At 45.5% G+C, this 132,116-nt stretch overlaps 4 protein-coding genes and 2 long non-coding RNA genes across 13 annotated transcripts; 3 read left to right on the top strand and 3 right to left on the bottom strand.

Annotated features, from left to right (window-relative positions):
• Positions 11,228 to 45,868, top strand: ABAT (4-aminobutyrate aminotransferase). Of its 3 annotated transcripts, none has more exons than XM_021411448.1 (16): positions 11,228 to 11,878; positions 19,008 to 19,123; positions 24,468 to 24,565; positions 25,534 to 25,563; positions 26,008 to 26,125; positions 31,158 to 31,207; positions 34,738 to 34,818; positions 35,294 to 35,386; positions 36,027 to 36,089; positions 37,653 to 37,716; positions 38,367 to 38,515; positions 40,009 to 40,146; positions 40,852 to 41,019; positions 41,716 to 41,862; positions 42,561 to 42,672; positions 43,857 to 45,868. In XM_021411448.1, the coding sequence occupies exons 2-16, from the start codon at positions 19,054 to 19,056 to the stop codon at positions 43,976 to 43,978; spliced, it is 1,503 nt and encodes a 500-aa protein (XP_021267123.1). In that variant the 5' UTR covers positions 11,228 to 11,878; positions 19,008 to 19,053; the 3' UTR covers positions 43,979 to 45,868. The 3 variants fall into 3 exon arrangements, with proteins under 3 accessions (XP_021267123.1, XP_021267124.1, XP_021267125.1); XM_021411449.1 differs by lacking the exon at positions 11,228 to 11,878 and adding an exon at positions 13,034 to 13,127; XM_021411450.1 differs by lacking the exon at positions 11,228 to 11,878 and adding an exon at positions 17,076 to 18,117.
• Positions 27,163 to 38,368, bottom strand: LOC110405788. The gene is made up of 2 exons (XR_002443106.1): positions 34,775 to 38,368; positions 27,163 to 30,498 (listed from the first exon to the last, which is right to left on the bottom strand). It is a non-coding gene; the product is annotated as an uncharacterized LOC110405788 (long non-coding RNA).
• Positions 47,406 to 49,630, bottom strand: TMEM186 (transmembrane protein 186). The gene has a single exon (XM_021411451.1). The coding sequence runs from the start codon at positions 49,262 to 49,264 to the stop codon at positions 48,320 to 48,322; it is 945 nt and encodes a 314-aa protein (XP_021267126.1). The 5' UTR covers positions 49,265 to 49,630; the 3' UTR covers positions 47,406 to 48,319.
• PMM2 (phosphomannomutase 2) lies at positions 49,663 to 59,983 on the top strand. The gene is made up of 8 exons (XM_021411452.1): positions 49,663 to 49,834; positions 50,057 to 50,168; positions 50,583 to 50,659; positions 53,747 to 53,838; positions 54,546 to 54,645; positions 55,161 to 55,236; positions 56,522 to 56,637; positions 58,529 to 59,983. Exons 1-8 carry the CDS (start codon positions 49,670 to 49,672, stop codon positions 58,628 to 58,630), a joined length of 840 nt encoding a protein of 279 aa, XP_021267127.1. The 5' UTR covers positions 49,663 to 49,669; the 3' UTR covers positions 58,631 to 59,983.
• On the bottom strand, positions 60,855 to 91,681 carry CARHSP1 (calcium regulated heat stable protein 1). Of its 6 annotated transcripts, none has more exons than XM_021411459.1 (4): positions 91,511 to 91,681; positions 74,146 to 74,338; positions 73,625 to 73,747; positions 60,855 to 62,639 (listed from the first exon to the last, which is right to left on the bottom strand). In XM_021411459.1, exons 2-4 carry the CDS (start codon positions 74,316 to 74,318, stop codon positions 62,477 to 62,479), a joined length of 459 nt encoding a protein of 152 aa, XP_021267134.1. In that variant the 5' UTR covers positions 74,319 to 74,338; positions 91,511 to 91,681; the 3' UTR covers positions 60,855 to 62,476. The 6 variants fall into 6 exon arrangements, with proteins under 6 accessions (XP_021267134.1, XP_021267131.1, XP_021267130.1 ...); XM_021411456.1 differs by lacking the exon at positions 91,511 to 91,681 and adding an exon at positions 89,110 to 89,261; XM_021411455.1 differs by lacking the exon at positions 91,511 to 91,681 and adding an exon at positions 88,926 to 88,946.
• Positions 91,776 to 99,129, top strand: LOC110405789. Its single transcript, XR_002443107.1, has 3 exons — positions 91,776 to 92,932; positions 97,220 to 97,280; positions 98,493 to 99,129. It is a non-coding gene; the product is annotated as an uncharacterized LOC110405789 (long non-coding RNA).

Genomic DNA, 132,116 nt, shown 5'->3' with positions numbered 1-132,116 from the left:
GTGTCCGCTCTGCAGCACGTGCCCTGGAGATGGGCTCGGAGCGGCGCCGCTGCTCGGCCGGGGCTGTGCCGCTGCGCGACGGCCTTTGCGGCGGTGACCGTCTTCTGCGTAGCGCTGCGAAGGGAGCGATGTGCAAAGACATCGGGCGGGGGTTGGGGGGTCCGGATAATTCTGTAATAAGTAACGAGCGTTCGGGCTCACCGCAGCTGACCTGTGCCCCGCTGTCCAAGGGCACGGCCGAGGGCTCCCTGCTGGGTTCCGGGCGGTGCGGGGTGGAGGTGGGGGAGAGGGTGACCGCCTGGGAGCCCTGCGGTAAGGAAATTGCCTCCTGAACCTGTTAGCGTCAGGTTATCATCTTGTAAACTGCATCGAGGGCACTTTTTGCAGCTTCAGCTGCATCTCGTGTCGCTGCAGGTCAGCTGCTGCCCGTGTCAGACGCTCGGTGCGGAGCATTGCTGCACAGCGTGCTGGACGGGCTGGCTCCCACCAACTTTGCCTGCAGTGCTCCAGCAGCTCCAGACTGTGCTCTGATCAGGTCCTGGAGCTCAGGTCCTATCACAGCGTGCACCTCAGCTGCTCTGTGCCGGGCAGCCTGAAGGGGAGGCTGGGGAGGGCGGGCAGGGCAGGTGGGTGGGTTCTGGGCCTCACAGCTGTGCTGCGTCTCCTGGCACAGGTGGTATGGTTCTGCAACACCTGTGATTCTGTGCCAGTTTCAAGTACAAACTGAGACTGTTTTCCTTTCTTAACCAAATGGAAGCAGCTTGTGGAAATGTCAGAAAAAAAAAGACTGTTGGATATATGAATACCATACTGTCCGTATAGTACATACATTGCTTATTTAAAGAAAAAAAAATCAAAGCTATTGCATCTTAAAATTTGACTCTATTTGCTGTATGCCACAAAACTTCCCTGAAATGATGACTCTGAGCTTGTGCAGGTCTCTTCGCATCAGATGTGTTTGCTCAGCGTTGGTTTCCAGTACCATTTGATTTGTTCTTGCACATTGCGTGTTGTCGATCTGTGCACCTTTTTGCTCCAACAAGCTTTTACAGCCGTGCCTGCACTTCATGAAAGTTCTTTGCGAGTGCTTCAGAGTTTTTCAGGCAGAGTGTGAATGTGTATGGAGAACGGAAGCATCTTACCACTTTTGAAAGAGTAAATAATAGAAAAGGGCAGGATTATACCTTCTGTCAGAGGGAGGACAGCTAGAACTGCATGCAGGAAGGTGTGAAATTACAGGTAAGCAGTGCCAAAATGCCACATCGGGTGCTCTGCAGCTTCAGGGCCCCTGGCACACAGCATGGGTAATTGCCGCTGTGGCCTCTCACCTGTGGAATGGTGAATAAGCTTGAACACTGATGGAACAGATTCATATTCCAGGAGGGTGAAAGCGCCTGACCTGCTCAGTCAAATTTCTCCTCTTTAAGAACAGGAGAGATTGCTGGAGGTTGAAGCTGCAACCAGCGAAAGTACGTAGCTGTGCCAGCACCTGCTCTCTGGCGTGGAAACTCTATGTCTCTGTCCTCTCTTTGTTTCTGTGTTTCATGATCTGTTGTAGCAAACCACAGTCCTGTTTCCTGAAATGACAGCTGTGGGCCAGGAAAACAAGGAAGATGATATTTTCTTAACCAGATGGTATTTGTGCAAAAATAACAGTATTCTGGGGGATTTTCCAAAGCATTTAAAGTGTGTAAAGCAGAGAATATTGTCTTGAGCAGTTTCTGTGTCCTTGATTTACCATGTTTATCTTTCCTTTTGCAAAACACTCCACTGTTCCTTTCCCATCTTTCCAGGAGCCAGATGCTGGAAATTCAGCAGAAGGGTCAGGTGGGAACCTACCAAGGATGTATTGCCCTCCTTGCACACCTTGGCAGGTTGCGGAGGAGGTTGCCTCTTGCTGTCCAGTGGATGTGTGTATCTGCAACAGAGGGAACGTCTTCAGAGTGAGGTTTCTGAGTTCCAAGGGCATGGCACTGGCCGGTTTGCAGTTGCAGACTGTTACTTGGCAAGACTGAGGGCAGATCTGAAGCAGTGGGACAGCCATAGGATTCAGATGCCTAAGCTTTTTTATAGATTTTTTTTTTAATGATACAAGACTGCAGTGATCGTAAGTGTAGGTTTGTTTTGTGTGATGAAGCAATGAGTAGGACTGTTCAGTTTGCTTCCTGTATTCTGTACTTGTAGCTCTTTTGAAGAGAATTCACACTTAGAGCATGAAGTTTATTCTCTTTTGTCCCGCTTTGTGGATTTGGTATATTTTTCTAGTTTGTGCTGGACAGCTTTTCATTTGCAGCTCCTGCTGAAGGACAGAATGCCTGTTCCAGCTCAGGCTGAGCAGCCATTCAGTTGTCTCACTCAGGCAGGAGCTGATCTCACCTGGGTGCCTTTGTGAAGTTATGGGAGTTGGTTCTGATGGCTTCACACCTGCAATGTGAGCCACACAGACCTGCCCTGGTGCTGAGCTTGCTTTTTGGAAAACAGTACAGCTGCACTGTGATAGATGTTGTGAGAAAGCACTAAGGATGCTCAGCTGAAGTGCAGCCTTCAGTAAGCAAATGCTGCTGCCGAAAGAAAAGGGCCAGGAACACGAACTTGGTTATTCAAACTGAAGTGGTTTATGTAGAATCATAGAATGACTACAGAATCATAGAATGGTGTGGGTTGGAAGGGACCTTTAAGGTCATCTAGTTCCACCCCCCTGCTATAGGCAGGGACACCTCCCTGTAGAGCAGGTTGCACACAGCCCCATCCAGCCTGGCCTTGAGCACCTCTGGGGGGTGGCATCCTCGTCCTCTCTGGGCAGCCTGTTCAGTGTCTCACCATCCTCACAGTAAAGAATTTATCCTTCTCATCAAGTGCAATTCCCTGAGTGGCTCTGTGGGTCTTAATGCAATAAAAAAACATTTGCGTAGATGGAGCTTGTATTTTACTGCCTCAAAATCCAGTTCTGGCCTCTGGCTAAAAGACAGGGCATCATCTGGCTCTTTCTGTGGCAAGGTATGTGGCACCTGGCAGGCAGTGTAGCTTCAGGCTTGGTGAGTTTCTCATCCAGGTTTTGTAACTCTAACTCTGAAATGTGGCTTGGCACTGGGAGGGAACAGAGCGCTTTGAGGTGTGTTCATCTCCTTACCACTCATGGGAAACTTGGCAGCTTAAAAATTAAATTCTAATTCTGCTGTTGTTTGGGGGTGTGTTGAAGCAATGCACCTTGCTGGAGGTTCCTTGTAAGGAGCCAGCACATCCCTCTGGGTGGCAGAAGAAGTGCCAGGCTGCTGTCATAACTGTCCAGCTGTAATTCTGGGAGCGAGGCAATTCTAAACAATGTCCTCAACGTGCCTCAACTCCAAACGTCTGGCACGTTTTTGGGGAGAGTACATCCCTAATGAGAGCTGGGGTGGGAAATTGACTGGATAATAACAAAGACTGAGTAGGCATTCCTGAAGCAGTTCTTACCTGGCACCTGCTCACATACATCAGCAGAATGGGACGTGGTTGGGAGAGCATCGCTGGGACATGGCCCTGCGAGCAGGGGATTCCTTAGCTGCCAGTAGTTGCTGTTGTGGAAAAAGCTTGCTTGGGCTTTCCTGGTTCATAGAGCATTCCTGCTCTTCACTGACTCCCTAGTGAGGCTTTTGTCTGAGTCAGCTTAGAGGTTTGGATTCAGGTTCCTGGCTCTAAACCCATTCTCCGTTCTCTGCCGCCAGTGTAGATTTAAAGCTGCATCTGCTGCGTGAGCGTGGGTGCTGAAGTCACGGTGAGCATCTCCCTCACATTTCATTTCATTTCATCCCTGCAGCTGTTGTGCAGAAGACTTGCTCTTGTGGAAAGGGGATGGAAGGGGCCGTGGAGTGAAGCGCTGTGCTGCTGGCTGGTGTCTCAGCCCAGAGTGTGCAGGTGATGCACTCGTGGGGATCGTGGTGTTGCCAGCATGGATTCTCACCACAAGGTTTTCTTTTATGGTTGCTTTGTTTGTTTGGAGAGTTTATCTTTTTTTTTTTTCTTCCCCTTGTGACCTTGGTTTCATCGCTAGTGTCTCACAGAACAAAACAACGTGTGTCAGGAGGATAAATAAATTAGTAATGATGTTTTCATAACTTTCCGTTTCTTATGCTTGGCTCGGTTCTCAATATCCAGCTTCCATCTGCGAGCCTCCTAGCAGGCAAAGCACGAGGCAGCAATGTCCTCGAGGAAGTCTGTACCCCGTTGCTGGAGGCTCTTGTGCTGACTTTTTGTGCCTGTAATTTTGGTATTAATTCATCTCTTTTTCCCTCCCCTTCGTACCCAGCCACTGAACGGCCCTGCAGGTGTTCTCAGCAATCCTTCCAGCTCTGCTCTTTCTGAAGGAGGCGATGCAAACATTGAGGCCTGCAGAAGCCCTGAGGGGAGCAGAGGGAGCGAGAAAAAATAAGTTTGTGGGGAAAGGAAACAATAATACTCCTCATTTGTATAGCATCAAGCTCAGTCTTGATTAATCACTTGGAACATCACAGTAGCGTGCCAATTTTGAATCCTGTTTTAGCAAAGGAGAGTGGATGTGGAGATTGTTGGCAGCACCCCCGATGGCAAATACAACTGCAATCAGCTCCTATGTTTTAAATTGGTCTGAAAATAATACAAGAATGTGAATAAGTGATGCAAATAACAGTAGTTAACTATTTTAAATGAGTTTGGTGTAGTTCATTAGCAGTAATATTTTTTGTTTTCATTATGCATCCTCCGAATCCGGTGTGCCAGCCTCTATCTGTGCTGGATGCCAGTAACGGGAAGCAGCCATCCCGTTCTGTGTCATCTCTCTCTCTGCCACTTGTGTGGATGGCACGTTTTCCCCAGGTGCTCAGCTGACTCCAGTCTTGTGATGTACGCCAAAAATATAAAATTGGAGGGAGTACGTTTGTACTGAAGCATTTTGAACAGCTCACTGTGTAAATCTAATGATAGGAGCGGTGCCTCGCTGGGAATTGGAGAATACTGCAGGTTAAAAAGCTAGTTAGAAATCCAGCTGCTCTTGCATGACCTGTCAGTGCTGCGGACAGACTGGAGGCCGCGACTTCTGGGTTGTTGCTGATTTCCTGGTTGCAGGCAGGGCGTGCTGCTGGCTCCCTGGTGGCAGCACTCCCAGGCAGCAGGCACAAGGGGTGCATTTACCTCTGCGCTTGGCGTTGTGTTCCACCTCCGTGTGCGTTCATCCCTGCACCGGTGTAAAGCAAACCTTGTTGGTTCTGCTCCGTGGCTGTTGCTGCAATGCAGCTTCTTGGAAAGGGAAATAGGATTACACAACCAGGGTGTGCTGTTGGAGGTAGGAAAGCAGAGGATAAGTGTGGCCATGGTGAATCCCACAGTCCTTGTTTGCAGCCCAGCTTCACCAGGTGATAGAGCTGGGCGGTGAGAATGTTTGGTTTGTTGCCTGGTTTGGGCAGCAGCTATTGGAGGGGGCTGGTGTAGCTGCTGGAACGTGGTGCTTCTGCTGTGGCAGCTGAAGAAAAACATGAGAAGAGCCAGAGGAGGGAGTGGTGGCAGATGGAGCCCACGACAAACGATGCTGGGGGTTGGTTTGGGATGTTGCAGGACCTGATGTGACCTGTGAGATTCCCAGTGTTCATTTGCACACCGAAGCTTGACCATTATGTGATTGTGAATGAGCTTAGGGTTTGTTTTTTGCTTGTCTGTGGTCTTTGGCATGGTGCAACTCCGTTAAAAATGACAGGACAAGGAAGGTGTGAGGACAGTGAAATGAATGCCTTCCAGGTCCTGTATACTTTAATCATCATCAAAAAAAAAAAAAAAAAGCCTTTCTTTAACTGTTCTTCTTACATTTGGGTGGTCCATTTGGTATTTCTGGAATTCGTGAGCTAATTCTGTAACAAGTATAACAACCCAGTGAACTTCTGTTGGTTAAGGGCCTTCCTTAGAGGTTTCTCTTTTAGATTTCTTGTCTTAACATTTCTCCTTACAGTATACTGAGAAATTAATCCAGTTTGTATATAAGGTAAGAGGATTTCTTTAAGCAAACCTAAGGTTTGGCTGATTTCTCTGTGTGACACTTAGATAAAGTATATTCTCATTGTGGTAATTATGCTTTTGCCCTAACTTTAACCTTTGATCTTGTAGCACAGAGTAACATGCAGAATGTAGGCAGGGGAAATGGTGTTCCAGAATGGTCTGATAAACGATGGGAAGCAACTCACAGATCCAATTTTATTTCTTTGGATGGGAAAAGGAGGAGGAAGGGACAGCTCATTACACCTGGTGACAATCTGTATGCAGCCTCGCATAATGTATCCTCTCTGTTCTGGCTGGTAGGCAAGCTGTGCAGGCTCGCAGCTGCATTCCTCTTGTCTGTTGCAAAACTTCAACCCCTGCTTATCGTTCAGCTACTGTCAGGAGTTAACAGCCAAAAGGGAAAAGGGGCAGCTGGAGGTAGGGCTGACGCAGCGCTTCTGAAGGCTAGCTAAGTGCGAGGTTTGGTAACTTGTGCAAAGAGCTATGTGATTACTGATAACTCCTGCAGTTGCATCCATTTGGAGAAGCCTTGATTTTGTAAAGAAGATAATTTTGGTGTTTTGTCTTGTTTTGCATTCGCTGTGACAGAGCTCTCCTGGGGCCTCTGATTAGTGAGGTTGGGTGCCATGCAGGATGGAGGGCAGCGCTATCTCTCTCAACAGATTTTTGCTGAAGGAGCTGTTTAACGTAATAGCTTATTGTGTCTTACTCCATGCTGGTTGTGTTCATCCTGGTGTCACCTAGGGGAACTGCTTAAAATCACTCCGATGTGGTCTTCCTCTGTCCTTGCCGCAACATTCTCATGGTATTTGGCAGGAAGCTCCTGTCCCACCACCCTCAGGTTAGTGGTGTTGCCAGCTGATTTCTTGCTTAATATTTGTAGTTACGGCCTGTATTTGCAGGGTATCTCCTGGCAGCAAGTAGATATTTCAGAAAAGGTTATCTCCTAAATCCTTAGAAGTTAGTTGCCTTCTATTCCCGATTTTAGCCTGTCTGCAATTCCAGTCTTCTCCACTTAGTCAGGTGAGATGCACTACATTGCAAGAATCCAAACAGATCTGCAAAGTTCTTTGTTGTTTGTAAAATGAAAAATGTAATATACATTGTGTAAAGAAAGATGCCATGAGGATCAGTGCTGCAGGATTAACTGTCTGGCTCATTTGACCTGAGACTGTTGTTTCTGCTGCAGTGTCTGACAAATTTACTGTAATTGTTCAGTCTTAAAACTTGTCAATATCTTTTATGGAACAAACTCTATTTGCTTATGGATCAAGGTGAGCTCAAGGTGAGGGTGGCCCAGATGAGCTCCAGAGGTACCTGCCAGCATGAAGCCTTCGTGCCCCTGGGCTCTCTTGGGATTGCAGAACATCCATTGTGTCAATCTGTGTCTACTGGATGACAGACCTACTCCTCCATAGAATGGAAATGGTGGGTGTTTTCTGCAATTCCAGCAAATGCTGCAAGTGCAGTCTAATTAACATCCTCAAATTTGTGTCCAGGCATTTGGTACTTGTGTCAAGTGCTGTGATGCAGCAGCTTCATTATTTTGGTCAAATAGGCAATGGGTAAGGATGAAGTAAACACAATCAAAGCAGTAGCCTGGTGGTTTTTTCCCTGTGGATAACCTTCAGATTTTAATAAACATCAATAGGACTTCAGATGCCAGTTTTTCCTACCGTGCTTCTAGTTTGTCAGGGCTCTTTGGCTCACTCACAGCTTCAGGTCTGTGAATGGGCCTGGTGAAGTCGAAGGATTTCACTTGAGAGATATACATCTTGCTGAATCACGTTGGCAGCACTTTTTTTTTTTCCCCATCTGGAGCCCAAAAGTAATTGTCAAAACATCCCAGGGAATTGAGCCATGGAGTCTATGGAACACACTGTGTGTGTCTCTCTTCCCTAAAGTGCTTTGGAAACTGCCCAAGCGGTGTAGCTGAACCCTGAACATCAGGCAGCTATAGGACTCCTGAATAATACAAGTTCATCGTAACTGTACTTAATTCCTCGATCCCTTTCCCTTCTTCTTGTCCTGAATGTAAGTTCTCTATTCAATGTGAAAGTTGCTGACATCTGAAGAAGGGAGGGCATCTCCCATGCCCCAATGTCACTCTCAGTTGCAGCAGTTGCTGACTCGCTAGGGGTGCAGGTGCTGCAGTCCAGGTGTGCACACATCCAACCTCAAGTTTTTGTTTTTTGAGATGGACACCTGCCCACCAGAAGACATGCCCGCGCTTCAGTGGTTGTGGCGAATTGTGCTCTGTTCACAAGCTTTTTTGTTTGTTTCAAAGGGGGAAAGCTCCATTAAGCTTAGTGTGATTGTATTGAGTGTATCAGAGTAAGAAAGAATCTTCTGATCAGCCACGGGCTGGAAAGGCTTCTGGCTCTGCGTTTCCCACAAAGCTCAGCAGTCCCAGCCTTCCCGTTTATTACCAGTTCTGCATTTCAAGGTAACGCCCTTCATCCAAATGAGATTTTTATCCTTTTCTCTGTAAATCTCCTGCTCAGATCTTTATCGCTAACTCGTGGTTAACATCTCCATGGTCTCAATTTGTGCTTTCTTCTAAACACATTGAAAGATATAAAAATGTATTTATTTCAAATGGAAGCTAGTGGTTACAGGAGTTGTAGTGACCAAGGTGTACAAGACCTCTGTGCTCGGTGTGTCGTTGGTTCAGGGCAGGTTGCTGCCACAGGGCCTAAGGGCAGTCCTGACACCGCAGCCGGTGCTTCAGCTCTTCTCCAGGAGCACCAGGCCCTGGAGATGGGTGTTGCTTTCCCTCCTCACAAACATTTGGCAACCTCAGACTTTGAGATCCTTCCTGAGTCTCGTGGCAGCCTGTTGTTGTGCAGGAGGACTCGGACCTGGTGCTGGCTGGCCTGTTGTGCTGTGCCCTCTGTGTCATGAGGCTGATGACTGCTGTTTCTGGAGACTGAATTTTTCTCAGGTATTGGAGCTGTGTGTGCTGCTTTAAATGCTTTGTTTTTCCTTAACAGTTGCAGCAGATCTCTCTCAAGTGTGAGTCAGTGACAAAGAAAGGTTGTGGAGTTGCTCTGGGGGGAATTTGCCGTCATCTGCAGAGAAATTCAGCAGGGCATCCTGCCTGCTAACTTTGTGCTTTTACTTTGTCTGGTGGACCAGTCTGGCCTGAGTCTGATTCCCATTTTGCCTTGCATCATTATCATACTTTTCAGAAAATGTGCATAGTATTCATGCATAAAAATCTATATCACAGTGGAAAAGCATGGTTTTGAGCAAGAATTCTGCTAAAGCAGAAGATTATTTTCTAACAATAGAAGACTGTAATGAGTCTTCTTTGGAAAAGTGCATATCAGTGCAGATTGTACAGTTACGGTGGGTGGTTGGCAGTGTCCTTTCCAATGACGAACAATTTGAATAGATCTTGTAACCACCGTTCTCTTTGTTAAATCAAATGGAACTCAGATGCTTTCTTGTTGCAATCCACAATTCTGTGCACTGCGCGTGTTTTAGACATCTCAAGAAAGTGGTTAGTGCTTGCAGTTTAAATCACTGACCTAGGAATGCTTGGGACTCCAGTCTTCGCCATGCAGCAGGACTGGCACGAGTCAGTGCCACCCTCTCTGTGCACCTGGCCTCTCAGGGTGGGTAGGGAGGGGCTGTGCTGTGAACGAGGGGCTGAAAGCAGCTGTACCTGAAAGCATTTAATCCAAAGGTTAAAACAAAAAATGCTTTAAAAATAAAAGTCCACTGCTGATTTATTCTGTGTGTGGAGGGTGGGTTTCCAAGAAGTTAGACGCGACACATCCCGTCACGGTGGGGCATGGTGGGGCTGGGTTCCCTGGGGGATGTTGCCAGGGAAATCCTCAGCACCACAGAGCACTTTGCTGTGAGCTCTGTCTGCTGAGCGTAGTCCCGCGTGGTGCAGGGCAGCTCTCAGCAAAGGCACAGGATGTGCCTGCCTTCCCAGAGTGCACCCTCAGGAGCTGTGATGCTGATCACTCACCATATAGGTGCTAACGAACTCTGGATGTGATGCATTTCCTTTGAATCCTACTTATTATATGTAGGCTGTAGTACTTACTGCTTTCCTCAGCCCCTTCCCCTCGGCTTTGCGGCGTGTCCCTCTGCTCCCATCTGTCTGAGTGGGCTTGCTGTGCTGTCTGATGAGCTGGTTAGCGGGTTCGCTTCAGAAGCAATTTGTTTTGCCGTTTGGCACCCAGCAAAGGCCGGCTTCAATATGTCAGTTTTAGGCGTGGTTGCAGAGCATGGGGTAAGTGGTAAGTTTACAAAAGCAGTCTGTGTAGGTAAATGGTAACAGGTTTTAAGTTATGAAGTAGGGGAGGGATCAGCTTCAGTCCTTAATTTTAGTTCACATCCACAGCTTGTTACTTGCGGTATCTGTCTTACAAATGACTCCTTGCAGCTAAGGAGAGGGGAACAGCAGCAGGGCCAGCCCCGTCTGTCCCCACATGTCACAGCATCCCCGTCAGCAGCAGCGTGCCTGCAGTGTGCGTTGGCCCTGCAGAGCCCTGGGGAGCAGCAGGGTGACTGCATGCCACGTAGCCCGCGGTGGGGGCAGGCATCGCGTCTGTTAGTGTGCGAGTTGTCTGTGTCTGGGTAATGTGGCAATGGGGAGAGACCGCACGGCGTGTCTGCTCCCCGTGAACGACTGTGTCCCTCACACTCAAATTATCACGGCATCATCCCAGCCGAGTGCTGCTGCTGTTTGCTGGGGAGGTAGTGGAGCCAGGCATGCTGCTGTGATTGCAGTGCAAACCCATGTCACCTGTAGGCTCTGTGAATTGCTGGGATCTCGGCTGCTCCCCACGCAGATCCCAGCGTCATCCTCAAGTGCCTAGGCCCCATCCCTGCAGTGTGCAGTGTGTGTGCTGAGCTGGGGCCCGGCTGTGGCCTTGTCTCACTCCGTGCAGCTCTGGCCTAGCAGAGCCCGGCATCGCCTGACAGTGGTGGGGAGGGAGCCCCGGGATCGGCAGTGCAGCATGGCGTGGGCCGAGGACATGGCTGAGCTGTTTTAATGCCGTGATTACCGAAGTGGGTAAGTCACCATCTCGCTTGTAACAATTACAGATTTCTGCTGTGATTTTCACCCATCGGTTGCCACAGCAACAGTGCAGCAGCTCAGCTGTCACACAGATTTAAAACTGAAGCGGCTCAGCCTCTCTCTGATCTCTGGCACATCTCCTCTGTGCCCCCCAGTGCCATGGCAACCCAGTGGGGTGCCCCATATCTCCCCCCATGCCGGCACAGCAGCCTCCCAGCAGGGCCCCAGCCTGCAGGGTTGCTGCGGCACTGGGGCTGCTTTTGTTCCCCGTTAATGTCAGCATCACTTGTACTTTCCATCTTGAGGAGGTGGTGTGACAGTGCCCGCTGGCTTTTGTGCTCCCTGCATCTGAGGGAAACAAGCGGAGGTTATTTTGTGGCAGTTATGTTGCCCGGTGTTATCCTGGGGATGTTTGCAAACTGGAGCGAAACGAAGGGTTTTAAAGAGAAAATCTGTTCTTCAGCTTCCACGGTTCTGGAAGACTAAGGGGCCGTTTCAAGCTGTGATGCAGTCTGGCTCACGTCTCGGTAAGCTGTTTTCAGAATCCCGTGGAGAAGCATTCAGACGAAGTCAGGCTGGCGGGCGCAGCTGCGCGGCAGAGGCGTGGGGGTGCAGCGGCAGCCAGGTGGGCCGGCGCGCTCTCCGGAACTCGCGGCATCCCCTGGTGCGCTCAGGGCCCCTCGGGTGATGCCTGTTCCCGCTGCCATCAGCCGCGGGCGGGTGCTGCAGGGAGCTGACGGCAGCAGCGTGGCTCCTGGCTGCAGCCGGCTTTAAAGTGAAAGGAAGAGCGGGTTCCTGAGCCGGCAAGCTGGCTGCTGCGAGTTGGCACGCGAGCGTGTAAGTGCCTTTGGCGTGTGCTGCGTGGCGGGGCTTAACGCGGGCTGCGGGCGGCCACCTGGCCGTTGGTGTCCCGCACACGGTGCTGCTTTGTCTGTGTGCGTGCCGGTGTGTGCCACGTTCAAGTGTGCCGCACAAATGTGCATGTTGTGCTGCTGTGTGGCTGTTTTGCTGGGTCCCTTGTGAAAGAACCCCCCCGCGTGTGCCTGCTGTGCTGTGTTCATCCGAAATGGCGGTCACCTTGAGGAGCTGGAGCGCTCGCTCCCGGTCCAGGCGTCCCACTCGCCTTGGTGCAGGCTTCCCCACAGTCAGTGATTGTGCGGCCTCGGGAAGCAGAATAAATGGTGCTTTGCAAGTACCGCTCGTTGGAGGCTGTCTCCGTGACCTTGAGGAGGCTGAGGTGGGATGCTGAAGAGTAAAACCTCAGAAGGAATATCACTGGATTTCCTTGGAGGAAGCTGCACCTCAGGGTAATCTGGAACTCTTGGATTTTTCCACAACCACAGAATGCTTGTGGAACAACTAATCTGCAAAGCTCAGCTGTATGATAATGTCTCTTGGTTAACCCTTTGAGGACCGGACTGTGTTTTGGTGGTGGAGGTGTCAGGAGGTTAACAGACGGGTTTATTTATCCCGTTGCCACCTTCATTTAAAATGATGCATTCTGAGTACGCGAGCCTGAAGAGAGGTTCCGACGGGTAACTCACAGGTAGAGGTACCCTGAAATAAAGGGCACATTTTGCTATGGGAAGTGATAAAGAATGAAAAACTAAAAGATAACATTAACAATTTGGCTAATATTAACTTAGTCATGCTCGGTTTTACACTTGCACACAAACTTCTCACATTCAGTTTGTGCCAGTTATTAGGTATTTTTAGCCGTGGCTCTGGAACTTGTATGATTTCTGCCAGGTGCTTTCAAGATCCCATTTCTTTTTTCCTGAGACAATGTTTGGGGAATCTGTAGGTGCAGTACCTCAGGTGCTGCAATAGTACTTACAGCAAAGACGAGCTGCTGGAAGGTTTGGTGGGTCACCTGGATCCTCGTGCGTCATAATGGCAGCATTTCCACCTAGTTATACTCTCTGGAGTATGAACCCAGGGGTCTTCTTTTGGCACGGTGTTTGTTGGAAGGAAAACAAGGCAATACAAGGGCAGAAGGGCTTTAAAAAGTGTGTCGGTATGCAGGCACCATGCTTACAAGCCAGCTGAGGAGAGCCCGAGTGCATGAGGATGCTCCGTACTGTGGGTGAGTTTGCTGGAAGATCTGCAGGCTCCTGTTGTAGCTTCTGTGCTGAGTCAGCTGTGACCAGCTGTTGGTCTGATTGCATTGGTACTGCTGTGTCACGATGGTAAGGCACGGTACCTTCAGGCTATAGATGGGACATCTTTGTCTCGTGTGTTGCATCTTGCTTTGGGCTTTCACTGCTGTTTTCAAAACAGACTGCCTTCAGTGCTGGCTGAATGCGGTGAGAGAAAGCAGCTGTGCAAAAAGCCTGTTTATTAGGAAAGACTTGTGCTGCCCTGTGTGATATTTACTGTTTTGTCAAGAGGTGAAAGACAAAATCAGTCTCCACGTTTCCAATCAGCAGTGGGAGCATTTGATGCTGTTGGTGTCAATAAATAAATAGGCAACCATGAATAACAGGCACTTGAGTTTTACTTGTAACTATGACAACTGTGTCCTTGACGACTTAAGTACAATCACAGGGTTCCAGTTACATCCTGTTTGACACAAAGCTGCCGATGTTATTAAAGGAATAAGTGGCAAAAGCAACTGTGTCAGCTCGTGAGCTGACGTTCACCCATTTTGGTGGTCGATGCATGTTTCCATTTGCACATCACCACCCCTTGTTTTGTTGGCGGTGCTGCTCGGTGGAAAATACTTTGGCAGGCTGTGCTGTGCAAGGCCACGCTTGCCAGCCATTGGCAGTAGTCATCTTGGTGATGGCTTCTTGGGCTGCTGTGTGTCAGTGCAGGCTGGGCTTTGGAGGACAGGGCTATGGGCCCATTGGTGGCAAAGCTGCGTGAGGAACGAGGGGGGTGAGCACGGCGCTGGGTGCTGCGCTTCCAGGAGTTGGGGGTTTCAGCACAGTTCTGCACTGAGCTTGGATAAGCGCGGCACAGGTCTAACGCTGGCTTTGGTATGGACATAGATGTAAGTTTTCATGTAATTACCTCTTAAGAGAACTTCCCTTTTTCCACAAGGATTTCAGTTAGCCTTAGCTCTAGTTATCACTAGGAATGCCTGGTGATACTCTAGCAAACCTCTCTTGCAAATGCTGTTGCAAGCTAGTGCAAAAAAATTTCAGTGAAATATGTCCTGAGAAAAACCTGTTGAAGTAAAAGGACCTGTTGTACTTCACTGCATGCACTCAGGCTTTCATAACTACAAAGGCATTATTGAACTCAACTCTGCTTCTGGGACCAAGTGAATCACAGCTCAATAGAACAGCATGCTGGCAGGCTTCTTTATTAATTTATTTAACTTTATTGGTTACTGTGTTAAAATGAGTAAAGCAGTATGTCAGGATTTCTCACATCACCCCACACTGTCAGTAATACAGGTAACATGAAGTCCTTCAGCTTTTTCCTGCTTTGATCCATGGGAAGAAGTGGACCTTCCTTCTGTTTATGTGGGTGGATAGTGGTAGGACAAAGGGGAATGGTTTTCAACTAAGACAGGGGAGATTTAGGTTAGATATTAGGAGGAAGTTTTTCACGCAGAGGGTGGTGAGGCACTGGAACAGCTTGCCCAGGGAGCTTGTGGATGCCCTGTCCCTGGAGGCTTCAAGGCCAGGCTGGACGTGGCTCTGGGCAGCATGGTCTGGTGGTTGGCAGCCCTGCAGACAGCAGGGGGGTTGAAACTCAATGATCTTTGAGGTCCTTTTCAACCCAGGCCATTCTATGATTCCCTTGAAGGACAGCAGTGATTGCAGTGCAGTTTTCAAACAGCACATGTTGTGTATGTGGAATCTTTTTATGTAGATATGCACTGTCAGTAGGTTGGCCCTTTCTTCCACAAATGCAGACCTAAGGAAAGACTTCATTACATTTAAAGGATGGCAAACTGAGCTCTCTTCCACCTCAGCCGTACTCTTTGTGGAACTGCAGATCTGTATCTTCAGATCCTGTGGGATGTCCTTGAGCTGAGCACTTGGGTCATGAAAGGTGCCTGCTCTTGAGTGCTAGAAACCAGGAGAGCTGTCCCCCTGCAATAACCAGCCTTGGATTAGTTGTTTTTGTGAGAGAGTGCCCTTCAGCACTCAGTTTTTGTGAGACCCAGACACAGAATGTTATCTGCTAGAAGTTAGTGAGTACTGAAAACTGAGCAGCAAGGGATTTTTAGGAGTATGTGAGGTGCAGACTGCAGAGGGGCAGGCGAAGATTTTTCCTTCACACTTGTCACACTGTCACAGAGTAAGAGATGCTCAGTGGCACAAATGAGGCTGGAACGCTCGTCCCTGCCTGGCTCAGAAGCTGCAGTCCTATCCAGCTCCTTTTTCTCAGCCTTTCCTACCTGTCTCTTTTTTTTTTTCCTCTTAAAACTGCTTATCCCATCTCTGAGTTACCGTACAGCAATCCCAGCTTGTGTGATGGGGTCTGTGACTCCTTCTTATTAGTCCCCTTGTCCTGACCCCGTTATCTAAGCTTTCCAGCTTGCCTCTAATACATTTGAGTCTGATTCTTTTCCAGAAAAGCTGCCTGAAGAGCCCTGATATGCAGATGGGGAGCGTTATGGCTGTTAGAAAAGGAGAAATGAGTTCATAGGAGATCAGTACCACAGAAGACTGGACACTAATGCTCTGTCCTCTGGTGGGTCTTTGTAGCAATAGCTGGACTTGTGTCCTGCAAAGCCAAGGAAATTCCATTTAATTCAAAAGAAAGCAAGCCTCACTCGATTTTCACCAAAATGGTGAATCCAAGCAAACAGGACTAGCAAATGGCTTGAGATGCCTTTGATTTCACAACAATTAATATGTAACCCAGTGATTCCTTCAGTGCTGCATGTTTTAGAAAAGTCAAGTGAAGGAAAACAGCAAAGAAGGAATCAATTTGTCTTTACCTCCCTGTCCCTCCCCAAATACATATTGGGAAGACTTCGTGGGGTAATTACAGTGTGCAGCTTGTGCTGTTTCTAAACCACCTAATTGTTCCTGGTTAAATGGGTTTGGAGCAGCTGAGAGACAGCTGAAGGTGCCCCCATGAATTTAAAACAGGCTTCTGTGTCTTTGGCATGAACTGGAAGACAGAGACACAAACCTGCAGTGCTGACTTCTAATCCATGCCTTGTAATGTCTCTGTTTCCCCTCTTGCCTTTGCATCTATGCTGAGGATGTTTTGGAGACAGATTTTGCAAGCTGCTGAAGCATGGATGTCATGCTGCATTAGCTTCCCTGCTAGCAAGTGAGAGTGCATCATGCAGAGACCTGCTTCCTATATTGTGGTGTCTGGATCAAGCACCCTGTGCACTGGGGGCCCTCACTAATTTGTTGGATTTTTCCAGGGGTTCCCCCCCACTGCTTGCTAACCCACGGAGACCGTTTGTCTTTACATGCCTGCAATAAGCTGCTGCTGAGCGACCATTGTCGCTCCTGGTAACTCCTTTTGCCTGCCAGAAATAACCACTCAGTACAGAATTTTAGGAGCTGCTATTTAAAAAATAAATACAAAATAAAACAAAAAAAACCCATCCAGTTTGCATTAAAAAATCTGTGTATCCTCATTTTGTGTGCTCTGTAAACTGCTCCGAGCTTCTTCTGTAAACGTGTTTCTTACTAAAAGAATGTGACTTTGTGACTTAAACTGTATTTGCCACCACATGTGTATGTACCGCACAGGGTGGCTGCAGAATGGATGCCTCTGAGGTGCATTCCGAGCAGCTGCTGTGCACAGCCATCTCTCACCTGCTGCAGCTTGGTCAGTTGCCATCAGAGGAAAAAGGACTTCTGTGGACCTTTATCCTCTGGAAAAGTGTTCCTTCTTGGAAATCTGAAGTGCCTAGCGTTTCGTCACAAAGCCGATCTGAAAATCGTCCTTCGCGTCCCTTCTGCAGTCTGCTGTGTGAAACTGCTGGGTCTGTTTTGCCTGGATTTGAAAGCAGCTGGCGCTGTCCGTGGCTGCTGTGGAGCAGCGGTGCTGATGGAGCAGCTCGGTGCTGCAGCTTGGCCACGTGTACGCACGCTGATTTCTTTTGGCTTCTGAACTCTGCCTCTGCTGCTTGCAGTGCTGGAACAAGCAAGGCCGGTGGGAATTGTTCAAGAGATGGATTATGAAGGCAAAAATCAATTGGTTATTATGATAACCAAATAAGGCGTGCTCAGACAAATGTACCAGTCGTGTCAGCCGATCTTTTGCGAGAATTTGTGTGCTTAATGGAGATGGAAAAGAAGTTGAATTTAGTTATGCTCAAATGTGGTGTTACATGATTTATTCCGACTCTGGACTGGGAAATGGTAACACTTTTTATGTAACAGCTGCCGCTGAAAATTAGGGCCGAGCCACTTTTATTTTAAATGGCTTGCAGTAACCTTTTCTTACAAGAGCTTCAGAATGACAATACCAAAATGCTGTGTTGAGCGTGTCATGAATATTTTGTATTTCAAGCATTAAAGGACTTCAGATAACAGGTAAATAGAAGTGAAAGGTAAAAAATAGCATTCTGAGAGCAGGCACAGAGGAAGGAGATGATTCAGCTGGGAGAGGAAGAGCGGGTGCTGCTGGAAGGAACCTGCTCACCGATGGGTAGGGCTCCGCATTTGATTTCAATAGGAAGAGACATCTCATCATTATGGAGAATGCAGGGAGTCAGTTTGTAGCAGGACACCACGGGAGATGGCCGTGAAGGGGCTGGAGCGACGCGGTGCGTCACGGCGGGTTGAGCTGTAGCGTCCTGCCTGGCTGCGCTGGCGCTGCTCCGGGTGCTGGCTCAGGTTCGCTTTGAAGCGGCTCCTGGCGGCGCTTACATCTCGCAGAGCAAAGTTACAGAGGGAATAGTTGGTTTCCGGAGCGCGGGGCAGGCAGATAGCTCTGAGCAGAGGACGTCGGGGCGGTTAATCATTGCGAGAGGTGCGGGGCGCACGGGCCCTTCAGTGGCTTTTTCCTGCTGTGGTGATTTCACTGAGTCACACTCACCTTTGGTTTTTGTTGGGGAATGATGGTGAGATAAGAAACGTGAGGGTTGGGGATCGTTCTTTGCTCGCTGACAATGCAGAGGTTAGCACAACTGAAGAGAGAAGGTAAGCACAAAAACACTAACGAAGCCATTAAACACATCTTGCTTAGTAGAGAAGTTCCTATCACCTGGCCAAACGTCCCATTCCTTCTACGTCTCTGACCCAACAGCTTACAAAGCTGACACAGCTTTTTCTAAGCTGCGTACCAACGTTGTGCAAGTGTTTGTTCACCTTGGCAGATTTCAAAATATATTGAAATAAAAATTGAACTCGGAGCAGCCTACAAGAATCCAAGTGCTGTGTCAGTTGTCCGGAAAGGCACAGGCGATTTCCTTTGTACCTGAGTATTAATTTAATTAAATCTATGATTTAATAGATCTCTGCAGGCAAGGAGTTCTTTGTTTTATTTTTGCCAGTTCTGAAAAGTCCTGCTCCTGGTCAGGTCTTTGCACACCTGGGTGGGTGCAGCATGAGCCTTCTCTCCCCGGCTCTGAACAAGCCTGGCTCTCACGGTCTCACAGATGTCATTGGTTGGTAGAAGCTGGGCTTTTTCAGAGGATGAGTTGTCTTTTATTTCCTAATGTTTCTCCTGCTGTCTTCTTGACTGAGATGAAATTATTCTCATAAATTTAAGGTTGAATGTAACTAATGCTTTTAGCCTGAGGGAACGGTGACTGGAAACAATTTTTAAGAAAGTTTAACACAGTCTAATGTACATACTGAAAGTAGGTGAGCGAGGGAAGAGCGGAAAATAAAGGCTCTTTTTACCTTCTGGCTTTACCTTGGAAGTTGGGAGGTTGAGATTTACTCTAGGAGTCCTTTGCCTGCACAGGACCTAGCACTGGGCTCAGCTCGCCATCCTGACACTGAACAGAGAAGTTGGGATGAATGGCACTGTGACTGCATCCGCAGAGACATGAATAAATGTTTTCATTCTTTTTTTTTTCCCCTAGAACGTCAGCATCAAGATTGAGTCTTTTTGAGTAAAGAACATACAAAATGGCGTCGATGCTGCTTAGTCGACAGCTGAGCTGCTGTCTGCGGCAGAACTCCAGGCTGCTCACATTTGGTAAGTGATTTTTGTCTTTTTTGATTTGTATTTTGTTATGCTAGTGGAGGAAATTCCACTGAAGATTTCTGAGGTTTGTCCAGTGTTGCATCTTTCAAAACTTGAAGAATTCTCTGTTCTGCATTTTGGATAATGATGCAGTTGTACAGTAGCAGCCTGCAGGGATGCTGGGTTGCTTTTTGTTGTAAGCTTGTTGTTTGTTAGCAAACTGAAGAACTCATTAACTTAGCATGTTTACAATGCGAATTATTAACTGAAACAAAGTTCTCCAGCCTCTACAGGGCTACTTCCTGACACTGCATGGTACAGGGATGCAAATGTCATCCATCAAAATCACTCTTGTTCCAGTTTGTGCTGCGTAGTGTGACCCTGCCAATTTTCTCTCGTGGGGAGGTTCTGCGTGGCAGACACAAAGAGGTGGCCCTTGCTGGGGTGCGTGCTTCTGCCTGCACTCAGCTCCATTGTAAAATGAACACCGAGCCCTCAGCTTCAGGCTCTTTTCTCCTGTGTGTGTGATGACAAGTTCTTGCCTGGCCCATGCTTGTAGTTCAGCGTATGTATGTGTCTGTCAAGCCGCCGCAATCTCTGTGAAATAGGTGTTCAGAGTTCTGGCTCATGCTTTAAAAGTGCAAATCTCTGTTGGTCTTTTTGGACAAAGCATAGAGCTTAAAGTCTGGCATCTGGTTTATGTGCTGTTGTTCTGGACACAGTGTGGCTGAATGGCTTTTTCTCTGACCGAGTTTCTTCTCTCATCCCACCCTCCTGCTGTGCCAGTGTGTTCCTTTTGCCACTGCCAAACGCAGAACCCTTCCATTGCTCAGAAACTTAGGTATAGTTGGTTTCCTTCTAAATAAAACACTTGGAGGAGCAGCTGACCTTTGGTTAGGAACACCAAGTTTGGTCTTTCAACTACTGGAAAAGTCCCAAGTCAGCATTTCAGGACTGGGTGCCCTTCTATTTCTGGGAGTGACGCACTGATTATCTGAGCTGTGCAAGAGCAGTGATCGTTTGGTCAGCAGTGCAAACGGAAAGTGCTTGCAGCAAGCAGGACTCCGTGAGCCATCTTTGAGCTAATCTGTCATCTCAGCGCGGGTGCTCCGTGTTCCTCCCAGTGTCTTGCATGCTTCCGTGGTGCTTCCCAACCAGGAACGCAGGCTACAACAGTTGTGCAAGGCTTCTGGCAAAGAATGGAGGGCCTTGTTGGTAGGTGGCATGGCTGCCCCACGGCAGTTGGGGCAGGCTGCTTTGTGCACCCGTCTCTAGGGATCACAAAACACCGAGCAGGAATAGAAGCCCTCACTAGAAGGAGCTGTCTCCTGGCAGTCTTTTATCCTGGGATGCTCCTGGATGACAGAATAGGCAGGAGACTCTCACACTTGTAGAAAAATTGGAGCTTCAGGTCATTTTCCTGATGAGTCCCAGCCAACAATCTAACAGCATTCTGTTGTTTGCTGAGGGGCTGGTGCCATAATTATGAGGGCAAGCTGGGACTCTGAAGATCCAGGTTCAGTTCCCTACTGATTAGCCTAAGGGATTGAATTCATCTTTGAATGTTGAACTGCAAAGCACGCCAAAAGGTCAGTCCTCTGCCTTAAGGTGCATCAGTTTGCATTAGTGCGTGCGCATGCTCCCCGGGGATGCTGACCTGTTCTTAAAGGCACTCAGCAGCACGGCTTCTGCAGCCTCCCCAGGCAGCCTGCTCTATTGCTGAACAGATCTTACATTTAAAGCTGTTTTCTAATGTTTAACCTAGGTTTCAAAACAGGAAAAAAAATCAGCTCTTTACTGTTTGTCCTATCCTCTGTGGACCTGGAGGCTGAAAGTTTTATTTTTAATTTGCAACAGCCTTTTATGTGTTTGAAACCTTCCTTGAGACTTCGTGTTGTTGTCTCAGGTTATCTATCTATATTTCGATGTGTCCTCAAAGGTCTAGATGTTCTCCTTCAGATTCTCTGCACTTTGCTGCGGTGCCCCATGTGGACTAACTGTCTGATGCTGTACCTCTCGTATCTCAGCCCAGTTCCTCTCTCCCTACAGAGGATAATGCCACTTTATCTCACAGGCATGCTGCGGTGAAGACTGAGAGATGCTGGTATTTGTTACTGACTTGTCCCCAACACAGTTATCTAGAAAACCTACAAGAAAACTTGCAGCTTGATGCTAACATTACTCTGCTGAAGAGTTGATTTGGAATTTAGTTGTGTCGAGGGGAGGCAGCTGTTCTTATTCCTTCTTATGGGAGCTTCCACTTCTGCACAGCCTGTTTGATATCAGATTTTGTCTTGGTCTTTGGAGAATCCTTTTCCCCTTAAAATTTCCAGTGTGCATGTGGGAGTACTGAAACACAGTCAATCTCATGTGGAACAGCTTCTGATCTTACAGTGTAAGCACTCTGTAAATAGCAGTCTCAGTTTTCACAATATTATGCAACAGTTATGTTCACTTTCCAAACACCTCTAGCTAGCCTGGGCTTTTGCCATTCCATTTCAAGAGCTAGTAGTAACAGATTCTACTTGCAGCACCTAAAATAGGATTTGGAGGAAATCACAGTCCTCCTACTTTTGTCTGCCAGGGCCTCCATGCTCCAAAAATGCTGTCGGGGAGATGGTTTGATAGACACCATGGGGTAGAAATTAGAGACACGCAGGGGAGATTTCTCTGCTCGCACAGGGCTGCGTGCTGGGGCACATGCAGTGCCCCTCATCGGGGATGGGGGAAATTTCACTCCACACTTTAGCACAGCAAAACATTTGCATGTGAGAAATGTGCCAGCATTTCTTTTCTGTCTTCTCTTTTTTGCCTTGGGGGTAGTTCCTCCCCTTAATGACTCTTACGTAATTTCAGTGCCTCCTGGAGTTTCTCTCGGGTGATACCCAGTTGTTGTACCCTCAGGAGCAGTGTTTGTCAGAGTATTTTTGCTCAGGCATAGAGGAGGCCTAAGTACTTTCTAGGCCTGTGGTGAACCTCCCTCTCCTTAGCAGAGATTGCTGCCTAACACAGAGACCTGCCCACAGCAGTGCTCCTTGTGACTGCTAACATTGCAAAGTGTTACAAGAGCATATTTACATTAATTACGTTGCTATAGCAATGTGGTTCTTTATTAAAAACTGCTGCGCAAGACACCCGGTGAGTGATGAGGAGAGCTTAGAAAACAGGAGTTGAAAAGGGAGCTTTTCTGTCTGCTAGCAGGTGATGGCATCTTGATGTGTGAAAAGGAAGGGTGTGATGATCTGCTGGTGTTACACACTCCGATGTTTGCACAGATGATGTGTGTTACACGGGGCTTTGAATAGCCTGCAGGAAGCAAGAAAAGCAGGGTTTCATTTATTGTACCCACCGTCTGTAAATGAGGTGGGTCGAAAATCCTCTGCAAGTCATTCAGCCGATGTGCTCTCTGATAATTAGGTTCACTGATAGCGCATCATTTATTTTCTGACTTCTGATTTGATGTCAAGAGGTGCTCTGTTTGCTGTTCTCCCTCATATTAGCTACATGTCATTAAAAAACATTATTAATGCTTCTTCAGGAGCAGACACTGCTGCAGCCCATTGCCTCTCCACGTTTTTAAGACGAGAGCTGAGGTCACATCATTTGGTCCTATTCTTGTGCTAAGCTGATAGAACAAGAGAAACCTTTCTTCCCTTGCAGTTTGATTGCAGAGCTCAGCAGGAGGTCGGTGCGTTGAGTCGGACCATTGGCTCAACAGCGTAGCTTCAGACTTCTAGGGATTGGTTTACGCGCAAGCTGTAGTGTGACATGAACGTCAGGGAGGAGCATGGCTGTAATAGGAGCGTGTAGTCTCTTGAACTGACCGCTGCGTGGTCCTCGTGTTACAGGGTTGTACGCACCCAGCGGCCATCGCGGGTCGGGTAAGGGAACGCGCTTCTGTGTCTTGAAGGGAAATAGCAGGAAGTCATACCAGGCAACAGTGCAACAGTTGCCTTACTGTAACGCTGCTTTCCTCTCAGCCCTGTGCTATTTGGCATGTTCCTGGGCAACATTATAATGGATGGCAAGTCTTTGTTGTGCAGTTCTTTCAGAATACATGGAGCAGAAGTTACCTGCCCAGAACACCAACAGGAGTGGTCTGTGTTGCTTCTTGGAAGCTCATTAGATTTTTCTTTATCTGTTACCTACTAAGGTTTATAAAATAAATGCTGGTTAATATGGGAGAAGTAGAAGTGTTCAGTGTTGGTGTGCTGCCATCTCCCATTGTGGATGGAGCTGGGGCACGTGGATCGGTTGGGTCTCTTTTCCCCTTAAGTCTCTATAGGCTGCCTGCTCAATCTGCAGCTTCATTGGCTGTGTATCTGCAGTACCTCTCTTTTCTAATGGAACAGTTGCCATGCAGTCTCCAATTTGCATGAAAGCTAAACAGAGTGACACAAAAATGAAGTGGTGTTGCTGTAATGAAACCTATTAATAGCTTGCGGAGAGGCAGTGACGCATCTCGGATACAGCACATGGAATTAAAGCTGAGGAGATTTATCTTTACAGACCAAAGTTTTCCCAAAACGAGCAGCTAGGGATGCTTTGAAAGGGCTGTGATTTTTCAGATAAACTTTCTCCAAACCAGGCCTGCATGGCACACCTTCCTGCTGGTGGAACGGAGCCGAGGGCCTCATGTGGCCTTCACAAATTGTTCCATGTTAACATGCCTGCCACGGACTGAGGGCTGTGCCTCATGCTTCAGGTGTTGATCTGGGGCGAAGGTGATGCCCCTAAATTAAGCTTGTGAAGATTAATTTGTCTTTGATACTGCGCTGGCTAAAAGCTTGCCGGTGCTTTGCGACACAGACGTGGCTGTTAAGGACATCACTTCTGCTGAGCACTTAATGACAACGCATGGACCATGCTTGTGGTCTCTTGCTGGGCACCTGGCTGAAGCTCCCAAGTCTGTACCTCCTTGGTTGCAGATGCACAGTGATCGTCCAGCCCCCTTAAAGGAATGTGTGTGCGTTCAGGAAGGATCCTCCAGAACCAAAGTGGTGCTCCTTGGCACTCACTAACTGCCCCTGCTTGGTGCCGTGGTGTCCCCAGCTCCGTTTGCTCGGTGTTGTAACAAAGGCACGTGGGCTCTTCCCTTACAGCAGGATTTGCCTCTGTTTCTCTGGGGCTGCCCTGTCATCTCCCTTCATTATTGTGGGTTTTTTTAAAGCTACCTCACTGGTATTAGTTTTATTTCACTCTTGTCAAAGAGGTGAGATATTTGGTTCCCTTCAGACAGCACGACATAATTGGTCTCATCCGTCAAGTGTGCGCACTCAGGTAAGGTCTGGATATTTATTCTGAAGGAGAACACAAAAATTATGATCTCTACTCAGGTTTTCATTATCTCCTGCAGGACACAGATATATCAGTCAAGCTGCAGCTAAAATTGATGTGGATTTTGATTATGATGGACCTCTAATGAAGACAGAAGTTCCTGGACCACGATCTCGGGTGAGTTCTCAAAGCATAGTGGCTTATATTTTTTTTTCTCTAGCTACATTTAACTCACTTGAAAACAAATTTTATTCCAAACTTTAATTCTAATATGGATAAAAATCACATTACAACAGTCTGTGCCCACTTGCATCAAAATGCTGAGGGTGAAAACCCGGATAGGGGGAAACCCTGACTTGCATTGCCCCACTCTGAGAGAGCCCTGAATTTCTCCAGAACTCAGCTGTCAGCTTCTCACCTGAAGTAGCTGAGAGCCAAATTGTACCCGTTTGCTGAAAGGTCTCTCTGCTTGGTGTGGAACTTTGGCTACCTGTGAGGGCAACCCAGCTGACTTCTTGTGACGTAAAATAATGATTTGGTGTCAAAATGAATGCAAAGTTTCAGTTTGCTAGGCAGTTCTCCTCTGTTAGAGTTGGTATTGTACAGAAGCTGTTAAATCAGCAGAGAAAAAGCAAACAAGCCTTAGAGCTAGGGCACTTACAAGTGCTTCCAGGGTCAAAATAATTTTCTTCAAGAATTTGTTTGCCGCCTCCTTTGCAAGCTCCCTGCAAACACAGGAATTTGCATGGAGCACAGACACAATGGGCACAGTTACTCTGCGTGTTAAGAGACCAATTTCTATTTTTTTAAAGCTGTGTTTCTAGGACCCGTGTGCCAGCATCCCTTCTGCACATGTGATTTGTCTCTTCTCCATTCAGCTGAGCAGTTTAGAGGCAGCTTTTCCTTTTTGGAGATTTACAGTTAAGCTGTGTATGCACCCACATAGCTCAGCGTGCCATACTTTTGGCTGTCATATGTGCCTGGTGCACTGCGAAGGTTCATGTGGCAAGTGCACTTGCCTGGGGAGCAGATGAGATTGCAAACTTTGCACACAGTCTATGTGGTCATATAAAAGAAACATGTTCTTCTTCAGCATCTGGTAATTACGTTCCTGAGGCTGATTTGTTTTGTTTTGTTTTCTGCAGGAATTAATGAAGCAGCTGAATGGAATTCAGGTAATTGGTCACATTTTCTGAGTTGGGTGCAGGTGTTAATCCAGTATGGATCTGCAGTTGTTTGTGAAGTTAAAGGCTTGTGGTTCTGTGTAACTGCAGACATCATCTGGGGCTTCGCCGAGTAAAGAAGCCTGAGTTACAGTCTCAGATCCGGAACTACCTGGTTATTGAGGATTGGCAGAGTTATTTTGTTCACTCAGAGTTGTTCAGTCATTGTCTATTATCTAGCTGATGGATGATGGAAATGTGCATTTTTCTGCCTCCGCTTTTTCCTTAGAACAGACCATTCTTGACAGTCCCTCTTTATAAAATAGCTTTGCAGTAAATTCCCATGGAATGGATATAATGTGTCTTTATATTTTATATTTTTATCAGATTTTGCTTTTGCTTCCTCCGCACTGCTGCTGCTTACAGCTCTCATTGTTCATTGTTTTTTTCTTTAAGAATGCCGAAGCTGTGCACTTCTTCTGCAATTACGAAGAGAGCCGAGGGAACTACCTCGTAGATGTCGATGGCAATCGCATGCTGGATCTCTACTCTCAGATTTCATCCATCCCAATAGGTAGGAAACAGCTGTACCAAAATTTTTGCTTTGTCCTTAAGCTATTGTTCTCTCAGCTGCCACCAAAGAAGTTGGTTAATTAACAACGACCCGACCAGAGGCTGACGTAATGTATGCCTCGTTGTAAGCAGGGTACCACGCTGCTGTGTATTATTCACTGATGTTTTTGAACAGCTGGGGAAACAAGGTTAAAAATTCAGAATTATGGCTCACTTGGAGCACAGAGCAGTACCTGGAAGAAGCTCTAATATTAATCTTAAGTTGTATTCCACAGTTGGAGCTCTGCTTGGATTCAGGTACCTTGTGGCTCAGTCATGGTACGTTACTTTTTTAAACACTAATATAACAAATACAACTTGAAAGTCATTAACACTAAAGCATGTTCTGCACCTGAGCTAACCTTTCCTTCATGAGGGAGCTGAAAAAAGGAGTAGGTGGTGTGGATTCCTGTGAGATGGAACAAGACCAACCACTGAAGCTGCGGTGCTGAGTTAAAGCAGGTAGAGATGCGGCCCCAGCTGAAGGGGTGCAGCATCAGCAGCTGTTCAGTTGGCTTGTTGTTGGTTGTGCTTCCTCTCGGTTGCTTGAAAATCTATTTCTGCAGAAGCAAAAAGAGCAGAACTGCTGTGGCCATTTAAAAAGTAGATTTAAAAAGTTGCTGTGTATAGAAACAGCGATGACTTGAAATTATCCTTGCAGGCCTCCCTGTTGGGAAGCAGTATTTAGCAATGTTCAGGTCATTACCACATTTTTGACATTAGACCTTGAAACTGCAATCCTTTTCAGTTATTCCAGTCTTTTCCGCTTTCATGCAGCACCCTAAGAAATGTGAAATCGTTCCAGAACTCTTCAGTGCTCATAGCTTATTTTCATCAACATGATTTCTAAGTATTTTTCCCCATTAGAGACTGCACTGTGATAATTTTGTCAGCACTAATGTGGAAACAGGGATGAGACGAAGAAGCACGATGTTTGTATGGCAGTCCTCATCTAACTTAAACAGAATTGGATTTTAGGTGTCTAGAAAAGGAACTGCATTTATGATTCCAGACCTTCCTTTATTCAAACAAGAAGTGCTATTTTGGAGAAACTTTGTGTTATGAGTCCATATAATGGCTTGCAGGTATCACTGAGTGCAGCAGGCAGGTCTTCTAAAGAAGCTGACTTGTTATGGGCAGCATCCAGAGCCAGTGGCTTTATGTCTTTCAGTTGCCCCATCTTTGCTTAGTTCAGTACAACTCTTAGAGTATCGGGAACATTGACATTAGCAAAGAGAGAAGACAAATGAAAAAAGAATGAGCTAGGAACACATAAAAGCCCTCTGTCTCCTTTCTTCTTAATAGTGAAAAATATTGGGGGTTTGTAGTCCTGTTGCATGGACAAAGATCCTCCTAAAAGGTTAGGAACTGGGTCAGCACTGCTCATCTTCCTGCAGTCAGGAGAGGGAAGAAATATTCTCCTAACTGGCAGAACTTCTTAGGAAACACATTGCGCTATTTATCAGTAGCTAATTATTCAGCTATTTATTATTCATTTCTTTATTAATAGCTGAACAACTTCAGGGTTTAAGCATTCTAAATGCCATATAGCCTTTTCTGACACTTTCAGCATGCTGGAAAGGTAACAGCCGATGGCTAATGTGGCTGATGTTGTTCTGTGTGTGTGTGTTTTGATTTGTTTTTAGTTTTTCTCCTCTTGTCTAAACTACAATTAACGTACCCTGCAATCGTCTATTAATAGGATTTGTGTTAGGGCCAGACTCAAAGCAAGGGACCAACTCTTAGAGAACCTAGACAGCCTGTTTCATTTGGCCTTTCTCATTTCTTCTTGAGCTTCCATTGACTACCTTCCTCATGCCAAAGCACTTGCATCGTTTGCAGGCAGCTGTGGCAGCATCTCCCCTGGGCTTTTGGACATACATTCATCACTTTTCTGGGAACACCTCCACTGCTATTTTGGCTCTGCTTGCAGCCATGGAATGATTTATCTGAACATTTCTGTTTGCTCATTGTAGCTTTCTAATGATGGAAAATGTGTGTAAAAGGAGGTTGGCGGAACTGTAGCCAGCTGTTCTCAGCAGTCTTTGTTGGAAAAAGGAATGGGATTTCATCATCCATTCATGCAGACCAAGAGATGAAACTCTTTGATGCGTTCATTCTAACGTCCCGTCACACATTATGGCATGGGACAGTGGTGAGTTTCATGGTTTGAAAGGAGTAGAAAATTAAGCAAACAAAATTCATGTCTTCAAAACAGTTTTACCAAGCTGTTTAGCTAAGTGAGGGTGGATTTCTTTTCCTGAGAACCCGCTGATTTAAAGTAGGATTTTGACTGGTCTCTTAGTTCATTTCCTCCCCTCCTAATGATCGCTGAGCTTTTATCAAAGCAAATATTCAAGACACACAATGGGATGCATGGTGGGAAAACTGCTTGAAGTGCATTCAGGATGCTGCCATGTAGAAAGGAAAATGGTCAGGAGTGTAATGTGCCATGTAAGAGCTATAGTGCAGCACTTCATACAGCCTCTCACACCATGGATCTGTGATGTGCAGCAACAACTAAATGGGAATGTAATACAGACTGACTTAAATCTGACTGAACACACAGTATTAGTTTTTTCTAAGTTGAACTGAGCGACAGGATGGACAAAGTGAAGCTGCAGAGGTTGCTAACAGCGTCCCTCTTGGTGACAGAGATAAGTCCTAACTCGGACACCAGAAGAAAATCTTTTTGAGATTTCTGGGTGAGCTGACGTTCTCAGATCAAGGTGCCTGTAGTCATCGGTGCTTATCTCTGCACGTAAACCCAGCAGAATCTTTTATGAATCTGTCAGAGCTCCCCGAGATTTAATAACGTTCTGCTGCACCAGAATGTAGTTATCAGCAGAAGGTGAGAGGTAATAACCGCCTGTGCAGAGAGATAAGAAGTATAAAAAATCTGCAGGCAAAGATGTTCTGGACTGTTTCTGTTTTAAAACTGTTTTGGTTTTTTTTAAACCCCATAGTTTTGGGGAGATTGTAACACGTGTTCCTTTAAACCTGTGTCTAATGTGTGTAATAGAGTTAGAAACCCTCTGCAGCCAAATGCCAGGAGGGATTCTGTCGACATGGTTACTTGCATGTCACCTGCAATAGCTAATGAAATAATCTGTTTTTTATTGTTGGTGAGGCCTGTTCTTTTTCTTGGAGATTCAGAGGGGTGTAGTTTGGTGTTGCTGGCGGCAGCCTGTTCTTAAGGCTTTCTCCATCTCTTTCTTTCAGCAGTTTTTATCCTGTTGCAAACAGGCACATTCATGAGCCTGGAGGACGTGTTCTTTTCTGCTGTGCTGATTGGGACAGGCAGCCAAAGTGATGGAACAGGTGCCCTCCTCTTAGAGCCAGCTCTGTCACTTCTGATAGGAAAGTGCTGGAGAGTGGATTCATAAAGCTATAAACCGTGGTGCTGCCCTTGGCAATGAAACAAGCTCCCGTCTGCTGTCTTAGCCCAGGAGCTGTCTGACTTTGTCTACAATAGTTACATAATAATTACTTAACCATTCCGGTCTTTCCTGCGTTAGATTTATTAATATAAACCCGCGCAGCAGTTCAGCACCTTTCTACGTGTTCCTGCTCCTGCAGAAAGGCAGGGTTGAAGGGTTCTCTCTTACTGCACCAGGGTCTTGGCAAGGATGCGCTGATGATCAGGGAGTGCTGGAGGGGGCAGACAGAGCTGCAGGGCACCGAGTGCAGAGAGAGGAAGAAGGCATCTTGTGGGGATGGAATAAAATGGGTTACGGGTAACAGAAGCCTTCAATTTGTGTTACATAACAAAAGATACAAAGGTCTTCGCGTTCTTCATGCTAACTTAACCCCTGCAACAGATTCACACGTTTTTACAAGCAGTGTCGGAGTTAATGGTTAAGCTCCCTGAGCGCTGGTTGTTGTTCCATAACAAGTGTAATTTGAGATTCCCGATGTTGCGCTCTCCAAGGTGCCCTGGGCTGCAGCCACAGCTTCAGCTCTCAGTGCCCAGCCCTCAGCCCTGGCCGCCTCTCACAGTTCTTCCCTTGGCAGCTGATGCAGTGCAGGTTTAGTTGCCTGTGTCCAAATAGCCACTTGTGTCATCTTCATAATAATTTTAACAGATTCCTTGCGGCGTGATGTGCGTCTGAAAAACAGTCTGGATATTTCCTTGTTTTGAACTAAAATATTCAAAATGGAATTTATAATTGATTTGTTAATGCAGTAGCCGAATGCTCCGCTGCTCAGGCGGGATAATAAGGGCTGTTGTCATTCAACTAGAATGGGGAATTCAGGGGCATGATTTGCTTTTGTAATAACATTAGAGCAGGCTGACTTCTTGAGCGGTAGGGAAGATGAGGTTTCCAGCTGTTTCTGCAAGAGAATATAAAAGATTATGTTAAGTTCTGGCATTGACATTTCAGACATAAAAATGAGGTTCAAAACACAATGTTCTGTGCTGAATACTTTTTCTACATCAGATATTGCTGGTTTACCTGTAAGCAAGCAAGTGATCCCGTGTAACATCAATGGGTATAAATTAAGCGCTTTGCTCTTGTTAAATCTGAAGCATCCTTAATATTTTAACTTATTCAGGTAGCAGGGACAAGCTGTTGTGTCTTTGTCCAACCAAAAGTGTGTTAAAGGAAGACAAGGGAGATAAGAAAGCTGGTCAGGAGAGAAAGCGAGTGGTGCAGCACGTGCACTTCTCAACAAGTTTGACAGCATCTTGCATAGAAGGCCACGTGGTAGAGAGGAAACTGCAGTGTTCCACTGCCAGAAGATCTGTGTTATGTTCATCTCTTCTTGTGCTATGATTATAACTGCGTGTACTGAAATACATTGTGCTATTGCCTGACACCAAGTTCGTAAAAGAGGAGGTTTGTCCTACTTCAAAAGAAATTATATTAGTGATGGTTAAAGCATGCACACGTTAAACAGAATTTGAGTTAACAGCCTGAACAAGGTTATTCTCTGGGTCACTCTCCACATTAGTTTACATAAACCAGACACAACTTTTTCTTTTTCATTAGGTTACAGCCATCCGTCTCTGATAAAGCTTCTCCAGCAACCTCAGAACCTGGTAAGTGAATTCCAGCAAACTTGAAGGCATCCTCTCTCTCCTTGTGGCAATCTTTTCCTATTTCTCTTAGGCTGATAATGAATGCTTAATGGCTCAATTTTAAGTATGGTAAGGTGTGCTTTCCGTATTTCTCATTAGATGCAAATAGCTTGGTAGTGTTTAAGAAGACATCGAAAAGTATGCAAAGCTTTACAAGGAGGGAACATTTGGGTGATGCAAACGCTTGGGATGCTTGCAGCCAATTTAAACCACACTTCACAGAGTTTCCAGTTAATTATTTTAGCCGTGTTCTTGAGCAAAGCTTTTGAGGCTGAAAGCAAGCACAAGTCCTTCAGAAAGAGCGTAGTGTTCTGTATATGAAAATGGTGCTTTAAATCTGGAATGCCCAGTGTTGTTTTGTTTGTTACTGTTGTATTCTTTTTTTTTTGCTTCTGTTTGGTTTGCTTTGTTTTTCTGTGTGGTTGGGTTTTTTTGTTGTTTTTTTTTTGAGGGGTGTTTTAGAACCTGGTTCTCATCCCCTAAGCATGACGTTGACTAAGCCACTGACATGTCCTTGGAAAATGAAAGGAATAAGAGTTCAGGAACAGAATGATTTCAAAACCAAGAGCACAGGTGTCCGGGTTCCCTGAGCTGAGCTGCTAACAGCTCTCCGTCCTTCAGGATGAGAAGAACTCTGCCTTGTCCAGAAACAAAATATTTCAGTTTTTAAAAATAAAATAAGCCCACCATCAAGGCTAGAAGGGCCAGAGTTACTAAAGGCGGGTCTGGATACGCGGGAGCACTAGTGTTTCTACTTAACATCAGCTCATAAAATTATTTCTGAGGAGATGATAATGCCTTTGTTTAATGCAGCAGTAGGCAAAGTCAGATTTCAAACAAAACAAAAACCAATTGTCTGGTGGCAGTTGCTAATCTTTCAGCTGGAAAAGGGAAACTGATTGGCTGCCAGCTCTTAGTATCAAGGCCCATCTCTCCCGCATCAAAATCAGTGGTACCCTGTTCCAGTTTCTGAAACCTCCATCAGTTTGGTCAAGGGCAGAGGGTGGCACAAAGGCAGCTGGTCCCTGACCGCACTGCCCATTCTTGGCAGCCTTTGCTCTGAGCCCAGCACCGGCGCGATGTCATTTGTGCAGGGCAGTTTAGCAGCGCCGAGGCCGGAGAGCTGGAAGAGCCAGAACTTGGGGGAACCTCATTGCAGACAGTGGGGTCTGGCTGCAGTGCCAGCTTTACTGTGAAAATACTGTTCTTAGTGTAATACGCATCAGTGGAGGGCCCTTGATTATAGTTAACAACAGCATTGGTGTTTTCTTGGAGAGATGTTTTTTTTGTTTATCTGTAATGCTCCATGTACCCTCTTTATAGCCAGCTATAAAGAACTAAATATGCATCCATTCATTTGAGACCATAGCAGCTTGATGTCAGCGTTATGTTTTTTCTTGGTACTGAGCATCTCATTAATAACAAAAGAGAAATAGACTTTTCTGCTTAATGGCAAATGTTGTCAATTGACTGTGACAACCCATAATCAAATTCTTGACAGATTTATGGTCTCATATCTCTAATTTCATATGAGAATTGCCTTCTAAATTGAGGTAAAAAGTCAAGTAAGAGTTCTCATATGTACTAAACAAAAACTTTGTGGTTATCTGCCAGTAATGGCATTACTTAGATTTTTTTTTTTTTTTTAAGCTTGAGTCTGTTGAAGCAAATGCTGGTTTGGAAGTGGTACACTTGTACGAATTACCGAGTTGTAGCTCGCACTTTGTTATACCTTATGTGACTTCTGGTTATCTCAGAGTTCTGTTGAAATGTTGTACATGTACTGGTGCTGTTCAGCTGGAGAAGGCTCAGGGGGATCCTTTCCATGTCCACAAATACCCACAGGGAGGTGCAGAGAGGACACAGCCAGGCTCCTTTCAGAGGTGCCCAGGCCAGGAGCAGAGGCACTGGGCACAACCTGGAGCACAGGAGCTCCCTCTGCCCATCGGGCAGCACTGCTGTGCTGTGCGGTGCCGGAGCCCTGGCACAGGCTGCCCAGAGGCTGTGGGGTCTGCTCCTTGGAGCTCTCCCAAAGCCGCCTGCCCGTGGGGCTGGGCCCTGCTCTGGGTGGCTCTGCTGGGGCAGCACTGGGGTAGAGGGACCTCGAGGTGCCTCCAGCCTTGCTGTGATTGTACAGCACGACCACTCACACCTCTTACTGTGGCCACAAGTCTGAATAACTGAGTACCTGTAGTGAGAAAAAAGAAGGATGATGAAAACTGTACAAGCTTGGGATATAGTCTGTCCCCTCTTGGAGACCCATAAAGACTTCAGTCACCAAAGCTCAGCTGTGGAAGCACTCTGTTAGGAGAGGTCACACTGCAACCACTGGGACTATTTCAGCAGTAGTGGCACCTGATTTAGGTCAGAGCTCAATCAGGAAATGGAAAGGAGAAAAGAAGAGGTGAGAAAACTATGACACTGACAAGCTAGAAATCTTCTATTGTAATACACAGTAAAGAATGTACCTAAAATTCAGGTAAGGCACTGGGAAAGGTGACTGTGCAAACAAAAGGCACTAGAACAAGAAATATTTCCCTGGAATGTTGCTAGTGCAAATGGGCAAGCTTCATGAATGCAGGACATGGCTGAAAAGAGTCTTAACCAACTTGTCTGGATATATCACGGTCAGTGTTCTTGAGCTTGGTTTAATGCATGTTTCCGATTAGTGAGAGAATAGCATGCAAGGTAGCTTCTCGCCAATCTCCTTGCTGCACTGCCCACTACTGCCCTGTAAGAATAAAATACATAGGCCCCTCTGAAGGTAATGCCTCCTATTTATTTCCATGGAAATGACAAGATACAAAGAGCACGATAACACTGTTTCATAGAGCAAATTCTCAGCTACAAAACACTGTTTTTCAACATAGTCACCATTCACTATGCCAGCAATGAACAGCAACAGCCTGCATGCAGTGCTCATTAAATTTCCATGTTGGACTGGAGCATGGCTTGTTGTTCATATTGCCATCACCACTGCTGAAATGCACTACCACTGCCTTGCTGTGCTCAATCCACTGCTGGGTCTCCATCAACATTCAGCAGGCGTTGATGAATGTCAGTGGGTGCCATTTTTTTAGTATGGAGAAATTCAGTGACACGCCTCTGCTTTATGTGCACTTCCACATCAGACACCGTTCTGTCAGAGTGCCCCTCTGCTGCCATCTGTCACACGGCACCAACGTGCAATGGGATGTTGGTGGGAAGGTTCAAGCTCTACTGCCATCCCACTGACATCCATCTCTGATGTCGTGAACTAACATAATAAAGTAGGAGGCATTACTTTTGGAGCAGCCTTCCTATTAAGAATAAACAGAAAAGCTTATTCCAAGACATTAATATTATCACCTGGTTGTAAAACTCTGTGTGCCAGGAGTACAAATTTCTGGCTGTTATTTGTGGTAAGAATGAAATGTAACTACCTTGATATCAACACGGTATTTCTCACGTAATACTGAAAACTAACGGTTTCTCTTCCTTTGCCTTTGTAGAGCACTTTTATCAACAGACCCGCCCTAGGGATATTACCTCCAGAGAACTTTTCAGAAAGACTGAAGGAATCCTTGTTATCAGTAAGTCTGAGATGGCTGTGCCGAGTGACTGCATTCTGTGTTCAGGGAACAAGAAGAGAAGTGGGGTTTTCATAGGGAACACCATGGATTAGCTCTTTGTCCACCTGCTGGAGGGAGGAAGCTCTTTCAAGAGGCCGGAACCAGCAAGTGACAAGATTGAACCTTTTTCCCCAGGCTTCACAGTTGAATGTGAAAGGGTGATGTGTCTGCTCTCAGCACAGATGCTGCCTCCTTCAGTGTGGATTCAAGAATTGAGAACAGAATGCATTTTCATTTACTTCTGTTCACCATGCTTTCATAGGAGATAGCATAAGTGGACTGTGTTGAGCCCCTTCAGCTGCAGTAAGAGTCAGCTTTCCTCATCCCAGGCATGGTTGTTCTCCCATTACATTGAAACTAATTACATTACATAATGTTCAGTTTCCACTACAGTTGTGCTCAGTCTTTTGAAGTGATTTTCTCTTTTTATTGACAGGTGGCTCCCAAGGGTCTGCCACAGGTGATGACCATGGCTTGTGGATCCTGCTCAAATGAAAATGCATTTAAATTAATATTTATGTGGTACAGAGTGAGTAAAATTTTAATAGTGGGCTTTTTTTGTAGTTTTGGATGTAGAAATCTGTATTTATCCATCAACATAAATGCTGTTACCAAGCAAAGTAAGGCTTGGAGGCTCTCCAGGTGTAATGTTATTTATATTCAACTTAATATAGGTTCTTTATTAAAAAGCCTTCATCTGAGCTTTCAATTGCTATTGATACAACTTGAGAAATTAAAAAGGAAAGGAAAGAAAGAAAATGTATGTGGTATTACTGCTTATTCTTTGTTCACCGCGTGATCAGCTGTGTACTGTGATCTGTTTCCTCTTCTTCCAGAAATGGTTTAACCTAAAACTCAAGGAAGGTCATGTCTTCCTTGGGAATTGCCTCCCCATCAGCAGTGTCCTTTCTCCTGATGTGTAGGGGTGAGAGGACAGACTGGCTTTGCCTATCTGTACATTACTAGGGCCAACATCTTGAACTGACATTTACCTAAAACAGTTTGTCTTACAAAATGCATATTGCAGTCATAGGAACCACAGTCAATGTCTCCATTGGCTTTAGTTTGAAATAACAGAATTAGTAATTCTTAACTCAGCTACAAATTCAGTGATTACAACTAAAGGAAAACTGCTGGTGTTTTTTTGTTTTTGTTTTGTTTATTTGCAGAACAAGGAGAGGGGCCGTAATAATGTCACAAAAGAGGAGCTGGAATCGTGCATGATTAACCAGGTAACGCTGTGGGGTTTTCTACCATACAGCTGTAACACTGCCTTGGGTTTCTAAGAGAAGGCTGGGGGGAAAAAATGGCTTTCCTGACTCTAAAGTGGAATCTCAGTTTTGTCAACTTAGAAAATGGTGACAGACAAACTGCTTCCAACAAATAACAAGACCTGCTGCTAGTATTCTGCATCCTTCCACAGTGAATCTTGGGAAATACCTAGAAAGGGAACCAGGTGATGGATGGATCCATAGGGATTATTAATACATGTGCATTTTGCAAATAATATTGACAGTCCTTTTCATTTTTCCAGCAGCTGTGATTTTATGGCTTAGAAGTAATCAGGAGGGTAGTTAAAACTTAATTGTTATGGGTGGGATGAGGAAACTGAGATGCAGCTGAAAAAGCTCTGAAATCCTACTCAGCTTTCATCTGAGGTGGTCTTGCTCATGCCAGGTACAAATCTTAACTTGCAGTAGCAGAAAACTGTATTTAATTTCTTCTTTGAGATGCACGTAACCTGGTGGTCCCAGCCCCATGGTTGTCACCTCTCTAGAGAAAAGCACTCTGTTCATTTGCATGAGATTAGTGAATTCATTTGGCTTTAAAAACGTGAAGAAGGAGGGTTTGGGTTTTGCTTGTCTTCAGAATTGGTTTTAAAGTTCTCTGGTGTCGCTCACAGTCTGGTCAGAGAGATGGCTGTGCCCGTACTAATAAAAGAATGGCACCTAATTCCACATAGTACACAGGTTGCAAGTCATTTGTCATGGTTCCATTTTCATTCTTGGTACAGCATGTCAGTAGCTGTGTGCTGGTCCGAGCGTGCCCTAAGTGCAGACACTCAGCTGTACACGTAGGAGGCAGCTCTCACTCACTGCTTTGGTATCTCTGCTTCTTGTCTAGGCAGTCTGTAGCATACAAGGAAGTTGCTTATCAGCCCTTAGGGAATCTGTTGTGTTGTGGCCCCACCATCCCTTTACCCAGGCTCAGTGTTCAGTCCATAACTGTTCCTGTCAGCCACTCCTTCCTCCTCACGCATTTCCCCTGCCCCATGCAGGTCTTCCATGGGCTGCAGTCCCTCAAGATAAAGCTGCTCTGGCATGGGTTCTCCACAGGCTGTGGCTTCCTTCAGGGCTGTGCAGTGTGATCTGCTCTGGATCGCTTTTCCCTCACTGCAGCCCCCCTCTGCCCATTCTGAAACCCGTGCCCCAGCAGCGCTGTGGGGCTCAGCTGTGCCCTGTGGGGCCTGGAGCTGGGGCAGCCCCACCTCTGCTCACAGAGGCCCCGCCACCCCCAGACATGGGCACACCGTGCACAAGTGTTTGTCATTTGTACCAAAAAGGGCTGATTGTACTGAATGTTCTGCTGTTGTATAGTATTATCGGTATAAATTGCCAAATATTTTTTAATGCTAATGATATAACGTAGGAGTTCAGGAAGCTCTTACGGGATGACGCATTTCTTAAATGTGCCGATGTCACCATCTTTGGTGGCTGCTGCCTGGGGAGGAAGGCCTTGGGCAGGCCGCAGGGCTCGGCTCCGGCACCACGCTGACCTCTGCGCTTTGCTTCCAGCCCCCCGGCTGCCCCGACTACGCCATGCTCTCCTTCATGGGTGGCTTCCATGGAAGGACCTTCGGTAAGAACTGCCCTGCCCTGTCCTGTGCCTCCTCCCCGGCCCCGCAGCGAGCTGCCGTCCTGCTGCAGACTGCAGAGCAGCTATGTCTGAGATGAGCCGTGCAGGCAGAGCAGATGCAGGCCTGTGTGCCTTATGAACTCCACCATACTGAAACTATCCTTGAGTGACAGTGGGATTTAATCTCAGATCTTCTGAATATGAAGATCCCTCAGTTTTGAATCCAGGGTTTCCAGTGTGTACTAGTAATGTAGCTCCCGGGGTGAGATTGTCACAGCACGAAATGTGTTGACACTCTTGGTTGATGTTTTATATCTGCTCAGTCCCGGCCACAAGCTCGTTAACCACCAGGGCTGTACTTCAGAGCTCCACGGCTGGTTTTCTTCCAGTGGGTGGAACCCACCTACCCAGCAGTGCTGTTCAGTTACAGAGGTCCTCCTGTCCTTTGGAACAGTGCATATGCAGATGGATGCTTAGAGGCTAGAGCACTCTGCTTCACCTTGAGTAAATCCTATCACTCAGTATTTCAGGAAAGGAGAACATGGAGCAATTCAGAAAGTCCTGACGTCAGGCAATTTTTCACCTTTTGGTAGCTTTTTTCCTGTACAGTTCCTTGTCAGGTATTACTCTAATTCTTGTTTTTTTGGGCTTAGGTTGCTTAGCTACAACTCACACTAAAGCAATTCACAAACTGGACATCCCATCGCTGGACTGGCCTATTGCTCCATTTCCAAGACTGAAGTACCCTTTGGAAGACTTTGTGAAAGAGAATCAACAGGAAGAAGCCCGCTGTTTAGAGGAGGTAACAAATTCCCTGGCAGCTTTCTGTTAATTTTGTTTTGAAATGATGAATGGTGTTAGAAGGTTTAGCTGCTTTTCGCCAAAGGAATGTTTTCAGGGATTGGAACAGCATGTGATTAGAGCAGCATTCACTGTTGTTTTACAGTTAGCAGTTTGGCCCTGCTTTGCAGAAGAGCAGCCAGTCTGCTGTGATTACAGAGGTCTCCACACACTGTACCAACGTGAAATTTCAGGTGCAGAAGCAGCTCATTATGTCCTGGTCTGGCAGATTTTGGAGAGGTACATGGACTAAGAGAGAGCTGGGTGTTTATAACTCTCAGCACAGAGGGCCTGTACCAATATTTCAGTTTTTTCAGCTTTTCTGTGTTAGTCTTTGGGCATAAAGCCCTGATCATACCGACAGCTGCAGGGACTGAGTGGGCAGATTCAGTGCCTTCCCTAGCGCAGGAGGAAGGGAAAGTGAGCCCAGCAGAGCTGAAGGGAGGCAAACCTGCCGGAATGATGGGATTCCCTGCTGGGCTTCCTGGACCCAGGATCTGCTGTTTGCAAGGCACTCTTTTTGAGAGACTGCTGTGGAGAGCAAAGCGTAATGTGCCCTGTGGAATAGAACAGCGTACGGTCTGGGAAACTCATTAGAAGTGGCAGCCAAGGAGTGGGCTGAGTGCTGCACCGCAGTGCTGGGCTGAAGGGGCTGCTCACTGAAACCTGCAGAACTTCAGGGGAAACTGAAAGCATAGCAGATTGCTGCCCTGCAACAGCAGCTTATTCAGGGGGGAAGTGGGATGTGAAAAATCAATCCACAGACTTCAGCCATTATTAAAAAGAAAAAAAAGGGGAAAAAAAGGAAAGCTGATGCTCTCCTGAAAGTCTTTGAACTTGTCTACTGGCACTCTTGGGAAACAGCTGCTTTATGCAGCCTACACAGGCTGCGGGCCCTGAAAGCTGTGAAGGGGTATTTCAAGTACAAGTGACACTAATAATCCTAACGACTGGCACTACAAGGTTAATTGAAACTCCTCTGTAAGCCCCTTGTCAGCAACAGGATTTCTGCACTGCTCCATCAGATTAACATAAAAGCATCTGAAGTGATTAGAAAATGCAAATTTACAAGATTGCCTTCATTAATACATCAGATGAGATTTGTTTTGTGCCTTTTTTTTTTTTTTTTAATATAACTGAGGTGGAATGACAGCAATGGCACAGCAAACTGCAGTGGTTTCAGTGATATTTTCAGCTGAAGTTTGCTGTACTTTTTCACACCATAGATAAGTGCAGAACTAGTTTACGGTTTGGTTCAGATCATGGTTTGAACTTCACCGAAATTTATGAACAAGGCAGCAGTGTTAAATCCCAGATAGATTTCTTGTGGTCCCTGCCACCATTACAGGCAGGAATGGCTTTGAAATGTTGAAATGCTGGTGCTGAGGTTTAATCTTTCTGGGAAGAAATATCAGAAGACCACAAAAAGAAAATGTAACTTGAATTGATTTGCAGGTGGAAGATCTGATTGTGAAATACAGGAAAAAGAAGAAGATTGTGGCTGGAATCATTATAGAACCAATACAGTCAGAGGGTGGGGACAACCACGCCTCAGATGACTTCTTTAGAAAGCTACGAGACATTGCCAGAAAGGTAATGAAATATTTCGCTGCTCACACAGTGGTAGCTAAACATGAGATCTTTGTTCCTGTCCCCAGGGGCCTTCCTCTGCCTGGAACTTCACAAGCCTCTTCGTTAGCAGCTGGGCTAGTTATGTACATGTACCAACACAAACAAGTCCTGTGTTCAGCACAGCGTTTTCTCTTACCCTTGGCACACAGTTAGTGGACTCCTCAATCCAATTTGTTGAGAGGAGTTCAGACAACTTTAGAACTTGTGGTTTGGGTAACTTCTGGCTGGCATACTTGAGTTTCTACTCTTTTTGCAATTAAATAACATCCACTGATAAGTACAGATGTTCCAAGAAAACAATAACAAAGATAGATGCCTTCATAACTGGAACACGGCAGCTACATATTTAGAAGCGGTGGCCTTTAGTAAGACCTACTTGATGCATTTTTTTTCTCCTCAGCCATCTATGGGAGAAGCTTTAATATGTGCTTTCAGAGAAGAGAACAGGTGAATAATTGTGAAATCTAATGCACAGTGATTTGAAAGTGTGGTTAGGAAATACGGCAATATTGGTCTGGGGTTGAAGAGGGGAGATTTGGAGCAGTGAAGGCCGAGGAAGGAGAGACATACATGTAATTGGCTTGTACTTACCTGTTTACTGAGGGGGGTCTTTCTATTTTGGAAATGCTGACTCACGTTCTGTGCTTTTCACTTGCATCCCTGCAGCATGGCTGTGCATTCTTGGTGGATGAGGTGCAGACAGGAGGTGGCTGCACAGGAAAATTCTGGGCACACGAGCACTGGGGCCTGGATGATCCAGCTGATGTGGTAACATTTAGTAAGAAGATGATGACAGGAGGATTTTTCCACAAAGAGGAGTTCAGGCCAAATGCTGTAAGATTTTCAATGAAACTTTGTGCTAACTGGCAAGCCCCTTCACAGGCACCTGCGATATCTGTGGAAGAGGCGAGCTTCCCTTGGTGCTGCAGGTTCAGCTAGCTGCAGCTGCTGTCCCAGAGACACTTGCTTTGTGCTTACAGGAGTCGTCTTTGCTTTCACTCTGTTACCCTGATTGCTGTCAGTCACTCACATTGCTGGCGGGAGAGAGCGGGGAACTGGTTTAGCCTAATGCACTGCCCTTCAGTATGAAAGCTGCCACAAACCAACGCCTGTTTCTGCAGGGCTTGGCATCTTCAGAGCTTGTATGCAAGCAGTGTGAATCCTGTTATCAAGACTTATTCTTCATAGTAATACCACTTTGTATGTAATAGATGAAAAAAATTAAGAGGAGAAGGTAACACTTGAACACCAAACCCTTAGAGACAGTGCTGATTTCAACATAATCTATAGCCTTGGTTCTATGACATGACAGAGCAGCAGAACAGAATGTGCTAAATTCAGGGCATAAAGTGGCAGCTCTGTGTTTATGCCAAGCGGGGCAGCTGTACTTTACTGCCCTTAGGGGACTTAATGAGATTAGTGCATGCTTTTTCACGTACCAGATGTGCTCGATGTGTTGGCTTGCTTTTCTTCATTATAGTGACCTGCCTGTTAACTTGTTCCACAACTCTCTTTCCACTCTTTTCCAAGCCCTATCGGATTTTTAACACCTGGCTTGGAGATCCAGCCAAGAACCTTCTGCTTGCTGAAGTCATTAGGGTTATTAAAAGAGAAGATCTTATAAACAACGCAGCCCATGCAGGAAAAGCACTACTGACTGGGCTGCTGGATTTACAGGTAAGCATTTCTAAGGCATATTATAGATAAGAGGGAGACATTCGCTGATCAGTTAGGATCTGACCTCATCCAGTTTCAAATACTTGGACTGAGGAACTCCAGCTGGGCAGCAGACTATGATGGTAACTTACTGGTTCAGGGACTTCAGTGTAAGCCTGAATAAACATGTCCTGTTTTGAACTGAAGTAAACTTTCCTTTAATGATTTAGAATGCAGTTTTTATATAGCTTAATCCAAAACAAAGGGTGACCTCCAAAATATGTGAAGCTGCGATGCTGTGTTTTTGGTTCTAGGACAAAAACAATGTTGATAACACGCTCATGTTTATAGCTGCTGCTAAGCAGTGTTGTACAGAGCTGAGGCCATTCTCAGCAAAGGGCCCAAGGAGCTGGGAGGGAACAGAATGAGGACAGCTGACTTAAACTGCCCAAAGGGACATTCCGTACCATATGCCATCGTGTGGAAGGAGTTCTGAAGGGGGTGGGAGTTCATCACTCTCTTCCACTGCTTGTGGGGCTAGTTGAGCATCAGTCAGGGGGTGGTTATGCGAGATAGCCAGGCTGTTTGCAAGCTGCACTCCACCAGAGCAGGAGGCAGCAGGTTTTTCATGCTACAGAGTGCTTGGCAGAACTTGCCACCAGCTGCCCTCAGTGGCAACAGCTGCCATCATACATCCTTACCGCTCTTGCTCTCTGCAGGCTCGCTACCCCCATCTTATCAGCAGAGTGAGAGGAAGAGGAACCTTCTGTTCGTTTGACACTCCAAATGATGCGACTAGAAACAAGCTAATTACAATAGCGAGAAACAAAGGTAAGAAAGAAAATTCGTGTGTGGATTAAGTTTCAAGTGACAAACAGGATATGTGTAATGCTTCAAGCTTTTTCTTTTATTATGGTGCATGCATACTGAAATATCCGAAGATGAAAGTGAATTATAAACAAACTGTATGAAGACTTTTCTGGGAGTAGCCATATCTCCTTAAACATCTGAACCAGTCAGTTGCATCTACATGCACATTTACTGCCTCTTTAGCTCTGATGCTACTTAGAGAGACCTATGCAGGGCATCGTTTCTGTAACCTCACTTTAATATTGCTCTGCTGTGAATACAAGTGAATCTAGGCATGGCTGACTTCTAGAAGAAGATCAGGAAAATTACTGTTATCATAACTGTCACGCAGGAAAACTCAGGGAGAACTAGGAATTTAATGGAATACCTCAGAACAAAATATATATCCACGTATGGCTGTACAACCACACGCCTCTGTTAGTACAGAACTTCACTCAGCTGTAGGCAAGCCCAGGTTTCAGGATGGGAACCTCATCATCTGAAGCCTGATACTGTCTTTGCATTTAACTGTGGGCCCTGGGTTTGCAGCTGTTTTGCTGTTGCTCACATCTCTTGAAAGAAGCACATACGGTACATCCAGCCCCTGTTTAGACACTAATGTGTTTTGTTCTTGAAAACAAAACCAGCAGGGAGAAAAGGTGTAAGGCATTTGCTTCATGGTGCACCAAGGCTGTGCTTAGAGGCAAGGTAAGCTCAGCTCAACAGTATGGATTTTCACAGACCACAATCTTTTCAAAAAAATTGATTTAAAAAGATTAAAAAAATAATGCTGCAGTTTAAGTACTGCTAGCATTGAGATATTTAAAATTTTTGTCACTAAAAATGAAGTTGTGTAAAAACAAAAGCGTAAAGAAGCCTGCTTGTTCTGTGATCGAGGCACTTAACCTGTAGAGTACTGCAGCTTTGCAGTCCCAGGTGGTGGTTGAGCTCTGGAGGGAGCTTTTCCAACAGCTCAGGTGTTTCACAGAATGGGCCTGTGTGTTTTTAGGAGTTGCTGTGAAGCCTGAGGCACCACTGGTGCTGTGCTGTGTGACTGCAGGGTTAGCAGTGCTTTGGGAAGCTTCTACTGCCCCTCCTCAGTGAGGTGCGAGCTGCCTTTTCTGGATGCCAGGCAGTGATGACTAAAGGAGCTCTTCTCGTGGCAGGTGTTGTGCTGGGAGGCTGTGGGGACAGGTCGATCCGCTTTCGTCCGACGCTGATCTTCAAGGATCACCACGCGCACCTCTTCCTGAACATCTTCAGTGACATCTTAGCAAATTTCAAGTAAAAAGCATTCCTCCCACCTGGAACAACTAACTGATTATGAAAGTAGTTTGCATTAATTCATGTCTTCTCCACTTACAAGATAAGTGTAAAGTCATAAACTGAGGTTTGCGTTCTGTCTGTAATCCTGCCCAAGGCAAGCTGCTCCATGCAGGCAGCACAGGCAGAGCCCTGGTACTGCTCCCCAGCAGGTACGCACAGCGGTCCCACGCTGCTCCTGTAGAGGCTGTGGCCCTTCCTCTTTGGGCCGTGTGCACTGCAGAGCCCTCCCTCCCTCTATGGCCCTGACTGCTTGATTTGGCTAAAGAGGACCTGGTGCAGTCCACGCTCACAGATAATCCCAGCAGCTTTACTTGTGTCCAGAAGCAGCAACAAGTATGGCCTAACACTTAAGTGCACATACAAATGCCTGCTACGCAGAAAGAGCCATTCTCTGGTGGCAGACAGAATAAAAAATGTTAAGGAAAGCTTTGTTTTCCACCACTGCCAAGTACGGTATTTTACAGAATAATTGCCAGCTTCATTCCCCTGAACACTGGCCTGCCCTACCACCTGCATCACAGCGCTGCTCTATGCAGCCGCCAGCCTCCACGTACTGCTTCAGAGGCACTGATGCTCGCAGCCACGTGTGCGGGGCCAAGTGGAACTGAAGCACTGTCCGTGTCCTGGAGGTTTAAACTTTTGACTTCTCTTACAGTCAGACCTGTACAGAGAAAGCTATACTGAGATGTTTCCAATTAGACAAAGCTTAGAGGATCATGCTAAGCACATTATTTCCACCTCTGTCAGCGATCTTATATTTATTGAGGATTATTTTACCATTTGCCCAAAACACACCATAATGATAGCCATTAATTTTAGCTATCACAAGTTCTACTTCAGTAGAATTTGACTATTTTGTAAAACTACAGCAGAATTGCTTGATCTTAGCCACTGCGCGACATCAGAGCCCCTGCTGTGTAGACTCAGTCCCAGCTGCACACTGTAATGCAACGTGTACCTGTTGTTCTAATAGTTGAAGTCATTAGTGCTACAGAAGTCTTCTGGAAAGCCACAGAGTCAAAAAACGTCAACACTTTGTTGTGTTACAATTGTTCTGGACGCTCTTTACTGTGAACTCTTTGCTTAAGGCTGACTTGAATTAGTTCTGGTGCCTTTTCTGTTCGTTTTCCTGGCTAGCGGGCACCTGACTTTTCCTTACTGAGTTGAACTTCTTTTATGTTATGCACCAAAACTAAGGCCCACATTTCATACAGTCGCCCTATTAGCAATTTTTTAATTACATAGCAGTTAAAGGATTTCTACATGCTTAACAGCGCTACCAAACTGTGAAAGGTTTCTTAGCTTCTTGCTAAGTTTCAATCATGGTTTTCCCATGGGCTTCTGCTAGCTTAAAAATAATGGGATTTCTATAAAGTTCTCTGCAGAACCCAGAATTCTGGTACCAGCTGGGCAGAACCTGAGCAGGTTTTTGAACAGAGGTTGTTGAAATCTGGAGAAAGGTCTGGTGGACGGGTGTTCAACAAAGCCTCACTGTCATCACTGTCCTCATAAGAGTATTATCACCAAGAGGAAAGCCAAACCGAGAACCGTGTTCGGCTGCGTTCTGGGAATCAGGTAGTTCCACATATCAGTGCAGTAGTTTTCGTGTCCTAGCAAGTCTTGTACTTTTACAGAAGCAGAGGTCCAGTAATTTGAAGTCTTACCACATCTTCACTTTTATGATGAATACTCTAGATGTTTTTATAATTTTTACTGACACTCAGTAACTGTATAATTGTGTACAACATGAGATCATGTTAGAGAATACATAGAAAGCACTGCAGCTGAAGCATATGAAGTTACCATTGTTTACAGCATACTGTGGACAGTGCCAAATAAATGTTTGAACCAATACTGAACTTCACTTCATGGTGTAACCAGTAACTGTACACAAATTCCTAAGAAATGACATCTCATGTGTAATCAGTATTCTTAAATAAAATATTTATAATTGAACTTCCCCATGGCTCTTTATTTTACACCTAGCACATGCCCAGACTGAATCACTGGTGCACATTAAATATATTGCCATGAAGAGATGCCTCCACAAATGGTGCTGTGTGCTTACAGACCACTCACTCAACTGGTATTTGCTGCCATGGTATTTACGCCAAGGAAAAATTCTTTCTTCCTTTTGATATTCCTGCACAACTCACTATCAACCAATCAGCCAAAATTTAGATGAAGACCCCCAACCAGGAGACATTCAACGTGAATAAACAATAAATCAGGGTTAGCCTTTGCATTGTAATGGCAGTTTTACTTACCTGATCCGCTGACCCACCCAGAGACAGATTTCAGTCGGCCTGAGGAGTAAACCAACAAGCACACTCCAGACATCGCTGCTGGTGAAGGTTAGTTATGTGCTGCCATTTAGGATGGAAGAGATCTCGAAAGTCACCAGAGCCAACAGTTAACCTAGCGCTGCCCCTAAACCACGTCCCTGTGCACTGCATTTACACGGCTTTTAAATACCTCAGCGATGCCCCGGGCAGCCTGCTCCAATGCTTCACAACCCTCTCAGCAAAACTTTTTGTAATATCCAACTTAAACTTGAGGCTATTTTGTCTTGTCCTGTCACTGAGAACAGACCGAGCCCTGCCTTGCTAAAGCCTCCTTTGAGCTAACTGCAGAGAGCGATGAGGTCCCTGAGCCTCCTTTGCTCTATGCTCAACAATCCCAGTTCCCTCACCCGCTTCCCCCAAGGCTTGTGCTCCAGACCCCCCCCACAGCCCTGCTGCCCTTCTCTGGCTGTGCCCTGCAGCCTGCACGTCTTCCTTGTAGCGAGGGGACAAAGCTGAACACAGCGCTCGAGGTGTGGCCGCACGGCAGCCGAGTTCTGACAGATGCTCACCTGCTCCTGCTGGGCACAGGACGAGGGAAGCCAAACCTCACTTCCAATGAAATAACAGCCATAACAGCTAGAAAAGCAGTATAAGGAGTTAAGTTGCTTTAAACAATTAAAAAAAAAAAAAAACCTTAAAAAAGTGATCACATCATTAGATTCTTTCCCGCATTCAAATCCTGATCCTTGTTTCTGCTGAGGGTTTGGCTCTGGCACAATAGGACTCACACTAACACAGCAGAGCACAACCTCTGTCCTTCACAGACGCAGGTGATGAGCTTTACCAGGACAACAGAACAAAAGCTGCACCTGCTCCTCTTCTCAGCTGTAATTCAACACAGCTTTTAGTTGTCTTACCTTTTCTCTCTTCATTTTAGGTACACAGGCTGGGGCACTGGGTGGGCGTTTGGCAAAGGTGCTGTAGATGTTAAAGCAAGCTCAGATCAGCACACAGACCAAGCCACCCAGAGGAGCTGGACCCCAGGCTATGCAGTAATCTACAGTGAGGTAAAGAGAAGGCTGGGGACTTCACAGTCTCAGATAATTTTTTTGCAATATTTACTGTTTTTCAACTCAAGTGTTACAGCAGGGATTAAATGTCATTCATACATACAACCTAAAAAAAAAAAAACCCACCAACATGAACATAAACAGAGGACGACAAGCAGTTCCAAACTTCAACACGATAATGATTACTGAGATCTGAACTGAGAAAGGGCTCCTGCCATTCACAGCATCACAATTCAGGTATGTTCTTCCTTTATTTCAATGGGAAATGAGTTACTGTTAAAAGCTCCCATAGGGCTGTCTCTACCCTGGCGTTGCACCGGGGCCATCAGTTGTGCCGCAGGGCACAGCTCCGAGTGCCACGTCGTGTTTGCACCCACACAGCCACCAGCCCCGAGTACTCAGGAGAGCTGGTCCAAGCGTCATTTCTTCAACACTGATTTTATGATTGCCAGACAGCCTTCTTCAGCACGATAGCTGTTATTACTTCCTGCTCGTTAATACATGGGCTTGTATCGCTCTGACACCTAGCATCATTTATCATACCACTGTGTGAGACCAGTTTAATTTCAAGAAGTTTCCCGGCTAACCTAAACCTTGCTAGAAGTAACAATGAATGCGAAGTGAGGATGCTCTGACAGTCACTGCATTCACTTCAAAAGGTTTTTCACATTTCCCCATAACCTCCAAGGCGGCAGCAGCCCCTCGCTGCCTGCGTGGCACACCGACTGCATCCCAAACCTGTGCTCCTGCTCAGCCCGTAACCCTGCTGCAACAGCACTTACCCAGCGGAGCGTTCGTTACCACTTCTACACTGAGCACACATACCAGCAGATGTGGGAAAACGACAGATGAGAAAACAACAAAAGTACATCGGTTTGATAAACGAATCGTACACATCACACAAGAATGCACACAAGGAACAATGCAACAAGCAACGTCACTGCTGCATCACTGCAGCTCTCCAAATATTTGCCTGAACTTCTGTCTGTCCACAATCTGGCCGTATTTAATTGTAAAATACAAGATCTCTGCGCTGTTATACCGCTTGAACTGGAGCAGCAGCTCCCCCCTGGCGTCTCCAACCTCATCCAAAGTCATCACCGTCTCCAGGGGACAGTAAATGTCATTGCGCCTCCCCCAGAACGTCAAGTGGGCCACTCTGACGGTTCTGCCACTTTCACTTAAGTAGATTAATCCAATAATTCGTCGGAAAAAATAGCTCATCCCATAGAGCATCACACCAGCGAAGAGCGCGATGCCGGCTGTGTAGAGGAGCACGGCCTGGGACAGCTGCTGCTGCAGGTGCAGGTAGCAGACGGGCGGCAGCACCAGCAGCGTCGTCGCGGTCTGCAGCAGCTTCAGCCTCGACAGCACCCGGCAGTACTTTATGCCCGGGAACCTGTACACCACGCTGAACTCTTCACTTCTCCCATCTCCGACCTTCTGCGGGACCGCGGCAGTCGGAGCCCACAGGCGCAGGCGGCCCGACGGCACGTCGGTGCGAGCACCGCGAATAGGCCCATTGGGTGACCGTAAGCACACGGCTGTACCACGCAAGCAGGGCGGGCCGGCAGCTTCCTTCTTCCACGGCCTCCTCCAGGGCTCCCCGTGCACACAGCTCCGCAGGGACGGCGCCGCGCGGCCGCTCGTACCGCAGCACAGCCGGACCTGCGGGCACACGGAGCGCAGCGGGCAGCGCGGCCCCGCCCCGGCAACGAGGAGCGCGGCGCCGGGCTTGGAGCAGGCTCCCGGGGCGGAACCTGACGCCGGAGCCCGGTCTCCACCGCACGTTGTTTTTTTTGGTTTTTTTTTTCGGGTGTGCAGAAAGGAAAAGCGCACCGCTACACGGTGCTTACACGGCACGGAACGCGGGGCTGCGAGGCAGCGACGCATTAAATAACCAATGAAGGACAACTTCAGAAAAACGGAGCGAAGCGTGCCGCCCGGCCCCGAGGGAAGGAGGGCGGGAGCGCGGCCCACGGGGACGGCGCCGCGGGGCGGGAGCAGAACACCGAGCGCTGCGGGGCCTCGCAGCAGCGCCCCAAGGGCGGCCGCACGCGGAGCCCGGAGCAGCCATCGCGGCTCAGCCGCCCCCGGGCCTTCCCTCCCCGCACCCTCCCGGCCCCGGCGCTGCGCGGCACGTGGCGCTCCCACCGCCGCCCCGGCCGCGAAAGGCCGCGCGCCGCACCTCCACCCTTCCCCGCCGAGGCGACCGCCGCGCCCCGCCCGACAGCCCCGGGCCCTGAAGCGGGCGGACACCCCCCGCGCCGCGCCCCCGCCGCCCCGCTCACCATCGCCATGGCGCCGCCGGCCGGGAGCGCGGCCACGCCGCCGCCTGGAAACACCGCCCCTCTTCCCGGCGCGCCCCGCGCGACCCCGCTGCTCTCACCCGGCATGGAGCCGCCGGAGCGCGCCGCGCTGTGCCTCTTCGACGTGGACGGGACCCTCACGGCGCCGCGGCAGGCAGGTGGCGGCGGGGGGCTCAGCGCCGCGCGCTTCCCCTCGGGCGGGGCGGGCCGGGCCGGGCCGTGCTGCGGGGCTCGCGGCCTCGGGGGCCGCGCCCTGCACCTGTGCACGGGGACGGAGGGGCTGCGCGCGGAGCTGTGCGCGAGGATGGAGGGGCTGTGCGCGCGTGCGGTTCCGTAGGAGGCTGACGCCCGCGCGCCGTTTCATTTCGGACCGTAGAAAATCACGGCGGAGATGGCGGAGTTCCTGCAGAGGTTGCGTCAGAAGGTGAAGGTGGGCGTTGTCGGGGGCTCCGACTTCGAGAAGATCAAGGAGCAGCTCGGCGACGACGGTAAGGGCGGGGCTGCCGCCGCCGGGAGGAAGCGAGGCCGCGACATCCGCGCGGCCCTTAGCGCGGCGGGCGGGCACGGCGCTGCTCCCGGGCTGGGGCCGTGCCGGGAGCAGCGTGGCACAGCAGGGCGCCCCGGAAGCGCTTAATGCAGCCAGAGATCCTTGCGGGACGGGAAGAGACTCGAAGCACAACTGGGTGCGACTTGTCTGAAAGGTGAGGTCGGCGCTGCGCTGATCTCCCCGGGAAACGCACGGGTCACGCTCCTACTCGATGCTTATGCTGCCGAGTCCTTCCCGTTGGGATCTGGTGTTTCGTGGTCTCTGTGTTTTAACTTAACATTTACACAACAGTTGCACATTTAAACATACAGGGGAAGTTACTGTTACTTACTGACTTCTTTCTGTTTGGTTGCAGTGGTTGAAAAGTTTGACTACGTGTTTCCAGAGAACGGCCTTGTGGCATACAAAGACGGGAAGTTCTTCAGCAAGCAGGTAGGGGTGAGGCTGCCAGGGAAACGGCATCTTCTGAGCACGCTGTGGCTGTGTTGGAAAGGCGCAGTCCGCTGTAATCACCTTTCTCATTAAGGCCAAATTTTCATAGACTCATAGAATGGCCTGGGTTGAAAAGGACCTCAAAGACCATCAAGTTTCAACCACTGTGCCATGGGCAGGGTCACCAGCCTCGAGACCAGGCTGCCCAGAGCCACGTCCAGCCTGGCCTTGAATGCCTCCAGGGACGGGGCATCCACAACCTCCTTGGGCAACCTGTTCCAGTGCCTCACCACCCTGTGTGAAAGACTTCCTAATATCTAACCTAAAACTCCCGTCTCAGTTTAAAACCATTCCCCCTTGTCCTATCACTACCGTCCCATGTAAACAGTTGTTCCCCCTCCTGTTTATACGCTCTTTTCAAGTACTGGAAGGCCACAATGAGGTCTCGCCAGAGCCTTCTCTTCTCCAAGCTAAACGAGCCCAGTTCCCTCAGCCTTTCTTCACAGGAGAGGTGCTCCAGCCCTCTGATCATCTTGGTGGCCTCCTCTGAACTCATTCCAAGAGCTCTGTGTCTTTATGCACTGGGGGTGCCAGGCCTGGACGCAGTACTCCAGATGGGGCCTCACAAGAGCCGAGTAGAGGGGGACAATCCCCTCCCTCTCCCTGCTGCCCACTCCTCTTTTACTGCAGCCCAGAACACAGCCAGCCTTCCAGGCTGCTGGCTCATGTCCAGCTTCTCATTCACCAGGACCCCCAAGTCCCTCTCTGCAGGGCTGCTCTCAAGGAGTTCTTCCCCCACTCTGTATCAGTACCTGGGATTGCCCCAACCCAAGTGCAGCACCCTGCATCTGGCCTTGTTGAACCTCATTAGGTTCTCATCGGCCCACTTCTCCAGCCTGTCCAGGTCCCTCTGGATGGCTTCCCTTCCCTCCAGTGTATTGACTGCACCGCTCAGCTTGGTGTCAACTGCAAACTTGCTGAGGGTGCACTCAATTCCATCGTCTATGTCACTGATAAAGATGTTGAAGAGCACCGGTCCCAAGACTGACCCCAAGGGACACCACTTGTGACCGCCTCCACCCTGACACAGAACCATGGATGACAACCCTTTGGCTGTGACCACCCAGCCAGCTCTTAACCCACCAAACAGTCCATCCTTCAAATCCATACCTCTCCAATTTGGAGAGCAGGATGTGGTGAGGGAGCCTGTCAAAGGCTTTGGAGAAGTCCAGGTAAATGACATCTAATCACCCTTCTCCCATCCATGGATGCCATCACTCCATCATAGAAGGCCACCAGATTGGTCAGGCAAGATCTGCCCTTGGTGAAGCCATGCTGGCAGTCTCGGATCACCTCTTCGTCTTGTATGTGCCTTAACATGGCAACTACGAGGATCTGCTCCATGATCTTCAGAGGCACAGAGGTGAGGCTCACCGGCCTGTAGTTCTCCGGGTCATCCTTTCTCCCTTTCTTAAAAATGGGAGTCATGTTTCCCTTTCTCCACTCACTGAGGATTTCACCGGACAGCCATGATTTTTCAAAGATGATGGAGAGCAGCTCAGCAACCACATCAGCCATCTCTCTCAGAACCCTAGGATGGATATCATCTGGCCCCACGGACTTCCATACATTCAGTTTCATGAGGAGGACTCGGACTTGTTCCGCTTTTACAGTGGGACGGAATCCAATTCTCTTACCCACACCTCAAGGTTCAGGGTCCTGGCAGACACAGGGAGCCTGACCACCAAGTGAAGACCGAGGCAAAGCACTTACTGAGCACCTCAGTTTTTCCCATATCCAAGGAAGCCACCTCTCCATCCTCATTTATCAGAGGGGAAGCACTCTCCTTGTCTCCTCCTGCCTGTAGAACCCCTTCTTATTTTTCACATCCCTTGTGAAGTTCAGCTCCATCTGTGCCTTGGCTTTCCTGATCCCGTCTCTACACATGAGACAGCATCCCTATATTCTTCCCAGGCTACACAACTCTGCTTCCACTTCGCATACATTTCTCTCTCCTTCCTCAGTTTAAGCTGCAGGTCCTTGCTCAGCCATGCTGGTCACCCACCTCCTCTTCTCTATTTCTTCTGCTAGGGGATGGAGAGCTCTTGTGCTCTCAGGAGGGTGTCCTTAAATTGCTGCCAGCTCTGTTCTGTTCCTATGCCCTTAAGGACAGTTTCCCAGGGGATCCCACCCCGCAGTTCTTGAGCAGCCAGAAATTCACTCTCCTGAAGTTCAGGGTCCTGACTCTGCTTTTTACCAGGCCTGCTTTCCTCAAGATCACAGACTTCACCAGGGCATGGTCACTACAGCCCAGGCTGCCTCCAATCTTAGCCTCTCTAATGCTCTCCTCTGCTCTTCCTGCCCACTGCTCCCATACAGATCATTTCACTCTCAAGCTCTGGAGTCTGGAACATCCGATCAAATACAGTACAAATCCCAGAACAGCATTTCCCTCACATCAGCCATGGAGCATGCCACACACCGTGCTCCCACCATGCCCGTGGAGCTGGCATGGCATGGCTGAGGGATCTGGGGGTCTAGAACCTTCCTTGTAAATCCTGTAGCTGCTTTTGGTATTAATTCAGAGCACACATTCTGGTGTGCCTTGCAAGGCAGAAGGTAAACATTCTAACTGAATATAAACATACAACTGATTCTGGATGCTCCAGTCACCTTCCTTCTTTCAACACGAGTAACAGACATGAAGCTTCTAAAGATCCTGGCTGCAGGTGCTGACTTGAGCAATGCTTTCCAATTCATTCAGTAATGATCTCTGTATCTTCATGCATGGCTACAATAGATATGCTTTTTTTTTTTTTTTTGTCTGCTGCCTTTGGTGGTTTCCTTCTAGCTCAGATGCTTATAAGGAGCATCTTAAATGAGTTTCGTTTCATGGTTTAAAAAAAAAAAAAAGCAGGAGCCTTTAGTTAGTACCACCTGTGCTTCAATGGAGAGTTGCTTAGTGAAAGCCCATTTCTCTGTGGCAGTAACCACAGCTGATTATCCAGCAGCTGCGTTCTCCATGCAACCTGTTCAGGGGAATGTCCAGTTCTGGCCCCTCAGTTAAATGGTATTTGTTTTGTTTAGAACATTCAGGGTCACCTGGGTGAGGACGTGCTTCAAGATCTCATCAACTACTGCTTGAGTTACATTGCAAAGATTAAACTGCCAAAAAAAAGGTACGTGCATAGACACATCTCTGGTTACCACCTAAGAGCGTTGAGCATAAATGAGGAAAGCAGACACCTCAGAAAAAAAAAAAAAAAGAACTCTGTGTTTTAGGAACACTGCATACATGAAACAGATCAATCCACGCTTACAAAGACAAGCTCCCACCTGGAGCAGGTGACAGCAATTTAAAAGGCTGAACAAAAATTCCACAGGACTTGAAATACTCATCACTTTCGTGTGAGGGAAGGAAGCTAGTTTTGAAGGAGGGCTATTTCCTTGATATGTTTGGAATTCTGTAGCATAATGCTTTCCAGACAAGTAAAGCACGTATTAAGAGGAGTTCTGTGGTACGTGGGAGTGCAGCTGCTAGTCTGTACCATATGTACCATATGTCAGGCCAACCAGAAACACCACCAAGATCCCCAGGATCTCTCTGCTTCACCCAAAAGCAGACAGAGCAGCTGCTGGGGCCTGAGACCCACACTGACAGGATGCTCCAATCATGCTTTTAAAACCACATCATACATTTAACTTACAGAAAAGTCCAGAAGACAGCTTGGTGTCAGGACTACTTCTTCCTATCTGTTTTTTATGGGTACAAGGAGATGCTGAAGGATACATTGTCTTTAGAATTAAACAAAGCCTCATAGTGGTATTCAGTATTTTGAGCATTGTTTCATCTGTTTTCTGCTTTGTTAATTTAATTCTTTTTCAGGGGCACTTTTATTGAATTCCGAAATGGGATGTTAAATGTGTCCCCCATTGGAAGAAGCTGTAGCCAGGAAGAACGAATTGAGTTCTATGAACTTGATAAAGTGAGTTACAGTGCTTGAAAAATATCCAAGTTCTTCTGGCAGAGACAGCTACAGCCAGAAATTAATTTAGAAAGAAAAAACCTAAAATGAAATATTGGACAAAGCATAATGTTTTCCATGTGGTTTAACTAATTTCTTTCTCAGGAAATAGATACAGTAGTTAGGTTTTTTTTTAATGTAATAGTTAACTGATGTCTTGGGTAAGGGGCAGGCTTGGCTCATATATTTCTTTTAACCCCAAACCCAGAGTACTGGGTGTCCTCCTACCCGTCTGTAAATATTCCTACTGAAACCTGTCATACATAAAACTGCCCTTACCTGGAGCGCTCGTTTCTATACCCACCCTGCTCAGCTATTCCTTTCCAACTCTTCCAAGCCTTCTAAAGCAGTCCTGCTACTCAGAGCTTTGGATATTTGGAGTTTTGTTTTTTTAATTACTATATTTTTATTGCTGAATTAACACAGCACGTTGCTGATGTCTTTTTTCCTTTTTTTTTTTTTTTTTTTTTAAACAGAAGGAACATATAAGAGAAAAATTTGTAGCTGATTTACGAAGAGAATTTGCAGGAAAAGGCCTCACGTTTTCTATAGGTACCACATTTGAAAATTTGATTTAAAACTCCATTTAAATCAGATTGTATCCTCTCACTGCATGCAAGACCACCTTACCACCTTCTTTTTTTCCTTCCCCTATTAGGCTTTCATTTAGTACATTTTAACTGAAATACACCAAAGGGAACTTGGTTTCTTGTCATCAGTTCAGTATATTTATTTTAATGTCACCTGTGACTGATTCTGCTCATTTTTAAACTTTGACAATTTTTTTGTAAATCAAAAGAAGTGATGATAATAAGGTGGATTTAATTTTCCACATATATTTCTTCCTTTCCCCACTACTATATTGCAATAGTTCTTGCCTCTTATTATTTCTCAGTTATAAAAAACACGTGGGTGTCCTTACTGCTGCGTGTTACAGCACTAAGGCACAAATGAACTGCTCTGCTGAAGCTTGTTGTAAATACATTCGTGGCACCTGATTCAACTGGAAAACACACCTGTGTATTGGTAAAATCCACCCATTTGGAACTGAAACAGTTTGTCCTATTCTTCAACATAAAAAAAAAAAAAGGCAGATCTGATCTCAACACAGTATTGGTGAAAAGCCTGTTGCGTTACAAAGGCTGGTTTACTCCTCCTTCTGTTCTGAAAGCCTTGGAGTTTTTGTATCGAGAGACAAAAATGTCCACATGAAACAACCTCATCCACACAGAGGGATGGGTTCAACTGAGTCAAATACTCAATTTGAGAGAGCCAGTAGGATTTGGGAACTTGCAAGATTTTTACCTTTGCTCAATGGGTAAACAATCAGAAACATCCTTGTAACACCATGGAAAGCACAGCAATGATAACAGAGTAGCAATGTCCCAGGCTGCAGCAAATAAGGATTTGCTCAAATGCAACAGCCATGGGCACAAAAACAAAGGAAAGACTCTGCTTACCTTTGGAAGGCCTCAGGTACACAGGAATCTCCAGTGGGATACCCTTACCTCCACTGCCAGCCCTTAAATGAGGCCTGGGAAGGGGTGGATTCTGGCTGCACTCCTTCCAATCACTCGGGTGCATTGCGTGCAGCTGAGCTCCCCCGGGCTGGCCCTGCCTTCCCCCCAGGTGCTCCATCAGGTGCCATGACTCAGCATTTCTGCTACAATCAGAACAACTGATACCCTATGAAATACCTTCTGTACTGTTCAGAATTAGCTCCAGGATCTCACAGCGTTTCCTCTAATAAAAATCTTACTCTGTCTTATTCTTCCTCACTTCTCATAAATGCATTGTTATAATAAAACCAAGTTTTCTTGCTTCATTTCTCTCTTAGGAGGCCAGATAAGCTTTGATGTGTTCCCCGATGGCTGGGATAAGAGGTACTGCTTAGGAATCATTGCTGAAGATGGATACAAGACTATTTATTTTTTTGGAGATAAGACCATGCCAGTGAGTACATTGTTTTGTGTACGTGTTTCAGGGCTATTTTAAACTGCAAGTACTGTAGATTCCTGTCAATTGCCTTATGCCAGTCAAGAATTGAATTTAGAATAGACACGTGTTCACATGTATATGTTTAACTGGCTCTGAATATTGGTCACTATAAGGCAAGATTGTTCCCCTCTGTTTTCTGAGGAGGATGTAGTGAACTTATAGTTAATACTGGAATAGAGTGGGGTTTTTTTTGTAAGTTGAAGTTCTGTAATTAGATTAAAATCCTTACGTGATTTGACTACACAAAATTGATAATCTTGTTTGATTATTGTAGATCAATGCTTTTTATTGGCTGGCAATCATTAAACAATTATTTTCCATTAAATTTAATACTGAATGTTTGCTGACCACTTTCAGGAACTGAAATTGTATCTAATCCCTGTCCCTAGTCAGTGAGAGCTTACAACTCTGCAGAGCATTTCAGAGGCTTCTGAAAACGCTGAGCAGGGAACTGCCTAGAGCTAGCGAAGGTCTGTGGCAAACACAAGGACTTGGCTCAGGGTCAGGCTGTCAGAACATGGCCAAGGGATGATGCCAGGCTGAGTTCTGTAAGAGCTTACCCTTTCAAACTATAAGCTATAAAGAACTTGATAGTTTTATAAACTACACAAAGGCCAACTTTTGTAAGAAAAAGCTTTATATTAATATATATTTTTCCCCCTCAACGCCAGTTGCAAAAGTAACTGTCCTTGTTGCATAGAATTTACGGACAGTTGTTTTAAACCCTGTAAGTGGCAGTGCAGCATTTACCAGTTTTGAAGCATGAAGAGTTGCTGCTGACACGCTAGAGAGCAGTGTCCCAGGTAACGTATAAAAATCAGGTCCTGCTTCCTGCAGTGCATGAAGCTGCTGCTTGCAGGGATCTCTGCTCATGCTGGCAGCGGCGCCTCAGCCAGCCTCCATCACTCTCCTGAGATGGGAGGCCAGGTATGAATGCACATCCAACCTGTAGCCAGCAAGGCCAGAACACCACCATAGCAAAGGATCAGCAGTACTAACAGTGATGTGACCGAGAGGGAAGGAAACCAAGTGGAAAAGGAGAATTCAATTAAGTTACAAATGCCATGTTTTGGTATCTGTTCTAGAACAAGCTTTTCCTCTTAAGATTAACAAGCAAACTAGTATTAACTTAAAAATTGTTATACAAAACATGGCTAAAGGTGGACTGCAAGTTCTACTCTTCCATTACTAATTCTAACATACAGGTCAGGAAGCTCCCAGGCAGGTGGTTGCAGTCTGCAGAAGTTTCAGGTGTGTTATAAACACAGCATACAAAAGAAGTCACACAGTGGTGCCTTGTAGGTTGTTCTGGATGTTTTTTTTCTTAAGCTTTCTGGAAGACATCTCAGACATGACTGTTACCTCAGTCAGCTTACATGAGTTACTATCTCTCAGAAATTAACATTAAGAGAAATAAAATGTCTGAAACTTCAAATAGATCTTGCCTGCAAATTCTGTTTAGTTATGCTGGTTGCTTTTACATTTACAAGAAAGATGCCAGGCTACTGCTGAGTGCTTGCTGCTTTCAGGAATTGTAATCCTTCCAGCATCTGACCAGTGATCAGTTCCAAATGCAAGTGGCCCACTGCATGCACAGGATCACAGCACTGCAGCAATAGCCCACCTAGCTTAGTAACAACTGCTTACATCGAGCCTGTACTTCAGCTTGGCTAAAGAGGCTGTTTTAATAGTGTCCTCGTGCTCATTCATTAGCAACATTTTAAGTCAGAGCAAAATGGGTATTCTTTTCAGAATTTTCTATACGTTTCTCCACTCCAAGACTATGACTAAATGTTAATCTAAATAATGTTAAATCCTCTTCTGCTTTTTGCCTTTTCTCTTTCAGGGTGGGAATGACTATGAAATTTTCACAGACTCCAGAACCAAAGGCCACAGCGTTACGTCCCCGCAGGATACAAGAAGAATCTGTGAAGAGCTGTTTTTTTAATCAAAAGACTTCCTTTTAGGCTTCACATTTACAAAATGGTTAAGACAGCTTAATAATTCAAACCATCTTCCTTCATTCTGCATTGTTTTTGTAATTGGTGACGAATACTAAACGCTTTGCAGGTGTAAAGGGAAGGCTTTTAACTGAAGGGAACCTTGGTGACTGGTTAATGGAGCAGAGCTCATTTAGGACCATCCTTTCACGGTTTGCATTAGCAGAAATACTTTTTGGTTAGCTGTGTTTTTGGTTTTTTTTTTTAGTTTGTTTTATTTTCTTTTTCTGTTTTTAAAGTCCTCAGCCCAAAAGAGGTTATTGTGTCTCATGTGTTGCCCTGTGAAGCATTACTTCGGGAACAGTAATTAATTTCATTTAGGAAACTGGACATTTCTGGCCAGGTTAACCTGCAGAATCTGATTCCTCATGTCTTTGTGCTTGAAGCTACAGGAGTTACTGGAAAATAAAGGGGTGATACTGTTACGTTAATGCATTATCTCAGATACTCCTGACAGTACGCTTTGTGAATCTGTGCAGGGAAAAGTGAAGTTAGTTTTTCATCTTGTTTTTTCCTTCTTTTACTCTTTTCAAACCAACTAGTAAAATTTCTTAGCTAATTAATTACGTTGTACACCCTCCTCATCCACCCCCATTAATCTGCTTGTTCTTGATTTATGGCCTTAAAGTTGGCCTGCAAGGCATTATGCCTTGTTTTAGTTTTGAAGCTGCTATTTAAAATAAGCATTCTGAAGGCTTTTTAAAAACATACACATGACCTTGTGCTATGAAGACATGAATTTTAAGACACCAGGTACTTTCTTGTTTAAAAATGCAAGATGAGTAAAAGATAGGTTTCACTAATTCCCCTCCCCCGGGAGCGGGAGGGCAGAACTGAGCCTGAAGTCCCTGACCTTGTTCATGATCCAGTGCAGGGTCAGCAGGTGTGGATGTACCACCACTGCGAGGGCTGGGCCACCTGATGCTGGTTACCTCCTCACTGCAGCCTGCACTGCAAATGCACACGATGGTACCTGAACTTTTTGCAGACTATTTTAAATCTACAGTGAAAAAAAATAAAATAACTTGACCGCAGCAGCAAAATACGATTTTTTGACTTACTACACTATTCCTGGTAAGAATAAGGGTAGGTGAGTTTTGTGCTACAATAAATGATATATGTTTCTATTAAAATTCACATTGAAGCGTGGCAATCAGTGTAACTGTTACTACTACTTCTATCTGGCATTAGGAAATGAATCTCTTCTGGGAATGGTTTAGTTTGGAAAAGGAGAATAAAAATCTCATCATGAAAAAATTCTAACAGTCTGTCATTTTGGCAAATAAATTATTTCAAGCAGATGTGTTGCGTGCTCCCTGTATGTACAATGAAGTTATTTCATTTAATCCTTCCAATTCCAGGTTTGCGTGATTGTTAACAGCTTAAAAAGAAACATTAAGCCCTTGTGTACTAATTAAAATTCCCAAAGGGCTTACAAAAGAGGAGGTGGATGCTCTGATGCTCTCATCTGAAAATTCAAGCCTAACACGCTTCTCATATGCGTATTTCCATCGGGTAATTCAGCCTCCACGATTTCAATGAAAGCAGATGCTGGACCAGACCCATCAGTGTTACGAGAAAGATCTCTAAAGAGAGCCACAGCCTCATAGCTGCTGCCTTGTATGTACACAGACATGATGCAGCTAGTTACTGCCTTACTTCACAGCTGTTTCCTATGTTTGCAAAAAACCTGTGCAAAACAAGGAAGGACCAAAACCAGATTTGCTATATCTATTGGCAGTCATTGCCAATAGCTCATCTTCTGCCTCTTGCCACCAGATGAGAAGCAAACTCAGAGAAAGAGCCCCTGAAGCCTGGCTGAAGCTTTCCTGCAGTTTTTTTGAATGCTGACTGCCCTAACTCGGGAGCCCTTTCTGCATTGCCTTGGTCTCCCAGGCTTCAGCTGGTACAGCCAGGCTATCCTCCCTGTTCCCCACAGTGTAGGTTAACATCACCAGCTAATATTAAATACTATATAATGAAAATAATGTCTTTGTAGAAATATAATGTCTTCTACACTAATTGATTGCACAGCTACAAAACATGCTAAATTACTTCCTATTTCTTCTGGTAATGCATATCATGGCAACAGCTTGCACGTGCAGACACCTGCAGTCTCCTGTGTTTAAAGAACTTCAACACAGATTATGCAGAGATCAGACTGAAGACATATTACAGCATTATAACAGCTGCATTTATTGTAAAGAAAGCAATATGTGATACTCCACAAGCTAGATAGTGTTCAACCCACCATTACTTAGTCGTGGTTAAAAACAAAAAGCCACTGCAGGCTGGTCATTACAGTACACTATAGTGTAATACAGCTCAAAGTAAAACAAGCCATCACAGCAGTTACTGACCTCCATACAGCTGAGCTCTCCCCAGGTCAGACCTTGGAACAGATCTCTGCTGTGAAAGAGTCCTGAGACATTTCATGACAGCAAGCGCCTCTTGTAAAAACTGCAAACAGGCAACTGAAGTTACAGCGCATCACGTAGCTAACAGGAGAGTATCGTGCAATCTTTTCCTATTTTTATTCTTTTTTTTTTTTTTTAAGTGCAAAGTCAATAAAAATTCACTGCTAGGAAAGAAAAGAGAAAAAATGCTTCATTTGAAAAAAGGAATGGATGGCAAATGGGAAGAGTATAGTCACGTTACTTCAACTATACGCAGTCTTGCAGGCAGATGAGAGAGCTGGGGCAAGGGCGGCCAGAGCACACCCTACCAAGAAAGTCTTCTGAAAAACACAGCTGCAGAATCTACTGCACCCAGAGAGGTGAGCCTAGTAACTCACAAAGCACTTCAGTATACGGTGAGCTGAACAGCACGAAACCTCCTTTTCAGAAGTTACTTTGCCTGCCTGTCAGTGAAACACCACAGCAGACATTTATCAGCTATACGCAGTCGTGAAGGTAATCGTCAGATGTGTCTCAATTCAGACACAACCAGAGGCTATGAAGCTATTCTACAGCTTTCTACCACTTACCTTGAAGCAATTTTTAAGTTCTTGGGTTTTTGGGTTGTTTTTTTTTGTTGTTGTTTTTTAAGTAATACTGGCCTATAAAATCTGTTGCTAATCAACCATCAAGGCACCAAAGTAAATTCACAAACAATCCAGGCTTTTTTAGAAAAAAAAAACACACAATATTCCACACATACACAGACATGTTTGCAAATGCTGCACCTGAAGGCCATCAGAGCATAACCACCAGATGGAGATTTTCCACTGTGCAGCAGCTGCTCTGTTTGCGAGCTTTCTTCCACAAGGAAAACAAATTGCAGCAAGAAGCAGTTTGCTCACTCTCACGTCAAGGCAGTGAGGCACTGCTACCAGCAGTAAGTGCACTGTGACACCCGCAGAAGCACAGCTCAAGGAACCACAGTGTTCATGCACCCGTGGGGCCTTGCACCTGTGCATCTGCTATAGCTGGCTGTGCTGCGAGGGCTCTCCTTCAAGGCCCTGAGTCCCCTGAGGGACTGGAATTGGTTCAAAATAAAGGAAAAAAAAAATCCACCCCCTCAAAGCACACAAACTAGATCTCTTTAAAATACATTTTTGTAAACACATTAATAGAGACATATTTTTTCATTTCATTAGCATCTGGATTGCCTTTTTTTTTTTTTTCTCCTTTGTTAAATCAGGCCCTACTGTAAAAATGGTAATTTTGGCCTACTTCTGCTTTTATTGACAATGCAGTGTTTCCTCCCGCACCATTTGTGGACTATTCTTAGGTCAGGTTCCCTGATGGAGGCATCGAGCAGTGACCCACGCAGACAGCGTCCCCTGGGCGCCCTCAGGAGCTGATGACGTGCCCCGACCAGGTCTCGTGCTTGGTTCCTGGGGCGAGGTGGGTAATGACCACCTCCACGGCCTGGAGCTTCTCGTTCTTCGGTGGGATGGTGCACACCTTGTAGGTGACCTCGTCCCCTGACACAGGAACGTACTCGCCTTCGATGCTGTGGAAAGGAAGTTTCAGATCGTCATAAATCAGTCTTCCCTTAGTCTAAATTTTTATCACAATGAATATCGTATGTGTATAAGGAAGTTTGTTTTGTTTAAACAAAAAAAAACAACGCATCAGCAGCCAAAGCTGAGGTTGATTTTAGATGTCTCCCAGCAAAACCCAGTGAGATCACTATAAACAGCACCAGCCTAAAGAACAGAAAAGCCTTTACCTACAATCTCTAAAATGGCTTTAAGTCAGGTGAGCCCAACCTAGGACAGCGCTGTTGGGACCCCTGTACCTTCTCCCACATCCCTAAAGCCTCTTCCTTCCTTGCACACTAGAGGGCAGGGCTGACACTGCTTGCTACTTCATTTTGGAACTCTTTGGATTGTACAATTGCATTCACTGGGTTTATCTTTAGGCAACTCCACCATAACATTCAGTTTGCCTGTAGCATTTAAAAAATATTTTTAAAATCTTCAAGTAATATACAGTGTCAAAAGCTTTAAAATCACTTGCTATGGGGAAAAAAAGTGGAGGGGAAAAAAAAAAAGTCAGTGGTTCTGATGTGTTACAGCGAAGCAGCCCTCCTCCAGCTCCTGCCTCCCACAAGTCACTCCCTCCTCCCACCCGCCCGCTACCAGCGATGCTGGAGAACTCGCACCCTGCAGCTGTCACCGTGTTCGAGTCTCATCTGGGAGCAGTGGGAAAGCGACAACGGCTGTCACCTCTTGACCAGAGCAACACACTGATGAGACAGAGCTGCAGAGGGTAACAGCCTTCCTCACCTCGTGTTCAAGGGCAGAGCTTTTTAATAAAAATCCCAGCACGTGCCAGTGCGGACGTGCAGAGATGCCTTCTGAACCACATTTCCATAGTCCTTAGACGGGACGTTACTTCACAAGCCCACGCTGAGGACTCCCTTCTTTGACAATTCACGCTGTAGATTTCTTTTTGTTCAGGGATTTTTTCAGTGGATACAATTTGTAGTGAGAGCAGGCCAGAAGAACAGATACACACTAATTATCAAATCTACCGGATTCCTAATTTGCATGACTCACTCACGTACTTTTTTGGAGGGTTCAGAGGGAGGAAAAAAAAAAATCCTTTCTGAGTCAGTTCTGGACAGTTGTGCTTATCTGCCTTCACTGAGAGCACGCTCACACCACGCAGGAATTTCACCTTACCAATGCACTGCAGGAACCTAAGACTTCAGCAGTGCCTTTCACATCCTCTCTCAATATTGTTAATATTTCTGCTATTGCAGGAAAGACTGACAGGAGACAAATATAGTGTCACTGCCAGCTGCAGCTTCACATCAGATTCTGCCTCTCCCCTTAGTTCTGTAAAACCACTTCATCACTTGCATTGCCTCTCTCACACTCTTCCCATTTCAGAGCTACCTCAGCTTCTGCTCCCTTGACTCATGCATCAGAACCACTGCTGGAGAGCTGGTGTCAGCTGCAGCTGGGCAGAAGCAGCCTGTAATACAGGGCAGGCAGGCATGTACCAGCAGAAGCTAAAACCGACCCCAGAAATCATACCTTCTCCCATGGGAAGTTCAGGAAAAACAAACTTTATTGTTCACTCACTGATTCTATCAATGCAATATTGAAAATGCTCCCGTATCTAAATACACATCTACAGCCTGTTACAAGGAGTTAAAGGCATTCCCATGGTTTGAAACGTACTCTTTAGACCCTATCTCCCTTACACCAGACCCAAGAGGGAATGTCCTAAGCTGAACTCTTCAGGGTGGTGCCTGGGAAAGTGGCAGTAAATTGCAGGCAGAAAAAATATTCACAGAGAAGCCAAGCTAAATCCTCCTTGATCAGTCCTGACAGCCTTTCCTCCCCATACACGCTGATCCTACTGACCCTTACTTACTTCCAAAGTCCTCAGCTGACCTGTCATCAGCCCAGCCCTGGATCACACTGGACACACTGCATTTGAGCTCCCACCTCTAGACTCTTGCTATGGCTGTCTTCTTCAGTTATTGCCTTTATTTATAGCCTTCAACTCCTCTTTCTAACAGGTCTGAGATTTCTTTGAGTGTGAAAGACTTGCACATCCAGTATTTACAATCCTCTTGGGAGCAGAGATTCATCTGATCCTGATAAAGCAATACCCTTCTTGCCACGTGGCCCTTGTATATGCTTTCTCAAGAACCGACCACTGCAAACCAGGAAAAGACCAGTAAAGACACAGTCTGCACACCACAGCAAGACATATCTGTGACCCATTGCAGCTGGGTTGAAGTCCTGGCAGGGCCTTTTGAGAGAGTTTCAGCCACAGATGAAGTCAAGGACCGTCCTGTGCCAGAGGCTGAGCACCCTCGTGCTGCTCATTAGCAGAGCGGAAGCACACATTAAGAGTTAGGAGACAAGCATGAGAGGAAGCAAGTTCATGCCACACTGTATTAATTGGTACCTGAAAACCTAGAGCTGAGGTCAGCAACCCAAAGACAGAAGTCCTACAAGAACTACAGGAACACTTTGGGGATGAGCAGCCCACACAAAGCAGACAAACCTCCCTCCTGTGCCTCTGTGACGGACACACACCAGGCACCAAGCCCCCTCTTCCAAAGAGAGGTATCAGGAACTACCCACTTGGAGATCACAACAAAACAAAATAAAAAAGCAAACACCCCACAAGCCGTTTATCTTTCATCTAGTGCAAGCGAACACTTCATCATCCTGCTGAGTGCAGTACCTCATGAACATCAGCTGTGACTGCGCGCCGTGCTACTGCAGTGCTCATGCAAACAGCTGAGTGAGCCATCAGACCCAAAAGACAAAGGACTTGTTATCTGAGCTGAAAATACATAGCTACAACACAACCCGAGCAGGACAGCAGTCCCACCTGAGCAAGGTATTAGCACTCAATGGAAGGCACTATCACAGAGACATTATCCATACAAAGGAAAACCAGTCTAGGAAAAGCGCAGTGACTGGAAATGTTCCCCAACTCAGATGTAATGAGCCCTGACAATACAAGCTGAAGCAGAAAGTGTACATTTACTCAAGTACAGCTGAGCCACTGGAACAAATTGTGATGAAAGCGTTTCTTCATCTGGCTTCAGGCAGCAGGAGTAGCTGCAGACAGGGCTTCAGCAAACTGAGGCACAGCAGTTACTTGAAGCTGGAAATAAAGCAGCCCCCCCTCTTAGCATTGTGGCTGCCCGCTCCACAACACCACGCATCACCTTTGATTCCTGCACAGAGGACGAACGTGCACAGCAAGCAGTGAGCTCAGAAGTCACCACTTTACAGGAAGCAAACAATACAGATGCCCTGCCCAGGAAAGGATCTTAAATTGGGCTGAAAGGATTTTTTCATGAACAGGAATCTCACGTGTTCTTTGAGAGCTCCTGTAAAACAGGAAGAGACTCAGTTAGCAATATAAACACTTGAATCTGCAAAAAGTATTTAATGGGTGTGGTTAAAGTAAAAGGACAGCGGGCTCATGCTGTCTCCTGAAGCCCCAAAGACATGCCCATCCACAAAGGCAGCTGCTGTTCCAGGAACTTAAAAGCAATTATGTATCACTTGAATCTGAAGCTAGGAATGAGTACAGCTCAAATGCTAAAAATGATGCGGACTTTGTTAGGATGAGTTTGGCTTAAAATTGAAATATGAATATATATTTCAGGATGGGTTCTGGTAAGAAAGCAGTAACCAGGGCACCTGCATCCCAAGTGGTGCTGTTTTCCCCCCTCGTCCTCTGAGAAAAAGAACCCATAAGAACTTCTCTCAACTAGGAAGCACTTCCTACAGGACCAAGCACCACCGTGACAGCATCAGTTCCTTTCTTGGTTTCTTACCTTATTCAAACTGACACTACAAGAAACTGAAGCTGTGATAAAACCTTCCTTCAATTCCAATAGTACTTTCTCTCATCTTCTGGTTTGTCATACTCCTTTTTGCTGGATCTGATGAAGACCAACACTGTCCTTTCCAAAGTTAGGTAAGAAGGCTGTGACCACACAAACAGCTTGAATTTCACACTCTGCTTTCAGCCTTTAAGCCTGCCTCCCACAGATCAGATATTCCTTTCATCCCTGCAGCTTTCTGACTGTCAGTCATTCTTGGTGCCTACCTAATATGAGATTATTAACTCATTGTTCTCAGGATTTCCATACACACTCAAAACAAAGGACTTAGTTTGCATCCCTATTACCCCTGTTTGTGAATGGCTAACAGTTGTTTGCCTACCAAATGCTGCTTCTGGAAATGGTGGTACTGGATGTATGCAGATTTGCTCCAGCATCAGCATCACTAAGTGAGGCTTATAAACAAACAGCATCCAGCTTGTGCAGTATTTTTGGAGGTGTCAAGAAAGAACAATGTAGTGGCATCTGAAAGGTGATGAGATGGCTGAGCTGCAGGACGATCCCCCATCAGGAAGCAATCGCCTTAAGTGCTGCGAGGTAAATGAGCTGGAGGAGATGAGAGAAAGTAAACAGATCTTGGAATGCATTCTGTGTGCAGCAGCCACTCTGCACAAGTTACCTGGATAATTTGGTACAGGACATTAAACATAGACTTTTAAACATTATTTCTGCTTTAACTACATATTTAATGTTGATCCAAAGCAAAGGTGGAGACCTTCACTGTTATTTGAGAGATTTGTATGCAGATTCCTATTCAAACTAATGGAGATACAAATATGTATATATTCTCCATCCAGAAACTTTAACACTCTTTGATAAACTAAGCTAAAAATAGGAAATGTTTTCTTGGTGTCAGTGTCAGAATGAGACAATAGAGTGAGTTTTAGCTTATCCAGCAACTCCCATTTCCCAGCTCAGTGTCAGCCGGGTATGGTGGAGCATTTTATTTGCACTATTTTTAGGGAGCTGGGAGGTTATTAGGAAATTACCTAAATAGGGACTGTTCCAGCTCTTCCTCCTCACAGCTGCTATTCATATTCCAGGGCTCTAGTTAAACCTCTGGGGAAAAAGACTAAGTCAAATGGAAACATTTCTGAACAGGAGTTTTCAGTTAATTCTGTGCCTTGTTGGTCAACAAGCTTGACAGCTCCTGCGGACCAATGGGCTGCGTTACCTTGAAAGCTTCTTAAAGCTCATTTAACTCTTCAGCACACCTCCCTGTAAACTTGCATCTTTACTAAACAACAGGACACAGCACAGTAATGAACTATCCTGAGTTTCTAATCCCAAATGCATCCCCATGCAGCCTCAGCTGCAATCAGCAATGTCAGCAATGCCTTTATCGAGATGGCTGGCGGGCAAACCAGTAGCGGGACTGCCTCTCGCCCACCAGTCACACTCCTAACTGGGGAAGGCAAGTTTGAAAGAGGGCCAAGCACTAAGGAATCCCAGCTCTAAATATCCAAGATCTCTGCAATGGGACTGCCCTGGTCTCCGAGGGCTCTGGCTTGTTGCAGAGGTCCTCCCACAGCTAGGAAGGAAGCTGTATTTCCCCCCCAGTACACCAGATGCATCGCCTTCTTGCTCAGGTCTCCAGAGATCTCCTGTCATGCTTTTAGAATCCACACTTGGGGATCATTATGCCTCCTTACCTGCTCTGAACAGCCAATTCAACACTAAGCAGCTCACTAAAAGGAAGAAAGTGATGATCACAAGAAGCTGAGCCTTCTGAAGATTTCTACCTGGGCTCAGTTTTCTGCAAGCCTGTTTCTGCAAGGACCCAACTCAGATCCCATCACAGCAATACCTACTGTTCACATCCAGAAACCAAACCTCCCGCACTGCCCACCACTTCGCTTGCATATACAGTGCAAGTACTGACTTTCACCTACCATGGCTTATATCACTTACATCATAATTATCAATTACGTGGAGACTCTGGAGGGGTTTTGCTACAATCACAGCAAGCTCGAATTCCCACGTGCATTGGTGCAACACACAAGTTTTCTGAGCCAACCTGGGTACAAAGGGCGAACTCTTAGGAAAATCTATCCCTATCTTACTAAGATCCAAATCCCTCCCAATAAGAACTGGTATTCTGCAGCCTCTCCTCCCCCACACAAATAAACTGCTTATTTCAGATACTCAACAGTTGCAGCAAGGCACCAGGAGAGGAGCGCATCAGGAAGGAAGCGCATAGCCCGAAGTGGGCAAGATAAAGTGCCTCAAATATTTTGAAGGAAATCAGAATTTTCAGATTTGGCTTCCCAGCAGCCCCAGAAACTGCTGCTAGCTCACAGTTAGAGGAGCTGGATGGATCATTCCTTCAGTTCAGATTCAGCTCTCTCAGATTGTTTCTAATTCTCAGCTAATTTCCAATCAATATCATAACACCCCAGTAGAAGAGCATCAGCACAGAAGATGCTAGCATTAATGCTCTGCTTTAAATACAGTGGTCTAGCAGAAAGTCAGAGGAAAGCAAGCAATGTGATAAGGTGTCTCCACAGGCACAGGTAGCTCAGAAATCAGTCTCCGTGATGCAGTGGGACAGTGGCCAGGACACAGCTGGTTCCTCACTGCAGGAAGATGATGTTGGTGGTACCTCTCCAGTACAGCCAACAACAGAACAGGACTGTTTCTCCACCTGGGACACCATCAGAAGATATATTCTATCAGCTATCCTCTATATTCAGCTATCCTCTCTCCCGCTCCAGTTCTCCAGAGTTACGGGTCCACGAGCATATTCTCCTGAGATCACAAAACAATGTGTGAGGAAAGCACAACAAATGCAGGATCTCTCCTGGGACACAAAGGTGCTGTGTGTCAAAGCCCTGGGAGAAGCACAGCATCAATTCTACAAAGCCATCACCAAACATGGGGTCAGGAAAGCAGTCTGAAGGACACCCCAAAGACCTGTCTGCAATGCAGCATTATCCCCTTCAGAGCCAAGCACTAGCAAACTGCAGAAAACCCACAAGCATTACACGTGCTTTTCTGCTCCAAGACGTCAGCTACTTCTTAAAAAGAAAATCCTTTTTAAAAAAAGCGTGGTCACTAATTCATCACGGCTCTCTAGTGAACTATATCCTTGCAGGTACAAAGGCTTCAGGCCAAATCCCAGTCTAATGCAAAGGCCTAGAGGATAAGAAAAGTTTCCTTCGCATGCTCACACCCAAATACACTGGGAAAGGTGAGTGAGATTCCTATGTACTGCTCAAAACCACATCAACTAACCCACTACTGTGGGTATCCCCAACACACATCACAGCCCATGCTGCAGGACTCCCCCCTTTGGCAGGTGCACAAGCTTGCAGGGAACCCCAAGAGCCAGCACACCAAGGATTCCCCATTTGCTCTCCAGAAACATGCCACTTGTGCAGGAAGAGCTGAAGTAAAACTGAAGCCACGGGGGCTGTTACAGTTCAGTAATGGCCAAATGGCTAACATTTGTGAGAGCTGACATACTGCAGCTACAAAACAACTGCAGAGGAGGAAAGGTATGGAGGAGGACAGCTCTCAGAACCGATACCACAATCCCACTATACCACCATCAATTCAGTGACAGTGGGTCATGGAATCACTTAGGTTGGAAAAGACCCATCGAGTCCAGCTACTAAGGATGATGGAAGTGAAAGCATCAACAGCACACATCACTTCTTGAAAGCAACTAAAGGCTTTATAGAAAGAAAGAAAGAAAAAAAACACCACACTTCAGCACTTCAGAAGAACTCGTTCTCTTGCTTTGAGCCCTTCACAAACAGTCTCTTGAATTGTGATCTCAGTGACTCCTACATCCTCCTGCTCGTCAGCTGAAGTTTTACATTCACTACTAGCAAGCTCATTTTGTTTTTCTGCTTTGGAGATGGTTAAAGTATTGAAGTGAGCAAAATGAAACAAATAAAAGCACCACTACTTTCCCAGTACAACTGTTTAAACCAACTTGAAAAGCATTTCTAACGAGTTCAAGGAAGGAGGGCTCACTGTGCAGACAATGCAGAAAGCAGCAGCAGATCTGCACCTTTGGCTGAGTGACGGCTCTGACAGCTTTGGTACAGCAACAGCCCAAGCACCTGCAGAGGGGAACAGCCATGCAGGTGGATGTGCAGGAGTGGGATCTAACCTGTGCATCTAAAGCACCAGCACTGCTGCACCTGTGGTGCAGGGTTTCAGCTGCAGATGCTTTATCACAGACCAACCCACAAAGGTGACACAAGCACTGCTGGGAAACCACCAGTGCCTGCAGTGGCCATCACCATAGCTGCCAGCACATCTCTACCAGCCACCGGAAGATGGCTTAAAAGGAAACTGTCACCTGACCACAGCACACGTGGGCATTTCAGGAGAACCAGGCTGTCCTGGTTCACTGTACAGTTTTGTGTATTTGCACCTTGTCAGAGAAAGGGGGAACCAGCCTGACACAAGCATTGTTAGAACCCAAACCAAAACAATTCCTCTTTGCAGTCTTCTGAGCCACTTGTTAAGACAGACAAAGCCACACTGACAAAAATCCTTTAACAGCTGCAACAGAACCATCAGCTATTTCTGAACTTAAGCTCTGAGACTATACCTACATAGGCAACATTTAAAATTATGGCCCCGTCCTATTTCAATGTAGGAAAAAAAATCCCACGGAATTCAAAAGAGCAGAATTTAGCCTAGAAAAGTTGCTTGAAATGCATCCTTCAATCCTACAGATTTCATAAGAACTTAGAAAAAACATTTCTGAAAGAGCAAGAAAAAGTGGTCTGTGAGCACAGAAGTTATAAGCTTAAAAAAGAAAGGTACCACCTATCTGCTGTGGAGATTGAAACGGGAGTGAAGGGCCATAATAAAAGCAAGAGAAAGGCAGGTTGAACACCAGAAACAATCAGGAACCAGATCTGTTCCTTACGGGAAGGAATCAGCCAGGGAGGCAGTGAACTCCATCACTGGACTGTTAAGAGTGGGTTGGGTGCCAGAAAGGCAGCAGCACCTTCCAGCAGCAGATGTGGCAGAGGAAGCCCCTCCAATCTTCTCATGTATGGTAAAAAGAAGAGCCCGCTCTGTTTTAAGAGAACTGCTGTACTGCGGAAAAACTGCGGCGCGCACTACTCTGTACAACATGACATACAGAGACAGTCTGGTCCCCATCAGCACAAGCAGCTATTCAAATCTAAAGTGAAGTGAAGCAATTAAAAATGAAGAGGAGCAGCGTGACCCAAGGGCTAGGACACCAAACTCCAGCTCAGGCTGGAGCATGCTATCCCCTGCCCAACCAACAGCCCTCTCCCGCTCATCCCTTATCTCCTCCAGCTTTTCAGTGCAGGGGCAAGCTGAGAGCGTGGCTGGGTAAGGATGAGGGCAAACAGAAGTGTCAGCAACTTAACACGCTGAAAATAAGAAATGTGGTTGCCTGTGAACTTTCAGAACCACAATGACTTGTCCAGTACTGTTTTTAGGACAGATCGACTTGGTGGAAGAAAGGGTAAATGTGGCACATCACATCCAGGGTATATTCACTTAACTATAGCATTTAGATGGCTCAGAGTCAAAGCACTCTGAAAGCGTACAGGATCAATACAGAAAGTAGCACAGCCCACAAGAAGGGTCTCCTGTGAAACGGGGCCTCTGACACAAACCACTAAAATCACAACAGCCAAAAAAAGACCTTTGTAGTGTCATACAGGACTTCAGCACAGGAGATATTTTGGCTAAATAGACAAACAGTAAAACACCACTGGAGTTTGAGTCAGAGCTGATTGGAGGGCGATCGAGGGCAGAAGCAGCTTGTGTACCCAGAACAGTCCATCATGCAGAAAACACTTCAGAAAAGCTGGAAGAATGCCAGTGTGCTCATTCTCAAAGGAGATGTGCTGACCACATGAGCAGGAAAGATAACTGAGGCCACCTGAGTTAATTTGGTAAGGCTTTTATATTGACTTACCACTGGACAACCACTCCAAAGAAAACAAATGAGAGTTACGCAGCTTCAACACCGTAAGCAATAGCTAGACTAAACACTGATAAGTAAATAGATAAGTAATAGATGGAAAATAAACAGAGCAATCCTAACACAGGCCAGTTTCAACCCCCATGCTGGTCAACAACCCCATCTAGAAACAAATATAAATTTGTCTATTAAACCTTGCAGATTATTCAAGCAATAAATAAGACAGAGTGATCTGGATCCCTTGGCAAGCAGGGCCTATTCAAATCAAATGTGCTGCAGTGCAACTAAATATGAAGTCATGCATCTGGGAGCCAGGAATGCAAGCCCTGCTGCCAGAGGATGACAGGCTGCATCTGGGACTGCACCAAACTCTGATGCTGCAGAGGATACAGAGGTCAGAGCAGATAAGCAACTCAGCAAGAGAGTAGGGACTAGAAGGGCTAATGCGATTATGGGATGTATAGAAAGAGAAGCAGCAGGAGTGTGGAAGAAGATTCTTATCTCTATAGACAGAAAATATCCACACAGCTGTATTTTCTCTTTTTTTTTTTTTTTAAGTAATATTAAAGTCTGCAGCACGCTTAGAAAAGAAACTGGGAAGATTGTTTTAGACTGGAGGAAAAACATTACAGACTTGAAAAGCCCAATTCATTTGATTTATTAAAAGGTATATTCAGATATGACAGATCTTCACAAGTTCAAGGGAAAAAAGTAGAGTTACTAATGAACCCGCTAATGAACAGAGAAAACTTTAACCATAAACTGCTCGAGACTGAAGCTATACAAATGACTTTTCTAAACAGTAAAGGTAATTAACCTTTACGTTAACAATGATGTAAGCAGCACAAGGAAAAAAGTGCATTTTCAGTATTGGAAAACTTCAAATTAAAGCTGGATACTGCCTAGATGATTTGTTTCACGTAAATGCAAGCTTTTGGATTGAGGCAAAACAGCTTATTCTAACAGACTTGATAGAATGATCTACTAGTTCTCAGCTCAACAGATTTACAGCAATACTGGCAGTGACAAATTATCATCTTCTTTTTCTGTAACATCTGCATAACTGCTCGGTATTAAGAGTGACAGGCTATAAGCTGTTCTTTGAATGTGATATATCAAAAGCATTAAGTAATCAAGAAAATCTGAAGCTCCAGCTTCCTCAGCAACAACTTACTCAGAAATGTGTACAAAGATGTCAGGCCCTCCATCTGCAGGGGAAATGAAGCCATGGCCTTTGGAGCGACAGAAACATTTACAGACGCCTTTGTAGATGGGACCCTCTGATGCTCTCACAGTTCTGCAAAATAGAGCACCAAGAGCAGTTCACTGCTGAGCACAGATGCAGAAGGTTCAGCTGCAGTACTCCAAGCAAATGGGCACAATGGTTCAAATAACCCACTCACTACCCAGTAGTATACTCCTCAGCAGCAACTACTTAATAATACCAATCTGGTCTTAGAGAGAAGGAAAGGCTTTCAACTTTCTTTATCCAAATAGTGTAGAAAACTACAGGCAATTTAGGCTAATAAAATCTCATGGGATTAGAATTTTAAGGGAGAAAGATAACAGTAAAATACCAAAGCACCTTCCAGATACAACAAACTCCACCTCTCTTCAGCTAGTGAGGGGCCGACCAATCTGCCCAAATGCAATCACTCGGCTGTCCCTGCTAAATGCAGATTTCCCAGTACTCACGCTGAATACGTCCTGGTGCGCCGTGTGGGCAGCGGGCTGGGGATGAGGTACCCCCTCATGGGAGACGGGGAGCGATCTCTCGTCCTGCGGTTTTCAGGCAGATGAAGAGAACTGGGTGAGTGCAGGGAGGAGGGGGACTGCTCCGAGGCAGATGCAGCAGGCTCAGAAGACATTCCTGATGCCTGAGAAAAACCTAGAGAGAGGAGGAGATCTGACTTATCCCCAAATGGAAATTTTCATATGAAAGTCACAAATTCCTCAGCTTATGATTTTGTAAGAATATGACTCATTTCCTGTCGACGTACATATGGACATAGTTTAACCAAAATCTCCTGCTGTTTCATAGAATCGTTTGAGTTGGAAGGGACCTTAAAAGGTCATTTAGTCCAACCCGTGTGCAATGAACAGGGACAATTACAGCTTGATCAGGTTGCTCAGAGCCTGGTCCAGCCTGACCTTGAATGCCTCCAGGGATGGGACTTCCACCACCTCTCTGGGCAACCTGTGCCAGTGCTTCATCACCCTGATTATGAAGAACTTTTTTCTTATATCCCATCAAAATCTCCCCTCCTTTAGTTTGAAACCATTTCCCCTTGACCTATTACAACAGACCCTGCTAAAAAGCCTGTTCCCTTTCTTCATACAGCCCCCATTTAGATACTGGAAGGCCACTCTCAGGTCTCCCTGGAGCTTTCTCCAAAGAGAATAGAGAGCCCCAGCTCTCTCAGTCTGTCCTCATAGGGAGGAGTCCACTCATTTTTAAAGCCCTCCCCTGGACGTGCTCCAGCAGGTCCGTGTCTCTCTTGTACTGACTCCACATCTGGACACAGTACTCCAGGTGAGGCCTCACCAGCACAGAGCAGAGGGGCAGGATCACCTCCTTCAACCTGCTGGCTGCACTTCTTTTGACAGAGCCCAAGATACAGTTGGCTTTCTGGGCTGGGAGGGCACATTGCTGGCTCACGTCCAGCTTGCCATCCACCAGCAACCACAAGCACATTTGTGCTCAATCCTTTTGTCCTCCAGCTTGTACTGACAGAGGGGGGTGCCACAACCCAGGTGCAAGGCCTTGCACTTGGCTTTGCTGTTGGGCACACTGTCTAGGTCTCTCTGGATGGCATCCCATCCCTTGGGTGTGGGAAACGCACTACACAGCTCGGAGTCCCCCAGCTTGCTGAGGGTGTACTCAATCCCTCTTGACTTAATTTATGAAGATACTGAAGAGCACTGGTCCCAGTACTGACCCCCTGAGGGACACCACTCATCACTGAGCTCCATCCAAACATTGAATCATTGACCACTACTCTGAGTACAAACTTGGAACCAGTTCCTTGTCCATCAAACAGTTCACCTATCATATTCATACCTTTCCAATTTGGAAAGGAGAATATTGTAGGGAACTTTGTCAAAGGCCTTCCTGAAGTCCAGATAGATGACATCAGTGGATATTCCCCTGTCCATTGATGCAGTTATGCCATGACAGAAGGCCACTAGGGTGGTCAGACAGGACTTGCCCTTGGTGAAACGATAATGGTTAAACCATATCACTGCCCTCTCTTTCATATGCCTTAACATAGCTTCCAGGAGAGCCTGTTTCTGGATTCTCCCCAGCACACTCAGTAGTTCCCTGGCTCATCCTTTCTACGCTTCTAAGAAACTCAATGAGTTCAATTTTTTTTTGTACAAGGTTGACAGCCTTTGTGAACTGTAGAAGGCAGCTTCACCAAAAGCATATCACTTCATAACTAACATGAGGTGTTTTATGAGTTTACTACTGCTTTGCTCACAGGCAATGTCTCCCAATGCTGAGATCAGCCTCAACACTGGACACTGGCATGCCCCAGACTGGGTTTGACAGCACAGTGGAGCTTCCTGCACCTACACACAAACACATGCTACAAGAAAGAAATATCACAAAAAGAAACGCAGAAATAAAGGCTACATCTTCACTGCTGGAAGTTATTTTCACTGGGCAGTTTAGACCAATGCTAACTGCATTCACTATGGCTGCTGCTCGCCTATTAGCGCATCTCTGTTAGAGCTTGTAATATCTTCAGCTCAACTGGAAGATGAAAATCATGAGCGCTCCTTAATTCACTTCAAGCAGAGTCACACAGTTTCGCTCTGTCAAGGATGGGAACACGTGTGAAGACAGCAGAGCTGGAAGGCAATGGCTGACTGCACAAATCCTTCTGGCCTGCAGATACCATAGTGTGCTTCAGTGGGTCCACGTCTGCTACAAGCTTCCTGTAACAACTCTGTGTTTGCATTCAGACTCCTTGCAGCCCAAGTCAGATTTGCTCTCATTCACATCCTACAGCAGAAGGTCCCTTCTCAGCACACCACCAGTGACACATGGCTCAGCACACAACAAGAAAAACCTCAAAGAATCTACGAGAAGAGAAGGACCGATGAGAAACACCAGCACTTCTGCACACATGTATGCATAGCTTACAGGTACCCACAGGGACAGATGGAAGAGAAATAAATCAGCATAGCTCTGGTGCTACCGTGCAAATTCCTTTACGAAGGGCAGAATAAGTAATACAAAAATAGCCAATAACTTGATACGTTCTTATTTAAGAAAATCTAAAAATATCTGGATGAGCTAGCAAAATGAGTAGTGATATAGGTCAAGAAAATACCATGAAGACTAGAAAAGCTGTCTTTAGGACCAAGACTCATTGAACTGAAATCTCATCTCCATTTTGCACTGTCCTTTCCACACCCACGCTCTCCAGCCCATGAATTATGGAGCAGATTCCTCACACATGTGAGATGCAGCCTTCTTGTCAATGACATATTTTCATTATTCCTTCCTGAAACTAATTACTAAAATTAAAAAGGTCTTTTAAGAATGAAGTCATCGGGTAACAAAGGCTTTTGTGTTTAATTGTTCAGGCTGCTGCGAAGGTAGAAGTGGATAGTCATGTTTCTTCATGTACCAGCTTAAGCTTTCCACCCTCCTCTCAAGTAGAACAGAGATGGAAACAAAAACATGGCTTTAAATTGTCCAAATATGGATGGCATTTGCAATACACCAGCTAATGCTCTGCCCAGCAACACAGTCAACATTCAGCTAAGAGCAAGATAACACCAAAGGGATGTGATTTTCCAAACCTTCTTCAAAGAGGCCTGCTGCAGTGACCGGTATGAGGAAGGCTCAGATTTTGGAAGGCCTCTGCTTTGGGTACCCTGCTTTCAAGGAGTGCATGTTTCAAACTGGCAGGACCACAACTCTGATGGGTCACAGGAAAAAAAAAAATTTAATGATTAAAATTCAGACAATTTTAAATGATTAAAACCTCATTCTGGTAACTCAGTATCAGACCTGGGCTTTGGCACAAGTGAAAACGCAGCTTTCACGGAAACGCACTTTTACCTAAATATAAACCAGCAGGTGACAAGCGAAGCGCAGAGCTCTTCACTCACCTGCAGCAGCACAGACAACCCAGCCACAAAACACCGTCCATCCCCATCCTCATATAAGGGCAGAGGGGCAGAATTTTATCTCCTTTCTTTAAAACACAGACAAGCCACAGAGATATTTACAACAAAACAGACTAAATGGATTTAGAAGAGTGCTAAGTTAGGTTATTGCTCCCATTTATGCTATTCTGGTGTCCTCTGCTCTTCAGACAGAAAGTAAAACGTGGTGTGGAACACGCAGTGCCGTTTTGCTGCACAAACGCCCTTTTTGTTCTCTGCCCACAGCCACAGCAGACGAACAGCCTGGTAGCTTCTGTCACACCAGCCCAGGCCGGACAGGAACTCGAGGGGGCAGATGCATGGAGGCTGACCGCCCACCCAACACAGAGCACAGCGCAGGGGCAGGGCAGAGGCCTGCGAGCAGCAGCAGGAAGCCTGCGGCTCTACCAAAGCAGTCGGCTATTTGATTGTGACGTTGTTCACACCCAGATTCACTTGACAGCTCTCCTGGAGGAGCAGAAGTGCCGGCCCCACTTCCACACACCGCCAAGCAGATGTGAGGCTGTGCGCACACAGGAAGGCACCAGCAAACACCAAAACCGACACCCACACCCAGAGCCTCCCAGCCTGCCTTACTTGCACAGGTTTCGCCTTCCAAATGCTACCAAGAACTTTTAGAGGTTTTTCTGGCACTGTCCTTGGCTCTGAACCGAGCCCTGCAAAGCAAGAACAGCTCTCAGACAGCTCCCTATGAGCCCCACCTCAGCAGCTGAGTGAGAGATGCAGCTCTAACAGATGAGAGGCAATCAGGGCATGATCTCTTCTCCTTGAGCCAGCAAAGCATTTTCCTTCCATTACCCATTGCACGAAGGCAATATGATGGAAGGTGTGACATTTCCAGGCACTGCACTTCAGCATACTCCAACCACACGCTGCCTTCACCTATTCCAACATGCAGTTGAATCAACTTTGACCAACACGTTTATTTTAAATACTGTAGGATTGCACCACACTGAAACCTAGATAAAATACAACGCACAGATTGCAGGACATGCAGGAGAAATTTAAGTTCTGCCCTTGAAATATCGATGGAAATAATTAAGGTAGGTGACATGCAAGTGCCTCCATCATTTCCCTGCATATTTACACATTGTTCTCCTGTCCTCCTTTAAATCTATCCCCCAACACTAAAAATACAGCAGTCTGGGGAAAGTTAAGCATTCTGAATAGCACCACAATGCTACCATGGAAATCTAGGATCTTTTGAATGAAGGAAACACCTGGGAAAAAGCCAAAATAGGTTTCCTGGAGCCTGTCACCCTGTCACATCTATCTATGAACCATTTCCTTCTCACACTACTGGCATTACAACACATTGAACGCTTCTGAGACTGATTTTGCTCCAGAGCAGAATCCCAAGCAGCACGTCCCTTGCTCTCATTTACTGAAAGCACAGAGGCATGCAGATTCCCCCCCCCGCCCCCATCACCTTGCTCCGATGAACGTGAGGGACCAAGGGTGCAGAAAGTTTCTCCTTCCAGCTCAGTTTGCTTATGAGCAACTTTCCACAATTAATACTGGCATTTCAATTAACACTGAAACCTGGAACACTTGCAACGTGCCTGTGATGTGTCAACAGAAAGGATTACTGCATAAATATTATGCTCTTAGCAGGTCACAGTTGGAGACCAGGACACTGCCCAACTGTCCCCATGTCCAATAAAAGCCTAATTATAAGGTAGGTAAAATACAAAGAAAATTCCTAGTGCTCATCTATGCATGCAGATTAATTTGGATTAGAACTGGGCAGAGTTTAAGCTGCAAAGTCTATTTGCAAGCAGCCCAACAGCAAGCACCCTTTCCCCAAATGCCATGGCTGCTCTCGTGCTCCTCCAGCAAGCAGCTTGATGCATCTGAGAGCAGTGCTGCTGGAGCAGCCCAAATCCACCCTGCAAAGCAGAGATCACAGAAAGGGACGGCAGGGGAACCAAGTCAGCAGCAGCACATGAAGTACACGGATAAAGAGGAGATCTTCTTACCGCTCACCTTCTGTAACTGTTCATGCAAACAGACAGATACATTAACAATGCATTTAGGTTAAGGAACAGAGTAGACAGTTGGATTAGGTGCATGTTTCACCTGGTTTATGGTTATAATGAAAGCACTATAGTGATACCTCGTGGCTTACTGTATCAAAAATAGAGAGGAATCAAGAGCCTCTTTTACTAGAAATTCCATGTTTGCCATCATTAGCACTGCTTAAACTTCTTGCTCTCAACTGCCCAGCACAAATAGCTAGCCAGGGTCTTTTATTTGTAAGCCATCACAGGAAGCTGTACCAGATGGAGTGCATTAGCTGCCACAGGTGACAGCACTCACTAGGCTTTGCCTGAAGTAAGAGCGTCCAGATTAACAACATATTAAATTTAAAAGGCCATGAGCTGGGGAGGAATGCAGTCAGTCTATAATCCCAGTGGTTTCTGTAGGCACTGCAGTGATGCTGTGTCTGTCACAGCACTGCCCAGGTGCGTGCCAAATCGCTGCCAGAGCCAGGGAGAGGAAAGCCCTGCTCCAACCACTCCTCTCCTGGAGCAGAGTACCCCACACAAGTACACCAACAGTGTATACTGGCTTCTTCAGATAGAAGTTAATCTTACATGTCTCACATAGGCTATAATTAAGGGAGGGTAATAATGAAGAGAGATCACAAGCAGACTTCTGCAGTGACACAGGGGAACATCAGGATGACTTTATTCAGTCTGACGCAAGTAGCCACTAATGGCTGCCTAGTCAGAGTAAAGTATAAGGTGAGCACACAGGGTTATTTGCCCTCAGCATCTTTCCAACATCCCGTAACATAAAGCTTAAACAAATGCTAAACTGAAGGTGGCATAGTGTTGTTTAATAACATCCTAGGAGCTTTGCCAAACCCCTCCTGAGCCCTTTAGCGCCCATAGTATCCTGTGGCAAAAAGTCCCACAGTTTAACTGTCATATGAAAAAAAAAATCTCCTTTTATTTGACAGTGAATATAAAGACATTAAGAAAGGACAGAGTTCAGAACACAAAGAACAGTAAATAAGATAAGAAAAGGAAAGCGAAGGGCATAATATACGACAGACAAAGGAAGAGCAGCATTAGCTCAGAGGAGCACGCAGGGAAGAGTACAGGCTTATTCATAAATCTAGCCTTAAATTTTCCACTAGAGGTGACACAAATGGGAGAGAGACAGAAAGGGGGGGGGGGGGGGGGAGCACAAGCTTCTTTCTGTTCTTCTCCCTGCTTTTAAATTTCTAACTACAAAAGAAAAACCTCGTGGCTTTTTAAAACACATCTTCGGATTTCTAAATTGCCCTTATGACTCCATGCTTGAATGGCTGCAATAACTGAAAAAGTGAAGTAAACCCTAAAAGTATCAAATAGTCCTAAAGATTCAGCTTGTTGATGAGTTAGCTGGTTTTGTTTGGACCAAGAGCCAGACATTATCTATTCAGCATTTTATGGTTTCCAGCAAAGAATCACTGCTCACACTACACTCCTGCTCCCTCCATCACGCTATTGGGACTGGGAACTTTGTTCCTGGATAACAGAGGCACCACTTAGCATGTATCAACCTATTCTTGCTAAATAGGCTTCAATCATACTGAACTTACGTATTTCCCAGATGAAGTGCAATATATGGCGGAACAGGGAACAAACTGTGTCTTCCAGCGCTTGCTCTCGAGCTCTGCAACTCAGCTCTTCCTTTAGTGCTTTTGCAAGCCTGAAGCTTTGTTCCTGCCATTACTTCCATGCCAGCGCACCCCATGTGAGTTTATTCCAGGAATTGTGTAATTTTGGCAGAAAATAGTTACACTAAAACACATGTAACCTCTTTTATAGTGCCTAAGTCACTTAGCATTCATCTACAAGGCAAAGTGTCTTACACAACGTCATGCAATTCCAAGGAAGGTAAACCCTCAGGTAATTTGGAGAAGTTCTTCCTCTTTCAGCCTCCTCACACCACAGAACCTCAACCATAGTTATGGGTATGTTTGTTCACGTGCAATTGTGAGATTTCCAGGCTACTAAAATCCCCTGAAATATTTATGGGGCTCAAGTGTTTCTCAGAACAATTAGTTCGCTGTGTTTTCTCCCTAATCAACACTTTAGTAGGAGAAAACAGATCACATTAGAAAGGTCTACAATCATGGAAGTTTGAGACAAATGGATTTTCAAAGGGAAAGAAAACAATACTCCTCTGAGGATAATTCATCTGGCAGCATTACAGCAAGAGGCAAATGGTAGGGTGCAGAGTAAGAAATCACTCACAAATAACTCAGTCATCACACTAATACCACAAGGCGCCCACAAACACCAGACTCCTTCTCAGTGCTGGCTCTATCTTCCGACTGTCCTGACCCCCACTCTCACTGCCTTGCAACACTGCGCATCATTTTAAACGTCCCACCCGAAAAACCTGGTATATTCCAATTACATCTCTCAGAAATTAAGCAAAAGGTTTATGATTAAGATCTCATTTGGAATCTGCATCAAAATCAATAAGCGACTGACAAATACACAATTTATTGAAATATCTTAGAAAAAAAGGCAAGTCCTATGTATACGACACAAAGGTGAAGAAAGTTTCTGTTGACCAGCAATGAAACGTTCTCAATTTCCATTAAAGTCCTTCCTTATGCTGACTCACATATTCCTACTTGTGTCCTATTTCCAAGGCTTATGCTATATATGCATAAGCTTATAGATCACTGGCCCACTTAACAATTGCACTTCTGTTTTTCTTCCTTCCGCTGAAATTCTCAGCCCAACTTACAGTATAGCTCCCTACACTAGATGCAAGCTTCTGCTCATCCAGAACTCCTGGGCAGCAAGGCTTGCAGCAGCAGGGGATGTTCAGCCCTCATACCCAGCACAACTCTGACAGAAACAAGAGAACAGGAATTTATCAGGACACTGCCAAAAAGAATTAATTCCAAGTGCAGGAGTCTATTTCAACATCTTCACAAAAAGTAAAATAATCTCAAAAGTGTTCAGTGTAGAGCCCTGCCTCGGGGAATTTGGGTGCCACATGATTTAACTGCTGTCAGCTCCTTTCCTGCAGATCTTAACAGAAGTGCTCTCCCAAGCCACAGAAAGAAGATTGGGATTTGAATTTCTCAGGAAAAGCTTCTGAAATCTGAGCAGTTCCCATCTCTGCAGCCTTCCTTTGGATGCTCCCTCTCATAGTTTCATGTCCTCCTTACATGGTGGTGCCCAAGCTGCACCCAGTGCTCAAGGTGAGGCTGCACCAGCGCAGAGCAGAGGAGGAAGATCCCTTCCCACACCTGGCTGCAGTGCTGGGCCTGGGGCACCCCAGGGTACGGCTGTACCTTCCACTGCCAGGGAACAACGGTGACTCATGCAACTTGCCACCAACCATATGTGGTCTGCAGTGTTGACAAACAGGTCGTCTCTGTATGGTGTAAACAGACCTGTGTTTACATGAGAAGGCACACAGCTGAGGCACACACCCACCACTCACAGCCTCCCAAACTGCTTCAGGAACAACAGCTGCCTCAACAAGCACCTTGAACCTTCAGAAACCAGACATGAAACAAATCCTGTCAAGTTTCTCTGTCCAACAGTTTGGGAAACAGATACAGATTCCTAGGGGAAAAAAAGAAAGAAAGAAAGAAAGAAATCTCTTTACCCTCAAAACTGTCTTACAATACTAGCAGTCCAGCAGATCTACTGCAGGTAATGCATCATTCTTATCTGACTAATGAGAAAATGGACCTACAGAAGTTTGACTGCTCTCAGTCCAATTACCATGCATGCAAAAACTAGTTTTTCTTGCTCAGCACATCCACTCTCTGTGCTCAGAGTCAGTTAAATGGCAACAGGGACGGTATTGTTTTACTGCCTGTGAAATGCAGAGCCAGCAGAGGCATGTGTGCGAGGCTGGATTTCATGTCTACTTACACATCAACAAAACTATTTACCACACTCCCATTTCGAGAGCCCCAGCCCCAGTGATGCGCTGGAAACGTATGGAACAGGACAGAGCTGTCCAGAACCACAGATACTGGAAGTGTTATTTATGCCAAATGAGTTAATGCTCAAAAGCTAAACAAGACAAAGCAAGGAAACAGGCAACAGATGCTTTCCAGAGAAGGTAAAAAATAAATCAATGAAATAATCAACTGATTGATAGAGGAAAAAAAAAAAAAAACCAGGTCTTGAGGCATGTATGTTCAAGTACGAAACTGAAAATGTATATAAGGTACTCACTTCATAGGAACTTGTACTAGACACTGTATGTCAGCAGGTACAGCCAGGACAGCTGTGCACTACCTTTGCTTCTTGTTTTACTCCTCTGGGAGGATTTCCAGGAGAAGTCTGGCTGCAGAAGAGCCAGAGTGACGGAAGGATGGGAGAGGCCAGCATGTGAAAGCTCTGGCAGCAGCACGACAGCCCCACAGCCATGGGGTGCTGCCGGCAGCATCCGTGCCGTGGCTCTGCCAGATGCAGCTCAGGCTGGTTCCAGCAGTCAGCTTCCTTCCTAGAAAAGGAAGGAAACTGCTGCTGTGGGTAAAAGACCATGTATCATATCTCATGACCCCAGGAGAAATCTTTCTCGCCTAAGTTTTGTGCTGAGAAAAATTAAAGTAAGGGGGAAAAGAAACAATCGAAAGAGAAGAGGGCTGCATGGATACACACGGAGATAAAAAGAGAACCTTTGCATTAAACACCTGTGAGACTAGTTTTCAGGAGTTTCCCAGAGTCCCTGAAACAGGCAGCAGCAGTCCCTCTGCACAGAAACGAAGCCTACGTTCATTCAGAAACTGAGACTTCCATAAGAGCACTTTTCAGACACGCTTTCCATAGCAACACAGAGAACAAAGTGATATAAATAATGAAATTGCTTAAAAGAAATCATTTATTAAATCAGTAATAGGTATGAATTCTGTAAACAGGAAATGCTCGCTCCCCCCCCCCATTTTTTGTTTTGTTTTTTTTTAAAGTAGTTACATTTCCTCTTCCAAGTAATGGTAAAGAAGTTGCTCCTTGGAAAGGTTTTAAGACTCAGAGGCCTCAAGGGCAAAACCACCACTCGGAACACAGACATCCCACCTCCCTGCCCCGGGCCAGCACTGGGAGGGCAAGGGCAGCATCAGAGATGCTGGGTCCGCTGCGAGCCTCCCTACTCCTTGCCTTGTAAGTCAGGGGAGTAAGCAGCCTTTTGAGAGCAAAGGTTCACAGAGAGCCCTGCTGCCACCACCCAGCAAGGAAGCACCAACCACACCACTCTTGTGTTTCACAGCTGTGAAACACTCAACCCAGTTTTGCTTCCTACCTCAGTTTCACATTAGCCCCCAGGGCTTGCAAGCCTGCAGGTTCCCACTGTAAGCTGTACCAACGTGGACTTTGCTCTTCTTGTTGGGATCCGCTTTAGCTCTTAATACTCTGCCACTTCCAAAGTCATATGCTGCCCATGAGGCATGGCAAAGTACCAGCAGCGTTTAATATTCAAGTGAAACTGTTGGGTCAAGGTTCTCTGTTTTCCTCTATGTTACATGCAGCGATCTGATCAGATCAGGCACAGAGCCACGGCTAAGGACAATGGCCGTGCAGCACACACAGCCTTGCACACTTTTTCCGGAGTACTGTAATAGAGCCCTTCTCCGTAGCACTGTTCTCAGGGGAAAACCACTCCTGGGTGTAACTGCTGGTTACTTTGTTTTCCCGGTGCCTTTACCCCTCCATTATCTGATCACCCTTCAAGGCAGGACGCAGCTCGGAGCCAGCTGCTAGGTGAAACACATCATCACAGGGCACCAAGCAGAATTACTACCCCAGCAACCCCACAGGAATTCAAAGGCCACAGTTAAATTTGCTGTCCTTGAAACATGGTAGTATTTAAACATCATCCAAGGCTTTCACCACACCTCCAGCTCCTCCCTGGAGAAATACAGAATTCAAAACGAGTGCTAGATGGGACCAAGGAGCCCAACATACTGTGGATAATGGGTCAAAAACTTTACATTCATTTCTTTACGTCTATTATTCATCTTCCAAATTACATTAATAATGCAGCAACCTCATAACGCTAGGGTCATTAGCCCCCAGAAACTCAGTCATTGGTTAAAAAGGATGTCCTGGGTTACCTTATTATTTATCTTCATCTTAAACTGACCCAATGAGAAAAGCAGCTGCACAATTGCCTCGAGCCAGCAGCAACCAACCAACCAGCAAACCTCTGAAGTCAGACAGCAGGACTGCAGCCAGGCAGTAAAACTGTAGCACATCAGAGGAACCACTCAAACGAAACCTGACTGAACTGAAGCCAGGCTTCCCAGGCTGTTAAAGCCCCCTCCATCAATGTGAGGTCAGGCTCCCAGGGCAGAACCCATGCCCCATTTACCCATAAGCTCTATGGTCAAACCAGAGAAGCTGCAACTTGATTTGCATGGTGTTTTACAGCTTCCCTGGGGCACAGCAAACAAGCATCATTTTAATGCATTCCACGTGGCCCACAAATGACAGAAATGGAAGTCAAGTAAGTGCCTTTCTGCACCACACAGAGAAAGAACGCATCATCTCAGTTCCTCTCCCAGATGCACCTTGCAGCTGACACCAAAGCTAAGACAGTGCTTTGAGATGCCACCACATGACAGAGCAGCTCCAGCTCTACATCTTCTGTTCCTTTTTTTTTTTTTTTTCTTGCTAACCAACTGCCTGGGGGGGGGAAAAAGCAGAGTTTTCCAAGTGACCCTGCTCACACTTGTTTACAAAAAGCCCTGCTGCACAATAAGAGGCAGCTGTTTGTTCTCAGGAAGGGGTGACTGCAAGAAGCAGTGCTGCAGCAGGGAGAGTTGCACACTGCTGTGTGCAGCACGGTCTCTGTCAGCAGCACAGGCACCGCTTACCACCTCACCAGTTGAGGTTGGCTCAAAGGAACAAAATTATAGAACTGAAAGAGGAGAAATCAGCACAAGGCGACGGCTGCTTCGCTTGGCGCTCAACCCCCCTCCGCAGCCCCCAGAGACAGCCCAGCCAAGCAGTGAGAGCGGAAACAAGCAGCTCAGAGAGCAGAGGAAATTAAGATAGCTGAGCTGCGGAGGGGGCCGCCTTGGATATGATGAAAAGACAATATTAGACCAAGACAGACGGAAGCAAAACAACCATCTCTACCTGCCCTGGGAGGAAAGAGAAAGCAGTTCGGCAGATTAATGCTTCCTATTTTTCATTTTAGCTGAGCTACGCCAAGGACTAACACATCATACAGACCTAAATCTCCACTTTGCATCTCTCATTTCTCTCCAGTGTTTCAGCAGTTCAGTTTTGTTTAGTTTCCACCACAACCTGTTGCAAAAAGCGGGATTTGAAGGTTTTTTCCTAAATTGCACACACACACATACAAAAAAAAGCTATTTAGCTATTTACTTCCTTTTTTTCACCCCAGAGATTGCCACCACCCCTGCACAGCACAGAGCTCTGCCCCCAGCACCACAAGAAGGCAGCTCCCAACCCAGGGCAGGGCCGCGATGACCACATGCAGGGCTCAGGGCCTGCTCTTCCAAGGAGGAAGCTGTGGGGTTTTGCACTTTTCAAGATAACCACCCCTCCTTAGACTCTCTCAGAAACCCTCCAGGTGAGGGGCAGACCACCGCCAACATCAGAATATTTATCACTGCAGATTCGAACTGTTACAAGCTCATCAAATTTCACTGATGATCAACAGCCTTCCCTCCTTCATGCTTTGAGAAGTTACCATCGCTCCCTGCTGAGTCTACCCCATAGGCAATGATCCAGTGGAAATTTAAGAGAAGCAGAAGAAAGTAAAATCAGCGACAGCTTTCCCCTCACAGCACCCCAGCCACAGCCAGACTGATTGCTGGTCGGTTTCTCATTGCTCACTTATGTTCCCAAGCAGAAACGTTGCCACGCTCTCAAACAAGTTATCACACTTCAGCACTAACTTGGCCACTGTTGTTTTGCCCCTTTAATCCCCTCTCAGAGATTACATCTTCTGGTTCTTCCAACAACCTGCACCTCTGCCCTCAAGGCTCCCTTCACCTCTCCAGCACTCACCGCTCACAGATCAGTGACACATGCCCCAGGACCATATTTAGCACCAAGAGCAACCTCTGCCTCCAAATAACCCACCACCACCATTCATTCAGACAGCCCCACACCACACAGTGTAACACCATGACACCAATGGTTTGCTATAATACTGCTTTACTAGCATTAGATGCATTCATATTTGCGGAACATGCAATTCCTCTAGCACACAAAGATTGGCTTCGCTAGATGTACACCTCTACCCAAACAGCAACAGCTATAAACAAAGACAGAACTCTGTATCACCCAGCTTTACCAGATTGCTTTCAAGTTATTTGCATGCAGATATTTCTCTGTATACATGCATGCAAATAAAGGAGGATGTTGCTGTTGGAAATAAATACAGCCATGAGAAAGCTACAGCAGCAGAAGCTCGGGGCAGTGCAGAGGGTACGTGTGGCCAGAAGCAGGTGCACAGGTCACACGAGGACAGAGGTGGCACAGCACTGTGCTGCCCTGATGCACACGAGGTGCAGGACAAGTGTCACCCATGGCCCTGCTCCTGCAAAGGACCACTCGCCAGAGCCACGTTCTGTCTCCCGTTACTCATTTGCCAAACAATACAAAAGTCAGAAGGTGATGCTTAGAACAGCAGTCAAAAAAAAAAACAAAAAAAAAACCAACCTTTCAACCACACTAACAAAAATAAAACATGCCAAAATAATTCATCAGGACTACCACATCACTGCAGCCCCAAGGTTTTCTCAGGCTCTCAAGGAAACCGAGCCCAGAACCACGGAGGGTTCTGCAAACGTTTCTCAGAAGTAGCTCCGCAGCTCCAGCAAAAACAGCATCATAAAAGAACTTCAGTTCCCTCCCTCAGAAGCCAAATTCAGAGGCACAGATCCAAAACTTAAACCTGGAGACTTCTCCCCAAGAGCAAGCAGAGACACGCACATCCGTGCAGCGTACAAACACCACGAAATAAGGGCTTTATCCAGCCTCAGTGAACGGAGGAGCTGCTGCTCAGCTCGCTGCCCGCAGTACAGCCGGGGCCGGGAGAAGTTGGGGAGGGCCCTCCAAGCGCCCAGCGCTGCTGGAGCTCGCCCTTCCCGGCCGAAGAAAGCCCTCACTTTGCACGCTGTGCCTTCCCTGCGATCTGTAGAATAACACCTCCGACCGTACCAACGGCACATCCCCCACTTCCTAAGTGGTGAAAACAAGGATAAATAAACTAAAAACCACAACGAAGCGCGTGTATACAAAGAAATAAATAAGGAACTAGCTTTAAGCGAAGCCAACCCATCGCCGCGGGGAAAGCGAGGCTGCGCGGGGTCCCCCTCCGGCCGGCACGCCCGGCCCCAGCCCTCCCGCGGTGCCCCGCTGAAACCCGAGCAGCAGCAACGGGAGCGCCGAGCCCCCGGCCCGCAGCCCTCGAGGCGCCCAGCCCAGGCTGAAGCCCCCTCGGAGCGCCCCGCCCGCTCACCTCGCACGGAGGACTTGACTGAACTGAACTGGACTGGACTGGACTGGACTCGCCTCGGTTCGGTTCAGAGGCCGGCAGGCAGGCGGCGCTGGCTCGGCCCGGCAGCCCCGCGCTATAAAGCGGTGGGAGGGCCCAGCCCCGGAGCCCCGCTCCGCCCCGAGCCCGAGGTGGCAGCGGGGGACGCGGCTGCTGGCGGGGAGGTGCGCGGTGATCTTTTCAGACCGGTGCTAGGAGCTTTGCGCCTTTCTTCTTCTCGCTTTCTTTCCCTTTCCAGCCAACCCCCGTGCCCCCGGAGGGCACGCACAAAGCCCACCTCGTCGCACAGGTGAATTTTCTCCTGGGAACAGCCAAGAAGGAGAATGTGCTTGGCCTTCAGCCCGTTTGTCAGACAATTAAATGCCAACAGTGAGCTGAAAGAAGAAGAAAAGCTGAAAGAGCTGCACTGAATGTAGAGAAGGCTCCAGGGAGACCAGGTTGTGCTTTTCAGTATAAAGGCGGTCTGCAACAAGGTTGGAGATGGACTTTTTACCAGTGCTTGTGGTGACAGGACAAGAGGCAACAGTTTTAAACTGAAAGAGAAGCGATTCAGATTGGATATAAGGAAGAACTGTTCCACTGTGTGGGTGGTGAGGCCCTGGCACTGCTGCCCAGAGCTGTAGAGGTGCCCAAGGCCAGGCTGCATGGGGCCCTGGCAGCCTGAGCTGGTGGGGCAGCCAGCCCAGGGCAGGGGTTGGAAGTGGATGGGCTGCAAGGTCCCTTCCAACCCAAACCATTCTGTGATGATGTAAAAACAGTGTTAAAGAAAGAATGATATGGCCAGAGAGGTTGGTAAAGCCTGATGACTTTTCAGAAGAATCCTGGTAAATCTTCCTAAATTTTGCAATGAGGAAGGATGAACAACTTTGCTGTGGTGCAAGCTGACAAGAAAGCACATGCTCTGCATTAGCATCATTTGGATGTGTTTGACATCTGCGTGAACCAGAGCTCTGTAATCTGCCACAATGAGGCCTGAAGTAGAAGCTGCAGCAAGACAACTGATGACAACAGTACTGGAGCAATGAGATTCTTAGTTAATTGTAACAGACTTTAACAGGAACATGAGAATGACTGAATGATGTCAGGGCAGGGCAGCTGCCTTCACCCAGTGTTGTCCCCAGAGGTCAGTACCAGTTACAGAATGCAAGAAGCTGGGCTACAGGTACTTCTCATGACCCTTGTAAGATCATTTAAAACAAAATGAGGTGCATCAACTTATGCCCAACATCAACTTTGATTCTTTCAGTTTCTGCAAATTATCAGAGCTGTTACATATGTGATTTCTCACCAGTCACCTCACCATCTCAACTGAGCCAAAAGCACTAGCCGATGTTTTCTTCGACAGTTCTCTTAAGGGACAGAATCCTGGAATCAACTTTAGCAGTGCTTCCATTTGTGCACAATTTTCCCGCTGATATTAAGCTACAATACTTTAGAGCACAGTTTCATAAAGACAGCTTAGGCACAGAATTATTGCAGGGTTTTTCTCCACTTAGAGATACCAAAGCATGTCCTTATATCATTACAAAGCTAACACTTACAGGAGACAAGTATACTGTCTGTTAGCCACCCATAATCACATAAGAAGTAGTGATGTGAAACTTGGATTAAAACTGCTGCAAACAGAGAGCAAGAGGCTTTTTTCATGCAGAAAAATAAGCAGCACTAACACAGTAAGAACTGTTTGATCTTGAGGATCTAGGGGAGGTTGTACAACATGAAGTAATCAGCTTTCCATGTCAACCACACGCTCTGCTTCCAAAGTATCTTACTTCTCTATCTATTTCTGTTCCACAGAAAATCTTATCCCTTTGTAAGATAGACAGTCAAGGGGCTGATGACTTCTTTTGCTTAAAATATTAATTGTAAATCTTGTAGGAAGTAAAAAATTTGAAATCTTTGCTGTTTTGTCTTGTGTCACCAGAATGATTTTTTTATAGGTGGAAGAGTATGAAGGGAAAACACTACATAAGTGAGCATGGCTCAGAGCAATTCCTCCAGTCACACAGGCTTGGATTACACCTGTCTTTTCCTCAAAAGTCAGTAGTCATGAGTTACCTCTCTTCCTTCACCCTCTCTGTATCCTCTTCCCAAACATATGTGCACAACATATGGAAAATATGCAACAATACATGTCCACAGTCAAGAGGTTGGTTTTCAATACTGGACTGTGAGTTCGGAGGACTCCGTATGAGTGTGTGTGCATATATCACAGTCAGGAAATGAGATTTTGCCTGCTGCTTTTTTCACCAACTGCTGGAGACAAGAGATTCCAGCATCCCTCCGAACTCTGAGCTGTCTATCTCCCCTTTCCCACAGAACAATTAATAATGGCTGGTTAATCATTTTCAGCACATGTGCCTACCTTGCTCTCTCTGTCCTTGGCGTGGGGTGGTCGGCTCCTTCCCCAGCACACAGGCTCAGGATCCCTCTCTGAGGCACTGCTGTCAGCGTGGTCTGGCGAGGCACAGCTGGTAGGAGGACAGGAGGTGGCAGGGCCACGGGGCTCTCCTGCCTTTCCCCTCTCCTGCCGACTGATCCCTTGCTTACTGAGACATGGCTCTGGGCTGTTGCAGGGACAGAGCACTCCCCTCACAAACCTAACGGGGAAAAAAAACAGAAGGATTTGATAGAATAGCAACATTATACCACTTTTCATTCATTTAATGTATTCAGACTGCAATTACTTACAAAATTTAAGACAAGGAAATGAGTGTGTAGGGGGATATGTATCAGCTAATGTGATTCATTAAGTACAGGTGGGTGAAATATGTTCACGTACAGCAGCAAGGATGAGGTGGCTTTAACAGGCCTTCAGCAATGAGATGGGTGCTGGTACTTGACAAGGTGAATACTGGCCAGCACTATTAGAAAAACGTGAGTTAATCTAGGACAGCTCCATGCACCACAGAGGATTTCCAGTTTCTATCTTCCGGACCAATTTTTGGAACTATTTCATCTACAAGATATGGTCGGCACAAGGACCAGCAGCGTAGGCCAGACATGAATGAACTGTGCCTGGAAATGAGAAGCAGGCTCTTAGTGATTAGAGCAATCAAATTGCAGAGAATAGGAGGAAAAACACCCTTAACACTTTTAAGATGCAGCACACTAATTGAGTAAGCCTCAGTTCAGAGTGCTCTGTTGTGCTTTACATTCTCATGTCCAGCCGCAATGCTGACTGGAAATTGCAACACCAGTGTGTCAAACTGAATGTACGTGATTCACCTTTCACTGAAAGTTGTTTATTATACAACCGGATAGAGTCATCTTATTTTATAAGATCAATTTTTTCATAGCCAGTCTCCGACAAGTTATTGTGAGCTCTCACTGTCTTAATCATCTGTAACTTTGAATCATGCTTGAGATGACTTCTATTCAGATGGCAAAGTGTAGGAACCGAGGACATCACTGCTATTCTCAAATAAATCATAGCACCAGGATCAGGGAAACAAAATGTTCTCAAAACATAAATCTCCTTTGGATTTAGAATTCAGGTAACACTAATTACAACACAAATAACCCTGCAAATACTTTACATATTTGAAATAATGATAACAAAGGCCCCAACTGCCATAACTGTACCGTTAGAGTAACGGTAACATGACCTTCTCAACAGGAACTTAGCCAAACATCTTTCCACCTTTCCTTCAGAGGGAGGATTTAGTCCTCAGAATTACTTATTATATCCAGAGCATTTTTAATAGTAGGATGAGAAATGAGTCCCATGCCCTCACAGCCAAATGTGGGACACTATGTCATGGACAAGGAACAAGTCAGCTTTCAAGTAAGTTTGCTCTGGGTTGTAGTCAGGTATCACTTAATTGGCCAGAGAAATAGTGAGAGCGGGCATGAGCTGGCCACTAGCAGGCTTATCTTCTTATGGTTATCATTCCTTTTCTTATACTAAAACACTTCCAGTCTCTTCCGCCCATGATTTGCATGTAGGGGAAATTCTGTCACCTTTATTAAAAATGAAGGGACTCCATGGCAGTGGAGCCAGCTTGGTAGAAGATGTTCACTAGTCCATCCAGTCTCTGTGCATGGTTTTTTTTCTCTTGCCTAGCTTGTTTTCAGGTTCTGCTCCTTCTAAAGAAAGGTTATGTTTGTCATGAGCAGTGGAATCTTATAACTAATGAAATGAGACAGAAATTACTCAGCCTAGTATTTTAGGGTCAGGCAGGTTGTCTCTTCATTGGTCCTGAGGCAGTCACCTAATATTCAGCTCCTGAATCTGTTCTTTCAGATCTCTTTTCTTCACAGCCAGAAGGATACAGGCTTTTACTTCAGGAAAACTACTGTCTACAGACTGTGCTGAAGTAGAAACACAACAAAGATTTCAGTGAAGTAAGCACTGAGAAAATTGTGGTGTTTTAAGACCAAAATACGATTTTTCTTCTCTGTGTTTTTACTTCACATGCATTAGGCAGTCTTAGAAAAACCCCAAACCCTTTCTGGTAGCAAAACAAGGCCATTTGCTTTTTATTTTCTAAGTACCAGCTACATCAGAGATAAAATATTTGTCCCTGCTCCCCCTTACATCTTCATTATATTTACTCTCAGTCATTACCACGTGTGGCCTCACTGGCCACCTCTGCTTGCCCAGCTGCTCCTTGGGGACTCGCATCCTCAAACTGCCCCAGCCTCTGCCCTTCCCAAAAGCTTCACTTGTATTTCCAGTGGGTACCCTAGCAGCCTCAGCACCACACTCAGTATCAGGCCTGTTTGCTATGAACTTGCCATAAGAAGTCAAGAAGCCAGCTTGATTTTCACTCTTTAAAGGCATCCACATGTAAGCTTGTGTCAGGCTTTGTTTTATGCATACTAGTGTCAGGCTAGGAACTGAGAGACAAGGGTCATTAACATTTGACAGCATCCCAGCTGAAGTTCCATTTCTGACGTACAGTGTATTAAGAAGAAATTAATCTGCAAGAGTGATGCAGGGCACAAAGCAACCAATAAGCACTGAACAACACTTAGTATACGAACTACAGCATGTCACTAGTGACTATGTTGCAGCACGGACACTAAAATACTATGTATTTCTAGTATATAGCACCGAATTAGGAAACTTTTTAGACTACAAAATATAAAAGCAGCTGCTCAAGAACCTCATTACTATGGCTGTTCAACAGATTTCCAATTTTAAATTGGAACAGGGATCAAATAGACTCATATTTTACTAGTGCTGAAAGATGTGATGAACAAAAGATGACTGCTACTTAACTTTGACTAATACAGCACATATATCATGTTGTGTTATCTGCAGCTATTTAAATACATTTATTTTACCACACATTTGGTAATACTCATTATTCATTGTGATGAATAAAGATGATAATGATCATACAATTCAAAATGATGCCATACTGATAGCTAACTGTAGAAGAAAAGAAAAAGAAGGAAAAACAAATGGAAGCTGGGCTCTGACCAAATTAACCCATAGCAAAATTTAGTCAAAAAACTTTCCATTGGAAGATCAGAAGATGTGTCAGATCACCTCACATGACAGTTGTGCAGTCCACGAAGTGGCTAAATGGTGAGTTCAGGCAACCAGGTGCAGAGGGAGAAAGAACTCTGCAGCAGCATGCAGGTGTTTGAGATTTATTTACAAATTCAGAATAGGTGAAATTTTAAAGAAATGCGACAATGAAAAGCTTTACAGAAAAGTGTTTAAGTGATAAGCTAATTCTGTTATTAGTGAGAGACAGTAATTACTTGGAGTGTCATCTCTTATATGAAATGTCTTGATCTTTCCATCATCCTATTCCAAAGGTATTTGTATCTTTGTGTTGTAAATGAAGGGTAAAAGAAACAATTTGGCTCGTACTTTGACATGAAAAGAGATTCATCGGTGATGTAAATCCCACTTGCTTTGTCTCTCTTGACAGACTGGTAAAGAGCAATATCATCTATTAAAATGTGATAGTACATAATCAATAAAAATAATAAAATAGAGAAGGAGTGTAAGTAATGCTTGGCCAGGTGATGGCCTTTCAGAAAGCTCATTTCAGCTCTCAGTTCTATTATCTGCCACATACAGCCTAAAAATATTGCTCTCCTAGGCCATAGGAAGGTAGATTTTTCTGGGAGTTGAGCATTTGTTCAAATATGTCACTGGATAACAAAATGATGATCATTATTTAAAGATTACCATCTCAATAAGGTGACTGCCCAGAAGGTGACCTTTGAAGTCCATTTTGCAAAAGCACCTTGAGATCTTCTCACTAACCCGAGTGCCATCTTCAGAACAAGCTCCGTTCTCCCCTTTCCCCCCCCATCTGTTCTATGTAGATCCCAAACTGCAGAGAGGTCAAACCTATGTTTAAACTTCACATCCTGCAAAGAGCTCTGTTCATTATCATCGGGTTCTTTGTCATAGCTAAGATTAAACTGGTATAAATAACTTTACATCCCTAGGACTATTTCTTTCAGAAAACAACCAGCTCTTATGAGTTGTGTGACTTGACTGGGCAGCTAGATTCTTCCAAAACACTGTTGCAGCAAATCCAGCAATCTCTCCAGCAAGAAAAAACTGACAACAGTTGGAATTTTCTTGGGGGGGGAGGGGGAATAAGGTAAATTTCCCATCATATGAGAACAGTTAAGTGAAAGAAAACAGAGACAGAAAAGCACGTGATGGAGAAATCAGTACAAAACTCCAATATCCTGGTGTCTAGAGAGTTCTCTGTACTCCTAGACCCAGAATTTTGTAGCAGAAACTGCATTTATTGCCCAAGTTACAAGAATCGATTTCCTGTATTTATGATCACTATGATATATGGCTTAGAATATCTGTGTTTATTTGGGGCATCAATCCCATTAGCATTCTCCCTCCCACACCAGGGAAAGACAAATGCATTCTTCCAACTACATTTCCCAGTGTATGATTACTTGCTCCAATCTACAAGATAGAAGCAACAAAACACTCCTTGCTTGCATGTCCGTCTTCATTCTCTCTTAAAATACACCAGATATAAAATCTCATGTACATATAATCTCAAGTCCTCTGAAAACTAACAAATCATCTCTGGCCAAAGAAGGGTGTTTCCACAGGCTGGCAGACCTGCTACTCTTGAAAGCCTGCCAGGTTTAAATATTTGATTATCAGACATGGCATTCATCCACCCCATCAATTCTTTTTTTAGATACAACTCTGAACAGCCTCAGAAATTGCAGTCAGCCAGTGCTGCAAACCTGCAGATGCTTCTCACACCAAACAGCAATTAGCTACACTTGCTAGGAAATGAAGAGGCAGGGCAAAACTCTCTGACCTGCTCCATTAGAGGAACATTGAAGCCATAAAAAGCGCAGATTGCTTTGAGAGAAACTGACTTCTATGAAGAGTTTTCTTTACATCTTTCATGGTGGTGGCATCTTTTTTTTCCCTAGAATCAGACGAAACTTTCACAAAGTCAAAATAGGTAATACTCTTTCTTGGAAGGTAGTGGACAGGTGTTAAGTTCTACATATGCAGAGGAACATCTTTCTAAAAGGCATCTTCTTACAGACCTGGCTGTGCAAACCATGCAGTGGATGCATGTAAAAGTATACACAGGTTTTGAGTTTGGCCGTAAGTTTTTGAATCAGTTACACTATGTTTTAGAACCACATAGAATGTGGGTGATGTAATATAAAAAATAGGAGACAGCCAGAAAAGAAAAGTGTGTCTTAAGTCACCTTTTGAACTTAGGTACTTTCAGCCAAATGTTCCTCCTTCTCTGATTAGGATTCCTGACCCTCCCTCCCTTCAAGAGCCAAATATCTATCCCATTTCTTTCTGCAAAACAATAACCAAAGGAGGGTGGTGCTTTTCCCCTTACTTAGTAGCTGAAAGCTCAGGATACTGAAGTTGAACGTGAGAACCTTCAACAAAGGGCATTCCAGGGGAGACAAAACTGTTTATTCTTCAGTGTTTCCCTCTCCACTGGTGTCTGTTGGCTCAAACAGACTGTACAAGTCATCTGAAGAGTGTCTCAAGTACAGGATTCTACTCATCCAGAAAATTCCCTTCATCAATAGGCGATACTCTAATTCTTTTCACACTGTATTAATAAAATTGCTTCATTTTTAGCAAATGGAACTGCATCAGCAGAGGGCTTTCAGACTGAAGACCCTGCAGATCCAGAAGAGAGGTACATGGAAGATGTAGGCTCAAATCCATTCAGACGGGAGAACAGAACAAAGCCCACTTCTCCCATATCCCTGGTGAAGTGTCGAGTTTTATGACATCTTTCAGTGCAGAGAATAGTTCCCAGGAAATGATTTTGCTCTCACTAAAGACAACAATAAAATTTCTATAGTCTCCCACTGGGATCCCAGCAAGGCTCATAATGCATTCAACAGCTAGAGGAAAAAAAAAATGCGAGGATGGTGAAGTTAACAGATAACAGTACTCTCCTCCCTTGCATTTCTCTTATGGGCCCCATGGATGCAATTTAACAATGATAGCACACTAGCACAGCTTTCCTTTGGGCCCAGAGTTTTATACTCCACGTTTGACACTTAGATCATGATGCAAATATGCGTGTCTGAACAACAGAAGGGATTTATTATGTGGTGACTCAAAAGGCATCAAAAATTTGGTTTGAGAGAGTCAGCAAGAATTTCAGTTTGCAGAAATAGGAGAATGTTCTATACAAGGATTAAAAAAACCCTCTCCTTACAACAAGAGTAACAGGATTGATCTGGCTTGTCATACCACTCAATAAACAGTGGTGCTGCAGGTTTTGTAAATCCAGCTTGCTCTTATGAAAGAAGGTTTTATGCTTCCCACAATCTCTGCAGGCTGTTTTTATGGCACTTCATACTTTTCAACTGCGGAACAGAACGGAGATTGGGAAAAATGTAGCTGTGTTTTATTTAAAAATACCGTGCAATAAAGACTATTGCACTGCCCTTTTGGTTAAGTCCAGGATAGTGACAACTGATGTCAGACATATTGTCTTAGTTTCAACTGGGACAGAACTGTTTTCTTCACAGTGTCTGGTGATGGTATGTTTTTGGTTCTAGGAGGAATACAATAAGTCACCAATATTTATAGCTGCTGCTAAGCAGTGCTGTACAGAGCTGAGGCCATTCTCAGCAAAGGGCCCAAGGAGCTGGGAGGGAACAGAATGAGGACAGCTGACTTAAACTGCCCAAAGGGATATTCCGTGCCATATGACATCGTGTAGGAGTTTTGAAGGGGGTGGAAGTTCATCTGTCTCTTCCACTGCTCGGGGGGCAAGCTGAGCGTTGGTTGGGGGATGGTGAGCAATTGCTGGTGCATCACTTGCTATGTATGTTAATATATATATATACACACACAGTGATAACTATTATCCTTTTCCTTTTCTGTATCTTAGTAAACAGTTTTACCTCAACCCACAAGTTGTACTTCTTTTTCCCCCACTCTCTCATCCAACCCACTGGGAAGGGGGAGAACGAGTGAACGACTGTGTGGAGCTGACCACCTGAACCACAGCACCTCCCTTCCTGCAAGGAGACGAATGGAATGAGCTGATAAAGGTGAATGCACTTAAACAGAATTGCACAGTCCTCCATATTTTTACAGATCAGATGCCTAATAAAAAGGGAGATACTGGTTTATTGGTGTTGAAAATACATGGGGACATTAGCAGCCATGTTCTTCTATAACTGCATACTGCTCCACTTATACAGGAGCTGCATCTACCTTGAAGGAAATCCTTCCAATCGTTGTAGAGAGAAGCGTTGCAATATAACAAAACATTTAAGCACGTACACCAATATATAGTTAGATGCATCAAAGTAAAGCACTGCACTGAGCAAGTACAGATATACTCACTTCCTGTATTTTTTATCAGCAGAAATACGCACATAAGGTACAGGAATATGCAAGCAGTCCTTGATGCAAAGAATTCAATATACTTTCTGCAGGTGTGTACGAGATAAGACTCCAAACTCTGACAAAGAGCTTGAGAAATAACAAAACTCAACAAAAAGCCTTTATCTAATTTTGAATCTTCATCAGAAGTTCAAATATAAAGCAAATGCTCGGAAATACTGGGGGTGAGGGGAGGGAAGTAAGGTTCAAAGACAATTCCAAATCTACGCAGATTTGAAGGAGAGCGTGAGTAAATGTTGCATTAAATAAAAGAGCAAGTGAGACGCAAAATTTTCAGCCTGTTCCAAGTCTATCAGGTGAATGCATATGAGACTGCCCCATAGTCATTACTGGGGAAAGAATCCAGAACAGTGAGGGTGCTATAGCTCTTCCAGGAAACTAATCTGTTTCTTGAATTAGTGCCAGCTAAGGCCAGTACTTACTATGTTTCTGTGTGTGTGACCCTCTTTCTGCTGAAGCTATTATAGCACTAACGCAATACCAATGCAATATTTTGCAGCGGAGTGGGCTGGTTACAGTTATTCTCAGCTCTGATTAACCAGAAAAGCCCTTGTGATGCCGTTAAACATACTACATTTCCCAACAGTGACTATGGACTCCACCATCAACAAAAGGAAATACTTTCCAACCCTTTTGTTTCAAACAGATAAAGCAAACAGGAAATACTCAGCTACCTCGCTTCCAATCTTTTTCCATCCATTTCACTACTTCCTGCCTCTATCTATTTCAGGAGAGAACTGCTCAAGAAAAGTGCTTCTTTAAAAGTTGAGCTTCTGCTTACGCAGGCAGCTTGAGCCCTCGGGATCTCACTAGCCTCTGTCCTGGCTTCTTCCTTCTGTCATCCCCATGATGGGGGAAGGAGCAGGAGAAGCAGGAGGACTCAAAAAGGAGCATCCACAGCACCAGCTTCTTTGAGTTTGTCCCTCCTTTTATGAAGGGCTATTTTTCATAGCACAGAGAAGTGGTTTGTGAATACTCTGTGTAGCAACAGCCCAGGATCCTTTGACAGTGGGCACTAGGAATGCAGGAGCAGGCATCACCTCACTTTTTTCACTTTTTAAACTGACAATTCCATGCTAACATCATGGCAGCTGACAAGGAAAAGGCCAAGATAAGGACGCTTTCTTTCATCAGATAATTTTCTATACTTAATTCTCCTTCTACCAGTCAGAATTCTTCAGAAAAAAATATATTCAGTGGGAAAGTATAAGAATACATTGTTTGAATTAAATTATGTTTTTTAACATAAATCTCTCGTATACTACTTCATCAGATCAGTTTCCACCTCATCCACTTCTCATTCTTACAGCCACATAGCTGTCCTCATGCTTTTAACTCCTTTAATCTAGAAATATCTTTTCAGAATCTGGAAAGGATTTCACAGTAAGTCTATAGATAGCCACGCCTGCGTGATAATGTTCAAGCACCATAATCACACACACATGCACACCTGGCTTTGCAGGATGGATGTGTTAATGACAAAGCCAGCTTTGAGAGGTGTCTTACATCTTTAAGCTTCTTGACAACAGGAAATCCATATGCAGCAGAAGCACTTACTAGCTCTGATTTTTTCAGAATGACACTGTATTCAGTTCAACTACAGATTAAGTTGATCTCAGAATTTACTTCTGTTTCAGTTCAAGTAAATGGAAGTGTTCCCACCAGTATAAACAATGCTGCACAATAAGGACCAAAGGAAAAAGAGGTTTCTTGTTCTTCTCTAGGGTTTCTACATTTCCGTATGTATCAGCAATGTATCTAGAGGTCAAGAGTAAGGCAGCAGTCCTCTCTGGTTTTCTTCCTTTTTTTGCTCCTCTTATTAGTTAGCTTAGTTTAATTATTAGTAGTATGTCAACCATGACATAGTAGAAATATTAATTATTATTAATATTTAATCATTATTATTATTACACTTAGTTTAATTATTAATATCAGGTTGTGAATGTCTTAAATTCTGCATCATGGCATAGATGTTTCATACCAAATAAAATATTCTGTTTAGTACAATACATATTTTTCTGTTCATTTTTTGTTTGAGTTGATTCAAAGTGAAATTGTTCTCAATTTTTCACTGTGGCCATGCAATTGAAAAAAAAATAAAACAGTCCTTCAGCCTTAGCACTCTGCTGCCAGGCTCCAGACTGCTCAGTCATATCCTACGCAGTCAGTTATTCACTCGAGGAAATTGGCCAGAGTCTCAGATCTTGCTCGTGTTTGAAATTACTCATGACCCATTCATATTGAAAAGAAAAAAAAAAATAGATACTAATTACATTTTCAGGTTCACAATTATTTACTCAGTGTTTTTGTAGCAAAGGAAAATGTGCTGACAAAACTGATTTGCAAATGAAGATATTTAAACCTGACAGAATGTAGACACCCCAGCAAAACCCATTCTTTAAAACCAGGAATCAACAGACACACGGTCCTGAGTTATTACATTCACTCTCCTAACTTTCCTCAACTCACCCAAAGAAGATGTAAGGTAAGACAAAGCCCTCCTCAGCTGAAGGCACTAAAGAGGACAGATATATGTGACTAACAAGCAATAAACATGTTGCATCTACAAACAGATACCCGCAAGGGAAGCTGAACATGGTTTTTCTAGTTTATAGAAGGATGGGTATCTTAAAACAAGTCTGGTGAGCAGAGAAAGGAAACAGCTGTTCAACAGCAGTGATAAACAGAAGCAGACACCTGAACCAGGCATTCTACCTAGGGAAGGTGCTATTATAGGGATCAAAGAAGAATGTACTACAGAGGTGCAAGCATCTTCATACAGATATGACTATGTATTCTAGGAAAAGCACCCTTAAACAGTTCAATTATTTTGCTAAATGCAGCTAAAAGCAAAGCAGCACATAAATGAAACAGCACCTTACCTGAATTTAGACCAGTACTCTGGATCCTTGCATAACTGCATGTCAGCAGATATTCCAGCACAGAATAAGCTCCCAGCAGCTGATCACTTCTGAGATGCCATATAGATAATGTGCAGCAAATGACCACGAGTGAATTGGTGCCGCTTTACAGCATATGTGAACAACCCTGATGGAAAATCCTGTCAAGGAGCTGGCTGCAATGATACAAGTCAGAAAGTATGCTCAGTGAGCATGTATTATTGGATGTAAACAGTCCTTCAAAGTGGGAAGTTTTGACTGGTAGTTCTGCTGTTATTCTGTTATCGTCAGATACATCACAATTTACTGCAGAGCACCCTATGACTGGCCCACAAAGTAACTTCCAAACAAAGAACGAGAGCAGAAGGACTTGTCATGTGTGTGAAGTTACTCTCTCAGAAGCTAGATGGGTGGTGACATTTCAAATTCAGCTTATGTTGGAGCAGATGGAAAGCAGCAGTGGGTGGAGATTGGGAGGAAAAGGACTTAAACTGGATGGGAAAGAGTGCTTTGACTCAAATCGCATCTTCATCATCAAATGCTTCTCAAATGCCGAACCAGTTGTAACAAACCTCGTGAGAGAAGGGAATGTTTTGTTTTCTCCATTATACGGGGGAAAGAGGAGATGCAGCGAGCTTACACAAACTTAAAGCAATCAAAAAGGAAAGAAAATATCCTATGTTGTGCTGAAGGAGATCAAAGCTATAAGCAGGAGCTACAATAACCAATCTGTCATGCATGTCTCTGAAGATTTGCTTCCCCATGGATTATACAGATCTATCACACAATGAATTCTCGATTTCACAATGTGGAAGCAAAGTCCCTCTGCTGACTGGCATGGCAGAAACATGCTGTGTGCCAATCCTGCCTTCTGCCTCTGTTGAAGCTCACATCAGATTTATGGCTACAGTGCGGAAATACGAAACATTAAGTGGAAGATGCTAAAAGCCCAACTGTTTTGCTGGGACTCGTTTTAGAAGCCCAGATCTAGCAACGATCTGAGAGACAACCACAGCCATCAATGGAGCGATTACAATCACTGCATTTCTTAGTCAAGCAGGAACATGGCATAAGTCTCCGTGTATGTGAATAAGTTTGGCTTTAGTGTTCTACCACTCCTTGTCAGTGCAAGCAAAGAGCTCTCCACAGAAATGAGGTCAAAACATAAAAAAATAATAATCAAAGAAAGTAGTTCTAATATGTAAAGGAACAGATGTTCTCACGAGATCATCCAGACACAGGTATCGCAAGGGCCTGCCTTCCCACGTTGCTCTGTATCTCTAAACCAGTGGTTTTCTGTCTCCGGCCTCCAGGCCCTTGGGATATCAGGGATTATATCTTAAGGTAACACAGAAAAGTAAGATGTTGCCAACTGCGAAAATGCACTGCCCCCTGTCACAAAAACTGTAAAGCTGCTAGGCTGGGATGTTTCCATTTCTGCTGATGCTGTGCTCTGTTATCAGGCCTCCTGTAGTCAACATTCCCATAACAGCTGAACATTCACTCTGCCACTACTGCACACCATGTTCCTGCCTTCTGGAAGACTGAAAACCTCATCAGCAGAGCATGAATTTTTTTAAAAACCATACCTATTTTGTGGCTCCACTCTTGAATGAGAAACTGCTCGTATTAGCTTTCCCTCAAGGGCTCCATTTACAGTAAACACAATTAAGGCTAAACACATTATCTATTGTATAACCATCATCAGAAATTGCCATTTGCTTTTAGCTTTCTCTTTGGGTATATTCTGTTCTAGACACAAGCCATCCCTCACTGATTAGATGCTGCACCTCTGCACCTTAAAACCCTTTAAAGTGGTGGACAGGATTAGATGCCGTGGGCTCAAAATGACAGTACAATGTCATTACTCAAAAAATACTCCAAAAAATGTTAAATCCTGTAGCAAACTTAAGCCAGAAGGCCTGTACTACTACTACTGCTAGCTGGCTCGGAAAGAGCACAGGGTACTGGTATGGGGTTCCCAGCAATGCAGAAAACAATCTTTGCATTTTCTTATTTTCTTCTCTATTGAAACTGTTTTTATAATCATGGTGTGTGACTTTGTCAGGAGCACATGTGGAAGGCCAATAACAACATTGCCTGGCTTTTCCTGAAAGTGACTTTTGCTCTCAGAAGACACCAGTAGGACAGGGTACTGGTGACCCACCCCTCCAGATCAACAGGGGAAGGTTTCATTTTTGAGACTTGTGTGTGCATTTGAGTATGTGCTGGTTTAGTTTCGCTACTTCCTCTGCAAAATGCAGAGATGGACACAAATTATGAACACATCTCCTTCTAGCAGATCTTGCTACAGGCTCTTCTTACTGCAGAGTGAGAAGGAGAATCCAAATCTGAACTCTCCAGCACCAGATCTCCTGATCACTTGCGTCTCCTACCCCACAGGATTACTTAAATACCAAGAAATACCTTCCTAAACCATAAAAAGGGAAATCTTGCAGTACTCTGTTTGGATGTGCAGAGCTACTGTTCATTTTCTCTCCTTCTGCCTTCCACACACTGCCTTACCCTGAGACAAAGCCCCACGCTACGCCCCAATGCAGGAACACCATTTGTTAAGAGCGAAACAGCAAGTTGATGAGACTGAGCAGAACGTGGCTGATCACCCCATGCAAAAGTGTTGATGAAGTAACATCTGGGTCTTTCTCTGTTGTCATTCATGTAATTTGGGTTTTGTCAATTCTGCTGATGAATGCTGTTGCAACAATCCAGAGACAGGTTGCAGTGGCAGATGGGAAAGTGTCACTCAGCTGACACCGAGGAGAAAAAAGATGAAAGAGAGTAATATTTCTGAGGTTCTCAATGCATTGGCCTATCTTACTGCTACAGGAAACTATAGGGCATTTTGCCATAGGCCACTGAGAGCAGCAATCAGACAACAGAGCAAGAAGAATACTTCTTTTTACTCTGCAACTAAAGCTATGCAATTCACAGCAGTGCCACTGGCTGCTCTCTGGCACTCACTCAACCTTCTTAGGAAATAAAATGAATTGGATGTCAGGGGCAAATGGGTCTGGCAAAAAGATCAGGTCCTTCTTGCATAATGTCTTTGTTACATTCCACATAGAGGCACCAGGAACCACATGCATTATACGTACACTGCTGAGTATTTTTTGCACAAGTTAATGAGAGAACAGTGCAAAGAATTCCCAGAGGTACCTAACCCAGCTTACTCTTGCTTAATTGTTATTTACTGAGAAGAAACACTCTCCTTCCAAGTCAGGCTGCTTGAGAAAATCATGCCGTGTTAGAATGAACCTGCTCCCTGATCTGTCACTTGCATGAATTCCTTATGTTCCAAAAATGAAAGCATTTGGTTAGGAGCATCAGTGTTTCTTTCAATCCTTCAGTCAGAAATATCTGAAGAGCAAAGACAGGACCTCATGGACAGCAATGAAATCCTCATACAAAGAATGTGCAGAAAAGACTCCTCATGTCAGTAGCATGTTACCTTCGATGAAAGGCAGACAAATGACAGACCTTTTTTTTACTAGGAACAGATTTTGCAACTTCTGCTAACAATCCTTATTTGCACACGGGTGCAAAGCAGATAGCAGAGATATTCTTGATTAATTTTCCACTCAGAAAATACTGCTCTCCTAAATATCTCTATGTCAAAATATATTGACGATTTAGCACCTAGTTCCCAAGTAAAACAGGAGTTAGGTGTATACACATGGGGCCATGACACAAGCATCTCCTTTCTGCCTGAATCACAAGAGGACCGCAGACAGGGGGTGGGAGTGGGGCTGGGCTGCTCAGCAGTGACTCAGAGCCAAGGAGCCCATCTCAGGGCTCTGTTTCATCTCAAACAAATCCTAACTAAGCGCACAGCACAACTTGCTCCAGCTGAATCCTGTCACAGCTGATCTCCACATCTTCTTTTTTCAGCCTAACACAACTGAAAATGACATTACAGCGTTTCAGAGGTTTCAAAACTTATGCGTAACTGCAGGACTGAAATACTCCATTCATCTCACCGTGGCACAAAGATGTCTTTCTCTCTCTAATGCTGCCTCTTAACGCTCACGCAATCCAATTAGTTTTGGTTCTGCTATGCAGGCGGTATCTCCATCTGCTGGGGCTAACATCCTAGAAGACCTTCTACAGAAGAGCATAGCTAAGAGCACAATGACTCTTTCTTTAGTTTACTTCTTGTCTTCTCTTTCAGTTTCTATACATTTGTAGGCACACATTCACGCACGTAGCCAGCCAGCACCACCCCCAGCCTCGGCGCTTATTGGACTAACTGGCCTGGTTGACTTTAAAGACTGCATGACTTCTGGTCGTTGGGTGATGGCTTTCAATTATTTCACTAGCACCAAACAAAAGGAAGGTTGAACGGCTCTCTCAGTAAGCCAGAACGATTTCCTGTGTTTAAGTGAACAACATCTAGGCAGCTATAAGCTAAGCACAGGTAGAATTCTTGTCTTTTCATACCAAAGTTTTCACTTGACCACAGTGATCACATTTAGCAACGCCTCCAGGGTATGTGCCTGCTTTTCATGTCCCAGGGCCTGCAGAACGAGGACTGCATTACAAAGGGTAGGATTTCAGCAGTTGAGCAGGACTGAAACTCGAAATAGCAGGAAATTGCTTTAAACTACTCCACCAAGCACAAATGACTTTTAAATTCAGTCACACACCAGTATAAGGATGTGCTTTCACAGCCTGACAGGAGAACATTAAGCAAGTTCTACAGTACAATAAGTACCTTAACAACCATCCTACTTACAGCTCATTTCAGGGTAATTCCCTCTCTGATCTCTTGTACTGCTTTTGCACACCTTTAACTCCCTGCAAGTCATTCCTGGCACAGCTCCAGACACAGCCTGATAAACACCTGGACGCTACTGGACAGTGGCTTTGGGAAACTGTTTCAGGCAGAGGACGAATTTCCTCTAAGGTGAGCTATCATGTCTCCTGTTTCCATCAAGAAAAGCACTGCATATAAAGTAGACGGGATCATTTTAATCAGTAAGGACTTGATACCTCAGCTGCTGCTCAAGGCTGAGATAGGGTCATTCTGATGCGAGAGGGCTCCGGGATCAAATCCAAAAATAACTTTAAAGGTGTATAAACAATAAATGATCGTGAAGGACCGTAGATTCTGACCACAACTTTAGCTCCAGAGAAACAAAACAACAAAATCCCTACACAGAGCTTTGAACGGCCTGTTTTGAATTCAGTGATGGAAAGGATTCATAGCTTTCAAATGGCAGTCATGTAGCATGCGATCAGAAGAGATACTAGGTTAAAGACTTTCTCACTGACCACTACTTTCTGTCCTTGTATTTTTGACGGAATTGCTGGTAAAAGATCTAAGTAGATAACTCTGGCTTTTTTCTTTTCTTTTTCAAATTAAATCTTCGCAAATTATTCTGTAAAATTACTAAATTACTACGGTGGCATTCCAGTATAGCACATCGGAACAGATTGAAACCTGAGGCTTCTGAAAGTGAGAAGACAACGTGTGCATTTGCTCTGTCCCACAGCGAATCGGAGAGCTCTGGACCAACACAGGCTGCAGGTGGCAGCACCCAGTGACCAGCTGCAGGATGAGCTGCACCCGGACAAACGTCACCACAGATCTTCATGGTTCTGAAGCCACTTCCTATACCGCGAGTGCTTTGGTATCTGTACAATTTCAGTCTGAATTTCCATTTCGATACAATATTGATTTCAATAATTAATGTATGATTAATCTGTGCTTTAGTTTTCAACTGCTGTGGCTTTGCTTTTTACATATTTTTGCCACATTCTCTTTTATCTGTATGTGTAGATGTGGCTCATGGGTCAGTGGGTATGGCAGGGATGATTTGAAAGATGGACTTGATGATCTTAGACATCCTCTCCAACTTCGGTGATTCTGTTCTGTGATTCTAAATGCTTTCAGTGCTCCTCAGTCAAATCCCCAAAACAATAGATTCTCCTTCAGCTGTCAGAGACAAATACAATAAATAGTCGGCTAATTTTTTCAGTTTTCTCCAGTTTATATTTTCTCTACTCGGCTCAGGAGAATCTGGCTTTACCATCATCACCCTCAAGTCTTGCTCAGAAAGAAACCACCTGCTTCCATTTTCCTTAACTCAAAATCTCTTTATCATAATAGCTATCTGTGCTATGGCCAGTGGGTGTTCCAGCTGCAAGTATGCTCCCAGGAAGTGCCATACTCCACTCTGGGACTAACATTAATTACTTACCCAGTTAACTAGGTGACTCAAGAGCCCCTGGCAGCACCCCCATTAATGTGAGCTTAAGTCCCTGGCAGCACCCTCCTCCTCAATGTGTGCACACGAAGCCCCTCTTCTGAGAGGCAGCAGGCACTGGTACATCTGCGCCTTTGATGCCTTTTTTACTTGTGCAATATATTTGCGTTGGCCTTCTTTTGCACAGCAGGATCTATTTGCTGGAGCCACAGGAAGCCACCTGTGAAATATTTTCATTGGGCTCAGAACTAGTCTGCAGCCTTGACTCAGCAGTCTTTGGAAAAGAACGGGTATTGCTGGCCTGTTTCAAGCATGTTCAGTCTCCACTCCACATCGCCCACTTCTATATTTAAAACAAAGAGTTCTAGGGACTACTTAGTTATTCACTCCTCTGACTGCGCCAAAGTTTGTAATTAAACAATTATTCAGTCATCTAACCATGCACTCTTTCTTACATCAGGAACATCTGGCCTGCAACCCGGCTCTATCATTCATCTCCTTCCAGCACCTCAGTCCTCACGGCTGACACTGATCGCTTGGCTGTGGATGCTTGTAACTAACTTTCCAAAATGCCCCTACGGGCAAATGGTCCAGTCTTGTTCCTTCTGGGATCAGCATGGTGGTCTGTAAGGCAGCTTCATCACATGCGCCACACAGATGGAAATTCTGCAGATTCTCATTTGTCTTACTGAAAAGAAAGGAAGTCAATAAACTCAAGCAGAACATTTTACAGCTCTTGGACATGCCAAGCACATCCCAATTGTATAATCACTACTGTGAGTGCTGCAGTCATGTCAGCAAAATAAGCTTTGTCCTCTCTGCAGGAAATTTCTCAGTTCTGTGTTTTTTCCATTTTGGGAGTCTGTTTCTTTGTGGTTCTGGCTCTAGCAGCCATTAAGGTGTAATAATAACCAGGAGATGCAATTTAATTCTTACAGTAGGATTTCTCTGCTGCAGTGTTTCCTGCCGTGGCCCATACCTCCCAGGCATGAAGGGCTCAGTGGAAATCTCGCAGCTCCCAACTGACTTCCAGAAATCTTGTCTGCCTTGTCCAGGCCAAACTGTGGTGCCAGGTTGGAAGCACAAATATTATTGTTGGTAGCAGGGATGAATGAACATGAAGGTAGCAGTCATTGTGAATGTAAGGATTTCTCAGCTAGCAGGGCAGAGACTCCCCTTGAAAGCCATTAAAAGCTGGTCAGAAAGAACAAACACTGACAACATACTTTAAATAACTTCTTGAAATGTCATCACTGACTTCTTCCATGTAGTGTTTCAAATATACGATTTTCAAATATCAAGTTATTTTCCATGATCAAAACTAAAACGAAAACAATAAAACATTCTTCATAAAGATATTCCAAGCAATCAGAGGAGGATGTTCAGTAATTTTCAATGATTCAGTGAATAACTTTGAAATAAACTGTTATGTTTATTCTGCCTTGCATCATCAGTGAGTAAGCTACAATCATGTTTTCTGACATTCAGCTCAGAGCTCTTAGAACTGTTATATTAACAGAAAAAAAAGAAAGGAAAATCACTACTAACAAAGTAAAGGACTGGTCCCCATTGTGGCGAGGCACACAGTCCAGCTACAGCAGGCTGAGCTTTTGGATGGGAATTATTTACAAAACATATGTGGATTTTTCAGATTCCTGCACGGCATGTGGCTGGTTCCATTTTACACATTTTATTTTAATAGGGAGTTTACTAGAAAAAGCCCATGTACAATTTTTTCACATTGCACATAACTTCTCATTTGGAAGCGACTGCATCTATGTGGTTTCTGCTTCGTTCTGAGCTACGTGCCACGTGTCACTCAAACATTTACTCTGCATATTACAGCAACACATCTCTAGATCCTATCTGAAAAGAATGATGTTTCGCATCTGAGTCACTATTATCCATCTTGTGTAATGAATGTTCTAAGAGATATGCTGTATTCAGACACCAAACAGGACAGGTAGGTTCCCAGTAATTAGGATGTATGCTCACCAATAGTAAATTGGCATTTTAATCAGGAAAGGAATATTTTTCTATCTATGCTATGGTTACAGAAGATAACAGCAGCAATATTCACAGGCACTGAGATTTCTTGACTCACAAAACTCTGTCAGCTCTAGATTCCATTGATTGCAAATAAATATTTCCTGCTATACACAGGTCTCTGTTTGTGTAACTGGTTCTCCTTTTTCTCCAAGCTAATAGTGAGCTGCTTTATTAGGAAAAGACCTTCATTCATTATTACTTTTCCAGTGTTATAGAAACTACAGAAAATGTGTTGTCTTTGGGAAGTCCTAGATTGAACCTTGTTTTTGTCACATTCTAAGAGACATTTATGTCCACTGGGCTAGACCCTGAACACAAACCAGCAAGAGAAAAACAATTGTGAATCAAAGAACACACAAACTATCGAAAAGGGAGCAAAAGGAAGAACACACCTCACAATTTCATCCACCTACAAGGTTAGGAGCACAGTGTAAGCAGCTGGTTGAGGCCCTTCTTAAGTCAGTGGATACAGAAGACGCCACTGTGTCTCACTCTGCTCTCATCCATGACCCGAGCAAGGCCTGGACAAAACAAGACAGCTGCCCTACCCCAGCAAAGGCTCAGTGCAGCTGGGGTGTGCTCTATCCTGCCTGTGTCCCTGGGATGCTCTCAGCCCTGGGCTAGAGCTTTCACTGGGGCAACTTCCCCATGGCGATGCCTTACAGGCCTGCATAGGGCTCAATACCAGAAGTGCTCTGGCTCCACCAGCAGTTCTGCAGGAACAGCTGGGTGAGGCTTTACAGCCCATATCACAGACAGTGATCCCTCTGATCTTAACTGCATGCCAACAACATCTACAGTCAGATCTAGGGTAATCAACTGCACACATTAAAACAATCTTGAATTCAATTGTCCCATCACATGAAAGACTGTAAGCAAAAATGAGGGTGGGGGAGAAATCCAAATAAGTGTCATTGTAGCTCCTACACACAACAACACGGAACAATCTTTAGTGATGATAGAGAAAGCAATCAGCTCTGATGGACTCACTTATAATGATTATTACATCCTTCTTTTTCTCTGATAGTATACAGGATATTCAGGGGATTGACATACTTATTCAGGGGACTGATACAATCTTTCTCCTTCCTAAGTATTACACTCTTAGAATAAACAGTGCAATTAAGATTGCAAAAGAAATGCAGCAACATGCAGGTAAACAAAGGTTCAATATCACTCAACTCCCCACAGACTGAAGAACCACCATGAGGTCGGTGGGTGCCCACAGCAGGGAGGGAGGCAGGTATGGCAGAAGAAAAAGACATCTTTGTGTCCTCTCGTCCCACTTGCAATAAAGGCTGGAAATATGAGAACACGCAGAAGCCAAGAGCCACTTGGAAGAGGCAAAACAGATCCATCTTTTAAGTGAGTGCCTGGCTCCTATGTGCCTGGAAACAGCCCTAGGAGCTCAAACAGCACCGGGTTCTTTCATAAGCATCAGCTTGGCAGCACGTTAAGCATTAAAGTTGTCCTAAATATTTCAGCACTTAAGCCATCCTACACCTCAGTAAGAATTTCTTGTGTGTGAGCATTTTTGGAAGCGCTCAGGGTTTCATCACATTTTTTTTTCCTCTAGTCTTCAAGAGTGAAAAAGAGGCAAGAAAAGACACCTCCCCAAGAGAAATGAGCCCCTTCTCCCACGTATCCATGTGCTTCTTAAAGCTGGTGTCTCCGACTGCAGTGCTGCAGTCACTGAAAAGCAAGGAGTGAATGATTTGAGGGCTAGTGATTACCATCTTCACAACAAACATAAAGAATGTACATAATTACTAAGCTAACATTTGTATATGCAAACAAGAAGAGTGGAATGGTAGCTGAATCTAAACTCTGTGCCCTCTAGAACATACAACATGTTCAGAGAAAAAGTATTTCATAAAAAATACAGTTTCCCAATATCTTGCCACACAAGTTTGAATTTGATAAGCAACTACAGCCATCCTAAAACCTAGCCTTTGCCTACTTGATCAAATGTTTCCATGAGCCAAAAAAACCAGTCTGTGCTGAGTATCCCCCTGGCTCCCCGCGGACCTGGGCAGCACTAGGAAGGGGAAGCAGGCAATCCTGCACAGACAGCCCCCGCAGCACGCATCCTGGTAGTCATTCCTCCTCTCTCATCTTACATGCTATTAAAACCAAGAGAAATATATGCACCTTTTGGTATCCATGGCTTTTTATTCCATACACACGCATGCGCTCACAAACCTATTGCTGAGGTTCAGATTGCAATCCACCTTTCCTCACAAAGAGTGTTTTCACCAGATCCTAAAACACCTCCATAATGAATGGTACGTTGCAGAGTGAACACGCAGTCACTGTCACCCTAATCCAGCTCTCCCTGTACAGACAGGTGAGCTCTTGTATGCAACCCCTAAAAAGTCAGGTGCACATTAGATGCTTGTCTAGTGCCGGCAGGACACTAACCTGTACATACATAAATACCTCAAGATGTATTCGACCATATATTCTCTACATTCTGTAACACTCCGTGTTGTTCTTAGTCCTGGATTCATAAGCCAGGTAAAGCTTCTGAAGGCTCACTGTCCTTCCTATTTTCATTCATTTCATTACTTGCTGATCAACATCATTCCTTCCTTCTTGATTTTTGCCAGTGAAAAGCATGTTATGAGTGAAAAAAATAAGGTGCATCCAAGAAAAACTTACAGCCATCCCTGGTGTGCCAGCAGAGTCAGACATTCACAGACGGATCTGTAGCTGAAGATTTGAAGCAACTGGTGACTGAAAACCTTATGTCGATGTCTGTATCTCACAGGAGCAGTGAGTTGTTAATGACTGCATCTGCATGGCACAGAGAGAGCAAAGAAACACACAGAGGGAGAGTCTGTGCTGGGTCGGCCCTCACTAAGAGCCCAGGTCCTGCCCTCCGCCTATGACAGGAGAGAAAATACATCAATGTTCTGAGATCCTACCTGATATAGAGGGATGAGGTTTGCTTGGCAGTGATCAGCAGCTGCGGTGAGAGGTACAGGATGAGCAGGCAGCACTGTGCACAGACATGTGGTCATCCGAGTGTCTGCAGACAGGGTGCTCTGGGCTTAGCAAGTGACATTCTGAGTGGTAACAAAGCAGCTATGGCTCTCCAAGTATGAACATCTCAGTAATTCTTCCCTCCAAGGGCACTGCAGGACTGCTTAGCACAATGGCTTCTCCTTAGCAGGAGCCCATCTGCAGCGCTCCCAGCAGCCAGAACACAACATACCCACTTTTCCCTGGGGATTTGCTTGCCTCTTCAAAATAGGCTGTCTGCTCCACTTCTGGACAAAACTTCCCAAAGAAAGGGCTGCAGGAAGCCCTCAGCCTCTAATGGTCAGGAATGCACAATAATTAGCAAAACTGTTTTGTAACTAAGGTAAAGCTGAGAAACTGTCAACGGGTGAAGGAAGAACAGAGGGAAGTGCTGAGCACTCCAGGTTTTCATGCTCCTTGTGTCCCTGTGTCTTGGAAACAGATTTTTGTTGGTAATGGACGATTTGCTGTTAATGGCTGATGTTAACGTGGAAGAACATCAGCTGCCTCTCTCAGCTCGACCCAAAGGACTAGGTACAGTGCTCTTGCTCAAGTTTACCTCACTGTCAAGAATGAAGTCTCAGCACTTTCAGCACTACCTGTGAGCTGTGATCTACATGTAACCACCACCAGAACAATGGCAGACTCCCCTGATGAGCTTTGTCTCTAGGCTAAATTCAAAACGTGAAGGGATGGCAGACATTAACCTTGGCTAATCCTATTATATTTGCATTTCAAGTCTTTGCTCTTTCACAGGTTTCCTGTGTGATGTCAAGCACGTTATTCACTCCTTCATTCTCTTCATGTAAAAGGAATAATAGATTGGTTATAGCATTAATGCACAATTTAATTTGAATGCAGACATTAAAATGCTGCTTTATCGAGATGGAAATGCTTAGAGGAGATGCGTTATTTTGACATTTTCTTAAGGAAGGTTTTATTTTTCAGGGTTCACTGGTCAGTGTCATTGAAGAACTATCACTTCCACGTGCATGACTAAAAATTGTAAAAACAAAGATATTTGTATTTAATGGGAAGACATATATGAGGTTAAATGTCAAAAGGTATAGCTGTAGTGGATAACTACAACAGCTGGTGAAAGAGTGTTGAAGAAGCTGAAATCTGGGATAAGTAAAACTGTTATGGGCTGCCCACAAGCTGCCATTCCCCCCCACCCAGTGCTGCTCGGGGTGAGGAGGAGATAGAGGAGCTGGGAGTGAAGGTGTGAGGCTGAACCTGTGGAGAAGGAGGGGGTGAGGGAATGTTTTAGCTTCAGCCATTCTCACCATCCAAATCTATTTTAACTGGCAATATATTAATTTTCCCCAGGCTGAGTCTGTTTTGCCTGTGACAATAATCAGCAAGTGTTCTCCTCGTCTTTATCTCAGCCCACAAGCTTTTCCATCTTACTTCTTCCCCCTGACCTGTTGAGAAGGGGAAGGTGGCTGGGTGGGGGTCTGGTAGCCAGCCAGGATCACCCCTGAGATAAAGCATTTTTTTCACAAAAAGTCAAGTTCAGCCACAAACCTAGTCAACAAGACCATAGCTGTAGTGTCAATGGCTATTACCCTGCACAGACACATTTGCTAATCTAAGCATAACGATTTTATCAGTCAGAAACTGAAAATAATCTCTGACATCAAAAACAAAATGTCAGAGCCCCAGATCAAACAGCACCTATGGCTTTTTATAACTCTCTGTGATGGTTAAGTGTGACAGGTTGGGTTATACACTTCTCTCCATCACCCCCAAGTTACTCCCAAGCTTCTTCTAGTTGTCTTCATCTAGGTTTCAGGATAGCACGCAGTAAAATTTATGTGATATTAGAAAACTATCTGGGAAATACTCTGGTGCAAGCCTGTCACACCACATTCCTTCTGCGGCACAGCAGGTGTGAGCTGTAGGCTGTGATAATTATACACCATCTACTAACCTGACTCGCTGGCTTCTTCAGCCAGATCCATTACTGAGGCACGCTGGCAGGTCATGTCACTGGTTGTGTGAGCTGCTTCCTTTCCTAGACACAGCTGCATTGGAAAGACGTGGATGAATTGATCAACTTTTAAAGCATTTTTGCTCCCAGAATTTGCCAGTTACCTAAAGGTAAGAGCTTTCAAATTACTTTGAATCAATACTATTCCTTACGAAATACAGAAAGGGATATGGCAAGGACTGAGACAGACAGGGAGCTCAGGGAGTGTGACAGCTGTGGCTCTCAGCTGTAAGTGTTAACTCTGTGACTGAATTGTCAAGCTTCTCTAAGCTTTGGAAATCTGGAGGCAAAGATTGTTCCTAGGGTACTTTGCTTATTTCCTAGAACAGACCAAAGATGGAAAACAGGAAAACAATCTGATAAGGCAAAGATGAGAACAATAATAAGAACAGAAAGCCAAACTGATGCCCCATTGGAAAGGGCTTATGTCACGCACAACAGCAGGGCACACACCTGCTTTCCTCAAATTAATGTTATCCAGAACAACTTTGTAAGAGTTGTTAGACCAGGTCCAGATGCTACATGACGTGTTATTTATGCCGTTCTATCGGTTTTTGGTTGAAGGACAAGCTACGAACATTATTTTTATATGGCTATAAATGAAATGCTAGCTACCTGAGATTCAGTGCTGTCAGTAAGGGAATGTAAATCCGTAAAGTAATCTAATGAAAAGATGCAATATCATCAAATGTTAAGGTAATGATGAAGTGCCAAAAGCAGTTGTGTAAGGCTGCCCTCAGTACAGACAACTAGAAGGAAATGTGAAAGAGAAAATGGTGTCAATGGAGGACAAAGGAGGAATCTAAGCTTGGCATATACACTATACTCTGTTGCTTGCTCAAATCTTAAGACAAGCCATGACCAAATTTGGACCATGTCACTGTAGAATGGTCACAGTGCCTCCTTGATACATGTTTCTGTATACCAAACCAAGAGTAATTAATTTGCTCATCGTCACTGTTGTAGAACAGGAACTGAATCCATCCTTTATTTCCCCTCAGCCCAGGTTAATGCACCAACTCCGGGCAGTACTTCCTTTTCGTGGTTAGTGCTCTATTTCTGAAACAGTAATTAGGGAGGGAGAAGTTTTAATGCAATCCCATGGCCCAATTCTCCTTGTCCTTCAGAACAGGGGCCCTTTAAATGTGAATGAAGCTGGCCAGTAAAGGCAAGGCATTGTGCTTCAAACAGCAAATTAAGGAGCAGGTATTAAGAGATATATCTGGTTTACATCAAAGGTTCACACAGAAAACAGTGACAGAGCTTATTTAGTATCTTAATTAATAGTTTTGACAGAAATGTGGGAGTGGCAAAAAAACATATAAATGAAGACATGAATGTCAGGAAGCAGAAAATCTGTTGCACAGAGTGAGAAAACCCAGAGAACTGCTGCAACAGAATTCCTACCTATTGCACTGCTCCGAAGCAGTACATTTAGAAAATACTAATGGGAAATGCAGCTACAAGCTGGGAGCTCCTCAGTACAAAGTGACATCAGAGGACAAAGATACACAGTGTAAATGCAAGTCATTGCCAGGATGTGGCCGGGGAAGAGGACAAAGTACTTTGGATTATACTAAAGACAGCGTTTCCCCTAAGTATAAGAAGACATTCATACCACTCTGTAGGCTGAGAACAGAGCTCATTTGGTCACTTCTGTCCAGAATTAATAATAATTCACTGCCCAGAAGTGAGGACATAACAAGCTAGTGTAGTGCTGTGAGCAGCAGGAGCAGAAGGTGTACTAAATTATAGAGTGGGACTCCCTTCATGAAGGAATAACTCAACAAAGTCTGACTGGGATAGGACTGGAAAGTGCAGGGAGTTCATGCCTAGCCCGCAGCCGTGCGGGTCCACGTGGGCCGGGCCGAGCTGCTATTTGCACACCCAAGTGTGCAGCTGCCTGCTCGGGGCCAGCAGCCAGGGAACCAGCCCTCCAGCTGCACACTGCAGCTAACACACATGGTAGGTTGTGCTGGATTAAAAAAGATATACTTAAAACCTCCGAAATATCTTCACATTTTTGCCACCTTTTACACCATCATAAAAGAGAATGCATTTTCCCCAAACTGGAGAAAGCAAATAGCTTCTGAGGAGAGCTCAGCTCACTGGGATTTCACTCCTCAGTAAATGCTTCTTCCTAATTTCATGAACAAAAGTGGTTGTTCTCATCGTGCTCTCAACCGCCATTTAAGCCACAGTGACTTGGATTAATTACACATCAGAACCTCCTTGTACACATGAGGGGAGGGCTCTGCCCAGTTCTCCGGGCCAGTGACAAAATCACCCCGATGCCTTCAGCAGATGAACAACCAAGTTCCTGCACCGACCCTGGGAAGCAGGGAGCTCACGCATCGGCTGGTGAGTCAATGCACCAACAGACAAGCCAGCAGAACCAAGAGCTCACAACAAGAAACACAGATCAGATTCAGTTGAATCCCACATAGCTACATCCTCTCCATGAAAAAGGAAGCTGGCAGCCTGATACATGCTTAAAAAACAGGATAACCACAGGATTAAAACTGCAATTCTAGCCTAAAGAACTTGGAGATGGCAGCAGGGGAGCACAGTGCCTGCCGAGCACCCTTCGTTGAGCTCACTGACAGGATGCCTACTTCAGACATGCTGAACACTTTCTAATGTCCAACTTTTAATTTGCTGCCTGCTGTCCTGCCTTTGGTTTCTATTTTAAAAACACGGATAAACACACACCTGCATGCTGCTCCGCAGCTCTCTGTTTATCCGTGCTATTCCTTCCTGAACATCTGAAAAGTCTCAGCACATTGCGAATGTTACCAGAAACAACAAACTTGGGGCTGATGGGAAAAGATCTCTCTGCAGAGGAATTCAGCATTTCATTGCTGTCTGAAAACAAGAAATAACTGCTTTGATAAAGTAAAACAGATTCACTCAATGTTATCCAAGCCACAGATGCCACTGCAGGCCAGCAATGGTAGTTTATGGTCACTCTTTACAATAGCAGGAAACAAAATCGTTTCATAAATGCAGCCAGAAGGGCTGAATGCCCACAAAACACACTGAACGAGAGATGGCAGGACAGCAAGAGCACATTACATGTAATGATCATTACAAAGTGATCTTTCAGCTGCTATCCTAAAAGCCATCAGATCACTGCTACACCTCCAAACATCCATAAAATCTGCAGATCGCTTCCTAAACTATTTTAATATTCCAAAACACAAAACTTTGGAATGAATTACACTGCCTTCTTCAGATACCGGAATCACAGAATGTTTCCTTCCGAATTCCGCAGCCCTTCTTGTTCCAGCTCTGAACTGGCTGTTACTGAAGTCGATGTCAAATTGCACGCTGACATAAGCTGGAGCTGGAAGAGAGATTCAACATTTTCCTCATGCAGCCACTGCTTCCTGTCCTGCCTAAGATTCTGGATGCCATCCTGGTACACGATGTGACAGCCAAAGATAACAGCCTCCTGCCAGACGACGTGGTGCCAATCCAAGCGCTTAATGCCAGCCGGGGTGCAGGCAGGGCACAGGGACAGCCCTCTGCAGCATTAGTTCCTCTCTTACCATACCCAGCTCTTCCCTACACTCTCTCTGCCACCCCCAGGAGCAGCACCAGGCATTCTGTGCTGTTACATCCATGACCAGCTCCTGGGAGCAGCAGCACTTCAGCTGGAATAGAGGCAGGCCGGTGTCACTAAGTGCTCCTGAAAGCATTTTGGAAACTTCATTTGGAGCCTGCAGCATGAGACCAGCAAGAACCATCTTGCTAAAAAAGCCTCCCTTAAATACGAAAAGGATTAGAAAATCCTGATCAGTTTTCACCAAAGTGCCACACCACGTTTTAATCAGGCCAATCCATTTCTGACAAAGAACTGCAACAGAACAGAGGCAAAGGAAGTGCTACCTGGGCTCTGATACATGCTCACCTGCCAAATCACACCTGCCTCCTCTCCACACTAGAATTTCTGAATTTGAACAGAGAAGAATTCGTTCTGCAGCAAACTACCGCTCCTCAAATGAGATTGTAAATAAGTCATTGACACAGGCTCATACTTCTAAAGCAAATGTACCAGCTCTCAGGCAATTATATTTCTGAGTTAGTGCTCAGTACCTCCCAGTTTATGTTCTGCTGAGCTGCACCCCGATTGAAACGGACATGAATCCCATGGGGCTCTCCAGTCTCACAAACACTTCCACTTCAACTGCCACAACATCACCTTAGAAGAGGTCCTTGTAGGAAAAGTGTATTCCTGTCAAAATTAAAATCAAACAGCAAAAAACACTTTAGAAAAATGAAACAATGACTGACTTGCATACACAGGACTGCCTGTCTGCCCATCACTACAAACATGCAACAACTGACAAACCATGTAGAGGGAGGAAAGCCTTTGTTCTCTTACAGCTATTTTGACCATACACAGAAGGCTGGCTGGAGAGTGTCTTGGGACTCCTGAAAAGATTGTCCTCCGTGTGCCTTCATTTCCCTCTGTACAGCACAAATGGCACCTGGACACACATACTGAACTAGGCACTATTCAGGCATCGGGGATGTTCGGAAGGAACGTGCAGAGGTGTGGCTGAGTGCTGGAGAGCAGAGCCCTGCCAAGGAATTCTGCAGTTCAGCAGCTTCGCTTGGCTGAAAGAACGCTGCTCTGCACACCAGAACTGAGGGCTGGAGCAAACCCAGAGGAGGACGATGGAAAATGCTGCTGCCTATCCTCCCCTAGGACACGTCCTTCCTGGAACACAAAGACTTTGCACCTTCCATTCTCTGCATTGGGTCTTTTTGTATATGCCTCAAGGTGTGATTTCCATTTTATTATTTTAAAATAGTAACTTACACAGAATTTAAAGTGAGCTTTGCAAACTGATCCTGCCCATATGTAGAAGAGGCTGAGACAAGAGAGAAAGGACAGGCTTGTTTCTGCATCCCTGTGACCGTATGTTCCTGCCTCCAAGTTGTTTGCAATTGCTTGAGCTGATCTTGAGAGCTCTAGATGAACCCAGCACCCATGTCAGGAGTGCACAGGGCTCTGCTCTGCCCTGGTAGAGAGCTCTATTTGCTCACTGTGACTGCAGACAGGACAACTTGCATCACCTCCTTCAGCATCTAGTGTGGGCCTCCCGCACATTGCTAGTTTCTGGAAGGGAGCTTATAGGGCACTTCCTACTCTTCAGGAGTTGCTGCCTGACAGTTCTTGCCACTTTCTCCTTCAATGCTCCTAACACTGTCCAATCTCTCCCACATCCCCAGCAGTCAATCACCTCTGAGAAAGGAAAGGCTCTAGCTCTAATCCATGGCAGTAACACCAGATGTGGGCGTTCACAGTCCCAGTGCGCTCTCAGACATCACGGGCACAGCGGTAACCGAGCTGAGAGCACGTGCTAAACAAAAGGTTCTACTGAGCTGTGGAAAACCCTCCAAGGAATGCTCTTCCCAGAACTCTGTACTTGCAGCGTTCAGGCCCAGAGGCAACCCAAGCCCCACGCCTCCTGGCTGGAACAGCTCCTGCAGCAGCTGGGGATCACAGAATGCCTCAAGCTGGAAGGGACCTGCAAGGATCAAATCCAGTTCCTGGCTCACCTCCTCTGGGGCAGCTGCTCAATCCCAACACACAGCACTGTTAGAACTGCATAATAAAAGGCTGAAATCGACCCAAATCCAGGGCACTAGCCCTAGCAGCAGCCTGCAGCCCACAGCTTCAGCACTCTACAGCTTGAGCAGACCCAGCATAACGAGGACTCCCACACCATTCCTGGCTCTGCCACTGATTCACTGAAGTCTCTGGCTTTTCTTCTGCATCTCCTGCCATGTCCATTTACCTGGTGTTATTACATCAACACCTCACTGGGTGGAGCAAGGATTAGTCAGTGTTTGCTTCCATTTGGCTGTTAACTTGCAATGCTCTCGCTATGTTAACCATTATTATTATTCCCTCCCTTTGCCTGGGCCTACAGTCACTGGACAAAATTCAAAATCCCTTTCTTCTTTTTCCTGTTTTACAATGAGTGAGATGAATTCAGCAGAAACGTCACCAGAAATGACACAACGCAGTGTTTAGCATACGATGTTTAAGTATCAAGACAGCAATAAGCCAAAAAACTGAACACTCCTTATACATTCACCCACTGATTCCTGTCCCAGAGAAACAGCCCATGGTCATCAACACTGGCTAATGCACATTTGTCTGATATACAGTTACTATTGAGACATTCTTCTCTGTAGTTCATTACCCTTCCTTGGCTCTCATTGTGCCACCTTACCCAAGACTTCTTGATTCTCAGCTTTTCTTTTTTCTTCTCAGTGGGATCCTCATGAAGCTCTGCCAATGGCCTATTAATACATTCAACATTCCCAGTCTTTTAGCTTTCTTATACCGAGTATACTGAAGTGCACTTCCCCATTCTGCCTCTCTAATCCACATCTTAGCAATTTTCTCCAACTCCTTTGGCCTTAAAGGCCTATAAGGCCTATGCTTTATTTCTGATTTTTTTCTCTCTGCCATCTCCCTTACTGCCTTTACTATTTGTTCTACTGCCATTTTCCATATCATTTCCCATTCATCTAGACTTGTGAAATTCTTTTAAAATCCTTCTTTCTTCTTCCCAGGACTGCTGCTTTATCTCACCATTACTGACCTCCTCCCCTGCCCCTTTCTATAATCCCTCATATCCAAGGCCCTCCAACACACCCTGAAAGCAGACCTGCTGAGATCATCTTGCCTTGTTCAGAAGCTTCCATGCTCCTCTAGTTTGACCTCACATACTCAGGCAGCTTGTGCTGACTTGCTGAGAGTTACATTTTGCAGTCTCTACTTGCTTATCCATCTGTCTCTTAACAATATAATCCCTCACTACTGCATCACAGCAACACAGGACACATAACTGGGCTGCAAGGTGCTATGTGGAGTCACCCTAAGCCTCATTAGCTTCATTCAGTAGCTCCTCACAGGCATCTGAATCCTCAATCCTTCCTCAGTAGAAGGGGATTCTCCCCCTCTGCCCTGGCGAGACCCCACCTGCAGCACTGTGCCCAGCTCTGGGGGCCCGACACAAGAGGGACAGGGACCTGCTGGGTCCAGAGCAGGCCATGAGGATGCTCCCAGGGCTGGAGCACCTCTCCTGGGAGACAGCTGAGGGAGCTGGGCTTGTTCAGTCTGGAGAAGGCTTTGGGGAGATCTCCTTGTGGCCTTTCAGTATATAAAGGGGAGTTGTAAGAAAGACAGAGGAACTTTTAACCAGGATTTGGATGACAAGAGAAGGGGCAATAGCTTTAAACTAAGAGAACGATGAAGATGGTGAGGCACTGGAACAGGCTGCTCAGAGCTGTGGATGTCCCGACACTGGAAATGTTTGAGGTCATGTGGGACGGGGCTCTGTGCAATCTGATGTCCCTCCCCATGGCAGGGGGTTGGACTCAACGAGCTTTAAGGTCTCTTTGAACTCAAACTGTGATTCTATCTTTGGTTCTTTTCCTCCCCCAAAATCACCCTTCCTTGCTGACTTGCATGTAAGGCCATAACTTTCTTCCGCAAAGCAATTCCTACTGTTAACATTAATTAATCAAATCATTAATCAACCAGTTAATAATGGATCAAAGGATAACTAAGAGTAATTAACACCATTCTATTCACAGTAATACAACACACATCTCCAGCTGTATCCTCTTCCTCCCACTCTCCTGGACTGCAAAGAACAGTGCCTACTAACACCTGCAACACACACACACTTTGTGGCCTGATCCTGCTCAGAGCCTCGGGCAGCACACTCATAGTTAATAATGATCTTGACCAACAAACGCCCGTCATGCCGGTAATGAGACAATAGTTTCACAGTACAAGACTGGTCACAGTAATGATGATGATGAGGTTGCACAATAACCTGCTGAAAGCTCCAAATTGCCATAGGTTGCACAGCTGCATGCTGTGATTTAATGACACATGAAGGGTTTTTGCAGGTGCTCTGAAGTGTGACCTTCCCTTTCTTGAGTATTTTGACAGTTCACAGAAAAAAAATCACATTAACTTTTCTGTAAAGGCAACACTTGCAGTCACAAATTGGAATGCTTCAAAAACAGTATGTTTTCTGCGACGATGCTGTTAGCTTTCCAACACAAAGAAATAAGCAAAGAAAGATTCTATTTTCTGCTTCTCCTTCCCATCTTCCTCACCTGGAACTGTAACAGTAACCGACCGCACTGCAGTCTATAAAACAGCCAGAATAAGAGAACTGCTAATTTTCCTCTAAGTGAAATCTGAGTGTAAGAACTAGGGCTTAGAGAAGGAGGCACTGACAAGTACAGGGGACTGAAAGCCACTGTCTGTAGATGTCATTTTGTGCTACTCTTGGCAGGTGAACTCCAGAGATGGCTAGTGAGAAGGGACCTGTGGAAATCCCCATGGTTATGTACGAACCGTGCCAAGAGCCCCCTGCACCCGAGTACTGCAGCCAAGGGGGTAAGCAGCCTTTGCTGGGGGGCATGGAACCAGCATGCTTCTGGGTGGTTGCATGGCAAATGGTGATGGTTGTTTTCTGGAGCGTAACCCAAGCAGCTCATAAAGAGCCCAACTTGGCCACAACATGAGGGGCTTAGAAAGCACCTGTGCCAGTGTATAAAACCCAGGGGTGGGGGTGGGCAAGCTGGCATGATCTCCTAGTGTGGACGCCACTTAAAATGAGAGAAAAAAAAAAAGGTTTAATTATTCATTCTACCAACAACACTTAATTGGAGCTGCAGTTATGTCTCTGCAGTGATTTTATATTCCTAACAAGCAATTGCTCAGCCAGCAAACCTTGTACACAGCCTGGCTGCGTCCTGCTTAGCCTGCCATCTGCTTTTCCAGAGGACCGGCCCTCTCCCTCTCTCTCTCCCTCTTTCCTGCCCACAGCTGCCCTCCCTCCCTAGCTGAGTCAGTGCAGCACCTGGGTTCCACGGGCACGAGCAGCCCTTCCCCATGCCATCTCATGGGGGAAGGCACAGCTGAAGGGCTGGCAGCTCCGCTCAGCAACTGCTGCACAGCTGGGTTGGCGTTTGCTTTGACACCAGGCATTGCTCCCACACCTACACAAGTATCTCACGATGCTCCTTTGTCTTCTGCCTGTTGGAGCTCATGCTCACTGAAAGACGCACTGATGTCAGCCTTCCTGCTATTGAGGAAACTGCCATTCGCCAGATAGGGCAGGAGAAGGAACCAGAATGGAGGTCAGAAGGTGCAGTACAGGGTTGCTAAACTTGATGTGTTGCAGAGTGCTTTTCTGATGAGCTCTCTCCTTGCACGGTTTTCTCTACAAAGGCCTCTCTGGCCTCTTTCTAAGCTCTAGGAGGAGCTCACAAGTGGCTGAGGACAAAAGATCTCACTTGTGAGCTACTCAGACACCCAACACATCTAACGCTGAGGTGTGCAGAGGGCCACAGGCAAGCAGCTCCTTCCCAGGAACATACCAAGCCATAATGCCCTGGTACTGTGATCGGGAGGAAACCCATTACTGCTGGCTGCCTGCATGGTTTTATACATTCATTTATTTCACTTCATGCTCAGACAGGAACAGAACTGAAAATGCTTGAGGTGACTTAGTCACCAGCCCCCCTTCTCCCTGATCCACAACAGAAGCAAAATATCTTATTTTTTGTACAGTAAAAGGTATGATGAAATTCCTTGGCTTGATGCTGGAAAAAAAATCAGACCAGAAAAAAATGGCTGCAAACATTATTACTAAGGGTGGTGATCACTGGAACAGCCCAGTCAGAGGTACTACAGATCTTTAGTCAGTGGAGTTCTTAAAATAAGACCAAGCGCCATCCCAGCATCATTCCAGAACATATGAGGTTACTGCCTCTGTGTTGAGAAAAGGATTTGATTTCTTGGTTGATGTTGATGTTATTTAAAGGTGAGACCAACTAGTCAAGGCAGGCTCTTCTGGCTTTAAAACCCCGTGAATCAAATCAACAGCGCTGGTTCCCTGTGCTGAACATCAGTGGGTCACACCAGGCCCTCCCGCAGGCAGCACCCCACGCAGCCGCTGCCAGCCCCCAGCCCGGCCTTCAGCCAGGTGAGCTGACCGCACTCTTGTGTCTTGCTGTCCTTCTTCCCTCAGGGGGCTACGAATATCCTGCTCCCCCACCTTACTCCTATCGAGAAACGGCCACTGTCGAGCAGCCCGGTAAGTGCCAGGGGACCGTGTTCCTGCCAATGCTCATAATTCTACTGCTAACAAAAGCAAAACGTTGGTGGTTTTAGAGTCGACAAAGATGGAGTTTTCTTACCTAACCAAGTTAATAATAAGTCAATAATAAGTTTCCCTAGGAACGTTAAAGACAAACTAAGATGACAGACTCAGACCCATTATCCAGCTGCAGAAGCACTCGTTTCTTCATGCAGCGAGGGCTTTCGGAACAAATAATTTTCAGTCCAGTTTATTTCACTGTTCCTCTTCTATTCACCTTTATGTAAATGGACAAGCTCAAAGGAGACGCTGAGGGAAGGCTTCCAAGAAAGTCAGATACCATCCCTTGCAGGAGGGAAGGAGATGCAGCTGCTTTCCAAAATCCCTGAATTCAGGAGACAAACTCAGATATCAGATATCCTATTTAAGATGCTGCCTTCTCATTTCCCCAGTTCTGTTTGTCTACCACTTGAATATACCCTATACTTGTTTTAGGGCAGTACTTTTCATTTTAAAAAATGGTATTTTTCACTGAAAAGATTCTTGGGAAAAAGAAACACCTTCACGTAGCTACAAGGTATGCACAGCTCTCGAGGAGATAGGACAGAGTCAAATCCAGATTCAAAACAACATGAAAAAAGATTTTCCCAACCGGGGACATCTGACTGCTGACATTTGTATAACAGAATAACTACTTTTTTGAATCTCTTGTAGTAACCAAAGCGATGATCCAGAAAGCCCCTCTACATCCTTCAGTTCTCCTCTTCAGGGAGAACATGCATCTTTGCAGTATTTTAAATATCAGAAGATAAACTCTCAGTGTGAGAGTTTATCTCTCTGGGCAGTGGAGACTGCCTGACTGTGGAGAGTTTCCCCATTGGCAGCTCCCAGTGCATGCCCTTATCTGAGCAGACACTGACTGCTGGTGGAAGGAACATATTGGGATACAGAGAATAAATCATGTACTAGTTCTTGTGAATATGCTTTTAGTCAACAATAGGTGGCTCTAGATTGGTCATTTTAGGAACCTACGTTATGCAATTAAGAACTGATGGCTTGTAAAAGATTTCCCATCCTTTTGCTCTTGCTGCTTCTTGTTTCCTCTTAAACTCAGTCTACCTGGTGTCTCAGCCTCCGATCATCGTAGCAGGAATCTTCTCAAGCAGACCAACGTCCACAATATGTCCATCCTGCCGCCAGCACATCACCACACAGGTCACCTACAGGCTGGGCAAACTGTCATACCTCCTGTGCACCAGCCTGTGCATGGTTGGGTAAGCTTTTCTGTATACATTGCAGACTCCTCACAGCAGAAGGCTACAAATGTAGGTCCATTACATTTTATGTTCTAGTTAATGCTTATATAGACAGTTTGCCCTTCTTCCCTACTTCCTAAGAAGTCAGACCGTCATCACAGCTGCCAGAGATGCAAACTGTTGCTAAATTTAACCAAGTTATGTTATTACTCTTTGTAAGACGAGCAAAAATTAGTACAACATAGTCCACTTCCCTACCATAATTTAGAATCAGGCTCAGAATCACAGAATTGTAAAGGGTTGGAAGGGACCTCTAGAGATCATCGTGTCCAACCCCCAAATAAATAAAGAATAACACGCAAGATGTTAGTTGTGAAGTTGGTAAATAGTCAGGAAGAAAATTTAAATAGTGAAGAACCCAGGAAAGAAGTGGATTCATGCAGCGAGATGGCAGATAGACTATGAAAAGATGAAGCCAACAGAAAGAAAAGTTAGTAACTCATTCCATGCACGTCCCTCTCCTCTCTGTCTACAGGTGCTGTTTTGGATGTTGCTTTGTACCTTTCTTTGTGAGGATCTTCAAGGACGCAGACCATTACTGCCCATACTGCCAATTTCATATTTACAGATACAAAAGACTATAGGGAGGGTTAACACAACCAGACGATGCCAAGGCCGTTTCCTAATGGCGTAAGATTCCCCGTGTAGAACTACTGACAGGAAACACGGGAGCAGCCTTTGGTTCTGCAGCTCCCTCGCCAGCTAACCCGCCTGGAGTTCGCCATCACGCGGTTGGACTGACTTTAAAAAGCCCTCATTTATACCGTCACTTAATTAACGCTCAATTTGGACAGTGCACTTGAGTTAACGAAGTGACCACCTAGCGAGTACTTCAGCACTACTACTGCTCCCAAACCCCAGCCCTGGCGGGACACCGGCTCCTGGACGAGGGCCTGGCACGCGCCTTCTCGAGAAGCGCTGCCTTCTGCGCACGGAGCCCTGTCAGGGTTTTGCTTCTCCTCGCTCTCCCTTGAACGTGACCCACCCCGCAGGGCTGTGGGTGGCACGGGGTAAGCTGATTATTTATTGATGAAACATTAAGTTATGAAACCGTCGTTACTGTGTTACGTGCGAGATGAGAAAATAAACCTGTTCTTGTTAACTCTGGCAAAACACCCCTGACCGCACTGCGTCCGTGATGCCTTGCATCCCGAGGGGAAGCACGGTGCAGAATGGGGCACCTGTTTACATCAGCAGACAAGCAGAATAAGCAGAAGAGTCACCTGATGTTATTGGACCAAATTGTTTTAGTTCTTTGGGCAATTTAAGCCACCACAAGCACACTGCGAGGAGGGGGGGCCCTGCAGCCCGCACTGCCTCCGTCTGGGGGAGCAGGGCTGTGCACAGCACGCCTCCGGGAACAGGTGTTCAACCGCACCAAGCTGCTCACCAGCCAAGCCTCTGACTTGTTGCTTTTTCGAAGTAACATACGATTTACCCGTGCTTTCCTGCAGCTTTTACACAAAATCACCACAAATTCAAACCTTCACTACTAAAACAGCCAAACTTCCCCGCCTGGCGTCCTCTCCCGATCACTAACCTGCAGGGAGCCGCTCCCCGTCCTCCCAGCCCGGCTCCGTGCCGCTCAGGGGAAGGCCCCGGCTCCCGCCCGACCCACACCGCCCCCTGGCGGCGCAGCGCGAGCCCGGCTCCCGCAGCCCTCTGAGGGCGGGAAGCCCTGAGGAGCCGCGCGGCCCTGCGGCTGCGATCCAGTGACGCTTTAACTACTCTAAGAAAACAAAACAAAGAAAACGCGGCCATTACAAAAAAAAAAAAAAAAACCCCAAATCCACACATGCTGCCTGTATTTGCTGGCAGCCTTAACGCCTAAGGCCCAGAAAGGTGGTTACCGAGAAGAAATTACTGCTACTGTGAGAGAAAAGGTCGCTCCGCGGTGCTGCCGCTGCTTTCACGCGCTGCACCCGCACGTCTCCCCGCCCTCAACGGGAACGCAGGGTGCTGCCTCCCGCGCGCGCTCCGCATTGCCCTTACACAGAGACCTCTTGGAGGAGAGCGCAGCTCCCTGGCGGCCACGCGGTTTTGTCTGCCCATCTGATGAGAAAAACAGACTTAAAACTAAAAAAAAATTCACGCGAGCCAGAGTTTGCCACCTACAGGCGCTAGCGGGGCTGCCCGTTCCCTACCACCACCCCCTACCGCAGCCCAGCCGGCACCGGCTCCTGCTGCCACCTGCAGCCGCTCCGCCCCAGCCCAGGTGCCCCAACACCTGGACGCAGCCCGAGCCACCAGCGGTACCCGCCCGCTGCCAGCGGGTGGCACTGGTGCCAGCGACACGGCGGCTCGGCAGAGCTGCGCTGGGATATGCGAAGTGTAGGTTTGAAGAACGGAGTAGGAATGAGTGCCAGGAATGGTATTCCTCACTGGGAAGTCGTCGTGAATTGCCTGGAGCTTGGTTTTATTACAGATAGCGCCTGTTTAGATTAGTAGCACATTTTAGAGTGGCCTTAGCTAACCAAGTACTAATTTGTGCGTGCTTTGAGAACTCCAGTGTTCAGAGAATGGAGATGGTACAGCATGGTTAACAGTGCACTTCTGCCACTGTAAGTAAAAGCCACGACACAAACTGTTTCCTGGGCAGACAGAACTACCGTGCAGACCAGGCTCCGGTTTGCGGCAGAGCAGCAGGTTGACATTTCATCCCGGCAGACACCACAAAATGAAAAAACAAACCTAGCAACAAAAAACCAAGCAACAAAAAACCAAGACCAGTGAACACTAAGTGCATGCAGGGAGAGCTTCGATTATGGAGCTCCCCTAGTGAGGTACTGCACTACAGAGGATTTTGTGCCGGCCTCCCTAGGCTTGCACGAGGACGGGCCCAGCCCAGGCAGGGGAATGCTGCAGAGAGCAGCTGCCCCAGCGTCAGTAATTCTGTCCTCTGGTGACCCGGCCCACTTAATCACTTAGACCTAATGAAAATAACACCACAATGATAAAATCCGCAAGCAGCCAAACAAGCAGCACCATTTTTGCACCATTTCAGACATTTTAAAAATATGTGTATTTTTTCCCACCGTTATAAAATCCAGATGTGAAAAGTTAAGCTCCACCTTTAAATAGTGGTCAATACACACTGCACTGGATCACACCAAGAAACAAATACCGTGAATATACTGTATTATAAGGAATATATTGTAGCAGAAAGAAATAATGTATACAGTTTAAGATGCGCAGAAGCCATTCAGCGCAAGTAGTTAGAGCATTTTTGCACCAGTACTTGGAGGCAGTTTATGCAAGCATGCAACAAGGCAGGCAGGCTTTCCAGCTGCAGTCTGCTGGTTGGCTGATGTCATTGCCTGCTAGCTTAAAAATCACCAGGAACAGAAACTAAGCACAGCACAGATTCGAAGCCTGAGTCAGGCATATCACACATTAACATTCCCCCTTTTCTGATCCTAAAGGCCAAGCTCATTTAAAGGCAGGGAGTAAATGACACCAGGCTGCTCTCACTGAACGACTGTCCCCACCTCCATATTCAAATCATAATCATAAATGCTTGCTTAGTTCCTCTATGAAAAAACAGGAAGAGTGAAAAACCTGCAAACTGTCACAGAACTACTCAGTGTTTACCTTGTGGCCAGCTCTACTTATGGCATGAATGTCATTCTTAACACAATCTAGCTGAATTTTGCAAAACTCATCTTCATTTACTCAAAACCACCTTCACTTCTGAACAAGCCATTTGCTTCTGCTTCGAAAAGCCTTTCCAAAATGAATGAACAAGACACAAATCCAGGGTTTACCCTAGTCTATTTTATTTACAATATATACAGATCCTACAGAAAAAAAAAAAATTCTCACAAAGGATATTAAACAACAAAACCACAGCGTAGCTTAGACCTACGTGCTGATGGCAGCCGGCACGAAGGCCACGGGACAAGGGAGGTCCAAGCGTCAGGCCTGGGGCCGGCTCTCGGCATGGCAGGCTGGATCCCAGCAGCTGAGGTCGGTCTGTTCTCGGCACTGCGCCTGGCCGCGGGGCACCGGCCCCATTGCTGGGGCACAGCTGGCAACTGCGTTTGTCCCGGTGGTGCTAAGCCTTCTGGTACACAGGGTGGGTTTGTTGGCTGTCACTCTCTAGTCAAACTATTTCACTGGTGTGATTTGCTTAGATTTCACAGAACGCTTTGGAATCCTTTAGAATAAAAGGCACTATGTAAATCTATAGGAACCGCTGCTATTCGGAATAATTCACATGGGCCGTTAACATCATGTTGCTCTGATCCTGTGTAACATGAAATTACATCCTTTTTGCTTAACACTTAACATTATCATTGGTAATTTTATGCATCCACTCTCATCCAGATAATTCCAGAATCTGAAATGTGAGTAAGAAACAGAAAGCACAGTAGTTTTGAAGACTGCACTCCTGTGATTTTTTGAAATCAGCTAAACAAAGATACTGCACCTGAGAAAACCTCCATTCTTCTCTTCACAGTTGTGTTTCCCTATTTGAATAATAAGTTGCTTGTGCTCCAAGGAAAAAAGAAAACATTAAAAAAGCCTTCAGTTGCTGCTAAGAGTACATAGGGAATGCCTTAATGTGTATCTTCTCAAAATTGACATGGGAATAGCACAAATACTGAAGCTTGTTAAAACCTGTCATTTTAAAACTAAAAGGCATCCAACATTTACTTTGCTAGCAGTATTTTCTTCTGAAACTGCAATTTCTTAAGATATTCCCTAGAAGCTGCCAGCATCCCAGAAATTTATACTAGAATTCAGTGACATTCAGATACAAGCTCAATTTTATCGCTGTCTGCAATAACATTGAATTCTCAGAATACACTTAGGGCATACTACTGCTCATCAGAGTATCTAATTTTACAGAAAAATTTGGAATACAAATCCTGACATGTATTGGAAGCCTGCAGAGACAGCAGTTGTCTTGGACTGTGTTATATTTCTCACCAGTTCATTGCAAATTCAAGGCAAAGGAAAACTTGATCCACTTAAGGCATGCCACTGAAGCACTTCACTTCCCTCTACCTGTACCCTACGTACACAGATGACAGAATAATGTAAACTAGATTGCCTTGACCGGGAGTAAGAAATGTTGCAATCACCACAAGATAGAAAAAAAAAAATAAAAATGCACCTAGCATAGAGATTGGTGCATTTTAAAACTGAAAAAATACATGTGTACCAAAAACACATCTTGAAATCTAATTTTAAAATACTTGCTGGTGTTTTCAGTAATCAACAGCACCCATAAATGCATAAGGGCCATCACATGTACAGAGCCCTGACTACATGTTTAATGACAGACTGAAGAAAAGAAATCCTTTAAGAACTTGGTTTTGGTTATGAACACAGGGAATGCATTGCAGTGGAAACCTATCATTTAATTTCGAGAGCTTACCTTTAGAGACTCCAGACTTTAACTTTAAACCACTTATAATATTAAACTTGAGAATCTGGA

The sequence above is a fragment of the Numida meleagris genome, chromosome 13, assembly GCF_002078875.1.
Source record: "Numida meleagris isolate 19003 breed g44 Domestic line chromosome 13, NumMel1.0, whole genome shotgun sequence".
Lineage (NCBI taxonomy): Eukaryota > Metazoa > Chordata > Aves > Galliformes > Numididae > Numida > Numida meleagris.
This window is presented reverse-complemented; position numbering and strand designations above follow the sequence as displayed.

Coding starts and splice junctions, on each gene's coding strand:
- ABAT (XM_021411448.1), top strand. CDS start 19,054: ATGGCGTCGATGCTGCTTAGTCGACAGCTGAGCTGCTGTCTGCGGCAG. Junction 19,124..24,467: donor CTCCAGGCTGCTCACATTTG/GTAAGTGATTTT, acceptor TATCTCCTGCAG/GACACAGATATATCAGTCAA. Junction 37,717..38,366: donor CTTCCATGGAAGGACCTTCG/GTAAGAACTGCC, acceptor TTTTGGGCTTAG/GTTGCTTAGCTACAACTCAC.
- TMEM186 (XM_021411451.1), bottom strand. CDS start 49,264: ATGCGTCGCTGCCTCGCAGCCCCGCGTTCCGTGCCGTGTAAGCACCGT.
- PMM2 (XM_021411452.1), top strand. CDS start 49,670: ATGGCGCCGCCGGCCGGGAGCGCGGCCACGCCGCCGCCTGGAAACACC. Junction 50,169..50,582: donor GGAGCAGCTCGGCGACGACG/GTAAGGGCGGGG, acceptor GTTTGGTTGCAG/TGGTTGAAAAGTTTGACTAC. Junction 54,646..55,160: donor AGTTCTATGAACTTGATAAA/GTGAGTTACAGT, acceptor TTTTTTAAACAG/AAGGAACATATAAGAGAAAA.
- CARHSP1 (XM_021411453.1), bottom strand. Junction 73,748..74,145: donor CGCACCAGGACGTATTCAGC/GTGAGTACTGGG, acceptor TCTATTTTGCAG/AACTGTGAGAGCATCAGAGG. Junction 62,640..73,624: donor ATCTTTGTACACATTTCTGA/GTAAGTTGTTGC, acceptor TCCTTTCCACAG/CATCGAAGGCGAGTACGTTC.